The 103,884-nt window shown below is 43.4% G+C and overlaps 2 protein-coding genes across 2 annotated transcripts in view; both read left to right on the top strand.

The window, feature by feature from the left end:
- The window catches only part of LAMC1 (laminin subunit gamma 1), a 118,930-nt gene extending 114,981 nt beyond the window's left edge, over positions 1 to 3,949 (top strand). Inside the window, exon 28 of the mRNA XM_024732420.1 lies at positions 925 to 3,949. Coding sequence (XP_024588188.1) covers positions 925 to 1,181 — 257 coding nt within the window. The 3' untranslated portion in view covers positions 1,182 to 3,949. The remainder of the gene's footprint in view (positions 1 to 924) is intronic.
- A 32,484-nt stretch (positions 3,950 to 36,433) lies between these two features.
- On the top strand, positions 36,434 to 97,695 carry LAMC2 (laminin subunit gamma 2). The gene is made up of 23 exons (XM_024732611.1): positions 36,434 to 36,625; positions 57,124 to 57,312; positions 64,590 to 64,725; positions 67,553 to 67,651; positions 70,733 to 70,869; positions 71,642 to 71,764; positions 73,033 to 73,222; positions 76,556 to 76,668; positions 79,493 to 79,711; positions 80,343 to 80,525; positions 81,160 to 81,405; positions 83,460 to 83,605; positions 84,610 to 84,766; positions 85,078 to 85,283; positions 86,351 to 86,430; positions 87,523 to 87,672; positions 88,200 to 88,344; positions 89,058 to 89,207; positions 89,728 to 89,842; positions 90,969 to 91,168; positions 92,848 to 93,006; positions 93,100 to 93,199; positions 96,029 to 97,695. Exons 1-23 carry the CDS (start codon positions 36,547 to 36,549, stop codon positions 96,280 to 96,282), a joined length of 3,576 nt encoding a protein of 1,191 aa, XP_024588379.1. The 5' UTR covers positions 36,434 to 36,546; the 3' UTR covers positions 96,283 to 97,695.
- The last annotated feature ends 6,189 nt before the right edge of the window (positions 97,696 to 103,884 follow it).

Here is a 103,884-nt window from a genome sequence, read left to right as displayed (position 1 = left end):
CACCAGGGAAGCCCTCTTGCTAATTTTAAAGCGAAGGTTTGGGGCTTCCCTGGTGGCGCAGTGGTTGAGAATCTGTCTGCTAATGCAGGGACACGAGTTCGAGCCCTGGTCTGGGAGGATCCCACGTGCCGCGGAGCGGCTGGGCCCGTGAGCCACAACTACTCAGCCTGCGGGTCTGGAGCCTGTGCTCTGCAACAAGAGAGGCCGTGCTAGTGAGAGGCCTGCACCCCGCGATGAAGAGCGGCCCCCGCTCGCCGCATCTAGAGAAAGCCCTCGCACAGAAACGAAGACCCAACACAGCCAAAAATAAAAATAAATAAATAAATTAATTAATAATAATAATAAAAAGCGAAGCTTTGCTGAAATTATTTCAGCATTTCAACCCTGGCCATTTTCCATAGGAGGGCTCTGATAATAGTGTCTAACTCTTGCGAGCAGGGCATGACTCCCAGAACAACCCAGTTTCCCTGGAATCAAACAGCTGAGGGCTTAGGGTTCTAGCGTAAAGATTTTTATGTTTATTAGAGGGCACTAAAAAGACACAAGGATTACATATATAAACGTGAAAAAGGTATTACACGTTACCAGATGACCTTCAAAACCACAAGTGAGGCTTAAGGTCTAGGACATGGTTGTTATACATTTAGAAAACATTTCACAAAAACCGTCTTCTCAGGAAAAAAAAATCCAGCCCCAATATTTATTATAAGCTCTGACCCATCCCTGCTAGATTAGGTCAGTGATTGTACTTGGTTTGCATTGTTAATGCCCTTGTATGACAGGCATCAAGTTCTCAGGCCACTTTTTCATGGCGACAGCTGCTGGGCTTCCTTTATAAAAACGCTGGTGGGGATACTTGCGGAGTGATGTTATAATTCTCGCTGAATGTGTCTGTCCTCTTCTGTGTCCTTTCTGACTCAACAGGGCAGCTGGACACAGTGGACCTGAACAAGCTAAATGAGATTGAAGGTACCCTGAACAAAGCCAAAGATGAAATGAAAGTCAGTGATCTAGACAGGAAAGTGTCTAACCTGGAGAATGAAGCCAGGAGGCAGGAGGCTGCCATCATGGACTATAACAGAGACATTGAGGAGATCCTGAAGGACATCCGCAACCTGGAAGACATCAAGAAGACCTTACCCTCCGGCTGCTTCAACACCCCGTCCATTGAAAAGCCCTAGCGTCTTCCTTTAGGGAGCCACTGTGAGGCCACAGAGTGCCTTAACACAAAGATTACATTTTTCAGACCCCCCACTGTCTGCTGCTCTCCACCACTGTCCTTTTGAGCCAGGAAAAGTCACAAAGTTTAAAGAGAAGCAAATTAAACACCGTGAATCAGGAACAAAGGGTTTTATCTAATAAAGTCTCTCTTCCACTTAATGGTGGTCCCTTAGACCCACCTTTCCCTTCTGAGTCGCCTAAGGACGTGGCATCCTGCGTTGCTATACAGTGGCTTAAACCCTTCGTGGGAACCGTTGTGGGCCAGGGCTGAGCCAGTAGCCCTCCCTTTCTCTCTGATGCCAACAGAACCTCCTCAGTCTCAGTACTCTTGTTTCTATGAAGGAGAAGTTTGGCTACTGACAGTAGCATTGTGATGGCCAGTATATCCAGTCTATAGGTAAAGAAAATGCATCCACATCTCCTGCCCCTCCTCCTTTTAAGCAAAAGGAAATACACATCCTGTGCCAAAGGTATTGGTCATTTAGAATGTCGAGAGCCATCATCTGTTGTTTTAGCTGTTTTGAGTTTAGGACACTGAGCCATCCCACGGGTAAGGATGCAATGATTTATGACAGTCTCCAGGACAATGTGAGACTGCAGAAGTAGGCCGAACGTTTTCTCAGATGTTAATAATTGACTAGGAAGATAAACTTTTTTTCAGATCTTTGGGCAGCTGATAATTTAAATCTGGATGGGCAGCTTGCACTCACCAATAGACGTCTTCTATTCCTATAGATGGAATTTATGCAGAAGAAATAGGGATATGATAACCACTAAAGTTTTTTCCAAAATCAAACTAATTCTTAGAGCTTTTTTAGAATATTAGTCTTGGAACTAGTGTTGTTACCTGGCAGAGAACGGGTGGTCCTTACGATCTTGACAAAACAAAAGAAAAGCCTCCTTGTCCTATAGTCTTTTCTAGCAAAGGGATAGAACTTAGATGCAGCTTGTATTGTCAGGATCCCACATATCCATTTTTCTTCCATTGGGGAGAGATGAAACATTTGACCCTTAGCCTCAGTTTTCTCTTGATGTTCCCATCTTGTAGAAACCCCTCAAAACACATTGTTTGCCAAATCCTGGTGACAAATACTTGCACTCAGTATTTCACACAGCTGCCAACACCATCTCGTTCCTGCACTTTGTGATTTAAACCCACCTCTAAACCTTCCCTCTAAGCGTAGAGGGAAGACCCTTACATGGAGTTTCATCGTGAGCTTCTCAACTTCTGACCCTCAGCTCTGTGGTTTTCTTCTAAGGTCACAGCGTGACGATTCTCTGCCACAAACCCCTTCCTCCTACCAACTCGCTTTCGAGATTCATATATAGCCTTTAACACTATGCAACTTTGTACTTTGCGTAGCAGGGGAAAGAAACTATTATCTGACACACTGGTGCTATTAATTATTTCAAATTTATATTTTTGTGTGAATGTTTTTTTGTTTATCATGATTATAGAGTAAGGAGTTTATGTAAATATCCTTGGTCCTGTTTCTAGAATGGCACTGTCCGTTCACTTCTTCACTTCATTTTTCCTCTTCACTGGCACAGCGTGTCTGTATACCTCCTTCCCTTCCATCTGCGGTTCTTTGGATTGGATTTGCTCCCTGTTGCTTTGCCCTTCGCCTTGTGCTTGCGGCATGTCCGTTGTCTGACATTCACATCCACCTGCTTTCCTCCACACACAGCCGCGATAAAGAGGTACCTCGAACCCTCTTCCATTGCAGTCCTGGTGGTCCTCAACCACAGCACGTTGTTGTTCTTAATGGCTGCCCCAGAGCAGGAACGCCAGCTGCACAGGGAAGGATGGAATTAGGAAAGTCTGCCGAAGGGCATCTTTGCCATCAATGTGAGCCGAGCCAGGAGTGAGTGAGAAATGCCCCCTGGCAGTTGTTGGAGCTGGATGGGGTCGTTTTTATAAGGGGTGCATAATTACTGGAGTGCCCGTTGTGCATCAGGGATCATGCTGCAGATAGAGTGGGAGAGGTGGTCTGCCGTAGTTCTTCCCCTTTCCCTCTCCTCCTTGCATCCCAGAGTTGACTTACTGGTGTTTAGACCTGGCATCCTCCTAAGCTTTCACTCCATTCCTCTTCTCAGGCCTCTTCTCCTGTCGCAGGAGGCCTGGCTCTTTCTTGCCAAGTGTTCACATCAGTGTTTCCTAGCTAGTTCCTCTTTTCTAAGTGGCCACATCCTATGAGACATTTTGGTCAAGGTTTCAGGGAAAGGACTGAAGATAGACTGCTAAGGTAGTTTACCCTCTAGCCTATGGGTCAGGTTCACTCCAGTAAGTCTTAGGCCACAGTGAAATTTTGGGGATGATTTGTTGTTGTTTCTTTTCTCCTTTTCCATCTGTGTGGTATATTTTTAAACAGAATTTTATTTTTAAAATAAAAGTTCCTTATAAGACAATACCTTAATTACACACCTGCAATATAGCCATTATTTTATTGTATAGTTCCAGTTATCTGTATTTTATGTAATAAAATTGACAGGATGGCTGCTGCAGAATGCTGGGTGTCACAGGGAACATACACAGCTGTTCCCTGGAATTTTCCCTCTTAATTCCAACCGTGGCCCTTTTCCATGTGCCTTCACTTTAGCTGTTTGCCTTAATCTCTACGGTCTTGCTCTCCAGGGTAGTAAATAAAATGCAACACTTGGCATTTTTTATGTTAAAAAAAAAACAGTATTTTATTTATAATAAAATCTGAATATTTGTAACCCTTTATACGTGGTGTGGCCTGAGTGTGGTACTGGGGATGTAAGATGTTTTAAAAGGTATGATGAAAAAAAAAAGGTATGATGAAGGGGAAGCGTCTCGTAATGTATTCTTTGGGTTGTTTCTTTTCCTGAGAACAATCCAGTATGTGTACGTGCGTGTGTGTGAGTATATAAATTTATTTATGTATATATTTATTTATTTTAACCCTTCCCAGATTGGAATACTTTGGTTGTGGTCCAGATGTTTGCAAATTCTTCCTGTTAAGCTCTAAATAGTAAATGTTTTACGTTTTGCCGGCCATACAGTCTCTGTTACAACTGCTCTGTCTGCTGTTGTAGCAGGAAAGCAGCTGTGGACAGTCTGTAAACAAATGAACAGGGCCGTGGTCCAGTACAACTATTTACAGGAACAGGCCTGGGCTTGCGGGCTGGAGTTTGCCAGACCCCCGGTGTAGTCTCCATATTTGATTAGTGACTACGGAGGACTATTTTCAAATTATTTGGGCTTTCTAAATTAGCAGATGTATGTAAAGAGTTGTCTTTCCACCTTTTAAATACACACATCTTCAGCTAAACTAAAGGTACTTTTGTACTTTTTTATACGATGAGAAACACTCTCAAACATAATGGAAGAAAAAGTAAGTAATGTGCTGGACCAGCAGGCCATCTGGAGGGCTGACCCAACTGGAGTAACTTAAGACCAGATGAAGAAGTTTGGAACTACAGAGACAGCAGTAAGGCTTTGCTCTACTCTTTGGCTCTGTTTATAGCCCTGAGGCCCTGGGGATGACATGCCACCTTCCCAGTCATGTAAATCATTACAGCTGTTGGGCTTCCCTGGTGGTGCAGTGGTTGAGAGTCTGCCTGCCGATGCAGGGGACGCGGGTTCGTGCCCCGGTCCGGGAAGATCCCACATGCCGCAGAGCAGCTGGGCCCGTGAGCCAGGGCCGCTGAGCCTGCGCGTCCGGAGCCTGTGCTCCGCAACGGGAGAGGCCATAACAGTGACAGGCCCGTGTACCGCAAAAACAAACAAAATCGTTACAGCTGTAACACCTGTAAAGAAGAACCTGAACCCTTCTCTTTAGACGTCCTCGAAGAGAGCGTTAGAGGGCACTAGTTACTAGCTTTCTTACATACCGTGTTCTTAACCGATTTGTAGGATATGATTCAGGTGCAAATATACCTCAATAGTTACTGTGTCAGAGTGATGAGTGGAATTTAAAAAATTTGTTCCTATTCCTTTTGTTATTTCAGAGTCAGCAATTTCTCTGAAGTTGGTATCAGCATAATCTGATTCAAAATATCTCCAAAGGTTTACCCCTTAAATAAGCATTCTAGCCCCTTAATAAATCTGAACTCACCAGACCCACTTCAGTTAAGTTCACAATAGAATGTCTGGAGAAGACAGGACTCCTGGTGCCCAGGAGAGTCATGAAGTAGAAAAGCAGGTGGCACCTTCCACCTAAGGTGAGGAAGGACCCACCCGAGGAAAGATCAAATCTCTTCAGGCCAATAGTTCGTGGGAACAGAAATGAGACGGCTGAAAATGCCAGGTAATTTTGCCTGTTCACACTAGGCAGGTTTAATCGAAAATATTAATAGTTGGCGTGAAAAATAAGAACTTTCTGTAAGGAATCTATGTATCTCTCAGAGGCTGCACTCATTCAGGAGTCAACCAAAGTGTCTTCTATTTGTATGGAGTCTCCTAGAATGACTTTACCTGCTCTATACCAATAAATGAAATTCTAAGTAAAAATCGTATGCTTAAAGAAAGGGAAATATTTAGCAGAAGACCAAAGAAAATCTCAAATAAGAATTCAAATAAGAGAAACCTTAACATTTCAAGTGTTAAGACCTCCATGTCTTGGCTTTAACTCTTCTCTGCCCAGAATGTGCTTGCTTTCCCTTCCCCAGGACAGGAAAACCTAAGGTCAAGGTGTTCCCTACTCTGTTGAAACTGGCCAGACCTTTCTTTGCTTACCACCCCTCTCAGCCTGGTACTGGCTTCCGGCATGGCCCTTGGGCATGTGTTTATTGGTCCGGTGTGTCTCACCCACCTCTCCCTCCCCACTCTCTCCTAACCTCTAAGATCAGGGTCTTGGCTACTCCCTTTCACATCCTCAGGGCTAGGAGGCAGGCAGTAGTCACGTTGTCTTAAAGATGCAATCAAATCAACCTTTCTCATCCTGTTCTCCCACTCCTGTTACTTTTTCCCTGCTGTGAGCAGAGAGGGAGGTTTATGGATACTTGTTAACTTCTCTCTCTCTCTTTCCCTCTGTGTCTCTATCTCTCCCCCTCTCCTTCCAACAGCATTCTGTTCACTCAGCACTCTTACCTAAGGATGGATTTGTAGAAAAATAACCAAAACCACGGTCTTTCACCAAATGGCATAGCACAGACCTCACCGGGCCATGCAGTCAGCAACCAGCTGGTGTGATGCGGTCTTCAAGGCCTGGGCCTCTGCGCTCCCAGCCTCACACTAGCCGTTCCCAACGCTGTGTCTGTGTTGTCTGCGAGTTTTACCCACAGCCCCTTCTGTAGGCATCTCTGGCTCCTGGCCCAAGTTATAATATTAATTCCTTTTCTTTTTCTCTAACTCCTGGGAATGGTCCCAGTAAATTTCAACAGACTGGTTGGTGTTTTATTGTTTGCTTCCTACCTTGGAAAGCCTTATAACTTAGGCCATAGAGGTATTGCTTATGATTAATTCAGTATTAATTCATAAGCAGAGGTATTGCTTATGATTAATTCAGTTTGTATTTATCTGTCTCTGTAAAAAGTTGAGCTTCAGGCCTTTGATCAAATCAGAATGTAACCCTCTGTTACATCACTGTTCCCGTGAGTTTTTGTCCAAGTCAGTGTAAGTGCTTCTCTGCGAAAGGTCCCTGGTCATACCTTTGAGGGCCACCCTTCCATCCTCCCATAATTCTTTTTCACCATAGCTAGTAACCGAAAATTCTACGTGAGCCTTAGACTGATGCTTTGGGGGCCCGTGCCACGGCGTCTGCCCTAATAACTGAGATCCTTTGTCATCTTGGTAACTTGAAGGCAATCATCAAATTTCGTGCCATGGCAACTTGTGTTAACATAGCGTGATTTCATCCTGATGTTTCTAGGATGTATATGATCCTAATTTTCCTTAATCTTCTCTGTTCATTGATCCCAGACTCTTCTTCCATGGACCTTTCTTTCCTCCTGAGCATGGTTTCCAAGGTGAGATTAGTGCAGAGTAAGCACCAGTCCAGCCAGGAGCAGAAATGTCTGGGGAAGATGTGCTGTCCTAGTGTGGATCACACGTTCCTGGGCTGCTGAGCCAGCGTCCAAGATAAAGGCTCAGGAGAAACAGCTGTGATTTGGGTGATTACGTGTTTGGCGTGGTCAGAGAAGTTTGTGTTACAACTTGCTGATCCCTCTGGGCTCAGACTGTCTGCTCTCTGTGCTGTCTCTGTTAGACCGATACAGAGGCGCACACCTGGCCAGAGAGATAAGTTTTGCCATGTAGATTTCAGATGGGCTGCCTGCCCTCTGTATGTTTCTGAGGGCTCGGGCAAGACTAACACTATCAAAGTAACTCACACCGCGTGCCGTGTTTTCAAAGGCACTTTCATCATTGATTTCTTTCATTTGCCTCTCGTGATGAGGCTCTCCATTTGACCATTGAGAAAATCGAAGCCATGTTTTGCTTCCCCATCACCCTAGCCACTATGTTAGCTGTTGCCTCATTTTCTGTCATGATTTTGATCCATTTTCCTTCTAAGGTCCTCGCTTATGTACATGTATTTTATGAAAAGCTTCCTCAAATCCCTTGTTTAGAGTGATCAAGGCAGGATTTAAATATATTAGTAACTTGCCCAATATTAAGGAACCAGTTAGCGGCAGAACTGTTACTTGGACCCTGATCGTCCTCGAGCGGCCTGGGCCGTATACACCTCATGGCTCACACCTCTCTCTCTGCTCTTGCTTTTTCCCTCCTTGTCTCTTCCCCCTACATAGGCTCAGGGTTAAGGAGCATGAAGCTGGGTCACCTAGCTTTACCTAGCTTCCTAATGTTAACATCTGATATATCTACGGTACACTTACCAAAACTAAGAGACTAATATTGGAAGAATACTATTAACTAAACAGTTTTTGCCTACTTTTAAATACCTTTTCAAGACCCCATTTTAAAAGTAATACTGAATTTTAAGACAGAAAATGAAAATACTCAACATTAATACCCAAGCTATGGGACAACGGGAGTGTGGAGTCCAAAATAATTGATTTTACCTTCATGATACACTCAAAACTGCCCAATACATAACTTATTCATAGTTAATTGCAAATAAGTCATTAAACAACTTGCTAAAATGTCAATGTTTCAAAAGAGATTTTTAAAGACCCATCAGAATGAACATGTCATTCATAATATGACACAAATTTAAGTATTTATTAGAAATAGGAAATTTACTCACAAAGACTGCATTAAAATTTTTTGTTCTTATGACATAATTTCAGACTTAGAGAAGAATTTTCAAGAGTAGTCAAAAAATTCTCTAGTACTCTTTATTCAGATTCCACCAATGGTACACTTGCTTTTTCACTGCTCTCACTCTTGCTCTCCGTGGAGAGAGGGAGAGAAAGAAGTGTTTTAAGTTGCAGACACGATGCCCATTTACCCATAAATACTTCAATGTGTTATTTCCCAAAGACAGGAAACTTTCTTACATATCGACAGTACAATTGTCAAAATTAGGAAATTCCCATTGATGCAGTACTATAATCTACAGCCCTTATACAGATTGCACCATTTGTGGTAGGCAGAATAACGGCCCCCCAGAGATGTCCACATCCTAATTCCTAGAACCTATGAATGTGTTAGGTTACACAAGGCAAAGGGGCATTAAGCTTTCTGATGTAATTAGGTTGTGAATCAGCTGATCTTAAAATTGAGAGATTATCTTGGATTATCTAGTTGGGCCAATACAACCATAAGGATTCTTATAATTGGAAGAGGGAGGCAGAAAAGGAGGTCAGAATGATGCAATGTGTTAAGGCCACCACTGTCGGCTTGAAGATGGAGGAGGGGGCAGGAGCCAGGGAACGTGGGTGGCCTCTAGAAGCTCAGAAAGAAAGACAAGGGAATGATTCTTCCCTAGAGCCTCCAGAAGGGGACAAAGCCCTGCTGACACCTTGATTTTAGCCCAGGGAGACCCCTATCAGACTTCTAACCTACAGAACTATAAAATAAGAAGTTTGCATTGTTTTAAGCCACTAAGTTTGGGGTAATTTGTTACACAGCATAGAAAACGAATACACTATTTGTCTCAAAAATGTCCTTCACAGCAAAAGAAAATCTGAAATCGTGTGTTGTGTTCAGTTGTCACATCTCTTTCATTTCCTTTCATCTGGAACAATTCTTGAGTCTTTCTTCGTATTTCATGACACCGACATTTTTTAAAAATACAGACCCTTATTTTGTAGAATGTTCCTCAATTTGGTTTGTCTTGTTTTCTTTTGATTGGATTCAGGCTGTGCACTTTCAGCAGGGTGATCGTAGAAGTGATGCTGAATTTTTTTCAGCACATTAAATCAGGAGGCACATAACTAATTACCGGCAATGTTAACTTTGCCATTTGATTGGGCTGGTACCTTCTAGGTTTCTCCACTCTAAAGTTACTCTGTTATCCTTTGTAATTACTAAGTATCTCACGAGGAGATGCTTTGAGACTATATAAATATCCTGTTACTCCTTATACCTTTACCCAATGATGGCGGCTGCCAAATGGAGATTTTCTAATTCCATCATTCTTTCTATATTTATTAATTGGCATTAATGCTGTGAGGTAGAGCTTTTCCATCTCTCCCATTTATCTATATCTATATCATATATATTTCTATTACTTTTTTTTTTTTTTTGGCCACACCACATGGCTTGTGGGATCATAGTTCCCCAATTGAACCTGGGCACGGCAGTGAAAACACCAAGTCCTAACCACTGGGCCACCAGGGAACTCCTGATTGCTATTACTTTAGATTCATGGATTCCTATTTTATTTAATATTTTGTTCTTGATATTTGTTTTGATCTTAAATGTCCCTTATTTGGCCAATGGGAATACTCTAAAGCTGGCCCCTGTGACCTCTTGATACATCCCCATCATTCTTTGAGCATTATCTTACTTCTGGCACATCAAGACGTTACAGGCTCATCTTGTACTTCCCCTGCCCTGATCTTGGAATCCGGCACTTTTCCAGCGAGCAAAATTAGGTTTTGTCAATTCTCAAAACGCCAATAGCCAACAACAACAACGACAGCAAACATAGGTTGCTCAAATGAATGTAAAAACTCCTGAAAATGGTGCTGAATTTTAAGCAAATTGTTCATTAGCCTACTTGATTTTAGGGGACATGGCCTGTTCTCTCCCCATAGATGATTGCCTAGGTTATGCGTTATCCACAAATATTTTTGGAGTACTCATTGCTCATATAGCCTACCTAGTACTGGTACTCATGGGTTTTACAGTGTGACAAAAGCAATTATTTCTACTTTGGGAAATTTATTTAAGTCAAGGAGGCAGCAAAAAACAAAACATAAACGATACAAACAAAAATAGAGAACGACATATTTCTATAAAGTAGGAATACGTGAGGATGTTGGTAAACAGATGCATAGGGACATTTTATATATATATATTTGTGTGCGTGTGTGTGTGTATGTGTGAGATCAATGAATGCTCAGGACTGTTTATTATGGGAAGTCTTAGAAGGACAAATTATATGAAAAGGTGTGTATTTTTTAGCTGTGTTGGAGAGAATATAATCTGGGAAATGAGCTTTGGAAACACTGACGCAAATATGACAATGCATGGACAGAGAATTCAATGACATGCAATTGCATAGTTGAGTTTTCTTCCCATCCATTCCTCTCTATGTCTTGAAGATGTTCTGGCAACCCAGCCCTGTGGTCTCTAGCCCCAAGGAAAACTCATGCCCTATATGGGCATTTTCCATGTTCCAGTTCTTGATTGATTATTGTTGGCTACTCTTAATGTGTGGTGCTGTCATTTCATAAGACCAGTGACATCATGGCAAATTATTTGGTTATTTCAAACTCTCACTTATTATTTAAGGGTCTGAAGAAGTGCCTAGTCATTAGTCAGGGCCCAAACTAGAAAGATCTTGCCATGTTGAGATCAAAAAAGGTAGTTATCAAACCATTAGTAGTCTATTGATGTTTTATTAGATTCTAAGAAAGGGCTGGCGAAAACTATCGTGGGCCTAATTATGCTCTTTTGCTGAGTGTTATGAGGGTTAAATATGTAATATAATGAGGTTTGTACTCAAGTAGAATTGTGGACTCAGAACGTTTCCTTGAGCAATGATTTTCAAAGAGAGGCCCTGAGACCAGCAACATCTACATTGCCTGGTAACTTCTTAGAAATGCACATCCTCAGACCCCCACCCCAGACCTACCAAATCAGAAATTCAGGGGTAGAGGGGAGGGGGATAATCTGTGTTTTAACAAGCCCCTTCTAGGGGATTCTGATGCTGCCTAGAGCATCAGAGTGCTACGCACTGTTCTCACAATTTTCCCCCTTGTGTTCATCTTTGTTACTAGTCTATCCTGTATGTCTGCATGTTGGACTCAACCAAGCATCATCTTTACTTTCAGCTCCCCTTGCTAGGAAACAGGTTGTAACTGAGGAGAGAGACGTTCAGAATGTGTCTGTGCTAATTACAGTGTTAGAGACAGTGTTAACTCTTTTCTGTGCTTCTTAAAACTACTGAGAGGGCTTCCCTGGTGGCGCAGTGGTTGAGAGTCTGCTTGCCGATGCAGGGGACGCGGGTTCGTGCCCCGGTCTGGGAAGATCCCACATGCCGCGGAGCAGCTGGGCCCGTGAGCCATGGCCGCTGAGCCTGCGCGTCCGGAGCCTGTGCTCCGCAACGGGAGCGGCCACAACAGTAAGAGGCCCCCATACAGCCAAAAAAAAAAAAAAAAAAAAAAAAAACAAAAACACTACTGAGAAACTCTAAGTATTCTATAACACTGAATTGGTTGATTAATCAAGACTTTTCTCCTATGGAGTACAAAGACCTTCTTAAAAAGTAGGCAGAGACTGATGTATCTATTTCTAAAATCTTTTAATATAAGTATTTTATCTCCCAATTGATTTCTCCACTTTTCATAAGATCTTCTAAATAGCAATTTCTATCCACTAGGTATGAACAGGCCAAAGGATTACAGGATAGACTAGACTATTTATGATTCATCATTACCATCCAATGCTGTGAATGCGGTGAGCTTGTTCTGAAGTGTAAAATAAAAGAGAGCCAAATCATTTAACGTGGGTGATGCATTTGAAATTAGGATAACCAACAAATACACCTAAAGACATCAAAAGAAGCTCAGTTTAAACCTCAGGCCTTACTGAGTGGCCACAGTTCATGGACAACTTAGCTGTGTGCTCTTAGCTAACTAAGCCTCGCAACCTGCCAGTGTTTCCTATAAGTGGGGCTAGCACAACCTTATAGAGTTCTTCACGTGAGTGGGTAAGTATGTGACATTATACAAAACATAGGATAGTCAGGTGAACTAAGTTTTTGTGGGGCCTGAAGCTTGTACAATTTGGGGCCTTCCTTTAAAAAAATATATACAATCACAAATGCAAAAGTACGGATAGAGCTGGAAAGAGGCCTATAAGCTCCGTTACCTCCACATGGGAAATCCACGTCTGTGTGGTTACTATATTTATTTTAAGCCAGGGGAAGGCAGAGCAGTTGCTTCCTCTATGTCACTGTGTCATCGGGCGTGTGCATGACTACTTCCCTTCCACTGCAGACACCTCAGCGGCAGTCTGTCCAGGAGAACCTGTTTGGTGTGCTCACTGCATGACGACAGTGGGTGCGGCTGGGAAGGGAGTGCCTGGCCTCCAGAATGTGCCCAGAGGCTGCAGAGTCAGACTTCTGCCAAAGGAAGAAAGAGCGCCCCAGGGCAGGCATTCGTTGGAGCAACGGTGGAAGACTTGACTGGGGAGAGCACACACTATCTACTTCACTAAACCTTTTAATCTCAGAAGTGGAAGAGGCAGACTCAATTCTTAAAGATCACTTCTTAAAATAGAATTCCATCCACTTCTCTCCTCAGGGAATTATATATATAATACCAAAGACAGTCCAATACGGGAGTCATTCTTAGGTGCGTTCAGGCCCAAGCCTGCTCTAAGCGTTCACCATACAGAACAGAACATAAACTCTGGACAGCAAGGACTCAGACCCTGATGTTTCAGCCAGGACTTGGTGCCAGGTTATTTTTATTAAAACAAAACAAGATAGCAAACATAACAAAAACAATGCTATTTTAATGAGTTGAAAGATCTAAACTCTTAAGCTTACCCTTCTGAGTCTATTTTTCTGGAGCCTGTGAGATGGTAGAGGACAGGGGTATAGGACAGGGGTCCTCAACCCCCGGTCCTCGGCCTGTTAGGAACCGGGCCACACAGCAAGAGGTGAGCGGAAGGCCAGCGAGTGAAGACTCACCTGCCTCTCCCCATCGCCCCCATTACCGCTCGCACCATCCCCCCTCACCCCCCAACCCCTTGGAAAAATTGTCTTCCACGAAACCGGTCCCAGGTGCCAAAAAGATTGGGGACCGCTGGTATAGGATAATAATAGTGTCCAAATTATTTAGGGAGCCCATTTCACTGGGGACCCCAGAGTACCCTGTGGGTATCTGCACACTTAAGTGGCATTGTGAAGAATATTCTGGTCAGAAAACACTGAGTAGAGCTTCAATGTAGGACTCGAACACCTCAGTTAGTTCCCATTTACCAAAGGAAAATGATTTTTGGTAGTTACAGATCTGGTACTAAAACAGAACCAATGCATGCTCACCTAGCATGCTGAGAGTCTATTCTGTGACTTTCTGAAATAACCTAGGAGAGATGCTTGCCACCTGTGAATGATGAACACAAATTTATCCAGGCCTATGTCAACGTCAGCAATCAGGAACTTTAGTTTCTGTTCATATGACGTCATTATATCAAGGAAAGTTTTCTCAACTTACTGACTCTTGAGTATCTCAGAAACTTTAACGACTTGTCATTCTACAGCTGTGTACTGAGAATCAGCTCTGGGTGAGGCCCTGACTATGTGGTGGGGATCAAGCTGTGTACAAAACAGACAAAACCCCACCCTTACGGAACTCACATTCTAGTGGGGGAGGCATAATAAACAAAAGATAGATGAAATATGTGTTAGCTAACCATGTAGCACTTCGTATGTTCCAGATACCTTTCTAAGAACTTTACAAATATGAAACCTACAACCTGATGAGGTGAGGACTATTATTATTCCCATTTTATAACTGAGAAAAATGAACAATAGAGAGATTCTATCTTGACTACCTGGTAGGTAACATAGCGGGGCCTTGAACTCCGGCATACGGACTCCAGGACATACCTGCATCTCAACCACCATATCATACTGACTCTAAGTGGCACACCGACGTCTAGTAGGGTCGAAAGGAAAATGATTCTCTATGGAGAAAAATAAAGCAGGGAAAGGGGGAAAGAAAATGTTTAGGGGGTATGGCAGAGCTTGCAGTTTTATACAAGATGGTCCAGACAGCCTCACTAAGATGGCATTTGAGTAAACAGCTGGACCACATGACTGTCTGGAGAAAGCACCTTCCTGATAGAGGCACGAGAGAGTGCAGAGTCCACAAAGAGGAAGTGACTATGTGACTAGAGGTGAACAAGAAGGGGGACACTGAAGGAAAGGGGATTGGAGGTGGGCCAGGATGCACAGTGTAGGACCTTGAGGCCATTACAAGGACTTTGGCTTTGAGAGTGAGATGGAATGCCATCGGAAGCTTTTGTAACCAGGAGTAATGTGGTCTGAGCTATACTGTAATAGGAGGATTCTGGCAGTGGTGTTAAGGTAGACTAGATGGGGCAACAGCAAAAGCAGGGAGGCGAGATAGGAGGCGATCACAATAATCTGTGCAAAAGCTGAGGGGGCCTGTATTAAGGTGACTTCAGTGGAGGTGATGAGAAGTGCTCCAATTCTGATTATGCTCTGAAGGTAGAGCAGGGCAGCAAGATCTACTGTGAGAATGGGAGGAGTCAAGAATGACTTAAAAAAAAAAAAAAAAGAATGACTTTAAGGTGCTTGGACTGAAGTCCAAAAGGATGGGAAGACTGAAGCATAAGAGGAGCAGGAGGCAGAATACAAGGAGCTCAGCTTTGTGTTACACCGGGGATGTGAACTCTCCGTTCAAATGGAAATTTCAATTAGGAAGTTGAATCTGATCTTAAGAGTTCAGGGCGGCTGTGCAAGGAGGCTAAAGATATCAAGGTGAAAGTCGTTAGCAGATGTGCTTAGAGTTGAGACTAGCTGAGAAAACCAAGGGAGTGAGTATAGACAGAAAAGAGACGAGGTCCAAGACCTGAGCCTTGGGTGGTTTCTTCTCCATTAGGAGGGCACTTCTGTGTTAAGGGGTCAGAGAGATGAGGAGGAATTGACCAAGAAGGGGTGATCGGTGAGGTAGAAGAAAAGCCACATGAGCATACAATGTCCTAGAAACAAAGAAAAGTGTTTTAAGGAGAAAGAAAGGAATGGTCAGTTATGTTAAAGGATGCTGAAAGATGCAAGAAATGAAGGCTGAGAATTGGCCCTTGAACTTTACACCATGGAGGGCCTGGAAGGCTGTGGCAGGGGCTGTTTCAGTGGAATGGTGGAATGGTGAAGGCTGAGGCCTAATCGCAGTGGTTGGAGGGGTTTCTTGAAATCTAACTGTAGCAGTTTCAGAAGGTACTGGAAAGAAAGAACCCCGGGGAGGGCATGGATAGACAACTCTTTTGTTGTCCGCAAGGGAGACAACTGTAGAAGGGGCAGAAAAATAGGGCGGAAGCTGAAGTGTAGCACAGGTTCAAGGGAGTTATTTTTTTTATATAAATTTATTTATTTTGTTCATTTTTATTTTTGGCTGCATTGGGGCTTCGTTCCTGCACACGGGCTTTCTCTAGTTGCAGCGAGCGGGGGCTACTCTTCGTTGCGGTGCGCAGGCTTCTCATTGCCGTGGCTTCTCTTGTTGTGGAGCACAGGCTCCAGGCGCGCAGCATTCAGTAGTTGTGGCTCACGGGCTCAGTAGTTGTGGCTCACAGGCTCTGTACTTGTGGCTCGCAGGGTTCAGTAGTTGTGGCGCACATTCTTAGTTGCTCCGCAGCATGTGGGATCTTCCCAGACCAGGGCTTGAACCCATGACCCCTGCACTGGCAGGCAGATTCTTAACCACTGCACCACCAGAGAAGCCCCGGGAGTTATTTTTAAGATGGGAAAAATCCAGAAGAGAAAGAAAAACTGATGACACAGGAGCAAAGGTGAAGAATCCCTTTCCAGGGGGTGGGGTGCTATCCTTGACAAAGGTAGCGGGGAGCCCTCCTGTTGGCCTGGGATGAGGGATGTGACAGCGGGACAGGTGAAAGGAGGGCAGGTTATTGGATACGGCAGTAAAAGTGTGTGGTAGAGGCTCTCTTCCGAGGGCTTCCACTTTCTCAGAGTCTTGGGAAATAGGTCAGCAGACAGTGACATGAGGAGGAGGTGTGAGAGGTTTGGAGAAAGGGGGGAAGAGAAATAGTCTTTGAGGGGAATGGAAAAAAGGCAGCCTAGGGAAATGGAGCCTGATCGCTCACAACCCCTTGAGGTTAATAAGTATGAATTCAAAATGTGACAGTAAGTTGTACGTGGGATGTTAGTGGGACTCTAAGGGAGGGATTCTAATGACTGACCATGGCATTTAACATGGGTGAAGGGGGCTGAGATGGCAAGAGGGTGTGGGAGGAGTGTAAATGTGGTAGGTTCGGTGGTATTTTTAAAGTCTGGGCACTAGAGAGCCTGACCTCCAAAAATCAGAGGTTGTGATTAGAGATTGGGTGCTTGAAACTGAGGTTCTAGAACAGTGACTTGGAATGGCAAGGTCTAGATGTGATTGCGAGACTGAGTAGCTGAGTAGGGTATGTTTTACTAGAGAGTTTACTTGGTTAAGCATCACAAGCTTCTCTCTCTTTCAATCCTGTCCCAGTGGAAGCTACCTCAGTAAATTGTCCAAAAGTTTTATTTTTCAAATGAAGCTGAATGAAATCTTTGTTTACTGGCAGCACATAGGCCATGAGTAAACCACTGTGATTCATAGATGCCCTGACTGTCTGCATCCTGCACCCATACACATGACCGGGACATTTGGTGTAAATGGATGGGTTTGAATCTCGAATGAACGTTAGCATACATACCTGGTGTTGATGAAGTGTACTTGAGTAATTTCTGTAAAGCCAGTGGTTTAAGTAGGGATATTTGATTTGCTGTAACCAAATATCAGATTACTGTATTTCCTCTTGCGGTTGCCATGTGCATTCTGCAAATTGGCCTTCTTTGAAGTGTTCCCCTCTAGGCAAAGAATTTGAAAACCATTTACCCAGAAATCCTTCATCAGAACACTTAATTGGACTGAATTTTTTTCAGCAATTGATTTAACTGAAAAGAAAAATATCTCAAGAATATAAGCTCATATCAATTATCTCACTAAAAAAGAAAGACAAAGAACTATCTAAAATTTCCAAGTGAAGTCAGAGGATGGGCAAAAATTTGGCGCTCACTGTTTATATTAACTATAGTGCTGAAGAGTAAAAATAATGATTAAGAATTAACAAGATCCAAAATCTTCCAGAAAGATTATGATAATCATGCTAAAGCAATGATGGAAATAGGTCAGCATCCAAAGTGGATGACACAGAGAGGGCACCTAATTTGTTAAAGGCGTGAATGCCTTAGTCTGCAAAGCGAAAGTGCCATATTTAAGAAAAAACTGTTAGCTGACGTTTAGTTAGCCGTAAACCATATTCAACCACACCATCTCCTTTCCTGAGCTTTCTATTTAATCAAGGATTCTCCATTTGCTGTGTGTATAGGAAGTGAAAAATTGAGAAGGCTCTGAACTGACCAGGATAATTCTTTTAAAAAATCATCACCACGATTACAGTAAAACTGTCCAAGGGGTTTTTTCCTTCTTCTTATTTTTTTTTTTTTTTTTTTTTGCGATACGCAGGCCTCTCACTGTTGTGGATGCGCAGGCTCAGCGGCCATAGCTCACAGGACCAGCCGCTCCGCAGCATGTGGGATCTTCCCGGACCGGGGCACGAACCCGTGTCCCCTGCATCGGCAGGCGGACTCTCAACCACTGCGCCACCAGGGAAGCCCCCTTCTGCTCATTTTAATGGCCTGGGATACTAGATCAAAATGCAGGCCTGTTTTTAGGTGTTTGTGAAAGCACACCAGAACAGGATAAGACAGGAACCAAAGCCTCCACCTCTGGGAAATGGATGCTTCCATACACCATGCGGTGGGTGGGTTTCCAAAGAAATGTGTCAGAGCCATGGAATGCTGTGACTAAGTCTGTGCCCGACCTGAGCATGTTAGAGATCTCTCTGTCTTGGAGTAAATTCTGGAGAAATAAACCCTCACCTATTTCTGTCAGCCTGTGCTTTGGAAGCACATTTTGAATTGCTTTAAGAGAAAAAGTATTCTGATAGAATGAAGACAGTGGCGGCTGAAGTTTGATCTGACCAAAGAGATATGGAAACCTTACAAGCTGATCCAACAATAATCTTCCCCCATTTTTTTTCAAATTAACCACAAACATATACTTTTTAGTTTTATAAGAAGTCTTTCCAAGGAGAAGTTCAAGTGGATTTTCAGCTACCCTGCCAATTATTCTAATTGTAATTATTCTAATTGTAATTATTCTAAGACATGGAATTTATTCTCAAGTTGTTTGGTTGTGTGTGGTATGTGGTGAGGTGTGTGTGTGTGCGTATGTGCCGGTGTGTGCGTGTGTGTGTGTGTGTGTGTGTGTGTGATTTTTTAAGAGCATGTTAATACTAGATCAGTCGAAAGAGAGAGGCATAGAGAGAGCTTTCTTTCTGAGGAGGGGCAGGATTCATGCCTACAAAGGGAGCCTAATAGCCTGGAACACTGAGAGCACATTTTCAGGACATGCTGAGGTAACCAGTTTAAACTTGCCAAGGGATGCTTTTCCACTTGGCTCACAGCTATTCATTTATATTGGTTCTGACCATCCCACTCATTTTATTTTTAATTCCTTATTCATTTTCAGATCTTTCCATATAGGGTTACTGAGGAATTGCTAATTTCATAGCTGCCCTTTGTGACGCTCAACTAGAAGATTGTCAGGTTTTAGAAATCTTGGTTTTATCAAATGTCCCCCATGCCCAGCTTAAGAACACTCCAAATAGTAATACTTAATTACAAAAAGTGGTGAGTTTGCAGGATATCAATTTGAGGGATGTTGGCTTTAGACTTTCTTCAGTGACGTTTGGGGAAAAAAAAAAAAAAAATTCATTCGAACAAAGACTAGACTAGAAAAATTAATTGAGGAGAAAAGACAAGTCCCCCACAGAGAAGAATTCCAAATAATTTATCTAAACACTCTGCCCTCAAAGAGGTGGAGGGTAATTCCCTAGCACTTACGTGTGGGCAACATGTAGTGACTTCCTTCCAAAGAGAACTGTGTGGAAAAACGGGGGGATAGTAACTTTACAGTGGAGAAACGTGGCAAACACTACCTCAGCCAGGTCGTCAAGGTCAACACTGACAGTGATAAGTGATGTTGACAATGTGTATCCTCGATACACTTAAATGGCACTGACCTTTGTGGTCTTCCTCCTAAAAACCCACAACCCCAGTCTAATGATGAGAAAAACAGACACATCCCAGTGGAGGGACATTCTACAAAACATGGAACCAGTACTCCTCAAAACTGTCAAGGTCATCGAAAACACAGACGGTCTGAGAAACTGTCACAGCCAAGAGGAGCTGAAGGAGACGTGACAAGTAAATGTAGCGTGGTATCCTGGATGCACTCCAGGAACAGAAAAAGGACATTAGGTAAAAACTAAAGACATTTGAATAAAATATGGCTGCTAGTTGAAAACAATGCATCAGCATTTGTTCATCAGTTGTAACAAATGTACCCTCCTAAAGTAAGATGTAATGGGGAAACTGGATGTGGGCTGTATGTTAATAGAGAATTCAGAGAGAACTATGTACTCAATTTTCCTATAAATCTATAACTTTTCTAAAAAATGAAATCTATTTTTTAGAAATTGGCTGACAGGTCTTCCCTGGTGGCGCAGTGGTTGAGAGTCTGCCTGCCGATGCAGGGGACACGGGTTCGTGCCCCGGTCCGGGAAGATCCCACGTGCCGTGGAGCGGTTGGGCCCATGAGCCATGGCCGCTGAGCCTGTGCGTCCGGAGCCTGTGCTCTGCAACGGGAGAGGCCACAACAGTAAGAGGCCCGCGTACCGCAAAAAAAAAAAAAAAAAAAAAAATCCAGGTTAGTCTGAGCCCTAGAGCCAGAGTTTTTTGTTTTATTGAAATATAGTTAATTTACAATATTGTGTTAGTTTCAGGTATACAGCAAAATGATTCAGTTATATATATTTTGTTCAGATTATTTTCCATTGTAGGTTACTATAAGATATTGAATATAGTTCCTTGTACTATATAGTAAATCCTTGTTGCTTATCTATTTTATGTAGTGTTTATCTGTTAATCCCATACTCCTAGTTTATCTCTGCACCCACCCCTTTGGTGACCATAAGTTTGTTTTTTATGTCTGTGAGTCTGTTTCTGTTTTGTATATTCATATATTTTGTATATTCATATGTATTATTTTTTAAATTCCACATATAAATAATATCATAATATTTGTCTTTGTCTGACTTACTTCACTAAGTATAATATTCTCTAGGTCCATCCATATTGCTGCAAACGGCAATATTTCGTCTTTTTAATGTAGAGTGAGTGTTCTTTTAACCTCTCTTATTTGTGGACTTCCCTCCCCCATTCACTCCTTCTCTTCCAGAGACTCAAAGGCTCATACTTTCTTCAACAGGAATTATCCTTGGGATATGAATGGCCGAATTTGTTATGACCCATGGGGTCAGATGTACTGTGTGGATTCTATAGAGGAATAATGGAGGAGGGGCGGGTGCTGTGAGCAGGGTGGGAAAGCAGCGCTCTCTGAAGTAACGCCTGGATTTTAATTACAACGTTGGCCCTGATCCCACACTCAGATCCCCTCAGGGATGTGCCGTGATACTGAATCCCATCCTATAGTCGATTCTAGCCCTAAACCTAACATTGTGCCCATCTGATGTCTTGGAAGCGACCCAAACTTGGGACATTTTCAAGTGGTTTCTGTAATGAGCATTAGTGAACCCACAGGTGTGCCTAAGTGAGGATTTGTGAGGGGGAGCATACTTTCCCAACCCTGTATTTCAGAAAGGTTCGTTCCCTCTTATTTACCAAATAAGGTGAAATCGTATATACCAGCCCAAATGAAGACAGCTAGGTGCTCTTTCATGTTTGCAAAAGATGTGCATAAGACTTTGAGACAGTAATTTAAACAGCAACTTCTCAAACGCTGCCCTTTTCCATAAATTTCCTTAAAGGGTCAGAAAGTTCACAACTTAATGAAGACCCTTAGAAAGGCTAGTCAAAGAATAGACCCATTCAGTTACTTCATACAGGCAGCTAAAAAAATTAAATATTCCATCACGACTTCCTGTTGGAAAACTCAAAGCTAGTTCAGATCACTTGGAGGGAAGACCTCCCCTCTAGAAAATGCTGTTTGTTTTAAAAGTTCCCTGGGGTGTGGGATGGTGACAAGTTTTCTTTTCTTGTCTTTTTTTTTCCCTTTTGGTTATCTATGTTTTCTAATGTTTCTACAGTGGACATGTATTGCTTCTGTCACAACAGAATTAAACAAGAAAAGCTATTAAAAAAAAAAGGACAGACTGCTGTTTTGGCAGGAAAGGGCTTACCTGGAAAATCATTATGTGAAGGGTACATAGGAGGGGTTCTTCCTGTGACTGAGCAGGCATTGTAAAGCTGTGTCCTGTGGAGGTTTCTTCTATGGCTTCAGCAGGACTCTGGGGAATTCCATCAAACACTGTTGGTAGATCGAAGATCTGGGAGAGAGTTCAAATAGTCTGGATCCATGGAATGAACAAATAACTTGAAGACAATTCAGAAAACAAAATGAAACAAACAAAGAAGACGACACACGGCTAAGCTCGGAACACAGATCGATATAAGGAACTGATGATAATCCATCTGGAAGAGAAGAATGAGGTTAAGTCAATGGACTTCAAAAACTAAGGCTTTCCTTCTGATGCTGGTGTGTTCTTTCTGTTTCAGCTCTACTGCTCAGAAAAGAACAAGAGAAAAAAATTAACTTAGGTGGACATGTGAGGACCTTATATCGATCCCACTGTGTCCAGTTTTCTCTCATCGTGTAGTTGCATCATGATTTAGGGGACTGGACTCAGCTCCAAAGTGGGCCCATGTTATCCAAGCCAGTGGTTGGCAAAATTTTTCTGTAAGAGGCCGGATAGTAAATGTCTGAGGATTTCTGGGCCTTATGGTCTCTGTTAGCAACTACTGAACACTGCTGCTTTATGGAAAAGTAGCCATGGATAATATGCAGAAGAAGAGAGTGACTGTGTTCTAATAAAACTTTCAGATAAACAGCTGGTGGGCAGGATTTGACCCACAACCATTGTTTGCCAACCTCTGGCCTAAGCCAATCATAGTTATCCATCTCTCTTGCCAGTCGTTAGGGTACCCAAGCTTAAACCAATCAACAAAAAGCATTTTCCTGGGGATAGTTCCTGGTTCAGAGACAGACATATGACCTAAATTGGTCCAATCAGGAAGGGGTAAGATTTTTGTTTGAAATTTGGGAGAGGAGAGAGGGGTTTGAGCCTCTAACCCCCCATGTGAATAAGGAAGCATACAACCCTGATTGTTACTGGCAATAACAACTATGATTCTACAACTATGCGGGGAGCCAGACTTCAGATGAAGTGGACCCTGGACAACAAAAGAGAAAGATGGGACTTGGATCCTTGATGGTATCATTAGACCTTAGGGTAATCTAACCCTATTTCCCACCTGACCTCTGAATTTTCAGAGATGGGAGCCTCTAAATTTGCTTATTATAAAAACCACTTTGAGTTGGGATTTCAATTACTTGTAGCTAAATGCATGCTAGCTGATGAGAAATTTAAAAATAAGTGTATGGCTCTCAAAAGTTTGCAAACTCTAGATAAAGAGTTGATCCTGTTTCTATAAAATTTCCTTTCTGTCTTTAAAAATAAATGTAGAAAAATAGGATATAAATTGTTCCCTGCATCGGCAGGTGGACTCTTAACCACTGCGCCACCAGGGAAGCCCTATTATAGCTTTTCTTAATTGCCTAGATTAGTGAGTGTGTGTCTTCCAGGGGGTTGAGGAGGTTTGATTAAATGACCATTAATTTATGGAACTGTGGAATATCTGTGTTGGAGGACGCTTTCTCTGTGATGAGACTGAGAAGATGGATGCAAAGAGGTATCTGAGGATACGGGCTTTCTGTCTGTCTTCTATTCATACCCTTGGTCTTAAGTGTAGGTCTCTTCCCTTCTTCATCTTCAAGCTCTAAACATAAGAAAGTACTTTTCATAAGCAACATCTCAGTTTAAAGTTTATGTTACTTACACCATTTTTGTTAGAGTTATTTGCAATTCTTCTATATTCATTTTAGTCTCTTTTATTTGTATGAATTTATAGCTTTGGTAATCTGTGAAATTATCTTAATAAAGTAAGAGAACTTGAGTTTTAGAATTGTTTTTCTTCCAAGCAGGTCAAATCTGTGTAGTATTAACTTAGTCATCTTTCTAACGTTCTTAAGGGGTAGTTTAGGTAAGATATAATTTCCCTCATCATATTAATATTTAAACTGAGATATAGAAAATTGAGTGAGTTCAGTCTTTCAAAATAAGTACTATACATGTATTACTCTTTCAAAAAGATATTACTGAGAGCCTACTAAGAACCAGGCACTGTTCTAGATCTTGTTACAACACAAAATCCCTGCTGTCCTGTAGCTTATATTTGAGAAGAGACAGATGAAAAAACATGTAAATCTTATGGCAGGTGGTAATAAGTGGTAAGAAGAAGCATAAAACAAAGGAAGAAATAGAGAATGACTGGGCAGGGGAGGGAGGTGGCATCTGATCGTGGTCATCCTCAAGTGGGATGGCTCTGAGGTAGATGGGCTCCTAGTTTGAGAAACAGCAGAGGGGCCAGGGTGGCTGGAGCAGAATGAAGGAGAAAGAGGACTATAGTGGATGGGTTGGAGGGGTGAGGTGGAGTGTAGCATGTATGACCTTAGAGGCTGCATAACGACTTTGGGTTTTATTCTGAGAAAGATGGGAATCACTGGGACAGTCACTGGCTACAGACTCTCTCTCTGACTAGCTTAAATGTCCCCAGCAACGTGAAACACAGTACAGTTTTTGAATTCTTACTGTTCACCAAGCTGATTTATAGTCTTAACAAGCAGTTGAGTAGCCATTTATTAGATAAATTAAAGGGATTAATTCATTCTACCAGGGTAAGTCTTTGAAACTCTATAATATTTTTCCCTTTGGTTCCCTTCATGCCTAGTAAATTGTGTCTTTGTTGCACTTGTCTTTTCATCCTTTTCCCATAGATTATACAGAATGAGCTGTATTACTTATCAAGCATCTACCACCCTGCCTGGTTCATAGTAGATGCTCAAAAACAAAAAATCATTTAACAAGTAAATGAAAGAATTGGCATAGCAAAATATTTTACTGTGATAAAGGATTCTCTATATAAATTACCTCTATAAAATAAATCTCAGACTTTAATAAGAAGAATTTAGCCTAGGGTCACTGAAAAAGACAGATTATAAGAAATTTTTTCCTTTTTTTTACATCATATTATTTTCCTTAAAAATATCAAATCATAAAATCAAAATCTGCATTGTGGTGACAGTTTTTGTAGGTAAATTCCATTTGTAGGTGAAGACAACACCTAAGTTTTCAAGAGTGTTCTAGAAAGCAATTTAAAATACATGTTTTGGTATTTTACATATGCTACTTCTTTCATTTCTCATAGAACACCCTTCAAATATAGCAATGTGAATACCTTACTTTACAATCGTGAAAACAAAAATATGTGGAACTTTCCAAACTTTAGACTCAAGAAGGCAAAACTAAATGAGCATGAAACCTATACCCCACTTCCAGGCATCTGGTTTATAGGATTTTATTAATATAAAAGTGATATTTTCCAGTAGAAATGTAGGGTTAGGAAAATTTAGGTAACACATAAGACAAAATTTCTGCTGGGTAAAATTTTAATAGTCAAACCAAAAATTACTAAGTATTTACTTTCAAATAAATTTTTTTTTTCCATCAGAAGTGATCCTATACACTCACTGATTTTGCAAGAACTCAAATTATGGTACTACTGACCACAGAGACAACACTTAGTTACAAGTGACCACTGTGAAGGAGAGGTTTAGTGAGACATCTATTTATAAAAAGATGTCAGAGAAGGTCTTGGACCTGTGCTGTGTATGCAGTATGGTAGCCACTAGCTACATGTGGCTATTTAAATTTAAATAAAATTAATGAAAAAAATTAGCCCCTCATTTGCACTAGCCACGTGTAAAATGCTCAATAGACACGTGTGATTAGTGGTTACCTTGTTAGAAAATTCACATACAGAACATTTTGACCATTGCAGAAATTTCCACTGGACAGCACCACCTTAGAAAGTACAGGTAGGGGAGTCAAGCTGATGAAATCTTTAATAAAGGTAGGCAAGCAAATTACTCTGGAAAGGGAAGCATGGATTCTGGGGAAAAGACATCTGATCGCACTAGAATGGCTCTTTGGGAACACAAATGAGTTTCAAGACAAGACAGAAACCACAGTTGCTGTTTGGATGTTCATAAAAGTTACTAAAATTCCACACCAGAAATTATTTTACAACTTTCATTACCCTAGAACCAGAGACAATGTTTTGTTATACATAGGGAACTTAGAAGAAACGGCTTTTTTGGGTGGAGGAAAATGTGCTAAAAGCAATATCCTCCAAAGATTGGTGTGGTAAACAATGTTTTCTAAAATGACTGTAAATTACCTGGAAGACATAATACATGGTTTAATCTTCCAGGTGGTATTTTGCTCAAGTTGATGCTAAATATCAAATTGATGCAGAGAAGAGAAACGTTTTCAGAAAAGCTCACAAGAACTGGAGTAAGCAGGAAGGCGAAACGTGAAATTCAGTGAAAACTGGTGTTAATTATTGTATTTAAGGGAAAATAATCCAAATTAGATTAACTAAATGATGGTATCTGAATCCAGCTTCACATCAAAGACAAAATCAAGAAATCATGTGGACTAATCCTTTGGTTCCCATTTCTTGCTGATGGCTAAAAGGAGCCCCTCTGGGGAGACCAAGCAGAGAAATGTTTTCCTCCCTTTGGATACATGCAGGCCTGTGCCAGAGTATGTGGCTTGGCAAGAGAGGCTCCGTGCTGGATTTTAGTACTCTATCCCCGCCACCCCTGCATACCTCCTCTGCCGGATCCTCTTGCACTGGCCATAACCATACAAGGTGACCCGCATGAGGCCCTCCATCCAAAACTGTTACGCTGCCGGTTTGCAAGCTGCGATGCATCCAAATGTAAGGTGCTTTTACAGTCTGGCCTCTCTTTGTCAACATATACATGGGAGAGCTTGGAAATATCCTTAAAAAGCTAACCAGAATCAGCAGTAGAGCAGATTACTAGATGAGTCTAAAAATGGGGTTTTTCATCCAGGAAAGCAAAGAACATGTCGGTAAAGCTTATAATGTCATAAGGGATTGGGAAATGGCTGTAATATACTCTTGTTTAGCAAATCCTAAAGTACTAAAACCAGGAACAATTAAGAGATCCTTTTAATAAAATAAAAGCAACTTGATTTAATATAGCAGATCAAAAACTTCTAGAAAATATAGATATTTAAAAGAGAGAGTTGGTTAAATTTACAGATGGTAATTCCATAGTATGCTAATAAGTAAATTTTAGGAAATTTTGAACTGTTTTCCTAAACATTTGAGGTTAGAATCATGGAGGCACCCCACCCTCAAGATATCCACTGGGGGCTTCCCTGGTGGCGCAGTGGTTGCGAGTCCGCCTGCCGATGCAGGGGACACGGGTTCGTGCCCCGGTCCGGGAAGATCCCACATGCTGCGGAGCTGCTGTGCCCGTGAGCCGTGGCCGCTGAGCCTGCGCGTCCGGAGCCTGTGCTCCGCAACGGGAGAAAATAAACATAACATTGTAAATCAACTATTCTTCAATAAAAATTTTTTTTAAAAAATTCACTGGTGCTCCTGTGAGGTCCACTGTGTGAGGGGACAGTGACCTGAATCAGCATGGCATTTTTTTTTTTTTTTTTTTGCGGTACGCGGGCCTCTCACTGTTGTGGCCTCTCCCGTTGTGGAGCACAGGCTCCGGACGCGCAGGCTCAGCGGCCATGGCTCACGGGCCCAGCCGCTCCGTGGCATGTGGGATCTTCCCGGACCAGGGCACGAACCCGTGTCCCCTGCATCGGCAGGCAGACTCTCAACCACTGCGTCACCAGAGAAGCCCAGCATAGCATTTTATGTGTTATCACTCTTGGCTTTGTCTGTGTTCCAGAGGGAAAATCAACATCGTGGTTGACTGGTTAGAAATGATCTGGTTGTGAAAGGAAGCTCATTAAATTAATTTTTATTAATATAATTTATTTATAAATTTGTAAGAATTCTTCAGAAAATTTTAACAAGAAAGATTAGAATGTAGGTAATATTGGGACAGTTAACTCGAAGATGGGTTTTCCATCCGGCCCTGAAGGGTAGAAGATTTGGAATTGCCCTTTTCTTAGAAAATATTGAATGTAAGATTAAAACCTAAAAACCAAACCAACCAAACAAAAGCCCACACATTTTACTCAAAAGGAGATTTTCTACCTAGAGCTCAAGTAATACATATCTCTGTGTGTGTGTGCGTGTGTGTGTAGAATTTTTAGCATAGGTATAATCCGTTCTAAGTTTACCAAGGCATGTAAAATATATTAATTCCATATAAACAATTCTGCTGCAAAACCAAGTAGTCATATTCTGCTTTTGCTGTGTTTTTCTAAGTTACTTCCCAGGATTGCTTTAATAGAGCACCCTGAGATCAGAAAATAGCAAAGGTATTAGCAGCTTTGATAAAGCAATTAAATCTTCCTTTGCTGTGTCTTCATACAATAAAAGATAGGACATTGAAACAATTGTCCAAATAATTCAGGCCTGAAATATATTCACCTAAAATATCCAGGGAGTTAAGTGTGTCATTTTGGTTTAAGTTGTCTGAATCACTGCGTTAATTCTGCTATTTAATCTAAGTAGACGTATTGAAGCTGTGAGAAATTTTTAGGTCAGCGTGGAATGTCTCTAGATTTTTCTGAGATTATTTGAAGCTCTTTCCATAATTGCAGTGATCTCACAGTTTTACCTTTTAACCGAAGTCTAATCCAATCTTCAGGCTTCCTGCAAAAGAACCACCCAGGAATGTTTGGGGATTTCTGTGTAACCAGGCCCTAGAAAAGCTGACCCCAGGGAGACAGCCACTAAATTCTGGAGCTCTTTCAGACTGCTCAGACTCATTACACCATGCTGAAACTAATTTCCAATTATCCTAAGGAGTTCAAGAGTTGAGTTATTTAATAAAGAGCTCTTATACCTGGATTAAGGTATCAGACCAAGAGAAAACCATTAAGACCTGATTAGATGACGTAAAAGGATTTTGCATAAGAATTCGAAGTCATCGTACACTGAAGAGTTACAAAAGGTAATGTGAAAAGGAAAATGTACCCCTAATAACAAAACCTTCATTGCTATCTGCAGGAGGGGAGTCTCTGTAGAGTATAGTATATCTTATAAAGGTTCGGCATTTGGTAAGTCAGTTACACTTCAAAAACAAACAAACAAATAGACAAATTCATAGAAAAAGAGATCAGATTTGTAGTTACCAGAGGCGGGGGCTGAGGGGAGGGTGATTTGGATGAAGGTAGTCAAGAGGTACAAACTCCCAGTCGTAAGATAAATAAGTACTAGGGATGTAATGTACAACACGATAAATATAAGTAACACTGCTCTATGTTATGTATGAAAGTTGTTAAGAGAATAAATCCTAAGAGTTCTCATCACAAGGAAGAAAAATCTTTTTCTATTTCTTTAATTTTGCATCTGTACAAGATGATAGATGTTCATTAAACTTATTGTGGTAATCGTTTCATGACGTATGTAAATCAAAGCATTCACGTTGTACACCTCAAACTTTTACAGTGCTGTATGTCAATTCTATCTCAATAAAACTGGGAAAAAAAAAACTGGGAAAAAATTCCCTCAGCAAAAGTAAAAATAAATAAAAAGATTAACCATTTTATTTTTATTTGAAGATCCAACTCAGTTTTTTTTTTTTTTAGTTGGAGAAGGATGTGTTTATCCAAGTGAGAGGCTTAATTTATTTTTATACTCTAGTTGAATAATAACTGTAGAGCGAGACATTGGCATGGATTTGTGAAGGAGCCTGGGTAACCTCAAAATGAGGATAATAATAGCACCTGCTTCAGAGGGCAGTGGTGGGGAATGAAATCCAAAACCCCTGCAAGGCTCCCAGCACTGAGCTGAGTACCCGCAGAATATTCAGTACAGTTTTGCCGTCAGTATTGTAATTGTCAAAACTCTTATTAGATGTTTAAAATACATCCACAGTTTCCTATCTAAAGGCAAAGGGTTAGACTCTAAATGCTAATATTTTTAAATTATTAAAGGTGGAAAGTTCCAGACTGAAACTGAGTCACGTTTAGAAACATTGTTTCGTGAACTTGTTTCTTACTTCCGAAAGGCAGGGGTGGGGACCTTTGATTTACGGTGGCTGCCTGCTTCTTTGGACTTATCTTGTCATGCCTGCAGCCCTGACCCCCAATGCTGCAGTACAGGGAAGAAGTTCACTGCGGTGGGCTCCTTACCTCTCATTCAAATCTGAATACCTATGGTCCACGTATTAGAGTGGGTAAGGAACCAAGGGTGGCGGTTAATCTACTAATGGACATTTCACACCTGAGTGGATGACCAAATTTTGTCCACAACACAGCAGCTGGCACCCCCCTGAATCCACTAGAGTTTCCTCGCAGAATCTTTCACCCTCGCTTTTTTTTTTTCTATTTTGCCTTTTTTTGAGCATGTATCCTTCTTCTCTCCACTCTCTATTTGTTGTATTGGTTAAACAAACAATCGGTGTGAATATTTCTGTCTATAATAGCTATATCAAAAAATACGCAAATGAAGTTGCTCTTTGTGGTTAGCTGTTGATTTCCCATCACTTCCCTGGTCCCAGGTGCATCACCAGCCAACCATAGAAAAAGGAATATCTCCCCTTAAAAAATAAAAGGTGGGGAGGGGAAGGGATAAATTAGGAGTTTGGGATTAACAGATACATACCACTATACAAAACAGATAAACAACAAGGACCTACTGTATAGCACAGAGGACTATATTCAATATCTTGTAATAACCTATAGTGGAAAAGAATCTGAAAAAGAATATATAATATGTATATGTACGTATAATTTAAGCACTTTGCTGTACACCTGAAACTAACACAACATTGTAAATCAACTATACTCCAATAAAAATTAAATTAAAAAAAATTTTTTTTTAAAGTAAAAGGTATTACTTGAACTCTGGTCTGGCTTCCACTGCTCCCTGAAAACTAGCTGTGGGAACACCATATATATTTCTGCATAAGATGGAAGCTTGCCACTTCAGCCAGAATGCTTGCTTCAGAGAACACTGTTTTTCTGGAGTCTGGCCAACCTCAGAGTATTTACCCAGACGATCCAGGAAACACCAAACCATTTCCATTTATGGACATTTTCCTTTACCAATTAAGAACAAAGGGGGAGTTGTTGGTTTTCTTCCCCCTGATTGCATTATTTTGGGTTTAAAATTTTTATGCAAATGCTGACGTAATTAGAACTATCTGAGGAGATTAAAGGCTTGGGATCAAGACCAGCAGCCCTGTCTCCTGCTGGCATGTTAACAGCCAGTGCTTCAGTTTTTATCATAAGTGAGTTTGAAAGCGGGTGACATGCCAGACATTCCTTCTGAAAGCAATTCTATTTGGTAGGTTGGGGTGGAGAGATGACAGTTCTGTGAAGTGATTTACACAGCATGTAAAAAAAAAGTCCCCTGGAGGATGACGGAACTGCAAAAGAAACAATGGACAAAGGGGACTTCCAAGGCCTCAGCCTTCCCGGTCATGCCCTGGGGAAATGCTCCAGTACCTTTCCATCTCTGTTCAGAGAACTTCTGCATAGAACCTTATCCCCACTGATACCAGGGGTTACACTCTAGATGAATGTGACTACTTTGGAAAAGCTAAGAGGAAATTCTAAGTGCTGACTTCCTAGGACGAAAGTCCAAGACGGGTTTAAAATTCCTGCTCCTAAGCAAACATTTCAGAAAGGCATCTCTTTCCTTTTGTAAATTGCTGAAACGGACCTCCAGAAGAGGAATCCCTATATCAACTACACTTCAGTAAAATAAATCAAAAAACAAAAACAAAAAATGGAAGAGGGGTCTCCCTCCATTTCTTGGGTGGTATTTCTGTCTGAAGGCCTGAGATGGCCTTCTGCTCGAAGCTCTTTGGAGCTTAATAGAAACAGCAAGATGTCGGGTCTGGAATCTGTGCTCTGGCTTGTTACAATTTATGCAGGCACTGATGTGTTTCTAGTTCTGTGCTTGAGTTTGCACATTTGAATTAAAGTATTGTCTTAATTATAAAATAGCTTTTTTGGAGATTTTTTTCTTGATTTTTTAAAAATAAATTTATTTATTTATTTTTGGCTACGTGGGGTCTTCGTTGCTGCACGAAGTCTTTTCTCTAGTTGTGTCGAGCATTGCGGTGAGCGGGCTTCTCATTGCGGTGGCTTCTCTTGTTGCGGAGCACGGGCTCTAGGTGTGCGGGTTTCAGTAGTTGTGGCGCACGGGCTTAGTTGCTCCGTGGCATGTGGGATCTTCCCGGATCAGGGCTTGAACCCGTGTCCCCTGAATTGTCAGGCGGATTCTTAACCACAGCGCCACCAGGGAAGTCTTGAGATTTTTCTCTTTTTTTTTTTTTCTTTTTGCGGTACACGGGCCTCTCACTGTTGTGGACTGTCAACCACTGTGCCACCAGGGAAGCCCTTTCTCTTATTTTTTAATACTAGTTTTATTGAGGTATAATTTATAGACAATCAATTTTACCTGTTTAAAGTGTACAATTTGATTACTTTTGACCACATTCATATTTCAGAATATTTCCTTCATGCCCTCAAAATTATCCTCACACCGCATTGCAGTCAGTTCCCTACTCCTGGTAACAACTGATCCTATTTTTTTCCTTGTAGTTTTACCTTTTCTAGAATTTCATATAGATGGAATCATATAGAATCTGGTCTTTTGTGTCTGGCTTCTTTCACTTAGCACAATGCGTTGAAATATATTCATGTTCTGTAAGTATTAGTAGATCATTCCTTTTTACTGATGAATAGTATCAAGATTTTCTTTTACTTTTTTTGTGTAAAAATACACATAACATAAAATTGACTGATTTTTGTCTGAATTTGAAAAAAAAGATTTATTTGGGTCATATGGAAAAGCAAATAGATTTTTGTTGCCTTTTTTTTTTTTCAAAAAGGGTGTATGCGGTTTTTTTGTTTTTTAAAGATGTTGGGGGTAGGAGTTTATTAATTAATTTATTTATTTTTGCTGTGTTGCGTCTTTGTTTCTGCACGAGGGCTTTCTCTAGCTGTGGCAAGCGGGGGCCACTCTTCATCACGGTGCGGGGGCCTCTCACGATGGTGGCCTCTCTTGTTGTGGAACACAGGCTCCAGACGTGCAGGCTCAGTAGTTGAGGCTCACGGGCCTAGTTGCTCCGCGCCATGTGGGATCCTCCCAGACCAGGGCTCGAACCCGTGTCCCCTGCATTAGCAGGTAGATTCTCAACCACTGTGCCACCAGGGAAGCCCTTTGTTGCCTTTTTGAAAAGCATGTGTTAATTGAAGTTAATCATAAGGATATATTCAAATCCATCTTACCTTTATATTTTCTCTGAAATATAAGATTCCATCCCCACCCCTACCCATGACTTACTTAAAATGAAGTTCTAAATGGAAAACTTTTGAAACATTAGGCAGGTGAATCTGAATGTGAAGGAAATTTCCAGATATGTAGCAAAAATACAAATTAATTAACTTCTGAGTAAATGTTTGTAATCGGGACATGAACCTGGATTAGACCAAGTGTTTCACAGACGTTTAAAATTCTGATGGAATAATCAATTAGTAGAAGGGTTAAAGCAAAAAAAAAAAAAAACATCCCATCTTTCTCTATGATATTCGTTAGTAATTATAACAAGGAAAACGTGATGGTGCTTAGTGATAATAATAGCAACAACTGTTATTATTATTACTAGTATTATTATAGCTTACTTGTATAATGCATATTATATGCCTGGTTCTGCTCTAAGCACTATATAGGCCATTAACTCATTTAATTTTCCCAACAAATCTACTAGGTAAGTGTTCTGTTATTATTGCCATTTTACAGGTGAAGAAACTGAGGCATAAAGAAAACTAAATAACCTGTCTTGATGAGTGATGAAGCAGCCAGGATTTGGCTCTGGGAATCTATCAGCTCCAGAGCCTTGACTTTTGACCTCTAGAGCATTCTTAACCACAGAAACGCACTGACGAAATGTTCATATTGGCAAAGGGAGTTGATACCGTCCCTGAGGGAGGTAGGAAATTAAGCCAGAGCAGAGGTTGCAAGCCTGAGCCAGACAGGTTGTTCAGATGTGTGAAGAGGCCCAGAATAAGGCAAGGAGAGGAGATAGGAACTGAGAAACACTGGAGCATTCTGTTCACATAAAAGAGGCTACTATTGGCCTGGTATCCAGGGGCCTGCTGCCCGTTTTCTACCCCAGGTCCAAATGATCCCTGGGGCTCCTTGCAGAGCTAACATGTTAGGAAAACCAGAAGTATTTGTTCAAAGTTCATTGTGACTTAGCTTTACTGATGTGGGCCAAGAGTCCACAGCCTGGTGGGGTTATAACAGAGATGTTGATAAATAACCATTGACTACATATTGAATTCATTCAATATTGTGAATTTGTCTTTTTTATGGTGCTTCTTTTTTTTTCTTTCTTTTAATCAGACTGCATGGCAGAGGGCAATATCCATGGCGCTTTTTTTTTTGGTGGGGGGGGAACGTATATATTTATTTATTTATTTAGGCCAAACCCTTTGGCTTGTGGGATCTTAGTTCCCCAGCCAGGGATTGAACCTAGGCCCTCGGCAGTGAGAGCACAGAGTCCTAACCACTGGACCTCCAGGTAATTCCCTTTTATAGTGCTTTTTAATCTGACCTAACAAAGAGCTTATGGACTTGAAACTAGATTGCCTGATTTTGAAGCTTGATTTTGCCATTTACAAGCAGTGTGACTTCGAGCATGTTGCCAATCTTTCCATGTCTTTCCATGCATCTTTCTTTTTCTCATCTGTGAAATGGGGAAAGTAATAGTACATCTGTTTCATAGCATTGTTTCGAAGACTGAAGGGTTATGTACAAAAGGTTTACAACAGTGATGGCAAATAGGTACTGTATATTTTTTAGCTATTATTATTACTCTCCAAAAATGATGGTAGCTGGAAATTACCTGTTCCAACTTTTGAAATATAATAAACTATAGTAATCTGTACTAAAATGAAATTACCTTCAAGACTTTACTTTGCAGGGCTCTGCTCCTTGTTCCTGCAGGGCTGGGGGGCATTGCCCATCACTGATGGGTAGGCGTACAAGGAACAGACAACTCAGGGACATGATTTCAGCCTCTACAATGCACCAGATACTAGAAGGGAAAATTCTAAATACCTGGTCTCTGTGACCTGAAACTTCAGCAGTAATCAGACACAATGAGTTTGGGGAGAGAAGAATATTTTTTTGAATCATGGACAGAATAAAAGAAAATCAAGCTTGGGATAAGATAATTGGAGCTTCCTTTCTAGTCCTCATTTTTTACTGATGGAGATTTGTTTTTAGAGTAGGCCAGTTTGCAGTAACCTACCAAACTGTTGGCCAGTTTGCAGTAACCTACCTCACTCCTATGGGTCCTTGGTGCTGTATGCAGATCCCAGGTATTCCTGAACACCTGGTTCATTCTCCATGTTCTGTACAAAGCTATCCCTAGCTGTCCAGGCAGCCCAACCTGGCCTTGATTACATGCACAAACTGAAATCTTATACCCTTTGACACTTAATCATGTACTATTTTGCATTGTTTGTTGCCTTATGTTGTTATCATGTATGGAACTATCTAGAGAACACCCATTCATTTATTTAGTCAGTGAACAATAGTTTATTGGGGGCTTTATTGGGGGTCTTTGCAGGCCTTGATGATGAAAAGTAGGGGTGATTGTTTTGGACAGATTGTGTGGGTGTGTGTATATATATATACATATATATATAATACCTCTGACGATTTAAAAATCTCTAGTAGGAACCAAAGCTTTCTCCTTGGCAGCCACCTCTTTGAATTAGTGCCACCAGCCTCCCTAGGGAAAGGGACAATGTAGGATACACCACTTGCAGTTTCTTACTCACCCAAGACAATGGACTTGGATGATACTCACAGTTGGACTCTACAGATATTTTCTAAAGGGCCCGCAGAGAATGGCATGAGAAATATGCTCTATGATGTAAAAAGAATATAAAATCTGGATCCTCTTTCTTATTCAATCCAACAGAACACTAACTGAGCACCAAGTGCACGCTGGATACCATACTAGTTGTTAGTGATACAGAATGGTACCTAGCCTAGTACAGACGGGTGGGAGGCCCACCAGTCAACAGATGACTTAATGAGTTACTAGGCCTGGTGATCAAGAGGTGATGGGGACCCAGGAGAGGAACCTTGGTCCAGCCAGGTGATGGTGAGGCATAGAATGAGGTGTCACCAGAGTGGATAGGCTGGGGTAGGGCTACTGTAGTTCAGAGAGAGGTTGAACCTAGGCTGGAGGGTAAAGGGAACCCTGTTGTGACTGTTAGACTGGCCTGTTTTCCCTGATGTCTTTCAGACCAGAGCTGATCACAGCTGCTGACTTATTTCTGAGTTTGCACTCCTGAGACTGGGCCTCCCAGTTTGAGGAAGGGGCAGGCTGCTAGCTACCTCCGAATTCTGCCCTGGACCACCCTGGGAGAGAAGGAAGGCTCAGGGGGATCTGGCACATTCCTCCAGAAGGATCCCTGGGCTGAGGCCTCTGCACCACACCCTCGGCCCAGGTCAGGTGTGCGCCCTTCTTGCGGCGAGGGGGGAGCCTGGCAGCTGGGGTGAGCGCTTTTACAGCTCCGTGTGTGCTGTGTGTTTGCTTCCCGAGGGCTGGGTTCTCCTTATTCACAGGTGAGTCACACCGTGAAACACACGCTCTCTTCCTGTCAGGACTGAGTCAGGTAGAAGAGTCGATAAAACCACCTGATCAAGGAAAAGGAAGGCACAGCGGAGCGCAGAGCGAAAGCTCCCAGCCGCAAGGCGCAGGGCAGCACCCCTGCAGCGGCTGATTGCGCGGCCCGGCCCGGCCATGCCTGCGCTCTGGCTCAGCTGCTGCCTCTGCTTCTCGTTCCTCCTGCCTGCAGCCCGGGCCAACTCCAGGACGCCAGGTGAGTCCCTTCCAGGAAGAACGGCGCAGCCCTGGGCTGGGAACTGGCCTTTCCCTGCAGACCGTGATGGCTGCACTCACCTCCGAGGAGCCCCACTTTATGAGAATCTCTTTAGAGCTCCCTCCTCCTGCCCCATCTGGGGCTCCTCCAGAGATTTGTTTACAATAATATATATTATTTACCAATACTATATAAAGCTGTCTGATTTTAAAATATGAAGCCAATAGGTCGTGCCAAACCAGGGTTTTCCTTGCTTTAAAATTGTTCCTTCTTGATTGCTTTTTTGATCAGAGGGCTTCTGTTTGATCAGTAATAGCAAAACATGTTGGTATATAAATTCTATTCCCAATGTGTGTTTTTACTGATGGGATTTTGGTGAGAATGCTTTCTGTGACTGTGAACCCCACAAAGATTGAAAAGGAATCTCTTCAGTCATCCTCCTGGTATTCCCGTTTCTTTGGGATGGAAAATGAGTTAAGAGTCTTAACAATGCTTTACTTTTGCATAACATTACTTTTTATAGTATTTTCACATAATAGTCATTCAACAGGCATTTATTGGGCACCTATGTCATAGGTCATTTGATCTTATCTAGGGCACCCAGTAGCTGTCACTTCATGAGAAGTTCAACTCCTATAAACAAAAGTTTCTGGGCACCTAACAACGATTTACTGTATGCATGTGTCAGCTATGACAACGCATAAAGGGTGTTTTCCTTAAGTTTTACTTAGTAGTCACTTAGTTTTACCAATGATATTTGCCTGTGTAATTACCCCAAATTCTCAGGTTTATTTTTGCTTCTTGTATCTGATGGCATTTCAATAATTATCTCAATAGGTCCAAGAGCCATCTTCACACATGTGCATGTGTGAACATGAGACCAGGCTCATGGGTACATGGAATTATCTTAGACATTTCAATTATTACTTTGCAGTCTGGGTGATGCTGCCTGAATTGTATTTGAATGGCATGAATGTTTTAGCGTGTGTTTGAATGCATTTGATAGTCTTTTGTTTTTTTTCCTAAGATAATGGAATTAACTTACAACCCATCATCCTTGATTACCATTTAAAAACCACTTATGAAAATGATCATGTGGGTTAGAATCCCTCAGAATAAATAACTTTAACCTAGTGAGAAACATCCTAAAAGTAAGAACAGTCTTTGAATATTAGAATTCAGAGGAACTGCTTATGGATCAAGTACTAGAATTCCTTGGTTTAAAAAAAGAAAATATGGAACTGTATTTGCACAAAGCTACATAAACAACTACTGGCACTTGATCCAGTGGTTCTTAGACTGGAACATTAGGGACCACATTATAAAATTAATAAGGGGGGCTTCCCTGGTGGCGCAGTGGTTGAGAGTCTGCCTGCTGATGCAGGGGACACGGGTTCGTGCCTCAATCCGGGAAGATCCCACATGCCGCAGAGCGGCTGGGCCCGTGAGTCCCAAAAAAAAAAAAAAAAAAAAAAAAAGTAATAAGGGAACAAGTTACATATGTTTTATATAATGAGTAACTATTGAAGCAATTTCCTTTTTTGGCTGTAGCTGAGTGTATGTGTGTGCGTTAGCATTAGATATCAGAAACAAATATGTAGGGTGATGAATTGTTTAATAAAATAACTATTTAATAAACTGTTTAATAAAATCAGACTCAGGAGGACAGAGTTTGGACTCTAACTTCTCAAGGATGGACAAGCTCTGAGTATTCCATCTACATCATTAAGTCAGAAGCAGTGTTTAAGCTCATTTCCAGACTTTCCCCTTCCTTAAAGACAGGCCACTTAAAAAACTAGGCTGCCTCCTCAAAGGGCTTCATTTGGGGCTCAATGAGAGTGTGAAAAATTTGTGTTAGGCTAGAGCACACATGCTTTCCCATTTATGGGATGCTGTGATGTAGTGGGAGTTGGACCGAAAGTATGGTGCTTGCCACCTCCCAAAGTGACCTGCATCTGTGCACCTCTGCGAGCCTAAAGCAGTGATATTGCTTCCTGGGTGTTCCCGTGCAGGTGAAATTATGGTGTTAGATATAATCAGAGTTGGTCTCAGCTAAAGCACAGGTTTTAGAGTCAGCCTGACCTGGCTTCAGAATTTGGCTGATTCACTTACTAGTCCCTTATTCATAACCATTCAGGTTCCTCAGCTGCTTGGAGTCTGCTCTTTGCCTGTTAAGTGGAGGCAATAGTGCTGTGTATCCTTGCAGGTCTGTTGAAAGGATGAGATGTTACTGTAAAGTGCCTTAAAATACCTAGAACCACGGTTCTTCAAAAGGTCTGATGCTGGGCTTCCCTGGTGGCGCAGTGGTTAAGAATCCACCTGCCAATGCAGGGGACATGGGTTCAAGCCCTGGTCTGGGAAGATCTCACATGCCATAGAGCAATTAAGCCCACACGCCACAACTACTGAACCCACGTGCCACAACTACTGAAGTCCGCACTCCTAGAGCCTGTGCTCCACAACAACAGAAGCCACCGCAATGAGAAGCCCGTGCACCACAATGAAGAGTAGCCCCCGCTAGCCGCAACTAGAGAAAGCCCACGCGCAGCAACAAAGACCCAATGCAGCCAAAACTGAATAAATAAAATAAGTTAATTAAAAAAAAAAAGTCTGATGCCAAAGTCTGATATAGTGAACTCAGATGCTTTGAGGTCATTAAGAAAGATAGAGACTCCCCTTCAGGAGCTCACAGTTGGTGTGAATGTGGGTGTAGCTCCAATGGTCTGGATCATAGTTCACTTGGGGAGGTGCGACTGGAGAAGGGAGATAGGAATGAGACTAGAAATGTAGCCAAGAATCTGGTGGTGAAGAGCCTTACGTACCAGTCTGTGCCATTAGGTTGGTACCCTGTAGGCAAAGAAGGGTTGCGGTTGCAGATGTTTTGTAAGTGGGGTGGGTGTGGTCAGATTCATGTTTAAAAGATCACTCACTTAAGGGCTTAGAGGATGGAGTTGAACTAGGAGAGGCAAACAAACGGCCATTGCAATAAACCAAATGAGAGGTGATGAGGGCTTACCTCATGGTGGTGGAATAGTAAAGAGGAAACAGATCACAGAGACATTTAGGAGGTAAAATTGGAAGAATTTGGTGATCCAATGAGTGTGTGCGTGTGTTAGGGATAATAGTAAGGGAAAATTGTGAGAAATGAGGAAGAGTCCAAGATGGGTCTGAGGCTTCAGGCTTGTGTAGTTGGTTAGACAGTGCTGCCGTTAAAGGAAATGAGGACTATAGAGACGATCAGATTTGGGAACGAGGCTGGGCGACGGATGAAGTGAAGGAAGTGAGTTTCTGTGGGGATCTGTTGTATTTGAGATGCAAGTGGGGATGTCCAGTAAACAGCTGGAGCTATGATTTTGAAATTTAGAAGAAATTCAAACAATATAAAGTTGGGAGCCCAAAGGAGCTCCCAAGAAGATGGAAGGACAGTGAAGGAGAACAGCAGGAAGGGGCATTGACGCTAGAGGAGAATCAAGAAAGAGGAGAGCTTTATTAGCCCAAGGAAGAGTTACGCCGATGTAGGAGTCATAAATGGTACTCAGAGGTAGAAATATGAATACACAAAGAGTGAGGACTAAGAGACACAGTTGGATTCAGCCAGGTAAGTTTTTCTTTTTTTTTTTTTGCGGTACGTGGGTCTCTCACTGTTGCGGCCTCTCCCGTTGCGGAGCACAGGCTCCGGACGCGCAGGCTCAGCGGCCATGGCTCACGGGCCCAGCCGCTCCGCGGCATGTGGGATCTTCCCGGACCCGGGCACAAACCCGTGTCCCCTGCATCGGCAGGCGGACTCTCAACCACTGCGCCACCAGGGAAGCCCCACTAGGTAAGTTTTGAAGCAATTGTTCGAGAATGGTGAGCTCAGAATCGAAGATTATTTAAATCACTAATTTAGTTTCTCCCATGTCCTGATGCTAGAAAAGAAGTGCTGTGGAGAGTGGAAAGGACCCCTGGAAAGGTTTACACTCTCATAGATTCTGTTATTAAATTGTTGAAGTGGTACAGCATCATGTGTAGGGGTGCAGGCTCTGTAGTAAGACTGCCTGGGTTCAAATCCTAGCACTGTCCTTTACCACTTAAGGGATTGAGGTAAGCTACCTCACGTGTTACTCGGTTTCCTCATCTCTGAGATGAGGGTAATAAATGATTGTGATTATTATATGTAAAGCATTTTGCACAGTGCCTAGTAAACACTCACTGTGTTCGATATTATTGTTGTATAACTAACTGCTCTGCCAGTACTGAATGTCAGTATAATGCCTTTTGTGTTTTAAGTGGTAAAGTTTTGGAAGAGGCTCCTTTCATTAGTCCAGGAAAGGTGATGAGGAGCCCTTTGGCTCAGGCTGAAATGAACCCTAAGTTTTACCCAATGAAACAAATGGAATTCCTGACAAGGAACCCAAAGCAGATTGGAATTTCAAGATTGGGTTTCATATCATTTTGCCTTTTGTCAGCCAGGCCTCAGCACATATAGATTAAGCACATCTGTTACTCTCTAGAACATGCCCATGTATAAGATGACCCCAACATAAGATGATCTCTCGCTTCTCAATGGGAAGATCTCCCTCTCACACCATCAAAAAAAAAAGAAAGGGGTTGGTTAACCTTTTTTTCTTTTGCCACACTGCACGGCACGCAGAATCTTAGTTCCCAGACCAGGGATCAAACCCATGCCCTCTGCAGTGCAAGCAGGGAATCTTAACCACTGGACCGCCAGGGAATTCCCAGTTTGGCTAACTTGAGTATGAAACATTGAGCAATATAGATGCAGTGGTCGTGTGCCTCTTTACATTTAATTTAGTAAATTAGTTTTACAAACATATTTAAAGTCACATAATCTGTAAAATAATAACTTAGAAGTATTCATTTGTTCACTTACATTTCATGTAGTAATTATATTCAAATTCCATCTTTAATATTCCTAAAGCCACTTTAATGCAGTTTTTTCTCTACTTCAGACCAGGTGACTTGAGACACAGCTCTATGTGAGTTTGCTTTCGCTGCTGTCGCTGGAAAGTACACCATTTCAGAACGTGAACAAGATTTTAAAATTATCCCGAAGCGCACACTGTGATCGTCACAGCATAATCATCTTGAAAGTCTTACTATGGCGGCTTTCAGCACTCACAACTGTGGGATGATGAACAATTATGAGAATTATGTTTGATAGCTTGGCCTCTTTCTTGCTAATAAATACCTAAAACATTGATTGAGGTCATTTCAGGTTAACATGTCTTCCCCAAATAATACTTTATTTAAAAGTATTATATAACTAACTGCTCTCATGAGAGATTTTGAAAAGACTTAAATGTGGCCTTATATTCACCTTATATTCTAGTATGTATAGTAAATGGGAGTATAGAATTGGGTTGGAGTGTAAGCTGGAGATTCCTATGTAAGCTTAAATTGTGAGTGCCCTGAACCGGGGGCAGCCACTGGTTTAGCTCCACTGATCCAAGAAGCTGAGGATGAATGTTGATTTGTGATCAGTGTTTATGGGAAAGTCAGGAGCATGAAATTAAGATGTTGAGGCCATCCTGGGAATATTTTTCCCATTTAAGTTCTTAGTGGCTCAACTATATTGACATTTTTTTTCCTAGAGAAATTTGCAAGGACAAGACTTGAACCACCTATTACAGACTAGTGTAGAAATAGGAGCTCCTGGAATACTCTAATTTAGTCACAAATTAGACCTAGCAGATTACTGAATCATTACTGGGCTGTGTTCTAATATAACCCCCAGGTACATGATGTAATATTTGAATCACACCCAGAGCCAAAAGCTGCGTCTCCTCTGTGTCTCTGGGTGACTGTATGTCTGTGTATGTGCCTCCCCAGCTAACATGTGCTTCCTTATGTCGTGAAAGAAGAAAAGACTGGTTCTTTCTCTAACATTGATCATGTGAGGACTCCTGCAGTATCAGAGGAAAGTGGAGATCAATTGGGCAAATGTACACATATCCTGGACTTCTTCAGGCTTGTTGACCACTTACAGAAACCCAACTGTTTCTTTTCCAGGTTTTTTTTTTAATACACTATGTGAATATGGATGCTCATATTCTAAAAAAAAAAATTAAATGGCAACCAAATAATTTCCCACACTAACTTAAACATTAGGAAAATGATGAAATCTTCAGCTGCACTTATATGGGGTGTTTCTTACAAAAAGTTTTGCATGTTTCACCACTTTCTTCTCTTATTACAACATCATGGAACTAAATGAGAATGGCCCTTAAGGGTTCTCTAAAGGAGCTTCTCCTTTTATAGTTAAGGAAAATGACACTCAGAGAGGCAAAGCAACTGTCCAAATTCTCATGGTTGGTTATAACAGAGCTGGGCTCTGGCATGCATGACCCTCATTTATAGACTGGAAAATTGAGGCACAGGAAAATGATTGCCTTGACCAGAGCCAGGCAGTTAATAACAGGATCAGATTTCAATTGCTAGTTTAATTTTCTTTAACAAGATATCCCCTTGGCTTGTTTCTCATTCTTTTAAAGAATTTTCATTTAAATCAATTTTCATACCTGATGGAATCTTGATGTATTATATAAGAACATCCCTTATGCTTCTAGATGGGACATCTCTTCAGACATCTCTATTTGTGTGAGTCAATAGAGTGGCCTTTCCTTTAAAAATATCAGCGAACAACAGGTTAAAACCAAGCACAAACTCCAGTCCCCGGGGCCCTGATAAGAGAACAGATTTCAGACTACCAAGTTTCCTCCTCTCTTTGTTCAACTCTGTTTATAGATTATCACACAGCTTGGAATTGACCAAGTGGCTCAGGACAGTTGAGGGACAGCAATAAGCCTTTCTGCTTCACCTGTCAATGTTTCGAATTTATTTATTTATGGCTCTGTTGGGCTTTGTTGCTGTGCACGGGCTTTCTTTAGTTGTGGCGAGTGGGGGCTACTCTTCGTTGCGGTGCACAGGCTTCTCATTGCGGTGTCTTCTCTTGCTGTGGAGCATGGACTCTAGGCACACGGGCTTCAGTAGTTGTGGCTCATGGGCTCAGTAGTTGTGGCTCGCGAGCTCTAGAGCACAGGCTCAGTAGTTGTGGCGCACGGGCTTAGTTGCTCCGCGGCATGTGGGATCTTCCCAGACCAGGGCTCGAATCCGTGTCCCCTGCATTGGCAGGCGGATTCTTAACCACTGCGCCACCAGGGAAACCCCTGAATTTATTTAAGCATCGTTGTGTCCAGAGGTATTTGCTCTCTCTGCTGGAGACTATTGATATATATTTTGAAGTCTTTCAGTTTCACGGCCAGAGCATTGACTATTAAGCTTCATACACATTTACTGCTCTTTCAAATCACTACCCGTTTTGCTCTTGAATAAAGGAAACTCCTAATGTTTAAAGATCATTTCTCATTTCAATAGGCTGGTCTACTTTGTGAGAGCAGTGGATCCAACAGCATCCCGAAGCTGCAGCTCTTGCCTCATCCAGGGGGTTGTACGTGGGACATGGTAGGAGGGGGTCTTCATGTGCTGAGGTCTGAGGGGACAGAACCCAGGCCACAGATGACCTAGCGTGGGAAATGACAGCAGAGCAGCAGCCCATTTGTCCGACTGGGATGCAGGACACGTTGCTCCCACTCCCTGCTGCAGGCTTCATGGTCCAAACTCTTCTTAGAATATTTGTTACTTCTCTTTATGGATAGATGAAAATGGCTGGGCTCCTAAAGACCATTTAATTCATTCTTCTGTCTTTAAGCAATACAATTTTAATTTATTATTTTCAAATGGATGTTTTTCATCAATGAATCTTTAAGGAAGGTCTTATAAATGCATTCCATACTTTTTCCAACATGGTCATGTACATGGATTACCACGTTCTTTTTTTTGATTACCACGTTCTTTTGGCAAAACTAAGAACTCTAGCGGTGCATGGTAAGCATGCACATACCTAAATGTGTGTATCTTTGTGAAGGAATGTAGTGATAGCAAAAAATCTGTGTCTAGTCTCCTTGTACAAAAATGTCTTGTTCATAAAAGCAATGAAAGGTTTAAAGAGGAAGAATCATTAGGTAACTTTTTTTTTAAGGAGCCAACAAAACACAAATTTAAGCAATTGAAAAACCACATTTAATGTATACTCCGAAAAGCATTTCAGTACAAATCAGAATTGCCTTTTAAACTTTTCTTAGACTCGTCATACATGATTTCTTTCCTTTTGGTCCTCACTGCTTCAGGGGCCACCTCTAGCTGTCCTGGACTCTCTAACGTCCTTTACTTCAGCTGCTTCTTAAAGGGGCATATGACACCTTTTCCTGGGCCATGTAGCAAGTGCTCAAAGAACACTAAGCTCTTTGATTAACAGTCAGATGTGCTTTCTGTATTGGGATGCTTTTCTTTACAGATTATCTCATGGAGATATAGAAATGTCTACAGTAGTTTCTGTGGTCAGAAGGGTGTAGGGTTACCTGCGGTGATAGAATCCTCACCGCAATCACCATTGATCACACCCTGTAGCTGACACCAGCTGTCTTGGAGTCGAGCCCTTAAAGATGCCGGGTGTAAGAGAAGGGAGCCTCTCCTGTGTCCCTTGTGTCCTAACCTTCTCTTCCCTCTCACCTTTGCTACTCAGACAAAAATTGGCATCCCCAACCTCTCTGTTAACTGGGGCTTCTTTCCCTCTCCCCACTGTCTGCCTGGGCCCTGGTGGGGTGTCAGGGAAGACATATCCAGGTGTGGTCTCCTGGTCTAGTCCCCACCAGGCTGAGTCATCCACAGTCCACGTGTGCCATTTCTAAGTCTAGGTTATAATAAAATGAGCTATGAACTCTTGATGAAAATAGGTGACTGCTTTTAAGCCATAGTCATTCAAAAGGAAAATGTGGTGATCTGAGTTTCATTGACTCTTGATGACTTAGAGTTGAAAAGATTTGTCCGTGTTCTAGCCTTCAAAATTGCCCATGCGATTAGAACACTGACCTCTGTTGTTCCTCTCCTTAGAGCACTTCACGTCGCAGGCTAACTTGCACTGCTTGAACATTTACATGTCCAGGGAAACAAACCATCAGGCAGGATAGGGCACCGGTGGTCCTGGCTGTGCTGGCCTAAAAGACAGCTGTGAAAAATGTGAGGCAGAGAAAGGAATTCAGTTTAAAAACTCTTAGCGAGGGACGTGCCATTTCAGTTTTCTTATTCTATTTAGAAAACATATTGTGACAGACCTGAAGAATCTGGAACTGGAAGCAGTCACACATCAAACCATAAAATTCTAGATCACTTTAAATGATGAAATGTTCAGATTTTGTTTTAAATTATTTACCCAGGGGCTTACCCTGGTGGCACAGTGGTTGGGAATCCGCCTGCCGATGCAGGGGACGCGGGTACGTGTCCCGGTCCGGGAGGATCCCACATGCCGCGGAGCAACTGGGCCCGTGAGCCATGGCCGCTGAGCCTGCGTGTCCGGAGCCTGTGCTCTGCAACAAGACAGACCGCAATAGTGAGAGGCCCGCTCACCGCGATGAAGAGTGGCCCCCTTGGGCTTCCCTGGTGGCGCAGTGGTTGAGAGTCCGCCTGCCGATGCAGGGGACGCGGGTACGTGTCCCGGTCCGGGAGGATCCCACATGCCGCGGAGCAACTGGGCCCGTGAGCCATGGCCGCTGAGCCTGCGCATCCGGAGCCTGTGCTCCGCGGCGGGAGAGGCCACAGCAGTGAGAGGCCCGCGTACCGCAAAAAAAAAAAAAAAAAAAAAAAAATTATTTACCCAAGCTGAGAAACATACTAAGTTTTGGAAAGAAAAATCCCATGGAGGAGGTTTTAAATCTTAAAAAGTATGAGCATTTTCACCTTTTTATTATAATTTAAGAAAAACACTCATCATCCTGAGTATCTCTGATTTGGAGGTAATTTCAACAATTGCTTTTCTTCTGAAAATGAGCATCTGTCAGGTTTTTTTAGAGTATACTATTCTCACCTTTACTTTTAGTCACCATTTTCTATCTAGTTATTTACATTTGGACTTCCTAATGAAGGGCCTCATTGTAGCTGACTTCCTGGAGGGGAAGTTTGCTATCTTTGAGCAGAAAAGGTTGTCAGTGTACATGAGGCCAGTTCTTTGACTCAGAGGAAGGGAATGATATCTAAATAATAATAAATTAGGATTGAATTTTTAGCATAACTTCTTTGAACAAACCAAAGGTAGGAGAATGGTTGAGGTTGGGTAGCCCCAATCCACATCTCCCCACCACGATGCTTGTCCTCTGCAGCAAGAATTTTAAGAAACAGAGGAAGTCAAGACCTAAAATGAAATATAAGTGAAATGAATGGCAGAGAGATGAGGAGGTCCCAGTGGGGAGTGTTTTGTGAAATTAGGCTGGAAAAGTAGATAGGATTAGGCTGTGAAAGTCTTTGTAGGCAATGTTAAGGAGTTCTGGTCTTTATCCTAAAAGTAAAGGAAAGGCGTCAGAGAGTTTGAAGCAGGGAGGTATTGGTAAAATTTGTATTTGGAAAGGTTTTTCTGACTATTGAGGGGAGGGAGGCAAGAGAAGTTGCAGGGGATCCAGTTATGAAGCTCTGCAGGCAAGCAGTGGCTGGGGTTTGGTGTAGAGTGGCCATAGTGGAGATAGAGTTGGGTGGACTTGAGCTATGGAGACAGTTATGTCAATAACGTTGGGAGTTGAATAGAATAGAGGCAAGCGAGAAAGATGGAGACCCTATAAGGATAGTTCCCAGCTTTCTGACTTGAAGGGCTGACAATCACAAGTTTGGTTTTAAACATGTTTTGTGTAAACAGCTTTTGAGACAATCAGCTGGAAATGTAAAGTGGATGACTGGGCATCAGGGTCTAGAGTTGAGAATGAATTCTGGGCCGGGGAAGTATCTTGGTATGTCAATACCCGTCGTGGTTATTGAAGCCCTTGGCTTGGATGAGAGAGTTCTTCAGTGAGAGGCATGGAGGTTCAGGACTGAGCCTTGAGGAGCACTAACACTTCGAGTTGGGGCAAGGAGAGGATCCCGCAAAGACTTGGATGGCGCAGGGGGTGAGGGTCATGAGCCAAGGGGAAGTACAGTACAGCACAGCATCATAGTATCCAAGGGAAGAGAGTTTCAAAAAGGAAGGAGAGAGAAAAACATTCAATGTCTCAGAAAGGGAATGCGGGACACAAAATACCAGAAATGGAACACAAGGCACACACCTTTCCTCTAAATAAAGAAGAGAATTGAGCGCTGTTTCTAAGTGGTTTATACGTGGACTCATCCACAGGAGATTACGGGCAACTTATTATCAACTTGCTGCTGTTTCACTAAATCAGTATTAGTGCACTGAGCAGCTGACATGGCGGCAAGTCCAGCAAAGCTCAACATAACAGCAGCCAGCACACGCTGTCAGGTTCAAACATGACGATCAGATTCCTAGCTCCTGAGATAGTCCCACACAGCAGCCAAGTACACTACCTGTCAAGGCTGCCTGATCACGGCAAGCTGATCTCATGGTCTCACGTCTGCCTCCTCCCCTCGCCCCTCCTCCCGCGCAGCCCTAGGCGTGCTGTCCTTTGAGATGGCAGCTCCGGGCTCACACACAGAGGACAGGCAGTCCTGGCACAGCAATAGTTCATCCGGTGAGAGCCGCAACCTGAAAGTCTCAGACAACTCCTTCTAACAAAAGTATCACATTCCTCTCACAATTCTTTCTGTTCTCATCTCACCATGTATTTTTTGGGTACAGACATTAGTTATTTTACACCGAAATGCCATATATGTAGACAATGAAAACTTTATGTATTGTGTTGAGAAATTTTCATATTGGGTCTCTAGGGTCCTGGGAGATTTCTGTAAGTTCCAGTTCTTGTTTGGCTTTTCTTAGAGTCAGACTGCCTGCTTTCCTTCCTTCTTTCCTTCCTTCCGTCCTCCCTCCCTCCCATCCTCCCTCCCTCCCTTCTTTCCTCCTTCTGTCCGTTCTTCCATCTGTCCTTCTAGCTAACCAATCCTTCCAGCCAGCCATTTATCCACCAGTTACAGTCTCAAGCCCTGTACTAGGTACTATGGGGTACAAAAGTGAGAAATGCTATAGAGGAAGTAAGTCATGTACACAAATAGTAATGACTCAGGCTCTAAAGTGATAAGTGCCAAGAGAGAGATGGGGATGAAGACCTGTGGGCATCCAGAGGGAGACGCTCTTAAAGGGTTATCAGTAGAGACCGAACACCATCTAATTTACGTTCCTAAGATCTCTCTGGCTGCCGCGTGGGTATAGGGAGGGTGTGAGCAGGGAGAGCCCAGGCAAAGAAAACAGCAAGCCTAAAGGCCCCAGGAGGGAAAGAGCTTGGTGCATCCCAGGATTCGTGGGTGCGAGGGTCTATGTGTTGGAGTCCAGTGAACAAGAGCTAGAAAGAGGACGGAGATCAAGTTGGAGAGGTCAGCAGGGCCAAACCTTCAGGGTTTTTGAGAGGAGTTTGGATTTGAAATTTTGTTTTTACTGTTATAACACTAAAAACATTGATGTTCCATCACACGAAGGTGGAAATTAGATCAGCTTGGTGAAAAGCAGAGCTGTGCTTTTCTACATTTAGAACAATAGAAAGGGGATCTGCTTGTACACAATTGACCATATGAATGCCAGATTGTTGAAACGTTCTCGTGATTGCTTGTAATGTTTCCTCTGGGGAATTTAAAATGAGGTCTTGATGAACTGCAGCCACCGATGCTGATCATACCAAGACCTTGCCCCAAGTACAACCCTAGGAAATATTTTCAGTTTCATTTCATTCTCCGAAGGATACAGCTTGGAAACAGCCTTTGCCCCTGAGCTTCCTGTCCTGACATCTTAGAGTTGTGTGTTTGAGCGAGGGTGGGAGTGTTAGGTGAGCCTGAGGCAGTCCACACACGTTGCTGCATTGTTTGTAGAGTTTCCAACTCCTGGATCTTCCTGCTGGTGGGGAGCTTGGGTGGTGGTGGGCAGATCGGCCTGTGTCTGGCTGCCCGGCAGGCTTTTCTAAGAAGCACCTTGAGGGTCAGTGATGGTATGCTATTATAGTTATTATGATAATAAATGCTTAAGTGCCAAAGAGGCAGTATACATCGGAGTCAGACGCAATTACCACCCAAGCTTTACTAGACTGAAATACATGAAAATCAGTAAAATGATTCGGTTTATGCAGGGCTAGAGGTGAACTTGATGAATCTCGCTCCTTTAGCTGTGGAGATCATCCCCGCTGACAGGGCATGGGTGTAATGAAGTAGAGTGAGGGGGTGGAGAGAGGATAAGACAAAACCTTGAAGAGATGTCCCTAATTTGGAAAGAGTACCATACAAATGAATAGTCAAGTAAGAGTAGTGGGTAGGACCTGGCTCCTATGATACAGAGTTCAGTGAAACGGGGAGAAAGATCCTGCTGCTTTTAATTCCTAGACTCTATAAGGCTTCAGGTCTATTCAGGGTCTGAGTCTGAGTTGTTTCTATATTTTCTGGTACAGTGATAGCTTAATGCCAGGTCCTGGACCCGTGCCTGTCCATGGTGAAGTGAGGAAAACAAGGATAACGTGATGAGTGTGTGACAAAGCCCAGTAAATGTCAAATAAGTATATATTTAATGTCTTATTTGACGAAATAAAACATTACAACTCCCTTTATTGAAATCTTGCTGGCTCAGGGCTATAGAAATCTTGCTGGCTCAGGGCTTCCCTGGTAGCACAGTGGTTAAGAATCCACCTGCCAATGCAGGGGACACAGGTTTGAGCCCTGGTCTGGGAAAATCCCACATGCCGTGGAGCAACTAAGCCCATGCGCCACAACTACTGAGCTTGCACTCTAGAGCCCGCGAGTCACAACTACTGAAGCTCGCTCACCTAAAGCCCGTGCTCCACAGCAAGAGAAGCTGCTGCAATGAGAAGCCCATGCACCGCCATGAAGAGTAGCCCCGGCTCGCCACCACTAGAGAAAGCCCGTGTGCAGGCAATGAAGACCCAACACAGCCAAAAATAAAAATAAAATTAAAAAAGAAAGAAATCTCACTGGCTCACGAAGTCCCAGTGTCCAAAATGAATGAAATAAATGTATGTCTCATTGAGAACAGAAGGAAGGAGAAAAAGGAAGAAGAATCAGTTAAACAAAATCTATGAGTGAGGTCCTTTGGAGAGAAAGGGGATTTATCCAGAGAGGGAAAGGAAAATCTGCAACAAAATGACAGGTGAATAGTTTGATACATTTGTTATAGAAATAATTCATGATAATTTATTTTTTAAAAATCTATTGAAGTATAGTTGATTTACAATGTTGTGTTAATTTCTACAGTACAGCAAAGTGACTCAGTTATATGTGTATATATATATATATATTTTTTTTTCCATTATGGTTTTTCACAGGCTATTTTTTTTTTAACATCTTTATTGGAGTATAATTGCTTTACAGCTGAAAACATCGTGCCTGATAGACAAATAGCCAAAGATCATGAACAGACAGATATCAAAGTAGAGATAAAACAGTAAAGCAGCATATGGCACTTTTCAACCCTCCCTTCCTACTCACTTTACCCACCTCCAGCTACCTATTTCCTTTCACTGCTTTATGTATTTCTCCTTCACAAATATTGCTATCCACATATTCTCCCTATACTAGTTGCCTTGTTTATTTTCTTTTCCTCCAATTCGCATGAAAACTCCATGAAGACTGGAACATCTATTTGTTTTGTCTACCTCTAAATCCTCAGTGCCTAGAACACTGCCTGGCACATAGATGCTCAATCTATATTTATTGGATGAATGGACCTTGACAAATGATTCCCAGCCGACCCAGGACATGTCCAAGACCCCCATCTTTATACTTCCATCACTTGCTTTTGTGTCAAGGCTCCCTGATGGAAACTAGACAACATATTTATAAAATTTACAGCTGACCCCAAATTTGGAAGAATAGCAAGTAGATTACAAAATAAACATGAAAAAAAATTCTAGACATAAAATTGAACAAGGCTAAACATAAGGGAAGGAAAGTATAATCAAAAGCATTTTTAGCATATCCTCTTGTTCTAAAGTGTATTATAGGTGTGTATTTAGGTCTGTGAATCTAAATAAATCATAATATAAGTTACCAAGAAAGGCTATTTTCTGGATTGGGGTCGTATGGAGAAAAGTGTCCCCTCAATTAACAGGGAAGAGAGTAAATGCTAAATATTGGTATTTGCATTTTTTTTTAACTTTTTTTTTTTTTTGGCTGCTGCCTCACAGCACACAAGATCCTTAGTTTCCCCACCAGGGATCGAACCCGTGCCCCCTGCAGTGGAAGCATGGAGTCTTAACCACTGGACCGCTAATGAAGTCCCTGGTATTTGGTTTTTTTTTCTTTTTAAAAATTTTTTAAATTTTTTGGCTGCATTGGGTCTTCGTTGCTGCACACGGGCTTTCTCTAGTTGCGGCGAGCGGGGGCTACAGTGTGCGGGCTTCTCATTGGTGGCTTCTCTTGTTGCAGAGCACGGGCTCTAGGCGCACGGGCTTCAGTAGTTGTGGCTTGTGGGCTCTAGAGCGCAGGCTCAGTAGTGTTGGCGCAGGGGCTTATTTGCTCCGTGGCATGTAGGATCTCCCCGGACCAGGGGTCAAACCCATGTCCCCTGCCTTGGCAGTCGGATTCTTAACCACTGCGCCCCCAGTGAAGTCTGGTATGTGCGCTGTGGCCTCTCCCGCTGCGGAGCACAGGCTCTGGACGCGCAGGCCCAGCGGCTATGGCCCACGGGCCCAGCCACTCCGCGGCATGTGGGATCCTCCCGGACCGGGGCACGAACCAGTGTCCCCTGAATCGGCAGGCGGACTCTCAACCACTGTGCCACCAGGGAAGCCCCTGGTATGTGTATTTTTAAAGCATGTCCAGACATATGCGGCCATGTGGAGTCTTGAAGATGGTAGAAACACATCTAGGGGTACCCTGAAGTTTCCTGAAGTTCAAGAGAACGTTCATTCATTTGTTCATTAAAAATACCTCAAATACCTACTATGGACGGGGCACTGTGCCATACACTAGGGCTTTATATTTCCTTCTCTAAAGCATGAGATGTGTTTTCAGCCTGTTAGAATAGCAGAGCCCAGTGCAAAGAGTTGCCCTTGGACACAGCTTAATTTTTTTAAAAATTTTAAAATATTCTTTGGCCAACCTTTAAAAATCAGTAGATTTCGTACCCAAAGCCAGACTTCTGTCTTTAAAAAACATAAGTGGAAATGCTGATTACAATAGGCATCATTCCCATGGGGCTACCATTGGCTGGGGCTGAAGTGCTGCTTCTTCCTTTAGCCCTTTTGTCAGTGTCCCCACTGCTCCCTGTTGCCTTGCTCCTGGCCTGACAGTGCCCTTTGGCAACCAACGTGTCCTGGTAGTGACTGGGCAGAAATCAGTCACAGAATAAAAAAGGCCAGGCACAAGCTGTAGGAGGCCCACTTTATTAAGCACAGTTGTGAGAATATTCTGGAATTTGAAAAATAAAGAGTTTTTTTTTTTCCAGCAGTGAGAATGAATAATAATTGCTCTTAGGAAAGTTAGTCTAAATTTGGGAGATGCTTTGAGAGAGGCCATGTTTCACATGCATCAAGGACAGAAAGGATGATTCCATGCCAAAGGAGCAAATTCTCTCTCCTCAGTCTCTGGGTGTGAATGTTTGGAAGGTTCGACAGTGAGCCAAGTGCAGTGCAGCTAAGTGTTGAACTCAGCGCAGCCTGGTAACTTCAGAGTCCCACAGGCAAGGCTGGAGAGAGTTTCTTCCTGGCATTTTCACATACTGCAGGTACAGGCGGCCAATACATCCCCTAGGCCTGAGGCCCACAGGTCGCCTCACTCCAGCCTGCATAACCCTGGGCTTAAAGGGAAACCCATTTGAGAAGAGGAGGGTAGCTTAGCAATAGGTTTGTAGCTGAGTTCCAGAGTGGAGATGCTGGCTGAAGGCCTCCCTTACTGGAACTATACTGCGTCTCCACTGAAGGCTGTGAATTTAAAAGAGGAACATCAATTCTTGCATAGTAGAGCTTTAAAGGAGAAAGGACAGAAGGAGAGGGAAATGGTTAAAAAAAAGATTATAACAAGGTTATCTATTTTTAAAATAGTGCTCTAAAAATATATCATTTCCTTATGAAATTAACCACTACCAGCAAAAATTTGTTCTGAATAAAAAAGACACAATAGGGCTTCCCTGGTGGCACTGTTGTTGAGAGTCCGCCTGACGATGCAGGGGACACAGGTTCGTGCCCCGGTCTGGGAGGAAAAAAAAAACAAAGACACAATGAAAAGTTCGTAATTATTTTGAGATTGCTCCCAAAAGTCATCCGGGGTAGAGAGGGCATTGGCTCAGTGTGTGATCCTGCTGGGTGACCTCACAAGGATCTCTGGCTGGTGAATTTAGCTCCTAATTGTGCCTAATGAGGTACCTGGTAGAAATTTCACAGCACATTACGGCTGTGTGGCACATCTGTTAGAAATCCAAAGAAATAAATTGGTTACACAAACATTCTTTGGGAAAGATTCAGCTTAGCACCAGTTCTGTGAAAAAGCCCTGGGAGTTTGAGTTGAATGCAAACTTCATATGCTTTGAGTTTAATGAAAATGTTAGGCTCATCCATGGAATTATAATACCTGGTCCTGTTGTAAGCTGAGCTGTTCAAACCACACTTGAAGAACTGGAATAAATTCTGGTCATTTAAAGAAAGATAGTGAAAATTAGAGTTTGTTCCTAGGAGGGGCATCAAGAAGAAATCATGACCTGGGAAATGGTTGAAAGTCTTGGAGGTGACAGGTCTCCAGTTTAACCTGAAGAAGAAAAGACTAAAGAGGGAGATGCTCTAACTCTCTTCTGATACTCAAGGACTTGGCTGATGCAGTACCTTGTAAAACAGTGCCTGAAAGAAACGTCTGATGAGTACATAAATAAATGGAGAAGAGAGTAGGTATGCCAGTGTGTGTGCCTGTGTGTGTGTGTGTGTGTGTGTGTGTGTGTTGTTTTCCAGGGAAGAACAGAACACATGGTAAAAATTACAGGAAGGGAGGCAGATTTAAAACTGCATAGAAATAATTTGTAATAACCAGTGCTGTTTAAGGAGGGATGGGACATCTTACTAGATTAGGAAGAATTCTAGAAGGGTCTGAGTAACTCTCTATGAGAGAGTTATAGAAAGAATACCTACATGCAGTGGCAAGCCAGCTCTTGGAGGCATAGGGATAACATAGAAAGGTGAGGGCATTGCAATTGGACAGACCTGGGAGCAATTACATCCTTGCCACTTAGCTGTGTGACCTTAGGTGAGACACCTACCCCCTCTAAGCATTCATTTCTTCATCTGTTGACTGGGGATAATTAAACCCATGTTAAAGTGTTACTGTGAGAATGAACTGAGCTGCTGGATGTAAAGTCCTGGCTATAGAGTGGACTCTGGATCGATGTTCTTGACTTTGCCTAGATTAGGTGGCATCCAAAGGCGTAAGAGAGTGTTTTAGGAGCTCTTGCAAGGAAGCCACTTAGGGAAGTTCATCAGATATACTTGGTCACCTTTGCCACCTTTGTGCCTTCAGAGCTGACCCAGCCTGCACAGGGCAGCTGCTCCATACATGTTGGTACATTTGCCGGCTTTTTAAAGTCAGTACTCTGGGTAAGTCATGGCCCTGGGCACTGCCAGAGACAGGCTATCACTGGGGCTGCGTGGCCAATGGAGACAGTGTGTCTGGGTGAAAGAAAGTGGGTTTTGGCATGAGACAGAGGTTCAAATCCCAACTCTCCACTGGCTCAAGTTACTTAACCTTTCCAAGCTGCATTTTTCTCATCTAAGGCAATGCCTATCTCATGTGAGTTAGGGGTGAAATAGCACAGACGAAGGACTTGATGTTCTTTTCTCAGTGGGGTCTTTTCAACAATCCAGGGAAGCACATAATGGAGACTGCATTTCTGAAAGAAGAAATAAGATTCAGAGAGTTGAAGTGATTTGCCTAAGGAATTAGTAGAACTGGTATTTGACACCATTCTTTTAACCTCAAGGCTCACCACCTTTTCCAAACCATGGCTGACACATTTTTTGAGCATCTGCTGTGTGCCAGGTACAATACTAAGGATTTCCCCTGTTACCTCATTGGTGGTTTCAGTCCCACATGGAGATGTTAGTCACTCCATGAATCTCTTTGGAACGTGCACAGGGTAAACTTTCCTAGACACTTGGGGAAAGTCATTCTTAATGGGACTATGGTTCTTTTTGACACCTGGCTTTGGGAGAGACACTTATGGCAGTGAGAGGGGAGGAAATACCTGTCCAGACAGTCATATTAGCGGCTCAAGAAAAGGGAACCCTCCTACACTGTTGGTGGGAGTGTAAATTGGTGCAGCCACTATGGAAAACAGTATGGATGTTCCTCAAAAAACTAAAAATAGAATTGCCATATGAGTCAGCAATCCCACTCCTGGGAGTATATCTGGACAAAACTATAATTTGAAAAGATACATGCACCCCTATGTTCATAGCAACACTATTTACAATAGCCAAGATGTGGAAGCAACCTAAATGTCCATGGACAGATGAATGGATAAAGAAGATGCAGTACATATACACAATGGAATATTACTCCACCATGAAAAAGAATGAAATAATGCCATTTGCAGCAACATGGATGGACCTAGAGATTATCATACTAAGTGAAGTAAGTCAGACAGAGAAAGACAAATACCATATGATATCATTTATATGTGGAATCTAAAATATGACACAAATGAACATATCTACAAAACAGAAAACTACTCACAGACATAGAAAACAGACTGTGGTTGCCAAGGTGGGTGGGGAGGGATAGACTGAGTTTGGGATTAGCAGATGCAAACTATTATATATAGAATGGATAAATAATAAGGGCCTACTGTAGAACACAGGGAACTATATTCAATATCCTGTAATAAACCAACCATAATGGAAAAGAATATGAAAAAGAATATATATATATATGTATGTATAACTGAATCACTTTGCTGAACACCAGAAAATAACAGAGCATTGTAAATCAACTATACTTCAATAAAATAAATTAAAAAAAATATTTGCTCCTCAGTCTTGATCATCCCTGGAGGGACGGATGCTAAGGGTCCTGAACAGATGACACCACCGGCTCTTACACGTAGTCGTGCCGGAGTGCACGAGCTGGCAGTTCTGAGGTCTTCTCCAGCTCATAGACTTGTACTACGGGGTTGCACAGAATTTTAAAAATGAATTCCTTGCAAATATTTAAATCAGGACTTTTCACATAGAAACACATAATAAAGATTTGGGGTTTCTCTGGAGGAGTCGGTAACACCGTCTGGCAACACTGACCTCATGTTCTCTCGTGTTCTCCCAGGCAACACCTGACCAGCACTGCTTCCTTAGGTAAAGCGACAACTCTCTCCATCATCAGGTGGTGCATTTGACCCCCTTACCTTCTGCCGTTGAGCAGTTTGAATTCATATGTAGTACCCTGGGCATCATTTGTATTCATAATAGTAAAACCCCCGGGAGGATTGCCCCTGACTTGTTTCCTGCTGACCATGTCTTTTTTTGCCCTGACCCTAGTCTGTGATTGCAGTGGGAAGTCCAGGCAATGCGTGTTTGATGAGGAACTTCACAGACTGACAGGAAATGGATTCCGCTGCCTGCACTGCAGTGACAACACGGGTGGCGTTCACTGCCAGAGGTGCAAGGAAGGATTTTACCGCCAGAGAGACAGAGACCGCTGTTTACCCTGCAATTGTAACTCCAAAGGTAGCTGGATAAATGGGGAAAGAAAGAGGGAGGGGGGAGGGGAGAGAAAGGGGAGGGTGTGAGGGGGAGGGGAGAGAATGGGGAGGGAGGGAGGCAGGGAGAGAGACAGAGCAGGCCAAGAGGGAGATGTTCAATTTCTAGAACACTTGGGAAGATACTGTTCTTTTTAGCGATTTCAATCTGAAAGGAAATATGTTTTTCTTAAGTCTGGGTTATAGGAACCAGCTGTGGTCTTTAGGGTACATTAGTTTGAATTCTAGTCCCAAGAGAGACATGCGATTACTTTCCTGGCTGATAACAGTCTGTGACCTGGGAACAGAGAAGCTTGCACTCTTCCAGTGATAGTTCTTCATATCCATAACTGTCCCTTTGACCGACCTCTCAAAAAATAAGAGATTAGAAAGATCTGTTTCTGGTGGTGTGCTGGGTGCTAGCAATATGAAGTGATACTAATAGAAGAGACAGACCAATAAATAGGCAGATTAGAGTCATTCACAGGGCTGTGAACAGGAGAAAACAGAACAACAAATAGGAAGCACCTAACAGGGTGGCTGGTTCATAGGAGAGCCTGTTTTTGTTGTTTGTTTTTTTAAAATGTATCACCCACTGCTGTATTCTCAGAACCATAGGTAGTTTTTGTGTACGCAGACGCACACATCCCGCTATATTCATCGTGGGCAGACAGTAAAGACAAGTTAGTAAATGTAAACAGGGAAAGAGAGGTAAATAAGTTGGGACTTTTTAAAGCTACTTTATTTGTCTTTTATCTTCCTTGGTAGTATCTGTTTCTCCTCTTTGCCAGAAAGTGTTTAATAGCATAATATGATCAATATTAGTCTACCAAAAAGGTATAGCCTTAGTGCATGGCTGTGACTTAGTGTAGTTCTGTGGAGCCGTTTCTTAGCAGCAGCTGAAAGAGTCTAAAAATGGGCAGATTTTGGCCTAGCCATGACTTGCTGGTAGAGTGTGTCAGGGAGCCTTATAGAAAACTGGGGTGACCCTGTGTTGATACAGACCCATATACCAGCAATCATTCCCAGATTCTCCAGACTTGCTGCTATTATGTGGTTTAAGTCAGCTTTGCTCAGCTTTGTGGCTTTGACTCAGCATCCAGCATCCTTTGGGTTTAGCAGTTCTCCCTCTGAATCAAAGAACGTCATAAAGAAAAATGATTCTACTTTAATGGGCCTTTAACCTCTCTGAAGACCCTTTATCCCCTTAGGTTATGCAGCTTTGTTGTGAGTCACTGGAGTTGGGTCATCCCAGCAAAATAATCAGCGAGAATGTGATGAGAAGTATAATTGGCTCAGCTGGAAAGCCTGGCCTGAAGACAGGTTATTAGTCTTAGAATAGACAAGGAGCGTGAAGCCTAGCAAAGAGAGATGGTAATGAAGCTTTACCACGCCATCGTTTCTTTTACACTGTGTGGTCCATTGCCCACCCAGCAACAGTGAGCCTGGCTCTTTCTTTTCTTTGGGGGAATAGATATCTCAGACTCAGGGTGAACAGCCTAGTAGGAAGCAGTGGAGCCCAGCGATGATTTATATCTTGTATGATAGCTGCCATGCATTACACACTTACTCTATACCAGGCACTTTTCTAAACGCTTTCATCCAGTAATTAATTTAATCTTCACAAATAACCCTATGAAGAGGGTGCTATTATGATTTTCATTTTACAAATGAAGTATCAGAGGCTTAGAGAGGGAAGTTATGAAACTTGAGGGCTGAGTGGCATGTTGGTGGCAGGGACTGTACCCACCATGCGCCATCTCTGGCTACATGTTAGCTGCACAGGTCACTAAATCAGTGGCACAAATTTAATTTCTTATGTGATTTCTCAGTTGCCCAACCAGCCAGGAGGTATTTTTCACTTTCAAATAATAACTTCCCAAGGGAATTTGTTGTATATTCAATTTCAAATGCATAATTCATCTTACCAAAAGCTACCATTCCATGCATGGCAAATGAAGCCAACAGCATTCATAATCCCGAAAGTGGTCACAGATTTTGGACATCACATCAATTTCTCCTAAATACAGCAACTAGGCTTATTTTATTTATTTATTTAATTTATTTTTTGTGTTTTGCTGTACACGGGCCTCTCACTGTTGTGGCCTCTCCCGTTGCGGCGCCCAGGCTCCGGACGCGCAGGCTCAGCGGCCATGGCTCACAGGCCCAGCCCCTCCACGGCATGTGGGATCTTCCCGGACCGGGGCACGAACCCATGTCCCCTGCATCGGCAGGTGGACTCTCAACCACTGTGCCACCAGGGAAGCCCTAGGCTTATTTTTAAGTGATGATTTTGTGGGCTCAGCAACAGGGCTGAATTATCCTCAATTCTTATAACCCTGATAACGTTTTGTGGATACTTTGAAATTCACTGTGTGTGTGTGTGTGTGTGTGTGTGTGTGTGTGTTTTCCTCCCCGATACCTAAATTCTTGAGATCTAAGTAGACGTCAATGATATTGGGCTTTTTCTCTTAATTTTCTTTTTTTTACATATATATGACCCAGGCAGTGGATTACTCAAGACTAAAACATTTGAGTTATTATTTAAGACATGTCTTAGATAATAATTTAATTATTAGTAAATATAATGATTAAATAATAATAATAATAGTGTTATTTTAAAATGCAAGTGTATATATTTTTAAAGGGTTCTCAAAAGGAAGCAAGCTGTCTTGGTTTAAATTTTAAATATTAGTCATTTTAGAATACCTTCGTGAGTCCTCAGATGCATGTAGACTGTATTACATAAGTCCTGAAAGTGCTTATTGAAACAGTAAGCTGTTCTTCATCTGTCCTTTAAACCCAATTGTTCACAGTCCCTAAGAGTAGCTCATGATGTAGGAATTGGGACAGGTATTTTTATTTTAATGAGATACTCTGAAAACCCAATGCTATTATTTTGGAAGTTTGGGAACATGAAATAAATCAATCCTATTCACAGTAAGGGCCTGTGTACGTTTCCATGTCAACTTTGCAAGGCTTGAAGGAGGCCTAGAAGATAGGAGTATAAACTAGTTTTTTGAGCACCTACTATGTGTGAGATGTTGAATTAGGCCCTTCATATATTTTATTTATTTATTTTAACATCTTTATTAGAGTATAATTGCTTTACAATGGTGTGTCAGTTTCTGTTTTATAACAAAATGAATCAGTTATGCATATACATATGTCCCCATATCTCTTCCCTCTTGCGTCTCCCTCCCTCTCATCCTCCCTATCCCACCCCCCCATCCCACCCCTCTAGGTGGTCACAAAGCACCGAGCTGATCTCCCTGTGCTATGCGGCTGCTTCCCATTAGCTATCTATTTTATGTTTGGTAGTATATATATGTCCATGCCACTGTCTCACTTCGTCCCAGCTTACCCTTCCCCCTCCCTGTATCCTCAAGTCCATTCTCTAGTAGGTCTGCATCTTTATTCCCATCTTGCCCCTAGGTTCTTCTGACTGTTTTCTTTTCTTTTCTTTTTTAGATTCCATATATATGTGTTAGCATACAGTATTTGTTTTTGTCTTTCTGGCTTACTTCACTCTGTACAACAGTCTCTAGGTCCAAGGCCCTTCATATATTTTAGTTCAAAGTTTTACAACAGCTCTACAAGGTATGATTGTCCCCACTTAAAGAAGGGATGTGTGTCCCTTTGCCCAAGGACACACAGCTAATCAGTGGCAGAGCTGGTATTTGAGGTGAGAATTGTTGGACCCCAAAGCCTGGGCTCTTTTCATGTCCCCCAGCTTCTAGAACTGTATTCTCTACATAATGTCCTATGGAATATTGTGTTTCCCAAGATAATAATAGGCGTTGCCTGTAAGAACGTCAAATAATGTTTGGAAACACTGGCATTAGAAAGTTAAGCAAGATTCATGCCTACTGAATGTGCTGTTATGTTGTAAATCTCTGAAAGATTTAGGACATACCATTTCCCAAACTCTTTTGAACACAGAATGCCTATTTCCATGAGATGACTGTTAACAAAAGACTGTGTTGTACAGTACTGTTTAGGGCTATTTGGGAAAAACCCCAAAATAAAGTACAGTCTTCTCCACTTTATAAGAATAATTTGTTGGGACTTCCCTGGCGGCACAGTGGTTAAGAATCCGCCTGCCAATGCAGGGTACACAGGTTCGATCCCTGGTCCAGGAAGATCCCACACGCCGTGGAGCAACTAAGCCCATGCGCCACAACTACTGAGCCCATGTACTGCGACTTCTGAAGCCCCCGCACCTAGATCTAACCTGTGCTCCGCAACAAGAGAAGCCACCGCAATGAGAAGCCCTCACGCTGCAAACGAAGCGTAGCCCCTTCTTGCCACAACCAGAGAAAGCCTGAGCTCAGCAACGAAGACCCAACGCAGCCAAAAATAAATAAAATTAAAAAAAAAAAAAAGAATAATTTGTTTCTGAAAAACTACTGTAGGGAGAGTTTTCTTAAATTGAAAGCATAGTTTCCATTAATTTGAATGGAGAAAAACAATGTGTTTCTGGGTCCCAGATTAACACCCATTTATGTTAAAAATAATTAAATGGTATTAAAGAAGGAACATTTAATGTTACTCATCAGAGCATAAATTCAAACAAGAATTTACCTTCTGGGGCTTCCCTGGTGGCGCAGTGGTTGAGAGTCCGCCTGCCGATGCAGGGGACGCGGGTTCGTGCCCCAGTCCGGGAAGATCCCACATGCCGCGGAGCTGCTGGGCCTGTGAGCCATGGCCGCTGAGCCTGTGCGTCCGGAGCCTGTGCTCCGCAACGGGAGAGGCCATGACAGTGGGAGGCCCGCATAACACACACACACAAAAAGAATTTACCTTCTTAGACCTGTCTGCTGTTTGTCTCTAAGTGCCAACCCCAGTGGTCTTTCCTCACTCTCATCTTGTTAAATGCTCTCTTGCCTTAGATCCTGAAAACCATCCCCTCTTCCTTCTCCCTTAACTCTTCCCAGAATTCTCCTCCGTGAGACTTCTCCCTGCTCCCATCACTTTTTCCTTAATCAGTGAGGTTCCATTTCTGTCCAAGGCACATTCCCCTCCTCTGTCTATCTGCTCCCGAGTGACCTTACACTTGCTATGGCTTCCTGTTCTGCCTGTGGGCTGAAGGCTCCTAAGTCTTCATCTGCAGCCTCTTTCTTGAGCTCCAGATGAACAGTTTCACCAAAGTTCATTGTGTCCCAAACTAAACTGGTTATCTTCTCTTGATGATTCAGTGTGAGGCTCTGTTCTTCCTCTGGCCTTCTCTGGTTTGTCAGGAGGCTCATATCTAGCAGTGCCCTCTGGGGACCTGCTGTCGTCTATGTTGATCCACTTTTCATCCAGACTCCTGTAATCTGGGCCATCACGTCAGGGGAGGGTTTCTGCCCTGAGAGCCTGCTGCTCTCCTGTCACCAAGCCATCCTGCAGTTGCTCTAGGGTTGACCTTCTAAATAAACTGCACATCTGATCTTGTTGCCACCTGCCTGATCCTCTGAGAGCGCCCTATTATCCACAAATGGATTTGTTATCCTTCCGTCAGTTCTTAATCCACCAGTAGATACGGTGAGCTAATATGAAGTGCCCAATTCAGTGTCTCACACGTAGCAGGTGCTCAAAAAATGTAGTTTATGTTATTACCACTGAGGGCCCTTTCAAGTGTTGCAAAGTTGACGTGGAGACTTTCACAGACTCTAACTGTGAATGTGACTAATGTATTTCATGTCTCACCTGCGGCTATAGATACAGAGCCAATACTCTCATTGATTTGAATTGTATCCACAAGTGAATTAAAAGTTCACAGACTGGTAAGAAATTAGGAAAAAAAGGAGCTAATGGTTAGAGTTCTGTTGACTTTATAGATTACGAATAGCCTAATTATCACAGTTAGTTGGAATATAGGGGTTACTTTATAATTTTGCCAACTGCTGGGAAGTTATCAAGTGGGTGAGCCACCTTCCACCTCATCTTTTGGCTTTTTCCTAACTCATTTCACAATAGCCACATCCTTTTTCTTAAGGGTTAATTAATCCAACAGATTTCTGAGCCTCTTCTTTGTGTTGGGTGCTGGGGATACAGCAGAGAACATAAGCTGAGGTAGTCATCGGTAAGCAGGGCTAAGGACGGGGGGGAGCAGTGGGATGGATATTTTAGATATGAGAGTCAGAGAAGGTTTCTCTAGGGAAGTAATATTTAATCGAGATGTAAGTGCTGAGAATGGGCCATGGAGGGGAGGTTCTGGGGAAGGAGCATTCCAGGCTGAGGGAGAAGCAGGTGCAAATGCCCAGAGGAGAGAAGCAGTTGGCACATTCCAGGAACAGGGAGGGGAGCTAGGGAGCTGGACCTCAGTGAAGGAGAGCGGGAGATGAAGCAAGAGAGGTCGAGTTTGTAGGCCGTGGTACAGAGTTTGCACTTTATTCGGCTCAGAGTGGGGACCCGCTGGAAGACTTATTAAACAGACGAGTCATATGATCTGAATTCCATTTGAAAAGGAACACTCTGGCTTCTGTAGAGAGAATGGAGCATAGGGAGGGAAGGATGGGGGCGGGAAGAAGAGTGTGAGGCAGGGTTCAGGTGAGAGAAGATGGAGGCTGGAACTGGGGTGTGGAAGGGGGTGCGGTGAGGGGTGGCTGGATTCCAGAGTGGCACATTTTGTTATCCGGAGCACCTCTTGCCTTTCATCAATATGCAGTCTGCGAGGTCCCGTTTTACAGAGCATGTCTATAAAAAATGAATCGTCGGACAAGTACTCTAGTGCCCCAAACCAGGTAAAATGCACAGGGTCTTCACGCCTTACAAGGGGTGATGCTCCAAGGGTGAGGATTTCTGCCACCCCAGGTAGGTAGAGATGTTTTTGGTCAAGAGGCTTTTTTGTACTCTTAAAATCATACCATACAAGCGCTGCCCCTTAAAAGATGGCGTTTGCCTGCCAGAGTTAAGGTAGAACGTGGCTCACTCTCTTTTCCTGTCTTTGTGGAGGCCGAAGTGCTCATTTACCACTGTTCCTTCTTGAGATCTCAAGGATTTGACAAACTACTTCATGTTGAAACCAGAGTAGATATATAAATAATAATGCTTTCAGGAGTCATCTCTGTTCCTTTCCCTGAAGAAGCTATCCTTGGCTGTCAGGACGTTCCCTAGTGGGTGGATGCATACCCAGATAATGTGAGAGAATTACTAGAAGCAGCAGGTGGTCGTTATTACTTAGTATTTATTGAGCTCCCACAGGGTGACGTTTTCTTCCTAATGTTGCATAAATTAAATATTTCCTTTCCTTCTTTCCTTTTCCCTACCTTGTGGTCACAGGTTCTCTTAGCGCTCGATGTGACAATGCTGGACGATGCAGCTGTAAGCCAGGTGTGACAGGAGACAGGTGTGACCGCTGTCTGCCAGGCTTCCACACCCTCACCGAGGCTGGGTGCACCCAAGACCAGAGACTCCTGTAAGTGCCTGTCCCGTCACTGTGGCTTCCGCAATTGTATCAACATTAGGGACCGCTTAACATTTACTGAGTAACTGAGTTACTGAAACACCGTTTCGAGGACCTCACGTGGGCCATCTCATTGACTTCTCACAATAATCCTAAAAAATTGGGATTAGCCTTATGCTTGTGTTAAAGATAAGAAACTGAAATCGTGAGAGGATAAATAAGATGCCCCGTGTTACTGGTGAGGGTGGACTTAAAATTCAGGCTCAGAGTTTTGTCTCTGGAACCTAGGGTCTTCACCCTGACAACTGCCCCTCCTTTAGATGAAGTAGGATGGAAGTAAAGAGTCCTTCAAATTGGAGGAACTCGTTTCAAATAAATAGACTCAGAGTAGAAGAACTTTCTGCATCATTTTAATCCCCTTTAGCTTGAAGCATTCTCTATCCCTCCTCAACTTCCTTTTTGGAAGAAGGTGGAGCATACGTTAGAAATCACATGACCAACCCACAGAGATGCAGAGCCTGGCAGGGTGTTGGGCTGGCTTAGAGGAGGGGGAGTCTGGCAGGGAAGCCATTGGCTAGAAGGCCAACCACAGAGGCATCGCCTCCCCATCGCCCATGTTTCCAACCCTTGGCCCATATGAGACCCACCCACCAGGCATACCTGCACCATCCCCATTACCACTGGCCCAAGTTCTCTTACCATCTGGGCCTTTATGTAGATTGTTCTCTCCCAGACTTCCCTGACCCCTCCCTGGGCCCTGTCTCTCTTTTGTAAACCCTTGTAAAATATGAAGTGTGTTATATCACGGCTCTGCTCCAAATTTCCATTAGCTCCTTTCCCACCTAGAATGAGATCCAAACTTCTTATCTAGGCAGGTAGGGCCCTGCAAGACCCTCCTGCCCCCTCCACCCTCGGCCTTAGGCTACTGCTCCATTTCTCACCCCCTCCCAGCCTTCCTTTGCTTCTTCAAAGGAGCCAAGCTATGTGACGTCAGCCTTGGCCTAGAGCACTCTTCCCTCCCTCAGAGCCATGCAGAGCTTCGCTGGCTCCATCCCCACCTTGTCTATCTCCTCACAGAGACCTTCCAGACCAGTCTCCACCCCTCCGTGTTCTGACTCTGTTGTTTTACTCCTAGAGGACAGGGCTATTTCCTATTTCTTACTATCCCTGGTGCTTAGCAACCAGCAGATGCTGAACACATGTTTCTCAGAGGATCCTGATAATGGTATAGAGGGACCAAGATGGGGAGGAGACTGTGGGAAGATGAAGATTGGGAAAGAAATCTTCAGGAAGCTGGTTGGGACTTGGCATCTGACTGGATGAGGAATGTGAAGGACGAGGAGTCAGACGCAGGCTTGGCAGGATTTGCTGGGGTCACGCGGCAGTCAGAGGGGGAGCAGGTCAGTAGGGAAAAGACAACAGACTTGGTTTTAGACGCATGAGATAAACACATGTGCTTATGTGCCGAACGCAGCGACAGAGACCGGTGCTTTGATGAGTCAGTCATTAGTCAAAGCTCTAGTCTACACAAGTCAAGGAGATTGTGCTCAAATTAAATGAGGAAAATACTGATTTTTTTTTCATCGAGAAAGTCTTGCGACCAAAAAAGAGTCAGCGAAACTAGTAGCAATTTAACTCCTAGGTATACATTCAAGAGATATGAAAACATACGTATCTGCACAGAAACTTGTACACAGATGTTCACATTAGCATTATTCATAATAGCTAAAAAGTGAAAACAACCCAAATGTCCATTCCAATGGATGGATGAACAAACTGTAGTATGTTCACGAGACAGGATTTTATTCAGCCATAAAAAGAAGGAACTACTGATACATGGTACAACGTGGATGAATCTTGAAAACATATTAAGTGAAAGAGGCCAAACACAAAAGGCCACATGTTGTACCATTCCATTGATAGGAAATGTTCAGAATAGGCAAATCTACAGAGACAAAAGGTGGTCAGTGGTTGTTTAGGGCTGGAGGGAGGGGATGGGGGTGATTCCTAAAGGACACGGGGTATCTTTCTGGAGTAATAAAAGTGTTCTAAACTTGGTTGTGGTGCTGGTTGCACAGCTCTGAGGGTCAACTAAAACCCATTGAACTGTATACTTTAAATGGGTGAATTACATGGTATGAATTATATGTCAATAGAAGTGTCACCAGAAGTAAGAACTAAATGAACCAAAAGCAAGTAGATGGAATCAATCACGGTGAAAGCAGACACCACTGAATTAAACAATAGGTAAACAAATGATAACTTTTTTTTCTTAATGTCAACTGACCCAAACGGTCAACCAAACTAAACTAAACAGTTTTGTAATGAATGTGGTTTACATTCTGCGGCAAACCCCTCCTCTTTTTTTTTTTTTTTTTTTGCGGTACGCGGGCCTCTCACTGCTGTGGCCTCTCCCGCCGCGGAGCACAGGCTCCGGATGCGCAGGCTCAGCGGCCATGGCTCACGGGCCCAGCCGCTCCGCGGCACGTGGGATCTTCCCGGACCGGGGCACGAACCCGCGTCCCCTGCATCGGCAGGCGGACTCTCAACCACTGCGCCACCAGGGAAGCCCCCCTCCTCTTTATAGGATCGGGTAGCAAACAGTTCCTGGACTGGCTGCCGGCCACAGACCACACTTTGAGTAGCAGGAGCATGGACAAACGAATTCTTCAAGGGTCTGAGGGAGATTAGCATGGACAAGAATAGCTAAGAGAGGCCTCACTGAAGATGAAGGATTGACTCAAGTTGGTGACATTTGCTTATGAGTGCTTGATCTTCATGTGTATAGTTGCAAAGTATTTGGAAACACATCCCTAATTTTCTTTTTCTTCTTTCTCAGGGACTCCAAGTGTGACTGTGATCCGGCTGGCATCTCGGGGCCCTGTGACACAGGCCGCTGTGTCTGCAAGTCAGCTGTCACCGGAGGGCGCTGTGATAGGTCTGTGTGAACTGTGACCCTACGGGCACAGCAAGGTGTCCCTCGGCAACTAGCTTGAGAATTCATCCTCTGAGTGCAATTACGGAAAACGGACACTTAACAAATGTAGATGACCTTCTTCCTGCCCCCTGTCCTCAAAAACTAGGCTTTATTTATTTATGTTTAATTTTACTTTTTGGCCGCGCTGCATGGCATGGAGGATCTTAGTTCCCCGATCAGGGATCAAACCCATGCCCCCTGAATTGGAAGCGCAGAGCCTTAACCACTGGGACTTCCCTCAAAAACTAGACCTTAAAAAAAGTGCAACCAAGACCCCAAATCTCACTGGACTCCAAGCTTTTGCTCTGGGTCCCTTCTCTGTTTATGCTGTGACAGAGGCACAGGGCCCCAGTGAGTCCCTGGCCAGCTGGCTCTGAATCCCAGGGGCTCTATGCAAGGTGGTACGCTGCGATGAGGTCACATGACTCAACCTGGTCCCAGGAAAGGCCTGGTCTAATTAAACATGTTGGGAAAATCTTAGTAAGTGGGAATATCACAGTGTATGGCCACAGATAACCGTCCCGTGCTGAGAAGGACCGGGGATGGGATGGTGGTTATATGCACACACATGAACCAGGGGGGGAGATGTAAGAGCCCTTTGGGTCCCAAACCACATTGGGACAGGTGGTGCAACCAGGTCTATCCACCTTCAGTTGCTGCTGCAGGAAATTCCTTAAGTACAAACTGTGCCCAGACTTAAAACTCTTCCCTCTCCTGATACTGTTGTGAGCAGAGGGCTGCGAGGTAGGTCCCAGAGCTAAAGGCTTCCCTCTTATTTCCTTAAAGGAAAGAAAGCAGTTCTTTGGCATCCTGCCAGTCTCGTATACCTGGGCAGAGGAAATGCCAGGTACATTCCTGGCTTTTGTTTTCAGGGGGTTCTTTGCTGCTGAGGTGGGGGGTGTGTGTGTGAGGAAACATAGCTTTAAGTGTTAAAAAAGGAGTCACTTTTTGAAAGCATTTTAAGTTTCAAAATAGAACACAGAAATAGAAAGTCACATAAATGTTGCCAGCAGCACCGATTATATGAAATAGACCTTTGCTAAAACTATGCCGGCCTCGTAACACCCTCTCTCCTTCCTAGAGGTCACCACTATTCTGACTTACTTACTTTTCTTCATAATTAATTACCCAAGCACATCCTTAAACACTGTGGTTTAGTTTTGCCTGATTCCCTTCACTTCCCTCCCCCCACCTCCCTTCCTTCATCATTCCCTCTCCACCCTTTCTGTGCCTCCCCACTTCTTTCCTCCCCTCCTCCCTCCTTCTTTCCTTCCTTCCTTGGTTTTTTTTTTTTTTTTTTTTTTTTTCTTTTTGCGGTACACGGGCCTCTCACTGCTGTGGCCTCTCCCGCTGCGGAGCACAGGCTCCGGACGCGCAGGCTCAGGGGCCATGGCTCACGGGCACAGCCGCTCCGCGGCATGTGGGATCTTCCCGGACCGGGGCACGAACCGGTGTCCCCTGCATCGGCAGGCGGACTCTCAACCACTGAGCCACCAGGGAAGCCCCCTTCCTTGGTTTTTAATCTCTTTTAATCTGAAGGTTTCCTCCACAGAAACTATAATGATTTTTTAAACCCTTTCTCTATAGGAAAAAAACCCCCAACTTATTTATTTACAGCTGGTCTCTGAAGCATCTGTTGTTCACGGCTAAACTGCTTTTCCGTGATTTTGCACAATGAACATATTCTTGACATATAGTCCAATGAATTAGACCACGTAATTTATCAGCAGATATACCTGAGTTTGAATTTTGTCTCAGCCACTTACCAGTTGTATGACCTTGAACAAGTTTCTTAACCTCTCTGGTCTTGGTCTTATCATCTAAGAAAATTGGAAATAACAATTCCTATCTCATAAGGTTGTAGTGAGGATTAAATGAGGGAGCATAAGTAAGGTGCCTGGCATATCACAAGTGCTAAATAAATGATAATTGAAACTACCATTATTTCATGTAGAAGGATGTCGTTAACTTGAACAGAGAAGAAAACAAATCCTTCCCAGCTTCCCCTGCCCTCTTCTCTATGACCTCAGCCTCCGGGACTTGTCTGCCAGCTGTGGTCCCCAGAGAAGTCACCGGAGGGCTTGAGCTAGGAGCAGAGGGGAGGCCAGCCTACATTTTGCTTTTGTAGGAGCCTCTAGCCATCCTTTTTTGGCATAACCTCACCTGCCCCCTCCCCTGGGGGTCAGAGCCTAGGTACAAGGGGCAGGGATGGTGGGCAATGCCAGGGAGGGTGGTCTGGGAGGGGTCAGTACAGCTGAGTGGGTGCTGGGGCGGGAGCATTTGCCTTTCTTTTGCTGGCCCCCACTTCCCACCCTTTTGCCCCAGTTAAATACTTACTCCAGGACAGGGCCAGCTCTGCATATCCCTACCTGACCCCTCCCCATCTCGCCCACTCAATTCCTCACCAAGGATGGGGAAAATCACTGTTTCCAGACCATCACATCAAACATGATACTGCTTTACCAGAGCAAGAGAAAGTGAATATTCTTCATGCTTTCTTTTTAAATTAATCAATCAATCAATTAATTAATTAATTGACTGTGTTGGGTCTTCGTTGCTGCGCGCGGGCTTTCTCTAGTTGAGGCGAGTGGGGCTACTCTTTGTTGCGGCGCACGGGCTTCTCGTTGTGGTGGCTTCTCTTGTTGCGGAGCACAGGCTCTAGGCGTGCAGGCTCAGTAGTTGTGGCTCGCAGGCTCAGTAGTTGTGGCTCGTGGGCTCTAGAGCGCAGGCTCAGTAGCTGTGGCGCATGGGCTTAGTTGCTCCGCGGCATGTGGGATCTTCCCGGACCAGGGATTGAACAGGCATTGGCAGGTGGATTCTTAAGCACTGCGCCACCAGGGAAGCCCTTTTGTGCTTTCTTAATGGGGAGCTGTGATTTGTCCATTGGGGGGTCTGGGAGTGGGGGGTGGTATGTGTAACTTAGTATTCCTCACCTTTGGGAATTAATGGGCCGGGTGGAAGAGAAAGTAGAAATGATCATATTCTCTATAGGGACAAGAAATAACCTGTAATATTGTCCTGATTTCTAAAACATCACCGCAGGTGCCGACCAGGTTACTATCACCTGGATGGGGGAAACCCTGAGGGCTGTACCCAGTGTTTTTGCTACGGCCATTCAGCCAGCTGCCGAAGCTCTGGAGACTACAGTGTCCATAAAATCACCTCGACCTTCCATCAAGGTAAAGCGATCTGTTTTCTAGGTTTTTTGCTTTTAATGTTGTATAGGGTTTTGTGCTTATAGACTTCCGTCCACAGCGTGGGGTCCTTGAGTCATCTTTAGCAACTCTCTTCTCGCTTTAAATGTATATTATTTTTGAGGCAGTAAGGAAGAGCCTAATGTCTTGTAAAAGTTATAGCTGAATAGTTTACTCAGACCAGCATATGAATAACTTAAAAAAATAACTAAAAAGAGACCAGATTTTCATCTCCCTGCATTTCCCATCTCATCTATTTTAAAACCACAAAAGAATCATTCTTTTGAATTGAAGGGCTTAACATGAGTCTTCCTGGAATTCACATTCACTGATAATACCGCTTTCACATACGCCAAACGAGTTGATTTATGTGAAATTAGTTACCAAGCTACAAAGCACTCTAAAAATATGGGAGATTAATATGATTTCAACTCTGAGTTTCTCTTTGAACATACTAGACCCTCTTACCTCACTAAGGCCAGACCCTGTTTATGTAAATAAAATAAAAATACAAATTATAGGCAGATGAAAACATGCTCTCTTATTCCAAGAGTCAGACTCGGAGACAAGAAGTCACAGCAGCTGTAGGGCAGGAGTGGGTGAAGGTGAATACAAAGTAGAGAGGTGCACAGGGGATTTTGAGGATGGTACACGAATGTGGAAGCATTAAGAAATCCCCACTTGTTACTCACTGCTAGTGCCTTGTTTAACTCAGTAGATGTTGTCCAAATGCAGAGTGGTTTTATTTGTGTTTCAGATGTTGATGGCTGGAAGGCTGTCCAAAGAAATGGGTCTCCTGCAAAACTCCAATGGTCACAGCGCCATCGAGATGTGTTTAGCTCAGCACGACAGTCAGACCCTGTCTATTTTATAGCTCCTGGTATGTATGATATTTTTCCTGTAGATGCCAACTTAGAACACTAAGAAGTCAAGATAGAAAAACGGGGCTAGAAAATGTGGACATCTTATCACTTAGTATTCTGGGCAGTAGTATCTCCAGGAGACAAGTGGGGCTTCAGCCCTTCTTGACAAAGTCATGGCACAGTACAGCAGAACTGGGTGTCCAGGTGGTCAGACCCTGGTTCAGGTCCCTACTTCAGTCTAATGGGAAGTTTCTAGGTTTCCCATCAAGACAAGAAATAAGGACGGTGGTCAAATCTGTGGGTCTACTGAGAAACAGATGGAAAAGTGAAAAGAAACCATTTCTCAAAGCTTTAAACCGCTTGTAAATTTTAAAAATATACATTAGTCAGAGAAGCTGGATGGAAAAGCTCTGGCTAAGATTTTTTTAAAATTAATTAATTAATTAATTTATTTTTGGCTGCGTTGGGTCTTCGTTGCTGCGTGCAGGCTTTTCTCTAGTTGCGGCGAGTGGAGGCTACTCTTCGTTGAGGTGCGCGGGCTTCTCATCGCAGTGGCTTCTCTTGTTGCGGGGCACGGGCTCTAGGCGTGCGGGCTTCAGTAGTCGTGGCTCACAGGCTTCAGTAGTTGTGGCTCGTGGGATCTAGAGTGCAGGCTCGGTAGTTGTGGTGCACGGGCTTAGTTGATCTGTGGCATGTGGGATCTTCCCAGACCAGGGCTCGAACCGATGTCCCCTACATTGGCAGGCGGATTCTCAACCACTGAGCCACCAGTGAAGCCCCTCTGGCTAGAATTTTAATCCTAGTTCATATCCTTAGCTAATATGTGATTCCTGGGCAAGGTGGCCTCTTAACCTTTCCAAACTTCAGTTCCCTCAGCTGTTGAATAATGACAACCTCCACGAATTATTGCCATCAAATGTGATGATGTTGGTGAAAGTATTCTGTAAACTAGAAAGCATTATGTAACAAATGGTATTATTGCTGATAGACCTGGGATCTTTACATATTGGTCTGTCATAGGGACCAGGCTATGAATCATGTAATGGATGGAATTGCCTTATAATGAGGCCCTTTTAGCGTTTCAGTAACTAACCCTTCTTTGTGGCCAAGAGTTGCAAGGCCATGTCCACTGCCATGAACTGGCTCTTCTGGCAGGGTGGCTGGGGAGGGGTGATGGGTGGGTAATGTAGGACCCCAAGAGGAATTGCCAACATCGATGAAAACTTACTCCTTTGCTTCTCCAGTCTCAGAACTGACCTCAATCTTTTCGAATTCTATTTCACAGCCAAATTTCTTGGGAATCAACAGGTGAGCTATGGGCAAAACCTGTCTTTTGACTACCGTGTGGACAGGGGAGGCAGACACCCATCCGCCCATGACGTGATCCTGGAAGGTGCTGGTCTATGGATCACAGCTCCCTTGATTCCACCTGGCAAGACACTGCCTTGTGGGGTCACCAAGACTTACACTTTCAGGTAAAGAGAGAGACTACAAGTGGGTCAAAGAGAGCAAACTGTGACTGAAGTCTGATTCCTTTGTTCACCCAGTCATCATTCATTGGTTCAACAAGCTTCTCTGAGCACCTTTTATGTACCAAACATGGTGTTATGTGCTGAGACAGGTCATGACTGCTGCCCACAAGCCCCGGACAGGCTAATGGGGGAGAAAAATAAGCAGCTTGTAAGGGACAAGGTGGACACAGGTGCTTTGAACACACACAGGAGATATCAGTAACTCACACTGGAGTGATCCAGGAAAGCTTCCCAAGAAGATGTGGCAAGTGAAGAGCCGCTCTTTAAGGAAAGAAAAGGGGGGAAGGTTAACATGGCAGAAGAAGTATGTTTGAGGAAGTTTCGTACTTTTAGGAAATTCTAAGTGATTAAGCATGAGTGGAGCATGGGGTCAGGGAGAGGAATACCGTGAGAAGTGAGGTCAGAGAAAGAGGCTGAGGTAAGGTCATGGATGGCCCCATGTGTGTCTAAGGAGGTTACATGTTATCCTGTGGAATGGGATATTTTTTGAAGTATAATTGACCTACAACACTGTGCTAGTTCCAGGTCTAAAACATAGTGATTTGATATTTCTATACCTTACAAAACGATCACCCTGATAATTCTAGTTACCACCTGTCACCATACAGTGTTATTACATTATTGACTATATTCCCCAGGATGTACATTTCGTCCCCGTGGCTCATTTATTTTATAACTGGAAGTTTGTACCTCTTAATCTCCCTCACCTATTTCACTCATCCTCCCACACCCTCCCTTTTGGCAAATACCTGTTTGTTCTCTGTATCTATGAGTCTGTTTTTGTTCTGTTCTGTTTGTTTGTTTTTTAGATTTCACATATAAATGAAGTCATATGGTATTTGTCTTTCTTTGTCTGAATTATTTCACTTAGCATAATACCCTCTATGTCCATCCATGCTGTTGCAAATAGCAAGATTTCATTCTTTTTTTATGGTTGAATAATATTCCATTGCCTATATATATATATATATATATATATATATATACATAAACACACAGACACACACACACACACACACACATATACATACATACATATATACCACATCTTCTTTATCCACTATTGATGGATACTTTCCATATCTTGGCTCTTGTAAATAATACTGCAGTGAACATAGGGGTGCATATAGCTTTTTGAATTGGTATTCTTGTTTTTTCAGAAGAATACCCAGAAGTAGACTTGCTGGATCATATGGTAGTTCTATTTTTACTCTTTTGAGGAACCTCCATACTGTTTTTCATAGTGCCTGCACCAACTTATATTCCCATCAACAGGGCACAAACATTCCCCTTTCTCCACATCCTTGCTAACACTTGTTATCTGTTGTCTTTTTGATAATAGCCATTCTGACAGGTGTGAGGTGGTATCTCATTGTGGTTTTGATTTGCATTTCTTTGATGATTAGTGATGTTGAGCATCTGTATGCCTTCTTAGGAAAACTGTTCATTGAGGTCCTCTGTCCACTTTTTAATTAAGCTATTTGTTTTCTTGATGTTGAGTTGTATAAGTTATTTGTATATTTTGGATATTAATCCCTTATCAAATATATCATTTGCAAATATTTTCTCTCTAGAATGGGAATTTTGAATGGTGGGTACAGAGAGTTCAGTGGAGGGGGACGTGCCTATTAAGTGCTTAGTACTGTGTCAGAGACTGAGAATTCAAGATGAAGAAACGTGGTGTTTGTCCTTCAAGAGCTCTTGTCTAGTAGGATATGTAACATGTCAAAAAGCAAACATAACACAATACAAAATCTCTTCAGTGGTGGTGCATGCTCATGGGGAGTTGGGAGGAGAGGAAAGAGTCTTAGTTCTGCCTGGAGGAGCCAGGAAAAGCATTACTAAGGACGCAGTGTGTGGACTGAGAACAGGAAGAAGCACAGGGCTTTCCCAGGGACAAAATCAGGACAACCCGTACATGTGAGTATATGTGGGAATGTGGAAAGGCATAATACAGGGAATTGGTAAGCAGTATTTATGGCTGGAACACAGCGTGTACAGGGGAGATAGGCAGATAAGATTGAAAACGCTGGAAAAAGACCCAGCATGGTGGTTCTTGGATGTCATGTCAAGGTGCTGAGATCTTGCCCATGCCTACAAGATGATGGAAAGCTATTGAGAGATTGGAAGTCGAGAATTGGCGTGATCAGGTGTGAAGGCTGGGTGCAAATACTGTGTGAAGGACAGTTTGGGTAGGGTCTTTAACTGAACCACCAGGACACATTCACAGTGGTTCAAGTGAGGGTTGTTGGGGACCTACCCCAGGGCAGAGGTAAAGGTAATAGAGAATTGAAGACCCACAGCACACACACAATGTGTTCTTAAATAACTGAGTGCCACTTATTCTAACGATACAAACACCCAGCTCTCCACGCTGGAACACCCATTCCCACCTTCTCCGCTTGGTGAACTTACTCTTTAAGATTCAGCTTGCAGGTTTTTCCTTTATATTAGCCTTCTCAGAATCCTAGGTAAAGTTACAGTCCATCCTGAGTTTCTATGGCATCCTGTTCATGCCTTTGTTATAGCCCTTTCTGCATTGTATCATAATTATTTGTTTACCCGTCACCCCTGGGAGACACTGATCACCTCACTCTACTTGCCTTTGTATCCTCCGTCCTGATACAGCTTCTGGCTCAAACCAGGTGCACAGTAAACAGTTATTTCACGAATCAGTGGATGAAACAAAAGGGTTAGTGTGGTTCCTGGAAGAGCTATTCCAGTAGAAATCAAAACAACATAAAGAAGAATAGTACAGGGGCTGGTGATGTGATGCACTGAGGCAACGTGATGCCAAACTAGGAAGTATTAGATGTGGACAGTGTAGAAGGTGGAAACTGACTTTTGAAAATTGGAGGTGAAATGTGCTCAGATAACAAATCATTTAAACAACAAAACCAAAAATGAATGATGGCTCTCGAAGATCAGAGCTTCTGGAACTCAGAGATGTTCCTGCTGTTAGGTTTTGTGTGACCAAGAATAGAAAGTGGTCTCTGAGGGCTTGGACCAGCACTGGATGCTGTGACCCCGGGAGCTCGGCTTCCTGCACTGGGATGCCCTCCAGCAAATCCTGTGGGGCTTGCACTCCCCAGGGAGTGAGAAAGTTCCAGGCTTGTGCCTATGAGGATGTGGCTACCAGTCCTTCATCCCCGTACAAGCAGGGCTGTGAAGGGGCTTAGCTATTCCCCCGTTCTCAGGCATAATTTGTATCGGGTATACGCATTATAAGATTTGATAAGAGTTGGATTTTTCAGCTTTTGCTTTTAAATCATGCAGATTAAATGAAAATCCAAGCAGTAATTGGAGCCCCCAGCTGAGTTACTTTGAGTATCGGAGGTTACTGCGGAACCTCACAGCCCTGCGGATCCGAGCTACCTATGGAGAATACAGTAAGTGGCTAAAAGAAATGAATTTCTCTCTTCTTAGGTTTTAGTTTAATTTACTTCAGCTCTCTAAGGTGGTGACAGTCTGCAAACAATTAAACAAACTGCTTAATGGTTTTGATGTCGAGTCTCTGATTGGGTCTAGATTTGTACATCCTAGAAGAAGTTGTTAAGAAAGAATGTTTCTTGAAAAGAGGTCAGCACCAATGAAGAATGCATGATGCTTCCTTGCTAAAGAGCCTCTGAATTTAGATTAAAGCTGATTATTTGAAGAAGGTAACCTACAGCAAAAGGCACGTTCCCTTAGCTCAGAAATCGCATCTACAACACCGTTCTCTTTATTTCTTGAGTAACTTTTCTTTGGGATTATACTCGGTGCTACCAGGTTCGGATATCACCATGTATTCTGTTAATTCCTATTATTGAACTTTTATATACTATGTACTATGTTGGGTACTCTTAAGCTCAACTGGGATTATTTAAATGAGACCTCCTTAAGCTTTTTAGCACACATGTAAAGAGGAAGTATGGCTGGCATGCACCATTTCCATGTCACTGATATAGTGAATAAAGCAAGAAGTAGAAAAGGTGCTTACTAACAATTTATTGAATCTTTACTATGTGCCAAGCACACTACAATACATGCATTGTCTCATTTAATTTCACAAGAAACATAGGAGGTAGAAACCACTGTCATTTCTCTTCTACTGTTGAGGAAACACAGTCATCGAGGTGTTTTGTGACTTGCCCAGTTCACACAGAGAGTGAGGATTGAGCCAGAATTTAAACCCTGAGTTTTCTGACACCAGAGCCTATGCAGTCAGTCATGATGAACTGCTATATCTCTATGCATGGCATAGTGAGTGAATACCAACTGTCTTTGATAGGGCTATCAATGAAAAAAATTCATCAATAGTCAATCTAAGAGGGCTTCTCTGGTGGCACAGTGGTTAAGAATCCGCCTGCCAATGCAGGGAACACGGGTTCGAGCCCTGGTCCGGGAAGATCCCACATGCCGCGGAGCAACTAAGCCCATGTGCCACAACTACTGAGCCTGCCCTCTAGATCCCACGAGCCACAACTACTGAAGCCCGCACGCCTAGAGCCCGTGCTCCACAAGAGAGGCCACCACAATGAGAAGCCCGCACACCGCAAGGAAGAGTAGCCCCGGCTCGCAGCAACTAGAGAAAGCCCGCGTGCGGCAACGAAGACCCAACGCAGCCAAAAATAAAATAAATAAATTTTTAAAAATTGTCAATCTAAGAAAGAAATGGAAAATCTTATTTGAGCCAATATGAGAATTATAACCCAGAAGACAGTCTCTCGGAGAGTTCTGAAGACTGTTCCAAACAGGTAAAGGGGGAAGCCAATATATATGTGATTTGGGAAGAATGTACGTGCAATCAAGCACACATCTTGGTAGAAGGTTACTGCTATTTGCAAGGAACAGATACCTTAGTTAATGGTTTAAGTGCTTTTCTAAGTACGGGAAGATGCAAGAAACTGGGTTCATAAAATTTTCTCCTGAAAATATCTAACTCTCTGAAGGCCAGTTCTGTCAGGTTTCCTAGAGCACAAAGTGCTACATCCTGATCTTCACCCTGAAATCCTTTCAGGATGTACTGTAGGTCAGCGACTGCAGTGGCTAAAGACTTCATTCTTGTAGATCTGGATAGTGGGCAACATTCTTTATTTTACAATCCCTTCCCTTTCGGTCTTAAGTTCAACCAAGGTCTGGGAGGCATTTCGTGAGCAACTGCTAGGAACGCACATTCCCAGGTCAGTTGAGGATTTTGTTGACAGGCCACAGAACGTGCTATTACTGGACTAGATTCAGTTAACAGTAGCCAAAAGCCTCTGGACCTCCTGTCTTTCTACTCTGTTATGGTCCAGGGGATAGTTCCCTCTTGTTGCTTCTTCCATATCTAGAGTTATTATGCATGATTACAATCTTGTAGAACTATATATTTGATCAAATTGTTTTAAGTCGCCTAGTCATCATTAATTTCATCTGAGGATCAATCACACATTTGGTAATGCAAGAAGCAATAATCTTGTAAAATTAGGCAGCATATGATATAGCTAGTAACATTAATAGGTCATAAGCAAGTATTTAAGCTAAGAACTTCTGTTAGGTGCGGCCCAGTATCTCCCCAGGTCGTCTGACCAGTCTGTTCTGCACTAATTGCTATCTTTAAGGGAAAATGATATATTGGCATTGTACATAAAGTTCACTAAAGATGTCTGCCCGTACAAGGCGAGTAGTGGGTCGTCATGACCCCTTAAAGGATTGACAAAGGAATGTTATCGTCTAAGGAGTTACATGGCTGGCGCCAGAAGGAGAAAAATTGAACTTTATGGTTGAGCAGGTATTTCTGCCACGGGGGAGGTCTGGTTAACACATAATGCAGATGTACAATGCAACTAGAGGGGAATGAGGAGGCCAAAGGGCAGAGAAAAAGGTTGTTTTTTTTTTTTTTTGCGGTACGCGGGCCTCTCACTGTTGTGGCCTCTCCCCTTGCAGAGCACAGGCTCCGGATGCGCAGGCTCAGCGGCCATGGCTCACTGGCCCAGCCGCTCTGCAGCATGTGGGATCCTCTGGGACCGGGGCACGAACCCGTGTCCTCTGCATCGGCAGGCGGACTCTCACCACTGCGCCACCAGGGAAGCCCAGAGAAAAATTTTATGTTTAAATTTTTCTTGTCTTGCCTTAAAAATGTGAATTTTCATTTCATCAGGGAGTTAAGAGAAATAAAATCCAATGAGAGGCCTGACTTTAGATCCTTGGACCTTACCACTTGCTGCTTCTAACGTGTTCCCTCTCTTGCAGGTACTGGGTACCTTGACAATGTGACCCTGATCTCAGCTCGCCCCATCTCTGGAGCCCCAGCACCATGGGTTGAACAATGTGTGTGTCCTGTTGGGTACAAGGGACAGTTCTGCCAGGAATGTGCTTCTGGCTACAAAAGAGATTCAGCCAGACTGGGACCTTTTGGCACCTGTATTCCATGTAACTGCCAAGGAGGAGGGGCTTGTGATCCAGACACAGGTGAGTGAAATGACACCTGGACCAGATGGTTGGGGGCACAGCCAGGCGACTGAGGTCTTTCGCGGAAGAGAGAGCTGTGTAGGAAAGACCATGCCTGAACTCATTTCAGAGATGGGAAAGGATTAAGGGAAGCAGGGCTGGAGTCAGGGAAGATGGACATGGCGCTTTATTACACTCAATCCTTTTCATTATGGAAATGCCACAGGGTTGTGAGAAAGGTGCTAGGTTACAGGAAATGGCTGTCATGGTTCAGTGCTGGGTGGGGGAATTGGTGTCGAGTTGCAAGCATTGTACGGGGAGATCAAAGGCAATGTCAGGACTGGAATGAATGTGCGGACAAATGGTGTCAGGCCTTGGGGGACAGGGGAGCAGTGTTAAGTCATGGCTGGTAAAGGAAGTGTATGTCTGCTTAGCCTGGGAGAGTGAGGGTGAGACTCAGGGTTGTGGCCGTGTTTAGAGTTGGTACCAGGGCAGAGGAGATCACCGGCGCTCAGGCACTCTGGGGAAAGCTTCAGAAAGGCAGGCTGTGAGTTACTAAGCTCTGACTTGCACATGTCATGCGTATTAAAGCAAGTGTACAGTTTTACCCTGCTCATTTCTCTGCTCCTCCATTCTTCCTCTGCCCCCCCAGGAGATTGTTATTCAGGGGATGAAAACCCTGACATCGAGTGTGCCGACTGCCCCATTGGTTTCTACAACGACCCGCGTGACCCCCGCAGCTGCAAGCCCTGCCCCTGTCGCAATGGGTTCAGCTGCTCCGTGATGCCCGAGACAGAGGAGGTGGTGTGCAATAACTGTCCCCACGGTGTCACTGGTGAGGCCAGCTGCCTGCCCTGTCCTGAAGCCATGAATCTGCAAGGATAGCTTCTATTCCAAGGGATTCCCAGGGAGTTTTCATTACTCAGGGTTAGTCTAAATGGGCTCATTTTAAAGATAAGGATAGCTCGTCGATGCCCGAGAGGTGAAGTGGATTGAGGAAGGGCAGAGTGTACAGTTACGCGGAGGAAACATCTAAAGCTGTTTTAGGAGGTTTGTAATTAGGAGATGAAGTTTTCAGATGAAATACAGGGTTTAACTAAGTTTTTTAAAATGAACCAAGGTGAAGAAGGAAAACTTAGTGGCCTTATAAATGTCGCATCTCTCTACTGGTCAGTCTGAAAGAAGAGTTTATCTTCAGCAGCAGTCTCAGTGGTATGGGTCTCAATCTGACTTTTTCCCGGTCAGCTAGTTAACCGGCAGGAAGGCTCCTAGTGGCGCTTGGGTTCTAAAATCTGTGACCACCGTGGAGTGGAAGAGCCAGGCCCTGGCCATGGGCTCCTGTTCCTGAAGCTACTGTTCTGGGGTCCACGGGGAAAGCTCCTCTACAGGGCTATTTACACCTTCGTCCTCTGCGTCTGCTTTTGCTGCCAGTGGATGATCGCTTGGGCTTGGTTCTTTGTTCCTTCCAGGTGCCCGCTGCGAGCTCTGTGCCGATGGCTACTTTGGGGACCCCTTTGGGGAACACGGCCCAGTGAGGCCTTGTCAACCCTGTCAGTGCAACAACAATGTGGACCCCAGTGCCTCTGGGAACTGTGACCGCCTGACGGGCAGGTGTCTGAAGTGCCTCCACGGCACAGCCGGTACCCACTGTGACCAGTGCAAAGCAGGCTACTTTGGGGACCCCTTGGCTCCCAACCCAACGGACAAGTGTCGAGGTAGGACTGCACCCCTAGACGGATTGGACAGCCTGTGTGTGCGTGTGTGTGCGTGCGTGCACGCCTGTGTGTGTACATGTGTCAGAACATACAAATCAGCAAGGCCAACAGCAGGTAATATCGCAGTGCTACTTTGGTTTCTCTGACCGACTGGCTCGTGAACAGCCTGGACCTTTCGCCTGTCAGAGGTCTTAAGACCCGTGTCCCCTGCATCAGGGCTCTGGAGTCAGAGCTGGAGGGCGTTGAAAGGGTTAAAGCTGCGCGGGAGAAGCGCAAAAGGTCAGGTTTATGCTCCAGAGTGGAAGAGGAGATGAAATGGGGCTGCTTCCAGCGCCCAGTCCCGAGGCTGGTAGGCAGGGAGGGGCTGCCAGACCTTGAATCGGAAGGTGATAAAGGGCTCGAGACTAAGCCTGAACACCCTGAAGTGGGAGGGGGGTGGGTTGTAAAGCAGTTGAAGAGACCCTCTCAGGAAGTCAGTGCGATTGATGTACAGAAAGGAACAGTCCAAACGTCTCCTAAGGAGGCTGGGCTTCAAAGCAGTAGCTCCCGTGGAGCATTCCTGGGGGCCGCTTCAGATCAAAGCATGAATGTGCAGATCAGGCCTCTTGCTCAGCCCTTCTTTCAAGCCTTCGAACATGTTCTCTTCTAGAGGCAAATTCCGTTCTAGGGAGCTGGCCTGCCCCACAGACTCACGCCTAGGTCACAAAGGTCCCAGACCAGCCCTGGTGCCCAGAACTCAGGAGCTTCCTCATTTTAAGGTTCAGAGTGCCTTTGGGGACCGAGATTGGAGGACTCCTGGTCCCCCAGGAGGTCTGCAGGGAGCCCAGAGCCACCCCCCCCTCACACCAGAGTCCCCAGCCCCAGAAATGATGATGACCTCTGTGCAACTTGGGGCTTCTACCCAGGGGCACGAATTCCACCTGCCCTGACCCCAGCCTGTGGGTTAGCTGTGATGTCCTATGGTAGGAAGCATCGACATGACATCAGCAGTAATGAGTTCAAGTCCAGTTTTTTGAACATACCTATTGTATTACGCCGATCGTGCCAATTAATCTCTCTGAGCCTCAGTTTCCTCATATGGATGATTAATATTTTACTCAAAGTGGTTACAAAGATAAAATAGCATATGAGAAAGCATACTATACCCTATATAATTCCATTTATAAGGTGTTATTAATAGAGATTTCACTGCCTTTAGGCCATACATTTTTTCACTCAGCTATCTTTTATCAAGCACTTACCATGTACCCAGTGTGGAGCTAGACACCGAGGTTATAATAATGAATAAATCAGCTCCAGCTCCCAAAGAACTCATATGCTAATAAGGAAGACACACAAATATGTAAGCAAATAATGACAGTACGCTTAGACATATGATCATACTACCAAGTGTTTTGTGAGCACTGAAGGTGGAGTAACCCAGAGAATCACTCCAGTAGAGTAGTGTCTCACCCACTGTTACATCCTCAGCTCCTAGAACAGAACATGACACATAGTGGTACTGAGTCAATTTGATTGAATAAAGGTACCGCTTTACCGCAGAAGGAAAATATCACTGGCTCTTGCCAGGTTCTCATTCCAGCTTGCCATTTTCTTGCTGTGTGTCCTAGGTCAAATTACTCAGCTTCTCTGAGCTCATATTCCTCATCTGTATATATACAGAGAGATGTCTACTTCTGGCATATATAGGCCCAGAAGAAATGTTATTTTCCCTGTGAGCAAAGCCAGAGTGTCTGCAGAATATCCAGCAGGCTTATGATTTAACGGGAGGAAGTAAATAAGTGCCACTAGAAAGGATGAACTGTTATAGTGTCTCTTCATCCAGACACACACCCCAAACAAACTTGCCAGATGATTCCGAAGACCTCTCTGTATTGTGGGAATGTGCTTGGAGGCATAGCCAAGAAATGAATCTAACACAATATGAATCAACAAGGGCAAAGAAGGATTCTTTGCTCTTGGTGACTCAATCCTCCTTTCATCTTTGCTATACCTCCAGTTTCTGGAATTAGCTTGACATGAAAGCTTCCTGTTTGTCCGTCTTTTTTCTCTAGCTTGCAACTGCAACCCAGTGGGCTCGGAGCCCGTGGAGTGTAGAAGTGATGGCAGCTGTGTTTGCAAGCCAGGATTTGGCGGCCTCAACTGTGAGCATGCAGCATTAACCATCTGTCCAGCTTGCTATAATCAAGTGAAGATTCAGGTGTGCATGCTAGCCAGACCTCACCCACAGGAGTAAAATCCTGAAGTGTCTCCTAGGTGGTTCTGTCACAAATCCAGGACTCTCGTAGACTCCTGAGGACGGGGGCGGGGATTACTATTTCTTTCTTTAAAAATTGCTATGTTAAAAAAATTTCCATATACTAGTAAAAATACTTCAGGCTTATGTTCTTATATTTACCATTTTCAAAACCCCTTTTGCAGATATTGCTGCATTCGGTACTCATGGTAACTTAGTCAAATTGGAAGGAAAAGCATTCTGATCTCAGCTTTCACTGAGCAAACAAAGTTTTGAAAAATGTGTAATTTTTCAAAGTCACATGGCCAGGTGGAACCGAGAATACCATCCATGTCCCCTGATTCTGAATTCAGTGCTCTTTCCATTATAATATGCCATTTTCTAGCTGGATTTTTTTCCAAGAGATGTCCTTATAAAACAAATGAAGAAGACATAAACGTATAAAAGATATGAGGAGTCCAGAGGTGTCAAGGCTGTCAAAACAGGAATAGTCTCCAGAAGTTTCTCATTCAAATTCCAGAGAAGAATGAAATTGATGTTGTTAATTATTAGTTAATATTTTACTGGGGTGAAGGGTGGGGGAAGAAAGGGCCCAAACGGAACCCAAATGTAGAGCAAACTTAACCTATTTTAAAAAATGTATCTATTTAACCAGCCCTCTGTAGCACTTTATTCCAGGCACTGTTCTAAGTACTATACAAATACTAACTCATTTAGTCCAAGTAATAAGTCTGTGAGATATTATTATTATTATCCCCATCCTATGGATAAAGAAAATGACTTACCCAAGGTCACACAGCTAGTGAGTAGTGGGGCCAGGATTCAGACTCAAAGTCTAGGCTCTAGAATCTGAACTTTAACATGACATGCCAAGCATTTCTGGGCTTTTAGCTACTAGCCCCTGGGTACCTGCTATTTGACCATGAACTCTGTCACCTGTTCTAATCCTCTTCCCTGTGTGGTTTCAGATGGATCAGTTTATGCAGCAGCTCCAGAACCTGGAGACCCTGATTTCAAAGGCTCAGGGTGACGGTGGAACAGTACCCAACACAGAGCTGGAGGGCAGGATGCAGTGGGTTGAGCAGACCCTTCGGGACATTCTGAGAGAAGCCCAGATTTCAGAAGGTGATGAAGGCCAATTTCCCTTCACAAAGGAGAGAATTCAGAGTCCTAGAAAGCAATACACTAGGTCACAGAATCCTCGGTGGTAACAGTTCAGCAGATGTCTCTGCCTAACCCTTGCGGAGGTGGAAGGACTGTCTGTGATGTTCTCCTGGGATCTGAATGATGGAGATAAAAGAGCAGTTGCATGCATTCATATGTTGGGTTTTTACCATTTTGCCATAAGCCAGTTAAAGTCACTTTTTCAACCCTCTGTTATATTTGACGACTTGGCCCCCAATGTGCTTATCTTCCCTTTCCTTGTTGGTGTTCAGGTGCTATTAGATCCCTCAATCTCCAGTTGGCCAAGGCCAGGAGCCAAGAGAATAGCTACCGGAACCGCCTGGATGACCTCAAGATGACTGTGGAAAGAGTTCGGACCCTGGGCAGCCAGCATCAGAACCGAGTTCAGGATACTCACAGGCTCATCACTCAGATGCGCCTGAGCCTGGAGGAAAGTGAAGCTGCCCTGCGAAACACCGTAGGTGGTGCTGGGTTAGGGAACTGAGAGTCATTGCTGAGATGGAAGACTGCCCATGTCACAGGCTCACCTAGTCTCTCTGGTTTTCTGGTCTCTCTGTCAGACAGTTAGACTTCTCTTCCTTGCCGCAGTTGCACCTTTGTTTATGTTCCTTGGCTTCCTGCAGGTTCCCATTTTACTGTGTTATGTCCTCTCCTAGTTCATTTCTTGCTACCCATAGCCTCATCATGGCCGTCTCTTCTCCCTTCTTTCTGCAACTCTTCTAGGTTGTTAGTTCCCAGAGGGCAGGGTTCAATTTTGTTCATGTTTACATTCTCAGCCTGTAGCACAATGTGTGGCTGTGATAAATGTTTGCTGTAAGAAAGAAAGAGAGAGAGAGAGAGAGAGAGGAAGAAAGAAATAAAGAACAGATGAAAAAGGAAGAAAGGGAAGGAAGAAGAAAGGAAGGAAGGAGGCCAATAACGACATGGTTCTTAAAATAGGGAAAAAAAGTGTTGCCAGTATGATTTTCTTAATGACGTAGTTTGTAGTGTGGTCGGAGGGAGAGGTTTGAATGAGCACTCTTCTCGTTCTAATAAAGAAGGCAGTGGTGATAATAATGTAAGTGGGTGGATAGGAGGTGGATAAAGAAAACTGGAAGATAATCAGATATTATGATGAGAAAATGAAGGATTTAAAAATAGTGTGTATTGATTTTCCTTTTGTAAAAAATTCAGAAAATACATAAAATTCCCTATGATCTCATTACTAAGAAATAACTACCATTAAAACTTGGTCTATGTTCTACTGGACTTTGAATACATATGCAAATATAAACATGTATATATTTTAAAATGCATCTATATCTATATACAGACTTCCTTTAAACTTGGATTTCTATTTTATTCTTGTCTATACATTTTTTAATGTAATGACCATCGTGACCAGGGACTCGACATGTCACGTTGTAGAATGCTGTGTGACTAATGACAAGTGGCTCTGACAGAACAGGTGCAGAACCTGCTTAGGCTCCATGGCTCATATTTAGGCTCACGGCAAAGCCTTAACCAATTGTCCTTTTTCCACAGGACGTTCCTCCCTCAGAGGACTATATGGGGCCAAACGGCTTTAAAAGTCTAGCTCAGGAGGCCGCGAGACTGGCAGACAGGTGAGCAGTCCTGGAGGGCACCTCTGCTTCAGACCACCTCTGCAAGGCCAGCCTTGAACAGCGCTGCAGGGTATTCAGGACCAAAGCATATTCATTATCTCCAGGCTCCTTTGCAGCCATCCCCCCGCCCTGAAGCCATTTTTTTAACCCCTTGGCTTTTAGTGTATATAGGTGGCCACTGGGCAAGGTCACTTGGCAGGAGTTGGGGGCGAGGGTGTTTCTTTCACAGATTTCTCTATGACTCAACAGCATGGCTTTCGTGTATGTCAGATGTAATTCCTTGGGCCCCATCAAATGAATCAGCCCTTGGAAAAGCACGCTTTGCACATTTGAGGGACTCCCAGGCTCCCACACCAAGCCTGGGAACGAGTGGCTGCGAGCTGTTTGCTGGCCTGTGCGGGCCAAGTCTGCAGAGGGGGAACGTCCTCCTGAAAACAGGCTCTGCAGGCCCCCAGTGATAACAGGCAGCTCCTTAGTTCTTTGCCTGACTATAAATCCTACCATGCTGAAGAGGTTTGCTCTTGGCGGAGGGCTCAGCAAGGTGGCAGGCTCTGCTAATCCCAAATGAAATTGTTAGCAGAAGGGGGCTGGCTTGTGTTCTTGCAGCGCGCGCTGCCTCCTGAGCTCGTTTCCATCACTTTCTAGAACCAGGAGGACAAAAGCAACTGGGGGACTTTTATTGACAGGCTTTGTCCCCCTTAGTGGTGGGCTCAGTTTAGAGATGCAGCAAAACTAAATAGGGAGTTGGCTCCTGAATGGAATAAAACCTAGGGGTTTCTCCTGCAGAAAACAGTTTATAAATGCAATATTTTATCACTCTGAGACTTCTCCCACCCATCTCCATAGCTTCCACTGATTATGCCATAAATGGAGTATATGGCCAAAAAAGTCTAGGACATGAGGCTACTTCTCAGAACACCCTCTGCTTCTAGATATCTCCTCTATTAGAGGAGCTCCATCTCATCTGGGTCAATTCTGCTTGGTTTTTCAAGTCCAACCAGTTCCCTTATTCCTCTCCTTTCATTTAAATAAAAGCCCTAAAGGAAGCTCTTTGCCGTGAAAACTCAAATTCTTGGTTTTTGATCCTTTCAGCCACGTTGAGTCAGCCAATAACATGGAGCAACTGGCCAGGGAAACCGAGGACTACTCCGAACAAGCCCTATCCTTGGCGCGCAAGGCTCTGAGTGAAGGAGGCGGAAGCGGCACGCTGGACAGCTCTGTGGTGCAAGGGCTTGTGGGAAAGTACGTTTCAACGGGTCCTCACACGGGCCAATATAATCCGCTCTCTCCCAGGGTTCAATGCCAACCACGTCTGAGGGGTGCTGTGTTTCTTTAGAAGTACATCAATACTAAGAGGGACGAGAGGATGAGGGTATTACTTTGGAGGAAAACAGACGCCTTTAAGGCTGGAAGGAAAGGTTGATTAATCTCAGTAAAGTTTGTGTTTTGATTGAGAGGTTGTATATTTGGAGATACGGTCACCGTCTGTGGTGTTTAAAGGATGTGAGTACACTTATCTGATGGCATGGCACAGGTAAACATAATATATTCATATGATCAAGAATTGGGAAAAAAAAAATTAGGGAACTTGGGTTGAATTTTTCTGACCCAACCTGTATAAACTTTAAGGTCTATGTTTAAACTGTGGAAAGGGACACATCTCGTCTGGTTCTTCCAGTAATCCCGACTACATACTTTTAACAGGATGAAGTTTTGCTTTTAATAAAAAAGAGTGAATTCTCAAAGTCCTCTTTCTTCACTCCCTGCAGATTGGAGAAAACCAAGTCTCTGGCCCAGCAGTTGTCAAGGGAGGCCACTCAAACTGACATTGAAGCAGACACGTCTTATCAGCATAGTCTCCGCCTTCTCAGTTCAGCATCTCAGCTTCAGGGGGTCAATGATCAGTCCTTTCAGGTAAGGGCACCTAAAACCTATGCACTGATGTACAGAAGGGCCATAATGCTTTCTTCTCTGGGGGTTCCACTGAATCGTTCAATCATTCAGGTTTTTTCTCCATATTGACTTTTCTTGCTTTAGATTAGAAAGAGTATTTATTCTCCTCATTATCCTTGTTCTTAAACCCCAATCTTGGTCCCTGATAAGGCCATGGCTCACATCCTGAACCTATTCCTATTAGTGGTTAAAAGTTTTCTATCTCTTTCCTAGTTCTGGGGACTGTTGCAACCTGTGGGAAATTGTTATAGATAAAGTTTGATATTTACATTTGGGTCCAACCTATAGTGTATCTCCACGTATGGCCACTCAGAAGGCTTTTGTTTTTCTCAAAAGTTTTGCATTGTTTCTGTTATCTTCCTTTAATTATTGCAAATTTATTAGATTAAGCTTTCTACCTATGGCAAAAAGTACTCACAATGATTTCCACAAAAATTTTCCCATGTATATATAAACTAACACGTAAAATAATAATAAAAAAAAATAAAGCAGGCCTAAAACCTGTTTGATGTTTGGGAGACCTGTTGCCTGACTTTCATGAGGAATATTGCCTCATTTCTGTTAGACTTTGGGCCTGGATAGTTGTTTACGAATAATGATGGCAGGTCCTAGGAAGGCTGGTGTGACAACTGGTGAGCAGAAAGTAAGGCTCATTCATTTTGGGGGGCTCACAGGTAGAAACGAAGAGGATCAGACAAAAAGCTGACTCTGTCTCAAGCCTGGTGACTAAGCGTGTGGATGAGTTCAAGCGTGTGCAAAGCAATCTGGGAAACTGGGAAGAAGAAACCCGGAAGCTCTTACAGAATGGGAAGAATGGGAGACAGGTATCGTTTGTTAGTTTGTTCATTCAACAAACATGTATTGAAGGGCTACCATGTGAATTAATGCTGTAAGAAGAACCATCAAAAACTCTCGAAAGGTCATGATACTGCTGCTTATAGAGACCTTAATGTAATTAGCTCAGCTCCACCCACTGAGTCAGCCCTCAAATCTAGGAATAAGACACAGGCCTACTGGGTCTAATTCTGGTCTGGCTCTGTCTACTAGCTTGGTTTCAGGAAGTATCTAGAGTTTAAAATTAGGATGTGCAAACTGTTCTTGTACCTGATAGTGGACCAGAGCTTGAGACTGTTCTCGATGTGGGCTCCTATCGGGTCATTGGGTTATAAAGTTTGTGCTGCCCCAGGTTGTAGAGCGGTTTGCTACAGCACCCCTAGGCTCTTTGGCGAATCACAGCTCTGTTGTCATGCAGAGAAGTGTGTCAGAGTGAATATGCCGGCAGGAGGGCACTTCCTGGGTGTGTGCTACATTTACTCTAATCTTGTTCTGCCTGCCTGTTTACAGAAATCAGATCAACTGCTTTCCCGTGCCAACCTTGCTAAAAGCAGAGCCCAAGAAGCACTAAGTATGGGCAATGCCACTTTTTATGAAGTTGAGAACATCTTAAAGAACCTCAGAGGTGAGTATTTCGTGGTTCAGATCACTTGAGTATTTTAAAGTTATAACCACGACTTTGGTTTATTTTGAATCTTTATAAATCTAAGTGACAGGTACGTTGGGGTATTAATAGACACTTAATAAATATCTTTCAAACATTTAAAAATATTTGATGTAGTAGAAATAATTGAACTAAATGTCAAAAGGCTTGAGTTCTGATCTCTGCTCAGACACATGACTGCGCTGAGCTGGCTGTGTGACCATAGGCAGGTCCCATGCCTTTCTAGATTCTAATGTTCCCCTCTGGAGAAATTTGAACTAAATGACCTCTAAGGTTCCTCACAGATTCAATATCCCGCTACCATACAGATAATTCTCTTTCTTTTCCTCCCTCCCTCTCTCCCTTTCTTTCTTTTTTTCTTCCTTTCCCTCTCTTTCTCTCTCCCTCCCTCCATCCCTCTTTCTTCCCTTCCTTCCTCCCTCCCTCCCTCCTGTCTTTCTTCCTTCCTTTCTTCCTTTCTTTCTCTCACCCTCCCTCATCCCTCTTTCTTCCCTTCCTTCCTCCCTCCTCTTTCTTTCTTTCTTCTTTCTCTTTCTTTTTCCTGGTTGGTTCCAATGTATTGACAGGACCAGTGAGGTTGCTTTGTGGTAATAATAAAGCAAGCTTTGTCATAGCATCTAGATTCCAGGTAATCTGGGTTTACGCCTTGTAGAGATTTGGTTAAAGTTTCAGTCTTCTTCACTAAAAACAAAAAATAAACATTCCTAAGTCTTAGGATCTTCTTCACAGAAAGTCCCTCTCTACCCATTCTGTCCAATCCCCAGCTATTGCCATTGGCAGCTTAGGGTTTAAGGCTCTGGCCTGAAACTTTGGGCTTCAAAGATTCCACCTGCCTCTGATTCACTTTGGGGTTCACTTTTGCAATGATGGGGACCCACAGGCTGACTGTTGATGGTTAGTTCAGTGCCTCCTTTAAGATGCTTTCTCCTGGACAAGAAAGAGTAATAGCCACAACTTTCCACACTCTCACCCCCTGGGCAGTATTAACACTCTTTCTGTAATTTTTCTTAAAAACCTCAGCCATTTTCGTCTTCCGTTGGAAGCTAATTTTCAACTTTACGGCAATGTTTACTTATCTGCATTTCAGAGTTTGACCTGCAGGTTGAAGACAGAAAAGCAGAAGCTGAAGAGGCCATGAAGAGACTCTCCTACATCAGCCAGAAGGTTGCAGATGCCAGCGACAAGACCAAGCAAGCGGAAACAGCCCTGGGCGATGCTGCTGCCGACGCCCAGAGGGCAAAGAACGCAGCCGGGGAAGCCCTGGAGATCACCGGCAGCATAGAACAGGTAAAGGGACATCGAGGTGCAGGTTGGTGAGAGCAGCTCCAAACGCAAGGGTCACGTTCAGTGAGCAAAGAGCGCTGGACTCATGTTGACCCGTTGGGTTCTGTTATGGTCCACGGTGGCCCTAGAGCCACTTGGCTGACCCTCTTGCTGATTGGTTCACAGGGCTGTCATTGGCTGAGTACTGCTGCCCCATGCACACCATTTTCAGCTCCCTCTTTGGACAACACCATGAGAAGAGCCAGCCAAGGCTGTTGTTTATATAGACTATTGCATTAGTTTCCCGGAGCTGCTCTCACAAAGTACCACGGACTGGGTGGCTTAAAACAACAGGAATTTCTTCTCTCACAGTTCTGGAGGCCAGAAGTCTGAGACCAAGGTGTCAGCAGAGCCACACTCTCTCCAAGACTCTGGGTGGAAACTTCCCTTGCCTCTTCCTAGCTTCCCGTGGTGGCTGTCAATCCTTTGTGTTCCTTGGTTTGCAGCGACTTCCCTACAGTCCCTGCCTCTGTCATCACATGGAGCTCTTCTTCCTGGGTGTCTCCAATTCTTCTTATAAGGACACTAGTCGTGTGGGCTTAGGGGCCCACTCTACTCCAATATGACTTTATCTTAACTAATTACATATGCAACAGCCCTATTTCTGAATTAGGTCACGTTCTGAGGTACTGGGGTTTAGAATTTCAACATATCCTTTAGGGGGACACAATTCAACTTGTAGCAGCTATACCAGTGTTTTGAGTCAAGATTATGAAATTCTGGAGTTCTGGATCCCTTGACCCTATGTTCTATGTCTAAGCTCCACTTACTCATTTTTCTCTTTCCTTCCGTTCTGTGCCAGCACAGTGCTTGGTGCTGGGGATACTGACATGGGAAAGACCCAGTCCTTCTCTTCAGAGAGCATTCAGTGTAATGGGCAAGGGCAGGCTAGTTACACTTACAACCCATATGTTAAGTGCTACAGTAGAAAGAGTGCTTCTCAGCTGGATGAGAGCTTCGTCGTTCTTATTTAAGTATGAATTCTAGAAAGCTTCAGCAACTCTAGAAAGCCCAGAGGGAACTCTTGATATCTAGACTGTGTGGCCTCACCCTTAGACCACTTGGTAACTTCCAAAAATAATCTCAAATCTTAGGTCCCTTGAGGGTAGGGACCAATTTCCTGTGCTTCTCTTTACATGGCTTCTAGTACAGAGGCGTCTGTGTAACTTGATGCCTAATAGTAGCTTATTGATAAAGATATTGTTAAGATTCGTTCATCCTAATAAAAGCAAAACTCAAAGCTATAGCCCATTCATTCTCTGCCCCCAAAGTCTACTGTCTTGGGGAGTAAAGCCATTCAAAAGATGGCAGCAGCAAAGAAACATGACAGAGCGTGAGATGAGTTTCTCACCCTCTGGGTTTTCCCGACTGGTTCCTGTTTCACTCACCATTTGGTGAGCTTAACCTGAGAGGGAAGCAGTGTCTCAGAGCTGATCGTCCTAGCCCCTGGAGACATACCCCCGAATTAACTTGTTTGAGGCAGAGCTTGGGGAAGGGTGTGTCCCCAAGTCTGACACTCTCATTGTTCATCTCACTCCATCAGGGCCTGGCTGCAGCTGTATTTTTTCTGCAGTTGTCTTTGGGATGTTTTTGTGCCTTACCCCTCTCTCTCCTTCCGTCCCTGGCTCCTTTTCTTCTCCCAGGAGATGGGGAGTCTGAACTTGGAGGCCAACGTGACAGCAGATGGAGCCTTGGCCATGGAGAAGGGACTGGCCACTCTCAAGAGTGAGATGAGGGAAGTGGAAGGAGAGCTGGCAAGGAAGGAGCGGGAGTTCGGCACGTCTACGGATGCAGTGCAGACAGTAAGTTCCCGTGACTTTCCAGCAGAGAGCACTTTAACCTTGCCAGCGTGGGAACGCCCTTGCAAAATGGGCTTGTGTTTATGTTTTCCTCAGGTAATCACAGAAGCCCAAAGAGTTGATAACAGAGCCAGGAATGCTGGAGTTACGATCCAAGAGACACTTAACATGTTGGACGGCATCCTACACCTAATAGGTATGTGGAGTATCCACAACCTTCCAGTCCATGTTCCAGGGCTTCTCCCGATGAGTGGGAGTCTCAACTTTCCTTAAGGGTATCAGGAAATTTGCTTTGTTTCCAGGCCCAGATACTTCAGGGCCTGGAAACTTCTTTACATTTGTGGGACTCTATTTTACCATCTCTAAAATGGGTCACTGAGAACCTACCTATTGCCCTTGGAGGTGAAAGTCTGTAGTTCAAAGAACTGGGTGTATGTAGGGAAGGTATATTGAGGCTCAGAGAAGTTAATAATGTCCTGCAGATCACACAGTAAATTGTGGAGGCAGGATTCGAGCTTCACAGTGAAAAAGAATACTGGACAGTTTGACAGTCCTGCTAAGGATTCTGACCTTGATCCTGAGAACTTAGTAGACAGTGTCAAGCAAAGGGATGACATTGTTGCTGTATATTTTGGAAAGATCACTGGGGCAGCTGAGTGCAGGAGAGTATGAAGGTGGGTTAGACAAGAGGCAGGATGAGATAGTTCAGGAGACAGTTGAAGTAACTGAGGGGAAGTCATAGAGCTCTGAGGAGGTAGGAGTGGTGGGGGGGAAGATTCTCCCAGTCTGTGAGGTCAAGAATCACCCGCCAATTCTGCTGTTTGTCCCTTCCAACCGCAGTTACACCTTGCTGTAACAGGTTGTGGAAACTTGAGCTGCCAGGTAGATGACCCGAAAGAAATGTCAAGGTGGTAGGTGCATGAGATACTGCAAAATTTTAGGATAAAATAGATTTGATGACACCGTGTGGCAGCAGCTCAGGTTTCCTCACAGAATCCCATCCAAAAGAAAATTCACATAAATTAAAATTATGGGCTTGGGTAGAACTGATAGCAAACACTTACTGGCCTGTTTCATCGAGCCTGGACTGCAGCATATATGGATGGAACTAGGGATTCAGTCAGAGATTCCAGCAACATTCAGGAGAACCTCTTTAAAACCGGATTTTTCTGTGGAGTGTCATCATCACCCCAAGAGACCAATATTGTCTGTGTTGTTATCCTGACAGGTTTGCTTTGTGATCCAGTGAGCCCCAAAGAGTAAAAGACCTTCTAAGGGTAAAAAATAAATAAACAAATAAACCCTCCCCAGTGGAGAGTTTAGAGATTTTGCTTAGTGTTCTGAAAAAGGCAATGAAACTAACAGGGCCTTTAAAGAGAAAGTGAGAGCGTGGGGAGAGAGGCTGGATGGGAACTGTCAAACATTTACTGTGTGACAGGCACTATGCCAGGTTTTTCGTGGTGGAGGATCATTTAAGTCTTTTAAAGGTCCTATAAAGTAAGTTTTATTATTATTTTTAAATTTTATTTATTTTACTTTATTTATTTTTGGCTGCATTGGGTCTTTGTTGCTGTGCATGGGTTTTCTCTAGTTGTGGCGAGCGGGGGCTATGCTTCATGGTGGTGCGCGGGCTTCTCGTTGCGGTGGCTTCTCTTGTTGCAGAGCACGGGCTGTAGGTGCACGGGCTTCAGTAGTTGTGGCTCACGGGCTCTACAGCGCAGGCTCAGTAGTTGTGGAGCACAGGCTCAGTAGTTGTGGCTCGTGGGCTCTAGAGCGCAGGCTCAGTAGTTGTGGTGCGTAGGCTTAGTTGCTCCGTGGCATGTGGGATCTTCCTGAACCAGGGATTGAACCTGTGTCCCCTGCATTGGCAGGCAGATTCTTAACCACTGCACCACTAGGGAAGCCTCAAGTTTTATTATTTTTATTATTTTATTTCACAAAGGAGTAAACGGAAGCTCAGGGAGTTTAATACTGTCCCACCGATCACATAGTAAGTTTTGGAGGCAGGATTCTAACCGAGGTCTCTGTCTCCAGTGTTCCTGCTGTTTTTGAGAAGCTCATGCTGCCTTCCCCATGGACATTTTATTCCCAAGCTTGCTTCACTTTCCCTGCGTGTTGTAGAACCCTAAATTCTGGAATTCTCCCCTGTCCACAGGTGAAAGACTGATCTACTGGATCAACATTTTTGTTGTAGTGTTGTTTCTACTCTGTTTGCTCTCCTGAGTCCCGGAGCAATAACAGTTTAATCTCTCTAGTTGTGATAAACTTCTGCAGTCAAATGCTATCACTGCACCTGACCTTGAGTTTGAATTGACTAAGGACCACTCAGACCTTTTCAAACCAAATGGGTCTGGCCAGGTGCCCTTCATGCTGACATTAGTATCAGATTGTTTGTGGGTGAAACATACCTGAACAAATGTGACCACATTTCATGTTGGAAATAAACTAATATCTAGACAGATTCCCACTGTTTTGGGCCAGAATGACGTCTTACGTCATTTCATAACAGCTGGAATTCATCCCTCAAATAGCAAAGCACACCTTGGCCTCTCTAAACCCTGAGGCCCAGCCAGTTTTTAAAGGTCTTCTAATAGAAAACAGCAAGAGATTTCCTAAGGGTGGTTCAGAAAGCAGAATTTGGAGTTGATTCTGATGTTAGGGATGAGCTGTGCTGGGCAGACACCTTGAACAGTATAAGGTCCCTATGACCTTCAGCCTTCATCTTTTCAGAGCAGGAGCTGTTACCTCTAACATGAAAACAGAAATCCAAGCTTCATCTTGCTGAACTAAAGAGTCCAGAGGCTTAAACTGGGCTGTTCAAAACCCAATAATGAGGCTCGTGCTCTCAGAATTTCTTCTAGATTATTTATAATTTAAAATAAGCCTTTCAAATGCACAGCATACTATTTGCTCTGGGCCGGTGAAAATGGAAATTAGCTAAAGTTACAGAAGGGCCTGCATATGTTCAAGGAGATCTAAGCACAGCTTTTTCCTCTGTTAACTCCTTTCTTGTTTCCTAAAATAGACCAGCCTGGCAGTATGGATGAAGAGGGGCTGATCTTATTGGAGCAGAAGCTTTTCCAAGCCAAGGCCCAGATCAACAGTCAGCTGCGGCCGTTGATGTCAAAGCTGGAAGAGAGGGCAAGCTGTCAGAGGGGCCACCTCCGTTCACTGGAGACGAGCATAGATGGGATTCTGGCTGATGTGAAGAACCTGGAGAACATTAGGGACAACCTGCCCCCAGGCTGCTACAACACCCAGGCTCTTGAGCAGCACTGAAGCTGCCTTTGTGATTTCTCAACTGAGGTTCTTGGGATAGAGACCTCAGACGCAGGAGCCGTCTCATGTGGGTGGGGTGGGATGGGGACATTTGAACCTGTTGAATGGGTGCGCTCAGGTCAACTGAACCTGGTCCCTTCCTTGAGACCTTGGCCAGATAAATGTCTTATTGTATCAGTGTGATGCTCTTTGCTTCCTGATTCAGGGTAATGAGGCAAATGGCACTGGGTATGAGACTCGTCGAGGGCCTGGACCCCAAAGTGTAGACTGGATGGAAGGACAAACCACACAGGCAGGTGTTTGTCTCAGAGTAGTCATAAACTGAGTCCTGGAGTATGGACAAGTGCTGCTGGGTTGTAGACAGCTTATCCTTTGAGTAATGTGATCGAAGGGAAAATTTTTTGACTTTGCCCACACCTAAAATTCTTCCTAACATCAGAACAGAGAGTGAATTCCAGTCATGCTGTGGTCAGTAAAATACTATTGCCTCATGGTGTCCAACGTGTTCTTGTTGATCAGGGTTCTTCCCACTTATCACCCGGTCCATACACACATACTCCACTTTCAAACTGGAAGAAGTGAGCAGTGACGGAGTGAGGAGCTGTAAGGCTGGCCCCTTTGGAGCATTGGTACCCTGCCGCCTGGAAGTGACCTCCTTTCCCCTGATGATGGCAGGCAACTTAGAGACTACGTTTTTATTAAAGCATTTCCTACCAGCCAAGCAAACATTGGGAAAGTATTTACTTTGGGGTTTCAAAGTGATGTAAAAATGTAGCTTGGGCACTGAAAGAGGTGCAGTTATCCAAGATTCATTAGTCCTAATTCAATGCCATTTTTCAAACACTAAAAATTATATGCTTCTATGTGTTTTGTTCTCTCTTCTGATACCAGACGATGTTCCTACTTATACTCGAGCTGGGTAGAGTCCATCCTTCCATCCATCCATCCTTACAACATATATTTATTGTACCTGTTGTGTGCCAGGGGCTGGGGTACAGTGGTGTCATAGTCTCTGTCATAGAGTCGATTGAATAGTGAGGAAAACAAACCTTGAAAAACAATTTAAACTTACAAATCCTGTTCATCACAAGTGGTGTTTATTGCAATAACCCCATGGTTTGCAACCTCTTTTTCTCAACAGAACACGTGTTGCAAGACATCCCATGGGGGCACTTGGATTTCGGGAAATAGCTGAAATGGCTCTGGGTTGTGCACACTTCTTTGCATTTCAGCTGTCACTCTGCTCCTTTCCTCCACTGACTGCAACACATTGTTGAGTCATAGCACCAGTGGGAATTTCTGGAAAAACCAGAAGCACTTCCAACCTCGGCTCAGAAGGCTTTGGTGCTGCCTCACCTCTGTATTTCCTTGGCTTTTCATGGACATGTTTTTAAATAAAGAACAATTCTTAGATGCCCGTGGCCAGTTTCTAATTTGTTAAACTCTAAGCTTAAGGTGTAGGTACCAAAACAATGACAACAAAGAATGCTTCAGAAAGAGCAATGAGCCCTAGAATTAACACCTCTAATTCCTTTTTCTGAGCATCTTGTTTTGCCCTTTCTAACCATGCACACACTTTATGAGATTTAACTGGTGCTGTCTTCTAAGTGTAAAGGAGGATTTATTTCTGGAACAACCTGAGCAGGGCGAGGGTGATAATCAATATTTTTGTCTTTTTTTGCATCAGCTCTAAAATAAAGGTCAAATCAATAGTTTGTGGTACATTACCCTGCATTTTAATAAACTAAAATTTAATAAATTAAGATCCTGAATTGGCCATCTACCCAAGTGGCTGAGGAAAGGATTCTGCTTCTGCCTACACTGACCCGCCCCCCCAAATTCTGACTGATCTGATCACTATGCTTTACCTTCTCTGAAAGTGCATTTTTAATCCTGTCTTGGAATACGCAGTCACATATGTTACAAATTCGCTTACATTAACTACTATCTCACACGGACCTAAAAATATGCGTAACTCCCTCACGACAGACTTTCTTCTTGCCCTCATGGCGTACTGGATGTGGAGAAAGTTGGCACAGTAGCCCTCCACATAGTCATTTCCAGAGGCCCTACCACCATGTGACTTCTCAGGTTGCCCTCTGCACCGTCTCCATTCCAGGGGGTGGAGGGGAAAAAAGACATGGAAGACGGAGACACATGGAAGGTCTTTGTGCGCCAGGCCTGGGAGGGGCTGCACATCACTTTCTCTCACATTCTGTGGTCCAGAACCCAGTATTATTATGACCACAACTTACTGGCAAGGGGTCTAGGAAATACAGTCCCTTGGCAGGAAGCCACTTCTCTGACAATTCTATACTGTGAAAGGGGAGCATGCATGATGAGTCACTGGCTATCTCTTGCTGCCAAGTGTAGGATTAGGTAGTAGCGACTTTAGAGAACTTGGTGGGGGATCCCATTAGTTAATAACCAAGTGCATGTAATCATAAAAGTGGGTTAGACTGTTAAGGAAGTCATAAAAACGTCTTCCCTGACAAACAGGAAATGATCCCCAAGTAGGGATGGGGAGTGGAAAAGTGACTCATGTGACTCTCTTAGTATAATAATGATTCCCTCATTTCTGAGGATGTGGCAGACTGTCCCTAAGAAGAAAGAAGGGGTGTGTGACTTAGAAATAGCCTCCCCAGGACTTAGACTCTGTTACCAGTCCTGAGCTGAACCTGCCAAGTTAAGGGTACTTTCCTTCCTATTTCTATCAGTGTCTATCATTTGTAGTGGCAACTCTCTTGTGCATCTCCTCTGAGAGTTGCCTGATTAACTGTGCCACTGGTAAGCTATCACACATATCATCATCTACTTTGGCTCATGGGGATCTCTGTTTGGAGAGATGGGTAGAAATGAAACTGCCCATAGACTGTAACATCTTAGCAGATGTATTTCTTTCATTTTTTTTTTAACACCTTTATTGGAGTATAATTTCTTTACAATGGTGTGTTAGTTTCTGCTTTATAACAAAGTGAACCAGCTATGTGCATACGTATATCCCCATAACCCCTCCCTCTTGCATCTCCCTGCCACCCTCCTTATCCCTCACCTCTAGGTGGTCACAAAGCACAGAGCTGATCTCCCTGTGCTATGAAGCTGTTTCCCACTAGCTAGCTATTTTACGTTTGGTAGTGTATATATGTCAGTGTTACTCTCTCACTTCACCCAGCTTACCCATCCCCCTCCCCATGTCCTCAAGTCCATTCTCTGTCTATGTCTTTATTCCTGTCCTGCCCCGAGGTTCATCAGAACCCTTTTTATTTTTTTAGATTCCATACATATGTGTTAGCATACGGTATTTGTTTTTCTCTTTCTGACTTACTTCACTCTGTATGACAGTCTCTAGGTCCATCCACCTTGCTACAAATAACTCAATTTCGTTTCTTTTTATGGCTGAGTAATATTCCATTGTATATATGTGCCACATCTTCTTTATCCATTCATCTGTCGATGGACACTTAGGTTGCTTCCACGTCCTGGCTATTGTAAATAGTGCTGCAATGAACATTGTGGAGCATGTCCCTTTTTGAATTATGGATTTCTCAGCGTATATGCCCAGTAGTGGGATTGCTGGGTCATATGGTAGTTCTATTTGTAGTTTTCTAAGGAACTTCCATACTGTTCTCCATAGTGGTTGTATCAATTTACATTCCTACCAACAGTGCAAGGGGGTTCCCTTTTCTCCACACCCTCTCCAGCATTCATTTTGTTTGTTGATTTTTTGATGATGGCTATTCTGACTGATGTGAGGTGATACCTCATTGTAGTTTTGATTTGCATTTCTCTAATGATTAGTGATGTTGAGCATCTTTTCATGTGTTTGTTAGCAATCTGTATATCTTCTTTGGAGAAATGTCTATTTAGGTCTTCTGCTCATTTTTGGATTGGGTTGTTTGGTTTTTTGATACTGAGCTGAACAAGCTGCTTGTATAATTTGGAGATTAATCCTTTGTCAGTTGCTTCATTTGCAAATATTTTCTCCCATTCTGAGTGTTGTCTTTTCATCTTGTTTATGGTTTCCTTTGCTGTGCAAAAGGTTTTAACTTTCATTAGGTCGCATTTGTTAGTTTTTGTTTTACTTCCATTTCTCTAGGAGGTGGGTCAAAAAGGATCTTGCTGTGATTTATGTCAAAGAGTGCTCTTCCTACGTTTTCCTCTAAGAGTTTTATAGTGTCTGGCCTTATATTTAGGCCTTTAATCCATTTTGAGTTTGTTTGTGTATGGTGTTAGGAAGTGTTCTAATTTCATTCTTTTACATGTAGCTCTCCAGTTTTCCCAGCACCAATTATTGAAGAGGTTGTCTTTTCTCCATTGTATACTCTTGCCATCTTTATCAAAGATAAGGTGACAATATGTGTATGGGTTTATCTCTGGGCCTTCTATCCTGTTCCTATATTTCTGATTTTGTGCCAGTACCATACTGTCTTGATTACTGTAGCTTTGTAGTATAGTCTGAAGTCCAGGAGCCTGATTCCTCCAGCTCCACTTTTCTTAAGATTGCTTTGGCTATTCTGGGTCTTTTGCGTTTCCATACAAATTGTGCAATTTTTTGTTCTAGTTCTGTGAAAAATGCCATTGGTGGTTTGATAGGGATTGCATTGAATCTGTAGATTGCTTTGGGTAGTATAGTCATTTTCACACTGTTGATTCTTCCAATCCAAGAACATGGTATTTCTCTCCATCTGTTTGTATCATCTTTAATTTCTTTAGCAGATGTATTTCTGATCTGATCCCAGGATGTGATTCCTTTTTTTCAGTACTCTTAGGAGGCTGGACAAAAGGGTGAGATGATACTCAGTAATGTCCAATGTTTGGACCAAGTCTCAAGGACCAGGAATATGTTTCTCTTTCTTTTTTTAATGCTTTATATGGTCATGGGAATGTTGTGGATTCTTGCTGTGGTTCAATTTTCCCACCTGGAAAGCAGAGATTAGATTTTTTTCTCTCTCTCTCTGCTTTCCTTATACTATGGGCTACATGGAACTTTCTAGGAAATGCCAAGACCTGAAGCTTACTTATGGGTCATAAGGGAAAAAATGTGCTATGTACATGTATGTTAATTCATAGGTAGTGTATATATTTTATAAGTTAGTATAAGTAAGCAAAATAAACCAGTGTTTATACCCAATTTTAAATAAGAGCACATCATTACGTAGTCTCAGGAGAGAAGGAAAAAAGTGTTCAGCTTTGCGAGTAAAATAGCAAACATAAATACAAGCCATCAATTTATAAGGCATATCAAGCACCATCGTGATATGCCAACAAACCCAGATGGATACACACAAAGCTGACTAATCTCAGTCTTAAACAGAAAAAGATACTAAGAACCAAAATAATTTTTAAAAACCTCACACAACTCATCTGACAAACAAGTAGCTAAGCCTTAAATGAGGTGGCCGAATGGGGAATTGTTATTTGACCTACTGAATCATGAGTGATATTAGCTAAGGACTATCACTATTTACACCTAAACCCATGCATAATGTACGTCACGACTAAAAATTAAATACAAACTAACAGCCACAGCAGGATTGAACAATTAACTTATTCGGTTTTTGCTTGTTTACTTTACCAAACAAAACCAATTGTGAGTTTAACAATTTCTGTCTTACTTGAGATCTTTTATGTCAAGAAGCAAGTTATCCAAGTTTTTAATTTTCACAAATACATTTTTAAGTCACAAAGCACTAATTGCATTAAGGATCCAAAGCTAACCAAGACCAGACTATGCAGATTAGGTAGAACCTAAGATTTGATTTTTTAAAAAAACTGAGAAAACTTAGGCACAATTGACAAATTTGCTAATTATTCTTCCCTGCTTATGGGTGTGGTTGTATATACTTTCATATTACACATGCTGCGTCAGCTAAACCAGCCAGAGAATCTCCTGCTCTAAGAGCGTGCTTAACAACTGTTGGCTTCTGTCAAGTAAGACTGTGAAGAAAAAGTGGTTAATTCTGCAAATCACAGAGAAGATTCTAGGCCAAGACACGAGAGTAGTAGCATCATCTTATTTATTAACGTAATTGAAACATTTTGCCGATAAAACTTTTGTCTGTGACTATTCTAGCAACAAAATTTTACTCAAAATATTTCACTGTGAGATGGTGTTGCAACTTGAATGTAGTTTTTATTAATGTGTTGATTTCCAAAGCAAATCTTATTCTCAAAATGGCAGATTCAGGGACCAAAAAGTGATTCAAAAAAGCTTCCCCCTCCCCATGCCAATCCTTGAGACTGCTTGGATCAAGCTGAGGTCTGGGCGCCAGACCTAGACTGAAGGCGGAGGGAAAGAGTGTAACTCATTCCTAACTGACTGTTACAGGCTAATAGGACATTCCAAACATACACAACAAAGAAACCACGTGAAGAATCGCGTTTACTGGGCAGCTATAGGAAGGCGCAGACCAAATGAAGTGGACAGAGCACATTCATCATCTTTACCACGATGCTATTCCTAAGGTGTCCAAATTGGATGAACTACAAAATCGATCCCTGTTTCCATCCTTCCCATCTCACCTGCCTGCTTTCCTGCCGTAGCCTTGGGAGAGATCCTGAGCTTTTCATATTCTACTGATTTATTTTTGCATTACTCTTTTGATGAATAAAATATAACATGCTTCTCTCTCTTCGTCCTCTAGAGAGAGAGAGAGAGAGTCTGTTTGGGGGAATAGATTTGGGCTATTAAAATACAAGTCATTTCTCCCTGTAATTCTCTGCCTTTTGCTGTAGTTTGGTTATGGAGTCTTGCTTTCAATTTAATTACAACATCATGTTCTTTTATTCTTTCTGAGAAGCTGAAGCATGAGACTAGGGAACGTTGGGGGAAAGTTGGCCAAGCCGGGACAGGAAGAACAGCGTCTCTAGAAGCTCTAGTTCTGGGTTTCAGGCACTTCAGCAAGAGACTTTCCTCCACTGTTCCCATGTACATTCAAGGAAAGTGAAAGCAAGATGGCCCCAGAGGCTGCCTGGGGTTAGGGAAGGGGGGTGGCAAATGAGGTACCAGCTAGCAGCACAGACCCCTGCCCCCAAAGGGCCATTCCTTGAGAAGAGAGTCATTGACACAAAGGGTTTCCCTCCTGCCTGTTCTTACATATCAGCCACTTTCATAAAAGTGGGAGGGACATTTTTATTGGTAGGCAGGAAATGAGGCTCCAGACTCCTCTTGACACAATCTTTCTAGCCCGTGCCCTTCTCACGATCTCTGAGCCTTTGGGTTGGCCTTTTTGGGAAGGAGCAGGACCCAAGTGGAAGTTGGGGTCTCGAGGTCATCCTGTTGGCACCTGGGGCACTACTTCAAACTCTGAATCATCTCTCTGGTGTTGGCCTTGGCTGGGTCACAGTCATCGTGTCCTGCCCTGGACTGAGAGAGGGCCTCTGACCTCCCCCTAGCAAGTGAAGAATGGGGCAGGGCAGGAAATGGACAATTCCATCCAAAAGGGGAGTCACTTTTCCTGGTATTAAAGAAAAGCTATTTTAACATGATCCTTATGATTCATCAAGATAGAATCTGCCCCATTTCATTCCTAGAAATCTACTTCTATGCTCCCATTCTTCTTCAGCTCATCTCACTCTCCCTACAAGCATGCCTTGTGCCTC

Source organism: Neophocaena asiaeorientalis, unplaced genomic scaffold (genome assembly GCF_003031525.2).
Source record: "Neophocaena asiaeorientalis asiaeorientalis breed wild unplaced genomic scaffold, Neophocaena_asiaeorientalis_V1.1 scaffold119, whole genome shotgun sequence".
In the NCBI taxonomy this organism is placed as follows: Eukaryota; Metazoa; Chordata; class Mammalia; order Artiodactyla; family Phocoenidae; genus Neophocaena; species Neophocaena asiaeorientalis.
The sequence above is the reverse complement of the archived record's forward strand: the minus strand, read 5'-3'. Positions and strand labels throughout refer to the sequence as shown.

What these genes read in the sequence shown, in the direction of transcription:
- LAMC2 (XM_024732611.1), top strand. Translation starts at nt 36,547, where the DNA reads ATGCCTGCGCTCTGGCTCAGCTGCTGCCTCTGCTTCTCGTTCCTCCTG. An exon ending in AAGCTGCCCTGCGAAACACC is followed by an intron (nt 85,284 to 86,350) that starts GTAGGTGGTGCT and finishes CTTTTTCCACAG; the next exon opens with GACGTTCCTCCCTCAGAGGA. An exon ending in ATGGGAAGAATGGGAGACAG is followed by an intron (nt 89,208 to 89,727) that starts GTATCGTTTGTT and finishes GCCTGTTTACAG; the next exon opens with AAATCAGATCAACTGCTTTC.